This window comes from Triticum urartu, chromosome 6A, assembly GCF_056163025.1.
Source record: "Triticum urartu cultivar PI428250 chromosome 6A, HENAU_Tu73, whole genome shotgun sequence".
Taxonomy (NCBI): domain Eukaryota; kingdom Viridiplantae; phylum Streptophyta; class Magnoliopsida; order Poales; family Poaceae; genus Triticum; species Triticum urartu.
The window spans coordinates 397,155,571-397,299,749 of NC_141878.1; positions in this window are offsets into that span (position 1 = coordinate 397,155,571).

The window sequence follows — 144,179 nt, forward strand, 5'->3', positions numbered from 1 at the left end:
AGATTCGAACAAGAAATACGAGGCTATAAATAATCATGCATATAAGAGATAATAACTCAAATAACTTTCATGGATATATATATTTGATCATAAACTCAAAGTTCATCGGATCCCAACAAGCACACCGCAAAAAGGAGTTACATCAAATAGATCTCTAAGAGACCATTGTATTGAGAATCAAAAGAGAGAGAGAGAGAGGAAGCCATCTAGCTACTGCCTACGGACCCGTAGGTCTATGATGATGTAACATCCCAAATTTCCAATTTGGAATGTTATACATAGGTCATCATATGCATATCATGTTTCATTTGCATTTTGGCTTTGTGATCCCAAAATCCTAAGCAACTCAAGGACCCACGGAGAGAGTTGGGGATTTTAATATTTTTCATATTTGAATTTTCTCAAATATTAAAAAGTGGATCATTTTGGTTTTATTATTTTTCTCTCTGAAAACATTTCATATTAAAAAAATATGAGAGGAGATAATATGACTTCTCCAAAATAAATGAAATATTGGAGGAAAAATGTTAAAATGAAATAAATTATTTGATTTGAAATTTTGTTGCTATTTTATTTGAATTAGAAAAATATGCATTTTTCAAAATTGCATTTTTAGGCTAAGAAAATGTTCACTTTGTTCTAAATATTTTATTTAGACGATGGAAATTTGTTTTGGCATTTTTAGATTTTTATTTAATTAATTAGGATTTTTCTCGGCGGAACCGTTAAAAAAAACCGACCTAACGGGTCGTGCCTGAGCCGGACTCTGTCCGCTCATGCTTTATAAGCCGGCCGAGGGAGCCGCCCCAGCCCACCAGAGCCCGTCGCCCGAAACCCTAGCACCGCCGCCGCACGCGCTGCCCGCTGCCGCCCCCGCCCGCGCTGCTGCCTCGTTGGAGTCGCCGCACGCCGCCGGAGCCACCGATCTGATCCAATCCGCCCGTTTTTTTTTGTTTTTTGGTAAAATCACCGGTTTTCTTTAAAAACCATAGATGCGTTTTTTCGATTTTCGTCGGTTTATTTATTTAGCGGACGTTCGTCCCTTCATTCGTTTTAACGAACGTTGTTCGCCGGTTAGGTTCAGACAGCGAACGTTCATTCGTTAGTCATTTCTTTTTATTTTATTTTCGGCCAGGGACCTTTCCGCGATTATTTTTATCGCAAGATTAGCCCCTGATCTTCAAACCCTCGCCGTTTCTTAACCGTTTGTCCAAATCCAGTGAAACCAATGCCAATATCTTCGTCTCGAACCCCTCTTTCTGTTTAATCAACTTGAAAAAGGTTTTTGACAAATTAAAATTTGGTTGCAAGCATATTTGTATTCGAAGTTCTTTTGACCGTAGTTTCAGTTTCGTACCTCCGTTTTGATCGATTCTTTTTGCAAATCGAACCTCTTCAGTTGAACTTTTGGTTTGGATCTTCTTATTTGAAGTTTTACCCTTGCATCTTTGCTTGAGTGCTTATGTATGCTATTGTTTGTTTGCGATAGAATTCCTGAAGTGCGCAGCGTGCTACGAGTCACTAGGATTTGCGGATCATTAGCAAGGAAAGTAACACATTGATCATACCCCTTTATTACCCAGTTTTTATGCATTAGGTTCGACCCTAAAACATTGCATGAGTAGGATCTCTTAACATGTGGGTTTTGGGAAGTACATGATGAGGTAGAACCTATTGCCCTTTTGTTATCAAACCCCTGGGAGTTACTTCTACGTTATGCTATTTATTGCCATGCTATGCTCGTAGACGTGGATTGGGTTTGAGTGTATCCATGACATATGTGAGATTGTTAATTAATGGTTAACTTAAGGTGGCCACTTAAATACACATCTGGGTGGATTGGTTGCGGGCACCTGGAGAATCCAGTGTTATCCTAGGATATCCCGGAGTACCCCTGTGATCATCCTATGGTTCGCCACCCAAGCTCAAAGGGATCATAAGATTATTCATGCTAGAAACTTACGTGTGCAGCCACAAGCTATTATGGGCTCTAGCATAGTTGAGTATGTTGCATGACCTCTTTCAGTGGTGGGCTAGCAGATGTAGGGGAAAGTAGGTGTCACTGTCCACCCAGAGTAAAGAGTTAATGTTTCTGAAAGAATGTGTCTCGGTTATCCGTTTCTCAAACATCATGCAGTGCGAGAAATAGAACGGAGGAGATCGAGTCTTGTGGGGAAAAGTGTGCAAACCTCTGCGGAGTGTACAAACTAATCATGGTTAGCCGTGTCCCCGTTTATGGACATCTTGAGTATCTAGTTCTTGGATTATAATGTTGATCTCATCACTCTAAATTAATTTGTTGGGTTGTTAATACTGCTTAATGGGGATTGAGTTGGAGGAACCTTCTCAATGTTTAACAACTACCATGATAGTTAAATAAAATGTATTACTTTGTTCTAGGGAAAAATTGGCTTTTCGCAAAAACATTATAACCATAGAGCCTCCACCAGCCATATATGCATGTAGTGATAGCCTTTACTTGTTTCATTGCTCTACTGTGTTATATTGCCAGCATATTCCATGTGCTGGCCCATTTTTAGGCTGCAACGTATCATGTTGCAGACTTTTCAGACGAAGAGTAAGGTGCGCTAGGTCGTTGTTGTGCACTCAGCTATGCCGTTGGAGTTGGTGGACTCACTTTATCTTCCAAGCCTTCCGCTGTTATCGTATTTAGATGGCCTTAAGCCATATTTATTATATTAAGTTCTCTCTAGAGACCATCGATGTAATAAGTGTGTGATTGCTACTCTGTTATGAATCCTTCGAAGTACTGTGTGTGTCAACATTATCGATCCAGGGATGACACTTATGCATAGAGATTCAACCGTTTGAGGTCGGGTCGCTACAAGATGGTATCAGAGCACACGCTGAATGTAGGACACGACCACTAAGATAAGCCATAGGTCACTCTTCTCTACCCATTTCGGACTCCTCTCCATTTTCTACTCTATAGGATGGCGGACACAAGGAACAAGTTTACACAGCCGTATGAAGACACACCTTTTGGACGACACTTGAAGGAAGTCACTAGGTACCTGAACATTGGAATACCAAGCTTCAACGGGACCTACACTGCCACTTTACTAGAGGAAGAGCGTTGGATGATTCGAGTTCAAGTTCCAGGAAGGACATTCACGCCAGTAACTGAGCCCATATAGTTTTCCTTTGATGCACCAACCTGGAGTCTAGGAAAGAGCATGGCAGCCCACATCGCCATAGGACGCATTGGCGAAGTTTATCACAAGGATCTTAAGGACACTATCTACCAGATATGTGGGTGCCGAGATGACAATGGGAGATGATCAGCACCAGGAAGGACAGGTCCATTGCAGCTTACATCCAGGAGTTAAACCAGCACATTCGTCGCTAGGAGAACCAAATGTGCGCAAGCATGATAGACCCAAAGAAGTTGATGACTAGGAACGTGGAGCTGGAGGAGGAACTCAAGTCTACACACGACGGATACAAGGAGGAAATCACCGTACTAGTGGAGATGAATGACGACCTGACAAGGAAGCTAGGAGTATTCATGGGAGACCCTGTGCCAGGAGGAGATGATGACCACCCCAAGGACTACATCATCATCGACGACACCGACTCTGACCCCAGTGATGATGATTATGAAGACGAAGCTGGAGCAGATGTCATGTAGTCTTCCACTGATCAAAATTTCTAGTAGACCACCATATTATTAGTAGTATCCCCCCATGTATATATTAGTAGTCCGAGCACTGTAACGATAATTAGATCGATTGTATGCCCTTGCTTGAAATTGATTTGGTGTGATATGATTGTGTTTGTCTCATGTGCATATGGGTAGTGTTTCTCACTAGACATCATTCTATTTTAATCGTTCCCCTCTATACCCATCAGATGCCTCCGAGACGTGACCCCGGATTTGTCTTCCCACCGGAGCTCACTCAATTGATCCAACAGCAGAATGCACTGATGCTGTTGCTAGTTCAGAATCAAGGCAACAACAACAACAATAACAACAATCCACTGCCACCACCTCCAGTTGAAAACTTAGCCCGTTTTCTGAGGTTACAACTGCCGGTATTTTCCAGTAGCACCAAGCCCATAGTTGCAGATGACTGGCTACGCAGGATTGGAAGGGAATTGACCACTGCAGGTTGCACAGATGCTGAGAAGGTGCATTTTGCCGCACACCAATTGGATGGACCTGCAGCATCATGGTGGGAGAATTACACAGCCACTTTCCCTATAGCCAATGTCACTTGGGAGCAGTTTCAACAAGCATTCCGCACTGCTCATGTCTCAACTTGGTCTATGAGCATGAAGAGGCGTGAGTTTCGCAACTTGCGCCAAGGAAATTGTACTGTGGGGGCAATACGTGGATGAGTTCAGTAAGTTAGCCTGCTATGCCCCAAATGACGTGGCTACATATGCCGTGAAACAGGAGAAGTTTATGGAAGGGCTGAATGATGAGATGAGTATGCAGTTAATGGTGGCAACATTTAACAACTACCAGGAGTTGGTAGATAAGGCTCTTATGATTGAAGGAAAGCAGCAGCAAATTGAGAGCCGCAGAAGGAAGAATGGACAAGGAAGTACAATTCAGGAGCTCAGCAGAAGCCTCGTTTTACCCCAAACTCGGGAGGATATACCCATAACCATGGAGGCCATACCCACACTAGAGGAAGTTCGCATAACCACAGTGTCCCCAAGAATGGAAACTGGAATGGAGTGATACGTCTCCAACGTATCTATAATTTTTGATTGCTCCATCCTATATTATCTACTGTTTTGGATTATATTGGGCTTTATTTTCCACTTTTATATTATTTTTGGGACTAACCTATTAACCGGAGGCCCAACCCAGAATTGCTGTTTTTTTGCCTATTTCAGTGTTTCGAAGAAACGGAATATCAAACGGAGTCCAAACGGAATGAAACCTTCGGGAATGTGATTTTCTCACCGAACGTGATCCAGGAGACTTGGACCCTACGCCAAGGCATCAGAGAGGCGGTCATGAGGGTGGGGGCGCCCCTCCCTAGGGCGCGCCCCCTGCCTCGTGGGCCCCTCGATGCTCCACCGATGTACTCCTTCCTCCTATATATACCTACGTACCCCAAACGATCAGAAGAGGAGCCAAAAACCTAATTCCACCGCCGCAACTTTCTGTATATCCACGAGATCCCATCTTGGGGCCTGTTCCGGAGCTCCACCGGAAAGGGCAGTCATCACGGAGGGCTTCTACATCATCATAGCCCCTCCGATGAAGTGTGAGTAGTTTACCTCAAACCTTCAGGTCCATAGTTAGTAGCTAGATGGCTTCTTCTCTCTTTTTGGATCTCAATACAAAGTTCTCCCCCTCTCTTGTGGAGATCTATTCGATGTAATCTTCTTTTTGCGGTGTGTTTGTTGAGACCGATGAATTGTGGGGTTATGATCAAGTCTATCTATGAATAATATTTGAATCTTCTCTGAATTCTTTTATGTATGATTGGTTATCTTTGCAAGTCTCTTCGAATTATCCGTTTGCTTTGGCCAACTAGATTGGTAGTTCTTGCCATGGGAGAAGTGCTTAGCTTTGGGTTCGATCTTGCAGTTTCCTTTCCCAGTGACAGAAGGGGCAGCAAGGCACGTATTATATCGTTGCCATCGAGGATAACAAGATGGGGTTTATTTCATATTGCATGAATTTATCTCTCTACATCATGTCATCTTGCTTAAGGCGTTACTCTATTTTTAACTTAATACTCTAGATGCATGCTGGATAGCGGTCGATGAGTGGAGTAATAGTAGTAGATGCAGAATCGTTTCGGTCTACTTGTCACAGACGTGATGCCTATATACATGATCATGCCTAGATATTCTCATAACTATGCTCAATTCTGTCAATTGCTCAACAGTAATTTGTTCACCCACCGTAGAATACTTATGCTCTTGAGAGAAGCCACTAGTGAAACCTGTGGCCCCCGGGTCTATTCTCACCATATTAATCTCCATCACTTTAATCTTGCTTTGCTTTTTTACTTTGCTTTTACTTTTTACTTTGCTTTTACTTTTTACTTTGCATCTCTATACCAAAAATACCAAAAATATTATATCTATCAGATCTCACTCTCATAAGTGACCGTGAAGGGATTGACAACCCCTAATCGCGTTGGTTGCGAGTAGCTATCGTTTTGTGCAGGTACGAGGGACTTGAGCGTGGCCTCCTACTGGATTGATACCTTGGTTCTCAAAAACTGAGGGAAATACTTACGCTACTCTACTGCATCATCCCTTCCTCTTCGGGGAAATCCAACGCAAGCTCAAGAGGTAGCAAGAAGGATTTCTGGCGCCATTGCCGGGGAGTCTACGCAAAAAGTCAACATACCAAGTACCCATCACAATCCCTATCTCTCGCATTACATTATTTGCCACTTGCCTCTCATTTTCCTCTCCCCCACTTCACCCTTGCCGTTTTATTAGCCCTCTCTCTCTATCCTCCCTCTCCTTTCCGTTTGCTCTTGTTTGCTCGTGTGCTAGTTTTCTTGCTTGTCATTATGTATGAAATTGGGGAAGTTATCGCCAATATGGGCGATAACAATATCATGTAAAATTCTGATGCTCCTGCTGAAGAACCCCCTACCTACCATATAAAAAGATTTCGAATCGGTAGTGGTAATATTATTGGAAAAGGAGTTATTCAAGATTTCTTTACTTGTGCCAGTGCTTTGCCCTCTATGGGCGGTTCTATTCTCCATAGAACTAATAGTCTTGCGAATGCTATTGCCATGCTTATCGTTGAACTTGAAAGGCAATTTCTGCATATGCACCCATCTATACAAAGAGTTCTCCTAGAATTTTCTAATATTGAGCATTCCTCTGTTAAGCGTGCCGCTACTATATTTTTGGCTCATGAATTCAGATTTATAATAAAATAAGCCAAAGAAATCTTTGCGCACTATAGGGTGGACGCTGGCCGTCCTCCCATAGAATCTATCCTCTTCGATCAAGAAGAAATTATGCGCTTTCAATCTCCTGACTATGTTGCTTTTAATGAAAACCTCAGAAAAAAGGTGCCAATCAATATTTTAATTGATAGAATCTCTGAACTTAATGATGATTTGGCTATTCGAAATAACGATCTAGGATGTTGTCTTGAGTTTAGGCTCACAAGGTTCTGTCAAAAGAATTCTTATAATGATGAATTGGTTGTACAATACGAAGGGCCGAAAGAGGAACCTATACCTCCTAAAATTGATCTTGGGGACTTCTGTCCTATTAAATTTAGCCCTTTTGATTACTTTTTCTTGCCTCAAAGAAAACTTGCTGCCGAACGTAGAGAATATGAAATGAGTTTCACCGATCTATCTTATTACTACGGCAATACCTAGATCTATCCTCGCTTTTATGCCTAGCTACGGGCGTTAAACGATAGCGCTTGTTGGGAGGTAACCCAATTTTATTTTTATTCCTTGCTTTTTGCTCCTGTTTAGTAATAAATAATTTATTTAGCCTCTGTTTTGGTTGTGTTTTTTTGTGCTTAATTAGTTTTTGTGCCAAGTAGAACCGTTGGGAAGACTTGGGGAAAGTCTTGTTGAACTTGCTCTAAAAAACAGTAACTTTAGCGCTCACGAGAACTGCTGTCATTTTTATTTCAAGAGTGCTATTTAGTTAATTATTTTTGAAGATGATTAATAGATAAATTCCTCACGTCCAGCAATTTATTTTAGAATTTTTGGGGTTCCAGATCTTGCGCTAGCTACAGATTACTACAGACTGTTCTGTTTTTGACAGATTCTGTTTTTCGTGTGTTGTTTGCTTCTTTTGATGAATCTATGGTTAGTAAAATAGTTTATAATCCATAGAGAAGTTGGAATACAGTAGGTTTAACACCAATATAAATAAAGAATGAGTTCATTACAGTACATTGAAGTGGTCTTTTGTTTTCTTTCGCTAACGGAGCTCACGAGTTTTCTACTTTAAGTTTTGTGTTGTGAAGTTTTCTAGTTTTGGGTGAATTCTTTTGATGGATTATGGAACAAGGAGTGGCAAGAGCCTAAGCTTGGGAATGCCCATGGCACCCACAAGATAATCCAAGGAGACCAAAAAGTCAAAGCTTGGGGATGCCCCGGAAGGCATCCCCTCTTTCGTCCACTTCCATCGGTAATTTACTTGGAGCTTTATTTTTATTCACCAACATGATATGTGTTTTGCTTGGAGCGTCTTGTATTATTTCTGTATTTGTGTTTTAGTATGACACAATCATCCTTGCTGTACACACCTTTTGAGAGATCCATACATGAATTAAAATTTGATAGAATACTCTATGTGCTTCACTTATATCTTTTGGCTAAGTAGTTTTGCTCTATGTGCTTCACTTATATCTTTTGAGCGTTATAATTTTGCCCTATGTGCTTCACTTAGATTTTTGAGCACGGAGGTGGATTTGTTTTAAAGAAACTATTGATCTCTCATGCTTCACTTAAACTATTTTGAGAGTCTTAATAACATGGTAATTTGCTTAATAATAACATGCTTGGTATTCAAGATTTGTGAAACTTTCTTTTGAGTGTGTTGAATACTAAGAAAAGTTGGATGCTTGATAATTGGTTTGAGATATGGAGGTAATAATATCAAAGTCATGCTAGTAGAGTAATTGTGAATTTGAGAAGTGCTTGAGTTAAAGTTTGCAAGTCCCGTAGCATGCACGTATGGTAAACGTTATGCAACAAATTTGAAACATGAGGTGTTATTTGATTGTCCTCCTTATGAGTGGCGGTCGGGGACGAGCGATGGTATTTTCCTACCAATATATCCCCCTAGGAGCATGCGCATAATACTTTGGTTTTTGATGGCTTGTATATTTTTGCAATAAGTATATGAGTTCTTTATGACTAATGTTGAGTCCATGGATTATACGCACTCTCACCCTTCCATCATTGCTAGCCTCTACGGTACCGTGCATTGCCCTTTCTCACATCAAGAGTTGGTGCAAACTTCGCCGATGCATCCAAACCCCGTGATATGATACGCTCTTTCACACATAAACCTCCTTATATCTTCCTCAAAACAGCCACCATACCTACCTATTATGGCATTTCCATAGCCATTCCGAGATATATTGCCATGCAACTTTCCACCATCCAGTTTATCATGACACATTCATCATTGTCATATTGCTTAGCATGATCATGTAGTTGACATAGTATTTGTGGCAAAGCCACCGTTCATAATTTTTTCATACTTGTCACTCTTGATTCATTGCATATCCCGGTACACCGCCGGAGGCATCCATATAGAGTCATACTTTGTTCTAGTATCGAGTTGTAATTATTGAGTTGTAAATAAATAAAAGTGTGATGATCATCATTCAATAGAGCATTGTCCCAAAAAAAGAGAAAGGCCAAAGAAAAAGAAGGCCCCCAGAAAAAAGAAAATAAATAAAAAGGGGCAATGCTACTATTCCTTTTTTCCACACTTGTGCTTCAAAGTAGCACCATGTTCTTCATATAGAGAGTCTCTTGAGTTATCACTTTCATATACTAGTGGGAATTTTTCATTATAGAACTTGGCTTGTATATTCCAACAATGGGCCTCCTCAAGTGCCCTAGGTCTTCGTTAGCAAGCAAGTTGGATGCACACCCACTTAGTTTCTTTTGGTGAGCTTTCATACATTTATAGCTCTAGTGCATCCGTTTCATGGCAATCCCTACTCCTTGCATTAACATCAATTGATGGGCATCTCCATAGCCCATTGATTAGCCTCGTTGATGTGAGACTTTCTCCTTTTTTGTCTTCTCCACATAACCCCCATCATTCTATTCCACCCATAGTGCTATATCCACGGCTCACGCTCATGTATTGCGTGAAAGTTTATGAGTTTGAAATTATTAAGGTATGAAACAATTGCTTGGCTTGTCATCGGGGTTGTGCATGATGAGAGCATTCTTGTGTGACGAAAATGGAGTATGACTAAACTATATGATTTTGTAGGGATAAACTTTCTTTGGCCATGTTACTTTGAGAAAACATAATTGCTTTGTTGGTTTGCTTGAAGTATTATTATTCTTTATGTCAATATGAACTTTTGTCTTGAATCTTCCTAATCTGAATATTCATACCACAATTAAGAAGATTTGCATTGAAATTATGCTAAGTAGCACTCCGCATCAAAAATTCTCCTTTTATCATTTACCTACTCGAGTACGAGCAGGAATTAAGCTTGGGGATGCCTGATACGTCTCCAACGTATCTATAATTTTTGATTGCTCCATGCTATATTATCTACTGTTTTGGACTATATTGGGCTTTATTTTCCACTTTTATATTATTTTTGGGACTAACCTATTAACTGGAGGCCCAGCCCAGAATTGCTATTTTTTTTTGCCTATTTTAGTGTTTCGAAGAAACGGAATATCAAACGGAGTCCAAGCAGAATGAAACCTTCGGGAACGTGATTTTCTCACCAAACGTGATCCAGGAGATTTGGACCCTACGCCAAGGCATCAGAGAGGCGATCACGAGGGTGGGGGGCACGCCCCCTGCCTCGTGGGCCCCTCGGTGCTCCACCGACGTACTCCTTCCTCCTATATATACCTACGTACCCCCAAACGATCAAAAGAGGAGCCAAAAACTAATTCCACCGCTGCAACTTTCTGTATATCCATGAGATCCCATCTTGGGGCCTGTTTCAGAGCTCCGTCGGAGAGGGCCGTCATCACGGAGGGCTTCTACATCATCATAGCCCCTCCGATGAAGTGTGAGTAGTTTACCTCAGACCTTCGGGTCCATAGTTAGTAGCTAGATGGATTCTTCTCTCTTTTTGGATCTCAATACAAAATTCTCCCCCTCTGTTGTGGAGATCTATTCGATGTAATCTTCTTTTTGCGGTGTGTTTGTTGAGACTGATGAATTGTGGGTTTATGATCAAGTCTATCTATGAATAATATTTGAATCTTCTTTGAATTCTTTTATGTATGATTGGTTATCTTTGCAAGTCTCTTCGAATTATCCATTTGGTTTGGCCAACTAGATTGGTAGTTCTTGCCATGGGAGAAGTGCTTAGCTTTGAGTTCGATCTTGCGGTGTCCTTTCCTAGTGACAGAAGGGGCAGCAAGGCACGTATTGTATCGTTGCCATCGAGGATAACAAGATGGGGTTTATTTCATATTGCATGAATTTATCTCTCTACATCATGTCATCTTGCTTAAGGCGTTACTCTGTTTTTAACTTAATACTCTAGATGCATGCTGGATAGCGGTCGATGAGTGGAGTAATAGTAGTAGATGCAGAATCGTTTCGGTCTACTTGTCACGGACGTGATGCCTATATACATGATCATGCCTAGATATTCTCATAAATATGCTCAATTCTGTCAATTGCTCAACAGTAATTTGTTCACCCACCGTAGAATACTTATGCTCTTGAGAGAAGCCACTAGTGAAACCTATGGCCCCCGGGTCTATTCTCATCATATTAGTCTCCATCACTTTAATCTTGCTTTGCTTTTTTACTTTGCTTTTACTTTTTACTTTGCATCTCTATACCAAAAATACCAAAAATATTATATCTATCAGATCTCATTCTCGTAAGTGACCGTGAAGGGATTAACAACCCCTAATCGCGTTGGTTGCGAGTAGCTATCGTTTTGTGCAGGTACGAGGGACTTGAGCGTGGCCTCCTACTGGATTGATACCTTGGTTCTCGAAAACTGAGGGAAATACTTACGCTACTCTGCTGCATCATCCCTTCCTCTTCGGGGAAATCCAACGCAAGCTCAAGAGGTAGCATGGAGCAGGCAGCAACCAGAACCGCTCTAACCCAAGCACGCCCGCCAAGAAGGATTTAAGTCACATTACTTGTTTCAAGTGCGGGAAGACTGGACACTAGGCCACCGAGTGTTCTGAAGCAAAGAATGGAAATGGAAATGGAAGCTCTGGGAAGAAGCCCAACCCTTTCAATAGGGGACAGGTGAACCACGTGAACGTGGAGGAGGTTGAAGAGCAGCTCGATGCAGTGATAGGTAAGTTTTTGGTTAAGTCATTTACTGCAATCATTCTTTTTGATACTAGTGCATCGCATTCATACATTTCAAGGGGATTTGTGGATAAGTATAAGTTGCCCACCAAAGTTCTTAGGACACCTATGTTAGTAAGCTCGCTAGGAGCGGAGCATATGGCAAGCCAAGGATGTTTTCAGGTGCCATTAACCATAGGTAGGCATGTTTTCCCCTCCAACTTGATAATTTTGGAGTCACAAGGATTGGATGTGATATTGGGAATGGATTGGCTATCGATGTATGGAGGAAACATCGATTGTGCCAGTAAGTCAATTCTACTCACCACACCGGAGGGACAAAGGATTAAGTATGTATCCCGGCATACACCAAAGAGGACCCACGTAAATTCTCTCACGGGAGTTGTTCAGGAGGAAGTGCCTGTAGTGAAGAATTACTCGGATGTATTTCTAGAGGAACTACCAGGCATGCCGCCGGATCGAGACATTGAGTTTTTGATAGAGCTGTTGCCAGGCACCGGACCAATATTGAAGAGACCATACCAGATGCCCATGAATGATATGGAGGAGATTAAGAAACATATTAAAGAGTTGTTGAAAAAAGGTTACATTCGACGAAGCTCGTCACCATGGGGAGCCCCAGTGCTCTTGGTTGAGAAGAAGGATAAATCCTTGAGAATGGTTGTTGATTATCGTGCATTGAATGAAGTGACGATCAAGAACAAGTACCCACTGCCGATGATCAATGATTTATTTGACCCGCTGCAAGGAGCTAAAGTATTTTCCAAGATCGATCTTCAATCAGGATACCACCAGCTGAAGATCCGAGAACAGGATATACCTAAGACAGCCTTCACCACAAGGTACGGGCTATATGAGTACACAGTTATGTCATTTGGATTGACTAACTCCCCTGCCTATTTCATGAGTATGATGAATAAGGTGTTCATGGAGTTCTTGGATAAATTTGTCGTGGTGTTCATTGATGGAATTTTGGTATACTCGAAGAATGAAGAGGAACAGAAGGAGCATTTGCGATTAGTTCTTGAGAAGCTCAGGGAACATAAGTTATACACCAAGTTCAGAAAATGTGAGTTTTGGTTGAAGGAAGTTGGATTCCTTGGACATCTTATATCAGGAGAAGGTATAACAGTAGACCCTACTGAGGTTCAGTCAGTCACTGAGTGGTTGGCACCCACCTCAGTTGGAGAGATCCGCAGTTTTCTTGGACTCGCGGGATATTATCGGAGATTCATTGAGAATTTCTCTAAGATTGCGAAGCCTATGACGGAGTTGTTGAAGAAGGACACCAATTTCAAGTGGACCGATGAATGTGAGGCAAGTTTCCAGGAGTTGAAGAAATGTTTGGTTACAGCCCCAGTGTTGATTCTGCCGGATATACGCAAGGATTTCCAAGTGTATTGCAACGCTTCTTGCTTAGGACTTGGAGGTGTACTTATGCAAGACGGAAGAGTTGTTTCTTATGCCTCACGTCAGCTTCGACCGCATGAGTTGAATTATGCCACACATGATTTGGAGTTAGCTGCAGTAGTGCATGCGCTCAAGACCTGAAGACATTTCCTTATTGGGAATCATTGTGATGTGTACACGGATCATAAGAGTTTGAAGTACATTTTCACACAGAAGGAGTTGAATCTCAAGCAAAGGATATGGTTGGGGCTTATAAAGTATTATGATATGAAGGTGCACTATCATCCAGGCAAGCCCAATGTCATAGCAGAGTCCTTAAGCCGGAAGAGTTACGCCAATACCCTCGTAAGCGGAGGATTTCCAAAGGAGTTAGCCGAAGATCTCAGGGAGCTACGTTTGGAGATAGTCCCAACAGGTTTTGTTGCAGCATTAGAAATTCAGTCAACATTATTGGGGAAAATTCGAGAAGCTCAGAAGGATGATAAGAAAATTGCCGAGATAAAGGAGAAGATGAGCAAAGGAAAAGCCAAGGGTTTTCGTGAGGATGAGCATGCCACCTTGTGGTTTGAGGACCGTGTTTATGTACCCAATAATGCAGAGATCAGGAAGTTGATACTTCAGGAAGCTCATGACTCGCCATACTCGATACACCCCAGAAACACCAAGATGTATTTGGATTTGAAGGAGCGTTTCTGGTGGACTGGTATGAAGAAGGATATTGCCGAGTATGTAGCCGTATGTGATGTATGTCAGAGAGTGAAGGCAGAACATCAAAAGCCAGCAGGATTATTGCAACCTATGCCGATTCCCGAATGGAAGTGGGACAAGCTTGGCATGGATTTTATCACTAGATTGCCCATAACCTCATCGGGATATGATTCTATTTGGGTAGTTGTGGATCATCTGACCAAAGTGGCTCACTTTATCCAAGTGAAAACCACCTATACAAGTGCGAAGTTGGCCAAGATATACATGACCATGATCGTATGTCTGCATGGAGTTCCGAGGACTATCGTATCGGATAGAGGGACATAGTTTACTTCAAAGTTTTGGCACCAGCTGCACCAGACTTTGGGCACCAGGCTAGAGTTCAATATAGCCTTTCATCCGTAGACAGATGGACAAACTGAGACAGTTAATCAGATTCTGGAAGACATGTTGAGGGCTTGTGCGCTAGATTATGGATCTAGTTGGGATGATAATTTGCCCTACGCAGAGTTCTCATACAAAAACAGTTACCAAGCCAGTCTGAAGATGGCACCCTTCGAAGCATTGTATGGAAGAAGGTGCAGAACACCGTTGATGTGGGATGAAGTTGGAGAGGCCAGTTGTTTGGACCAGATTTGATCAAAGAGTCAGAAGACAAGGTTAAAATGATACGGGACAGACTGAAGGTAGCCCAGTCCAAGCAGAAGAGTTATTCAGACTCAAAATGCAAGGAGGTAGTCTATGAAATCGGAGACAGAGCCTATCTTCGTGTGTCACCTCTGCGAAGAGTTAAACGTTTTGGAGTTAAGGGAAAGTTAGCCCCAAGATTTGTAGGACTATACCGAGTTTTGGAACGTATGGGAGAAGTAGCCTACAAGTTGGAGTTATCCGAAGGACTGTCAGGAGTTCATGATGTGTTTCACGTTTCCCAGTTGAAGAAGTGTCATGCTGAGATGGTCGATATTCCTCTAAGAGATATAGTGCCCCTGGAAGCAATTCAGCTGGATAGTGATCTGACCTATGAGGAGAAACCAGTAAAGATTCTCGAGTTTGCCAGCCGAGTCACACGTAGCAAGGTTATCAAGTTTTGCAAAGTTCAGTGGAGCCACCATACTGAGGATGAAGCCACCTGGGAACGAGAGCATGATCTACGGAAAGACCACCCACACCTATTTTCTAGCCAATCCGAATCTCGAGGGCGAGATTCACCTTAAGGGGGGTAGGTTTGTAACATCCCAAATTTCCAATTTGGAATGTTATATACATAGGTCATCATATTCATATCATATTTCATTTGCATTTTGGCTTTATGATCCCAAAATCCCAAGCAACTCAAGGACCCACGGAGAGAGTTGGGGATTTTATTATTTTTCATATTTGAATTTTCTCAAATATTGAAAAGTGGATCATTTTGGTTTTATTATTTTTTCTCCAAAAATATTTCATATTAAACAAATATATGAGAGGAGATAATATGACTTCTCCAAAATAAATGAAATATTGGAGGAAAATGTTAAAATGAAATAAATTATTTGATTTGAATTTTTGTTGCTATTTTATTTGAATTAGAAAAATGTGCATTTTTCAAAATTGCATTTTAGGCCAAGAAAATGTTCACTTTGTTCTAAATATTTTATTAAGACGGTGAAAATTTGTTTTGACATTTTTAAATTTTTATTTAATTAATTAGGATTTTTCTCGGCGGAACCGTTAAAAAAATAAACCGACCTAACGGGTCGTGCCCGAGCCGGACTCTGTCCGCTCAGGCTTTATAAGCCGGCCGAGGGAGCCGTCCAAGCCCACCAGAGCCCGTCGCCCGAAACCCTAGCACCACCGCCGCACACGCCGCCAGCTGCCGCATCGCCGGAGTCGCCGCACGCCGCCGGAGCCGCCGCCGATCCGATCCGATCTGCCCGGTTTCTTTTGGTTTTTAGGTAAAGCCGATTTTTCTTTAAAAACCCTAGATGCGTTTTTACGGTTTTCGTCAGTTTATTTATTTAGCGGACATTCGTCCATTCGTTCATTTTAACGAACGTTGTTCACCGGTTAGGTTCAGACAGCGAACGTTCGTTCATTAGTCTTTTCTTTTTATTTCATTTTCGGCCAGGGGCCTATCCGCGATTATTTTTATCGCAGATTAGCCCTTGATCTTCAAACCCTCGCCATTTCTTAACCATTTGTCCAAATCCAGTGAAACCAATGCCAAAATCTTCGTCTCAAACCCCTCTTTATTTCTAATCAACTTGAACAAGGTTTTTGAAAAATTAAAATTTGGTTGCAAGCATATTTGTATTCGAAGTTATTTTTGACCGTTCTTTTAGTTTCGTACCTCCGTTTTGATCGATTCTTTTCGCAAATCGAACCTCTTCAGTTGAACTTTCAGTTTGGATCTTCTTATTTGAAGTTTTACCCTTGCATATTTTCTTGAGTAATTATGTATGCTATTGTTTGTTTGCGATAGAATTCCCGGAGTGCGCAGCGTGCGACTACAAGTCACTAGGTTTTGCAGATCATTAGCAAGGCAAGTAACACATTGATCATACCCCTTTATTACCCAGTTTTATGCATTAGTTTCAACCCTCAAACATTGCATGAGTAGGATCTCTTACCATGTGGGTTTTGGGAAGTAGATGATGAAGTAGAACCTATTGCCCTTTTGTTATCAAACCCTTGGGAGTTACTTCCACATTATGCTATTTATTGCCATGCTATGCTCGTAGACGTGGATTGGGTTTGAGTGTATCCATGACCGATGTGAGATTGTTAATTAATGGTTAACTTAAGGTGGAGACTTAAATACACATCTGGGTGGATTGGTTGCGGGCACCTGGAGAATCTAGTGTTGTCCTAGGATATCCCGGAGCACCCGTGTGATCATCCTATGGTTTGCCACCCAAGCTGAAAGGGATCATAAGATTATTCATGCTAGAAACTTCCGTGTGCAGCCACAAGCTATTATGGGATCATAGTTGAGTATGTTGCATGACCTCTTTCAGTGGTGGGCTAGCAAATGTAGGGGAAAGTAGGTGTAACTGTCCACCCAGAGTAAAGAGTTAATGTTTCGGAAAGACTGTGTCTCGGTTATCCGTTTCTCAAACATCATGCAGTGCGAGAAATACAACGGAGGAGATCAAGTATTGTGGGGAAAAGTGCGCAAACCTCTGTACAGTGTACAAACTAATGATGGTTAGCCGTGTCCCCAGTTATGGACATCTCGAGTATCTGGTTCTTGGATTATCATGTTGATCTCATCACTCTAAATTAATTTGTTGGGTTGTTAATACTACTTAATGGGGATTGAGTTGGAGGAACCTTCTTGATGTTTAACAACTACCATGATAGTTAATAAAATGTATTCCTTTGTCGTAGGAAAAAATTGGCTTTTCGCAAAAACATTATAACCATAGAGCCTCCACCAGCCATATATGCATGTAGTGATAGACTTTACTTGTTTCATTACTCTACTATTTTATATTGCCAGCATATTCCATGTGCTGAACCGTTTTCGGGCTGCAACGTATCATGTTGCAGACTTTTCAGACGAAGAGTAAGGTGCGCTACGTCATTGTTGTGCACTCAGCTATGCCGTTGGAGTTGATGGACTCACTTTATCTTCCAAGCCTTCCGCTGTTATCGTATTTAGATGGCCTTAAGCCATATTTATTGTATTAAGTTCTCTCTTGAGACTATCGATGTAATAAGTGTGTGATTGCTACTCTGTTATAAATCCTTCGAAGTACTATGTGTGTCAGCATTACCGATCCAGGGATGACACTTATGCACAGAGATTCGACCGTTTGAGGTTGGGTCGCTAGAGATGAACTACTCACGCATCATCAGAGAGGCACTAATGAGGATGGTGAACCCCTTCGTGATGGTATCTAGATTGGATCTGGTGGTTCTGGAACTTGCGGCGGCTGGAATTGTGTTTCATCGACTACCCCAGGGTTTCTGGAATATTTGGGTATTTATAGGGCGAAGAGGCGGTGTGGGAGGCCACAAAGGTGGGCACAACCCACCAGGGCACGCCTGGGTCCATAAGCACGCGCAGGTGGGTCGTGCCCCCCTCGAGGCACCCCTGTCGTACTTCTTTGGCCCAAGTTGTGTCTTCTGGTCCATAAAAATTCTCCAAAAAGTTTCGCTGCATTTGGACTCCGTTTGGTATTGATTTTCCGCGACGTAGGCACTAGGAACTATTCAATAGGTTAGTCCAAAAAATGATAAAGTTGCCATAAAATGATTGTAAAACATCCAAGCTTGATATTATAACATCATGGAACAATCAAAAATTATAGATACGTTGAAGACATATTAGCATCCCCGAGCTTAATTCCTGCTCGTCCTCGAGTAGGTAAATGATAAAAACAAAATTTTGATGTGGAATGTTGCCTAACATGTTCATCACGTATTCTTTTGTTTTGTAGCATGGACATTTGGACTTTTATATGGTTCAAAGCAATAGTCTAGTTTTGACATGAAGATTTCAATACTCAAGCATAACAATAAGCAACCATGTCATTCAAAACATCAACACTAAAGAAAGTTATCCCTAGCCCATCATGCTCAATCATTGATCCATTCATGAAACCCACTCGCATATTTCGGGGAACGACACCTATGGGATCCCATGGATCCCCTCTATGGTTTGGCCGGGAAGAGGAGTGCGCAAAGAGCAGATCTAACGATCAACACGGTGGATTTTTACCCAGGTTCGGGCTGCTGAGAAGCATAAAACCCTAGTCCTGCTTTTAGGAACCATGCCCTAGAGGCAATAATAAAGTTGTTATTTATATTTCCTTATATCATGATAAATGTTTATTATTCATGCTAGAATTGTGTTAATTGGAAACTTAGTACATGTGTGAATACATAGACAAACAGAGTGTCGCTAGTATGCCTCTACTTGACTAGCTCGTTAATCAAAGATGGTTAAGTTTCCTAACCATAGACATGAGTTGCGGGATGATGCATTACGTAACGAGTAAAGACACTTGCCGGTAACGAGATTGAACTAGGTATTGAGATACCTACGATCGAATCTCGGGCAAGTAACATACCGATGACAAAGGGAACAACGTATGTTGTTATGCGGTTTGACCGATAAAGATCTTCATAGAATATGTAGGAACCAATTTGAGCATGCAGGTTCCGCTATTGGTTATTGACCGGGGATGAGTCTCGGTCATGTCTACATAGTTCTCGAACTCGTAGGGTCCGCACGCTTAACATTGGATGACGATCGGTATTATGAGTTTATGTGTTTTGATGTACCGAAGGTAGTTCGGAGTCCCGGATGTGATCACGGACACGACGAGGAGTCTCGAAATGGTTGAGCCATGAAGATTGATATATTGGAAGGTTATGTTTGGACACCGGAATGGTTTCGGATGAGTTCGGGCATTTACCGGAGTACCGGGAGGTTAACGGAACCCCCCGGGGGCTTAATGGGCCTACATGGGCTTTAGTGGAAGAGAGAGGAGAAGGCCAAGAGGAGGGGCGCCCCCCAGGCCCAATCCAATTTGGGAGGGGGCCGACCCCCCTTTCCTTCCTCCCCTCTCTCCCTTCCTTCCCCCTCCTATTAGGACTAGGAAAGGGGAACCTACTCCTAGTAGGAGTAGGATTCCCCCCTGGGGGCGCACCCAAGGTGGCCGGCCGGCCCCCTCCTCCATCCCTTTATATACGGGGGAGGGGGGCACCCCATAGACACACAAGTTGATTGTTTAGCCATCTGCGGTGCCCCCCTCCACAATTCCACCTCGGCATATCGTTGTAGTGCTTAGGCGAAGCCCTGCATCGGTAACTTCATCATCACCATCATCACGCCATCGTGCTAACGAAACTCTCCCATGGCCTCAGCTGGATCAAGAGTATGAGGGACGTCACCGAGCTGAACGTGTGCAGATTGCAGAGGTGCCGTGTGTTCGGTACTTGATCGGTTGGATCGCAAAGACGTTCGACAACACCAACCGCGTTTCATAACGCTTCCGCTTTCGGTCTACGAGGGTACATAGACATAGTATTCCCTGTCATTTCTATGCATCACCTAGATGGATCTTGCGTGTGTGTAGGTTTTTTTTTGAAATTACTGCGTTCCGCATCAGTGGCATCCAAGCCAGGTCTATGCGTAGATGTTATATGAACGAGTAGAACACAAAGGAGTTGTGGGCGTGGGTATATACATATTGCTTGTGTCAAGAGATTGATTCTTGATTCAGCGGTATTGTTGGATCAAATGGCTCAGACCGACATTACGCGTATGCTTACGTGAGACTGGTTCCACCGACGTGCTTCGCACATAGGTGGCTAGTGGGTGTCTGTTTCTCCAACTTTAGTTGAATCGGTTTCAATGAACAGGGTTCTTTCTGAAGATCAAAAAGCAATCACTATACTACGTTGTGGTTTTGATGCGTAGGTAAGAACGGTTCTTGCTAGAAGCCCGTAGCAGCCACGTAAAACTTGCAACAAAAAAGTAGAGGACGTCTAACTTGTGTTTGCAGGGCATGTTGTGATGTGATATGGTCAAGACGTGATTATATAAATTTTTGTATGAGATGATCATGTTTTGTAACATTGTTATCGGCAACTGGCCGGAGCCATATGGTTGTCGCTTTATTGTATGAAATGCAATCGCCATGTAATTGCTTTACTTTATCACTAAGCAGTAGCGATAGTCGTAGAAGCAATGGTTGGCGAGACGACAACGATGCTTTGATGGAGATCAAGGTGTCAAGCTGGTGATGATGGTGATCATGACGGTGCTTAGGAGATGGATATCAAAAGGCACAAGATGATGATGGCCATATCATATCACTTATTTGATTCCATGTGATGTTTATCCTTTATGCATCTTATTTTGCTTAGTTCGGCAGTAGCTTTATAAGATGATCTTTCACTAAATTTCAAGGTACAAGTGTTCCCCTTAGTATGCACTGTTGCTATAGTTCGTCGTGCCGAGACACCACGTGATGATCGGGTGTGATAAGCTCTACATTCACATACAACGGGTGCAAGCCAGTTTTGCACAAGCAGAATACTCGGGTTAAACTTGACGAGCCTAGCATATGCAAATATGGCCTTGGAACACGGAGACCGAAAGGTCGAGCGTGAATCATATAGTAGATATGATCAACATAGTGATGTTCACCATTGAAAACTACTCCATCTCATGTGATGATTGGACATGGTTTAGTTGATGTGGATCACGTGATCACTTAGATGATTAGAGGGATGTCTATCTAAGTGGGAGTTCTTAAATAATATGATTAATTGAACTTTAATTTATCATGAAATTAGTACCTGATAGTTTTTTGCAGGTCTATGTTGTTGTAGATAGATGGCCCATGTTGTTGTTCTGTTGAATTTTAATGTGTTCCTAGAGAAAGCTAAGTTGAAAGATGATGGTAGCAATTATATGGACTGGGTCTGGAACTTGAGGATTATCCTCATTGCTACATAGAAGAATTACGTCCTAGAAGCACCGCTGGGTGACAAGCCTGTTGCAGATGCTGCTGACAACGTTAAGAACGTCTAGCAGCGCAAAGCTGATGTCTGTTCGATAGTTCAGTGTGCCATGCTTTATGGCTTAGAACCGGGACTTAAACGACGTTTTTGAACGTCATGGAGCATATGAGATGTTCCAGGAGTTGAAGTTAATATGTCAAGCAAATGCCCGGATTGACAGATATGAAGTATCCAATAAGTTCTACAGCTGCAAAATGGAGCAGAATAGTTCTATCAGTGAACACATACTCAGAATGTCTGGGTACCACAACCACTTGACTTAGCCGGGAGTTAATCTTCCCGATGATAGTGTCATTGATAGAGTTCTTCAATCACTGCCACCAAGCTACAAGAGCTTCATGATGAACTATAATATGCAAGGGATGGATAAGACAATTTCTGAGCTCTTCGCAATGCTAAATGCTGCAGAGGTAGAAATCAAGAAGGAGAATCAAGTGTTGATGGTCAACAAGAATACCAGTTTCAAGAAGAAGGGCAAAGGGAAGAAGGGGAACTTCAAGAAGAACAGCAAGCAAGTTGCTGCTCAAGTGAAGAAGCCCATGTCTGGACCTAAGACTGAGACTGAGTGCTTCTACTTCAAAGGGACTGGTCACTGGAAGCGGAACTGCCCCAAGTATTTGGCGGATAAGAAGGATGGCAAAGTGAAAGGTATATTTGATATACATATTATTGATGTGTTCCTTACTAATGCTCGAAGTAGCGCCTGAGTATTTGATACCGGTTCTATTGCTAATATTTACAACTCAAAACAGGGGCTACGGATTAAGCGAAGATTGGCTAAGGACGAGGTGACGATGCGCGTGGGAAATGGTTCCAAAGTCGATGTGATTGCCGTCGGCATGCTACCGCCACATCTACCTTCGGGATTAGTTTTAGACCTAAATAATTGTTATTTGGTGCCAGCTTAAGCATGAACATTATATCTGGATCTTGTTTGATGCGAGAGGGTTATTCATTTAAATTAGAGAATAATGGTTGTTCTATTTATATGAGTAATATATTTTATGGTCATGCACCCTTGATGAGTGGTCTATTTTTACTAAATCTTGATAGTAGTGATACACATATTCATAGTATTGAAGCCAAAATATATAAGTTTAATAATGGTAGTGCAACCTATTTGTGGCACTGCCGTTTGGGTCATATTGGTGTAAAGCGCATGAAGAAACTCCATGCTGATGGACTTTTGGAATCACTTGATGCTTGCGAACCATGCCTCATGGGCAAGATGACTAAGACTCCGTTCTCCGGAACAATGGAACGAGCAACAAACTTATTGGAAATAATACATAATGATGTATACGGTCCGATGAGTGTTGATGCTCATGGCGGGTATCGTTATTTTCTAACCTTCACAGATGATTTGAGCAGATATGGGTATATCTACTTGATGAAACATAAGTCTGAAACATTAGTCCAAAAAAATTCAGAGTGAAGTGGAAAATCATTGTAACAAGAAAATACAGTTTATACGATCTGATCGTGGAGGGGAATATTTGAGTTACGAGTTTGGTCTTCATTTGAAACAATGCGGAATAGTTTCGCAACTCACGCCACTTGGAAAACCACAGCGTAATGGTGTGTCCGAACATCGTAACCGCACTTTATTAGATATGGTTTGATCTATGATGTCTCTTACTGATTTACCGCTAATTCTATAGAGACGGCTGCATTCACGTTAAATAGGGCACCATCGAAATCTGTTGAGATGACACCTTATGAACTGTGGTTTGGCAAGATACCCAAGTTGTTGTTTCTTAAAGTCTGGGGTTGCGATGCTTATGTGAAAAAGCTTCAACCTGATAAGCTCGAACCCAAATCGAAGAAATGTGTCTTCATAGGATACCCAAAAGAGACTGTTCGGTACACCTTCCATCACAAATCCAAAGGCAAGATATTCATTGCTAAGAATGGATCCTTTCGAGAGAAGGAGTTTCTCTCGAAAGAAGTGAGTGGGAGGAAAGTAGAACTTGATGAGGTAATTGTACCTGCTCCCTTATTGGGAAGTAGTTCATCACAGAAATCAGTTCTAGTGATTCCTACACCAATTAGTGAGGAAGCTAATGATGATGATCATGAAACTTCTGATCAAGTTACTACCGAACCTCGTAGGTCAACCAGAGTAAGATCCGCACCAGAGTGATACGGTAATCCTGTTCTGGAAGTCATGTTACTTGACCATGACGAACCTACGTACTATGAGGAAGCGACGATGAGCCCAGATTCCGCAAAATGGCTTGAGGCCATGAAATCTGAGATGGGATGCATGTATGAGAACAAAGTATGGAATTTGGTTGACTTGCCCGTTGATCGGCAAGCCATAGAGAATAAATTGATCTTCAAGAAGAAGACTGACACTGATGGTAATGTTACTGTCTACAAAGCTCGACTTGTTGCGAAAGATTTTTGATAAGTTCAAGGAGTTGACTATGATGAGACCTTCTCACCCATAGCGATGCATAAGTCCGTCCGAATCATGTTAGCAATTGCCGCATTTTATGATTATGAAATTTGCCAAATGGATGTCAAAACTACATACCTTAATGGATATCTTAAAGAAGAGTTGTATATGATGCAACCAGAAGGTTTTGTCAATCCAAAAGGTGCTAACAAAGTGTGTAAACTCCAGCGATCCATTTATGGACTGGTGCAAGCATCTCGGAGTTGGAATATACACTTTGATAGTGTGATCAAAACATATGGTTTTATACAGACTTTTGGAGAAGCCTGTATTTACAAGAAAGTGAGTGGGAGCTCTGTAGCATTTCTGATATTATATGTGGATGACATATTGTTAATCGGAAATGATACTGAATTTCCGAATAGCATAAAAGGATACTTGAATAAGAATTTTTCAATGAAATACCTCAGTGAAGCTGCTTATATATTGGGCATCAAGATCTATAGAGATAGATCAAGAAGCTTAATTGGACTTTCACAAAGCACATACCTTGATAAAGTTTTTAAGAAGTTCAAAATGGATCAAGAAAAGAAAGGGTTCTTGCCTGTGTTACAAGGTGTGAAGTTGAGTAAGATCCAATGCCCGACCACTGCAGAAGATAGAGAGCAAATGAAAGTCATTCCCTATGCTTCAACCATAGGTTCTATCATGTATGAAATGCTTTGTACCAGACCTGATGTGTGCCTTGCCATTAGTTTAGCAGGGAGGTACCAAAGTAATCCAGGAGTGGATCATTGGACAGCAGTCAAGAACATCCTGAAATACCTGAAAAGGACTAAGGATATGTGTAACGCCCCGAGACCGACGCTTCAGATGCCTTCCATGTTTTCCGAGTTTTGTCGGTTGCATTTATATTTGCATCTTGTGCATTGCATCATGTTATCATGCCATTTCGTTTTTTTAAAACTCAACTAAATAAAATGCATAGATATTTGATCTATTTAAATTGAGGGAACTCACATGGTGATTTCTCTATATAACATATCCTCCCAATATATTAGGGAGCTATAATAAATATTCTAACACATTTGCAAAATAATTCCATGTATTTTCTACTTCAAGTTTTGTCCTCAAACTTTGCCCATAATTTCTGTCATCGTTTTCCCGATCTCCACAAAAATTCTGAACATTTTTGGACTCTTCAAATATGTTTTCCTAATTCAAACTTATTTGAATCACATTCAAATATGTTCGAATGCAATCCTTCTAAGCGGTGCCAAACGTATTTTCCTGGATCAATCTCATTTTGGTGAGCCGAGGATATTGGCTTCCTTCACAAATTCTTTCTCTATCCTTTTCTTCCTCTCCTTTTCTTTCTTTGTTTTTTTTCTGAAAGAAAATGGCAGCGAGGAGAAAATAAGGAGAGAGAGAGAGAGCCCAGCGGCCAGGCCGACCTGCTTCTCCGCAGCCGAGCTGGGTCATCTCTGTGGCCCATTTGCACCGAGGCCTCCCAGGCCCAGCCGCCCCACTCCCACCTAACCCTAACCCTCTCCCCTGCCCGATCCCCTCCTCTCCCTCTCGTTTTCCCCTCGCGCCGCCAGGAGACAGCGAGCGCTGCCTCGCTCGATCCCCTCCTCTCCCTCATTGCGCCCGACCTCCTCCTCCTTTCCTCCACCTCGTGCCTCCAGCGCAGCCGCTTCCCATGGCTCCCTCATCCCACCCGTCTCTGCCCATCGCCTCCTCCGCACCGTGCCTCGCTAGGACGCCGCGCCGGACCTCCTGCACTGCCTCTCCTCTTGCTTCTCCTCATCGCCATCTTCTGCACCCCGGCCTCCTCATCACAGCTTCGCCCGTCCCCGGCATGGCCCGCAAGGCCATCAGCATCGCCGCACCCCTGCCGCCTCCCTTTCTTGGCGACCTCGACCGCCATGCCTCGCCGGCCGTCCTCAGCGTACCGCCACGCCCTCTGACCTCCACTGTTACCCGCGCCGTCGTCGTTCGTCTTCAACCGCGAGACCGTTGCTTCATCATCCACCCTGGCTCTGGCCACCATGGATGCCTTTTGCCCAAGCTCTTCCTCCTGTGGGGTGTAGAGCTGCACCACCACCACCCGAGGCCCCTTGTAGTCTTTGTTTTGGAACGCCAAGAAGCCGATGGCACTAGGGTGCGCCAAGTTCCACTACTGTTGACCCCGAACATCTACGATACATGGACCTCTACGATCGATGTGGAACCATCATGACCGTCAAGTACAACTACTCTATGTTGATATGGGAACCACTACCGTCGCAAGAACTGAGACTGGCAAGTCCGAAGACGCCAAGTACTACGACAATTGACGCATAGTACCACTACTTTTACCGTGTACATCTACCGTCGCCGATGACCCATGTAGCACAAACGCGAGATGTGTACCACTACTTCCCCTATCGCCGTGAGTACTTCTACCGACCCCGACCATCAGAGCATGTACGACTACCATCACGAAGACCGGTGGACCATACACATCAAGTTCCACTATCGTCACGAGTACCTCTACCGACGACCCTGAACACCTACGGACGTGTACAACTACCGTGGCCCGAAGAACCATGGGCCACAAGACTCGTGTGCGACTTTCGCGAGTACCTCTACCGTCGCCGTGGACCGAGTGTACAACTACTTCTATCTACATCCTGTCGAACTCGAACCGCTCCGGAGATGCACGCTTCTAAGGTATAACGTCGAGACGACCGCCGTGGACGAATGTTGTGTGATGTATGAGATGCACAACTTGCTTGCACCATGTCCGAATTGATCCTTGCACGTTCCTCATTAGCCTTGCCGCGAACCCGTGGGACACCCGGAATCTGGGATCACCCCACCATCCTTGCGTGACTCTCTCCGCCCTTTCTTTTGCACCGACGTCTCAATCGAGTTACCGGAACCGGAATGTTGCCGTGGCACCATTTCCGTTGTCGTGGCACCCCTTTTGTTTCCGCCACGATGACAAATGCTTCATAACATGTTCATGTCAACTTTTAACAAAAATTGCATAAAACTTGTATATGTCATCTGCATCATGATAACAACATTTAAAATGTTTATAATTGTTGTTTCCTTTATATTGCTAAATGCATGTGGGGATTTTCAGGAATTGTTGTTTGTTGTTCCGGCCTTATTTAAAATGCCTAAATGTGTAGTTTACTTATGTTTCACCTCTTGCCATGATAACCAACATTTAATATTGTTGAGTTTCTAACCGAGAGCGAACTAAATAAAAGGATGTGCTGTTTTGTCAATATGCATCTCGTTGCATATTGAGCTCCACTTAACTTGTAGTTTTGTCTGTGCACTTTGCCATGCCATGCATATTTAAACCGGACATGCATCATACTTGATTGTGCATCATGCCATGTTTATGTGATGGTTGTTTACTATGTTGCTTGCTTCTTTCTGGTTTGCTTCTCTCGTTAGCTTCGGTTTCGTTCTAGAGTTGTGAGGAATCGTTCGACTACGACCATTTCCCTTCTTCATGGTTTCGTTCTTCCTCCTTGCGGGATCTCAGGCAAGATGACCATACCCTCGAAATCACTTCTATCTTTGCTTGCTAGTTGTTCGCTCTACCGCTATGTCGCGCTACCTACCACTTGTTTATCATGCCTCCCATATTGCCATGTCAAGCCTCTAACCCACCTTCCTAGCAAACTGTTGTTTGACTATGTTATCGCTTTTGCTCAGCCCCTCTTATAGTGTTGCTAGTTGTAGGTGCCTTGCAGTTTGTTCCATGTTGGAACATGGATATGTTGGGATATCACGATATATCTTATTTAATTAATGCATCTATATACTTGGTAAAGGGTGGAAGGCTTGGCCTTATGCCTGGTGTTTTGTTCCACTCTTGCCGCCCTAGTTTCCGTCATACCGGTGTTATGTTCCTTGATTTTGCGTTTCTTACGCGGTTGGGTGTTATGGGAACTCCTTGACAGTTCGCTTTGAATAAAACTCCTCTAGAAAGGCCCAACCTTGGTTTTACATTTGCCTAACAACCTAAGCCTTTTTCCCTTGGGTTTCCGGAGCCCGAGGGTCATCTTTATTTTACCTCATGGGCCAGTGCTCCTCTGAGTGTTGGTCCAAACTAGAGCACCGTGCGGGACTGTCCCTTGGCAACTTGGGTTATGTTGGTACTTTAATGCTTAGCTTATCTGGTGTGCCCTGAGAACGAGATATGTGCAGCTCCTATCGGGATTTGTCGGCACAGTCGGGTGGTCTTGCTGGTCTTGTTTTACCATTGTCAAAATGTCTTGTAACCGGGATTCCGAGACTGATCGGGTCTTTCCGGGAGAAGGAATATCCTTCGTTGACCATGAGAGCTTGTGATGGGCTAAGTTGGGACACCCCTGCAGGGTATAAACTTTCGAGAGCCGTGCCCATGGTTATGTGGCAGATGGGAATTTGTTAATGTCCGGTTGTAGAGAACTTGACACTTGACTTAATTAAAATGCATCAACCGCGTGTGTAGCCGTGATGGTCTCTTTTCGGAGGAGTCCGGGAAGTGAACATGGTTTTGTGTTATGCTTGAACGTAAGTAGTTTCAGGATCACTTCTTGATCACTTCTAACTTCTCGACAGTTGCGTTGCTTCTCTTCTCGCTCTTATTTGCGTATGTTAGCCACCATATTTGCTTAGCGCTTGCTGTAGTTCCACTCATTACCTTATCCTACCCATAAGCTTAAATAGTCTTGATCTCGCGGGTGTGAGATTGCTGAGTCCTCGTGACTCACAGATACTTCCAAACAGTTGCCGGTGCCGATGATACCAGTGCAGGTGACGCAACCAAGCTCAAGTGGGAGTTTGACGAGGATCTGGGTCGTTACTACGTTTCGTTTCCTGATGATCAGTAGTGGAGCCCAGTTGGGACGATCGGGGATCTAGCATTTGGGGTTGTCTTCTTTTATTTTGGTTCCGTAGTCGGACCTTGATTGTATTCTGGATAATGTATGTTTAACTTGTTATTTGTGTGAAGTGGCAATTGTAAGCCGACTCTTTATCCCCTTCTTATTCAATACATGGGATTGTGTGAAGATTACCCCTCTTGCGACAAAACCACCACGTGGTTATGCCTCTAAGTCGTGTCTCGACACGTGGGAGATATAGCCACATCGTGGGTGTTACAATATGTTTCTCGTTTATGGAGGTGACAAAGAGCTCGTCGTAAACGGTTATGTCGATGCAAGCTTTGACACTGATCCGGATGACTCTAAGTCACAAACCGGATACATATTTTTATTGAACGGTGTAGTTGTCAGTTGGTGCAGTCCCAAGCAGAGCGTCATGGTGGAATACATAGCTGCTTTGGAAGTAGCAAATGAAGGAGTCTGGATGAAGTAGTTCATATCCGATCTAGGTGTCATACCTAGTGCATCGGGTCCAATGAAAATCTTTTGTGAAAATACTGGTGGAATTGCCTTGGCAAAGGAATCCAGATTTCACAAGAGAACCAAGCACATCAAGAGAAGCTTCAATTCCATCCGCGATCAAGTCAAGTAGGGAGACATAGAGATTTGCAAGATACATACAGATCTGAATGTTGCAGACCCATTGACTAAGACTCTCTCACGAGAAAAACATGATCACCACCAAGACTCCATGGGTGTTAGAATCATTACAATGTAATCTAGATTATTGACTCTAGTGCAAGTGGGAGACTCAAGGAAATATGCCCTAGAGGTAATAATAAAGTTTTTATTTATATTTCCTTATATCATGATAAATGTTTATTATTCACGCTAGAATTGTATTAACGGGAAACTTAGTACATGTGTGAATACATAGACAAATAGAGTGTCACTAGTATGCCTCTACTTGACTAGCTCGTTAATCAAAGATGGTTAAGTTTCCTAAACATAGAAATGAGTTGTCATTTGATGAATGGGGTCACATCATTAGAGAATGATGTGATTGACTTGACCCATCTGTTATCTTAGCACTATGATCATTTAGTTTATTGCTATTGCCTTCTTCATAACTTATACATGTTCCGATGACTATGAGATTATGCAACTCCCGAATACTGGAGGAACACTTAGTGTGCTATCAAACGTCACAAGGTAACTGGGTGACTATAAAGATGCTCTACAGGTGTCTCCAATGGTGTTTGTTGAGTTGGCATAGATCAAGATTAGGATTTGTCACTCCGGGTATCGGAGAGGTATCTCTGGGCCCTCTCGGTAATGCACATCAAGCCTTGCAAGCAATGTGACTAATGAGTAAGTTGCGGGATGATGCATTACAGAACGAGTAAAGAGACTTGCCGGTAACGAGATTGAACTAGGTATTGAGATACCAATGATCGAATCTCGGGCAAGTAACATACCTATGAAAAAGGGAACAACGTATGTTGTTATGCGGTTTGACCGATAAAGATCTTCGTAGAATATGTAGGAACCAATATGAGCATCCAGGTTCCGCTATTGGTTATTGACCGAAGATGAGTCTCGGTCATGTCTACATAGTTCTCGAACCCGTAGGGTCCGCACACTTAACGTTCGATGACGATCGGTATTATGATTTTATGTGTTTTGATGTACCGAAGGTAGTTCCGAGTCCCGGATGTGATCACGGACATGGCGAGGAGTCTCGAAATGGTCGAGACATGAAGATTGATATATTGGAAGGTTTTGTTTGGACACCGGAATGGTTTCAGATGAGTTCGGGCATTTACCGGAGTACCGGGAGGTTACCGGAACCCCCCAGGGGCTTAATGGGCCTACATGGGCTTTAGTGGAAGAGAGAGGAGAAGGCCAAGAGGAGGGCGCGCCCCCAAGCACAATCCGAATTGGGAGGGGGGGGCCCTTTCCTTCCTCCCCTCTCTCCCTTCCTTCCCCCTCCTATTAGGACTAGGAAAGGGGGAACCTACTCCTAGTAGTAGGATTCCCCCCTTGGGGGCACGCCCAAGCTGACCGGCCGGCCCCTCCTCCACCCCTTTATATACGGAGGGGGGGCACCCCATAGACACACAAGTTGATTGTTTAGCCATGTGCGGTGCCCCCCTCCACAGACTTCCACCTCGGTCATATCATTGTAGTGCTTTGGCGAAGCCCCGCGTCGGTAACTTCATCATCACCGTCATCATGCCGTCATGCTGACGAAACTCTCCCTTGGCCACAACTGGATCAAGAGTACGAGGGATGTCACTGAGCTAAACGTGTGCAGATCATGGAGGTGCCGTGCGTTCTGTACTTGAATGTTTGCATCGCGAAGACGTTCGACTACATCAACCACGTTTCATAACGCTCCCGCTTTCGGTTTACGAGGGTACATAGACATACTCTTCCCTCTCGTTGCTATGCATCACCTAGATGGATCTTGCGTGTGCGTAAGATTTTTTTTGAATTACTATGTTCCGCAATAGAAGACTCCCCTGGATCTTGGTCTTGACATTGTCGATGGTGTCAGAGCTCTCAACCTCAAGGGTAGTGGTCTTGCTGGGGCTTCGCCAATGATTCCGGCAAGGAGCTTGTCGGGGCTTGGAAACCATCCTGGCAAGAACCTTGCTGCGGGCTCAGCTTGTCTTATGTTCTCTGATTACTGGCTCAGATGCCGTCTTGGTCTTCTAGTACTCGCCTCTAGTTGTCCTCGTCAGGCCTTGCTACGGGTACGGCTGCAACTGCCCGTGCACAAGTAAGGGGTACTAAAAAGGCCCAAACTTTAGTACACCAACACATATTAGCTACATCCAATGCTCAAGTACGATCATAGTGCCCCTTAGTTGGTGCTTTATAAGAGAAGATGGAGACTCAAGTAAGAATAAAATTTGCCTAAAGTAAATGGAAAGGCCCTTCGCAGAGGGAAGTAGGGATTTGTAGAGGTGCCAGAGCTCGAAGCAAAAATTAATAGATAAAAAAATTGAGAGGCATAATTTTCCCGTCAACGAAAACGACCGAGTAATTCCCAACACTTTCCATGCTAGATACATCATAGGCGGTTCCCAAACAGAAAATAATGTTTATTCCTTTTATCGGGGAACAACACCTATGGGATTCCATGGATCCCCTCTACGGTTTGGCCGGGAAGAGGAGTGCGCAAAGAGCAGATCGAACGATCAACACGAGGGATTTTTACCTAGGTTCGGGCTGTTGAGAAGCGCAAAACCCTAGTCCTACTTTTAGTTTATTGAGCATTCTTGAGCTTCGGCTAGCTTCTACGCATGCAAACTGGGCTGGAAAGTCCAAAAAGTCCCTTCCTGCATCGCCTTGGGCCTCCTTTTATACCAAGGGGCTACCACAGTGGCGTACATGCATACGGGAGGTGTAAAGTAGCTACAATGTACATGCTTAATTATCACTGACGTCTTAGGACAAATGCATCAAATGTGTTGTTTACGTGCCCCTAACTTTATCTGGGACGGAAACAGAGCTCGTCTCGTCTGTCGACGTCTCACCCCATATTGACATGCAGCCGGGATAATGAGGCATGCAATGCCAAGCTGACTGGCTGGCCGCTACGCTGGAGCGGTGGCAAGATCTTCACGAAGATCAGCATGCCACCACAGACGCGCTTGCCAGCCAGGCAGTCTAGTCATTGCACTGGAGCGCTAGCAGGGCGGCGGAACCTTGCCGTGTGCGAGCCTTGCCGGGGCCTCGCAAATGTTCCCGGCAAGAATCTTGCTGGGAACTTGATACGGCCATTTTGCATCATGCTTTTATATCGATATTTATTGCATTATGGACTGTTATTACACATTATGTCACAATACTTATGCCTATTATCTCTTATTTTACAAGGTTTACATAAAAAGGGAGAATGCCGCCAGCTGGGATTCTGGGCTGGAAAAGGAGCAAATATTAGAGACCTATTCTCCACAGCTCCAAAAGTCCTGAAACTTCACGGAAGTCATTTTCAGAATATATAAAAAATACTGAGCGCAAGAAGTTCCGGAGGGGGCCCACACCCTGCCCACGAGGGTGGGGGCGCGCCCTACCCCCCTGGGCACGCGCCCCCCGCCTCGTGGGCCCCTTGGTGGCCCTCCGATGCCCATCTTCTGCTATATGGAGTATTTCGATGAGGAAAAATCATAAGCCAGCTTTCGGGACGAGACTCTGCCACCACGAGGCGGAACCTTGGCGGAACCAATCTAGGGCTCTGGCAGAGCTGTTCTGCTGGGGAAACTTCCCTCCGGGAGGGGGAAATCATCGCCATCGTCATCACCAACGCACCACTCATCGGGAGGGGGCCAATCTCCATCAACATATTCACCAGCACCATCTCCTCTCAAACCCTAGTTCATCTCTTGTATCCAATTCTTGTCTATAAGTCTGGGATTGGTACCTGTAGGTTGCTAGTAGTGTTGATTACTCCTTGTAGTTGATGCAAGTTGGTTTATTTGGTGGAAGATCATATGTTCAGATCCTATATGCATATCAATACCCCTCTGATTATGAACATGAATATGCTTTGTGAGTAGTTACGTTTGTTCCTGAGGACTTGGGAAAATTCTTGCTATTAGTAGTCATGTGAATTTGGTATTCGTTTGATATTTTGATGAGATGTATGTTGTCTTTCCTCTAGTGGTGTTATGTGAACGTCGACTACATGACACTTCACCATTATTTGGGCCTAGAGGAAGGCATTGGGAAGTAATAAGTAGATGATGGGTTGCTAGAGTGACATAAGCTTAAACCCTAATTTATGCGTTGCTTCGTAAGGGGCTGATTTGGATCCATATGTTTCATGCTATGGTTAGGTTTACCTTAATACTTCTGTTGTAGTTGCGGATGCTTGCAATAGAGGTTAATCATAAGTGGGATGCTTGTCCAAGTAAGGGCAGTACCCAAGCACCGGCCCACCCACATACCAAATTATCAAAGTACCGAACGCGAATCATATGAACGTGATGAAAACTAGCTTGACGATAATTCTGATGTGTCCTCGGGAGTGCTTTTCTCTATATAAGAATTTGTCCAGGCCTGTCCTTTGATACAAAAAGGGTTGGGCCACGTTGCTGCACTTTATTTACTTTTGTTACTTGTTGCTCGTTACAAGTTATCTTATCACAAAACTATCTGTCACCTATAATTTTAGTGCTTGCACAGAATACCTTGCTGAAAACCTCTTATCATTTCCTTCTGCTCCTCATTGGGTTCGACACTCTTACTTATCGAAAGGACTATGATAGATCCCCTATACTTGTGGGTCGTCAAGACTCTTTTCTGGCACCGTTGACGGGGAGTGAAGCTCCTTTGGTAGGTGGAATTTGGTAAGGAAAAATTTATATAGTGTGCTGAAATTTACTGTCACTTGTTACTATGGAAAGTAATCCTCTGAGGGGCTTGTTCGGGGTATCTTCACCCCGACCAGTAGAGCAAAGAGTTGCTCCTCAACCTATTGAACCTACTGAAAATGAAAATATCTACTTTGACATTCCTTCGGGTATGATAGAAAAACTGCTAGATAATCCTTTTGCAGGAGACGGAACAATGCATCCTGATGAGCACCTAATATATGTGGATGAAGTTTGTGGATTATTTAAGCTTGCAAGTGTGCCCGATGATGTTATTAAGAAGAAGGTCTTCCCTTTATCTTTGAAGGGAGATGCATTGACATGGTATAGGCTATGTGATGATATGGGATCATGGAACTACAAACAATTGAAATTGGAATTTCATCAGAAGTTTTATCCTATGCATCTTGTTCATTGTGATCGCAGTTATATATATATATAATTTTTGGCCTTGCGAAGGAGAAAGCATCGCTCAAGCTTGGGGGAGGCTTAAATCAATGTTATATTCATGCCCCAATCATGAGCTTCCAAGAGAAATAATTATTCAAAATTTATATGCTCGGCTTTCTGATAACAATCGCACCATGCTCGATACTTCTTGTGCTGGCTCTTTTATGATGAAGACTATTGAATTCAAATGGGGTTTATTGGAAAGAATTAAACGCAATTCTAAAGATTGGGACCTTGACGAAGGTAAGAAGTCAGGTATGACACCTAAGTTTGATTGTGTTAAATCTTTTATGGATACAAATGTTTTTCGTAAATTTAGCACTAAATATGGACTTGACTCTGAAATAGTAGCTTCTTTCTGTGAATCTTTTGCTAGTCATGTTGATCTCCCTAGGGAGAAGTGGTTTAAATATCATCCTCCCATAGAAGTAAAAGTAGCTGCACCTATTAAAGTTGAAGAAAAGACTATCACTTATAATGATCCTATTGTTCCTACTGCTTATGTTGAGAAACCACCTTTTCCTGTTAGGATAAAAGATCATGCTAAAGCTTCAACTGTGGTTCGTAAAAGCAATATTAGAACCTATACACCTCCTGAGCAAATTAAAGTTGAACCTTATATTGCTATTGTTAAAGATCTCTTGTCTGATAATATTGATGGGCATGTTATTCATTTCTATGATGAGACTGCTAGAATTGCTAAACCTTGTGCTAAAGATAAACATAGACCCGTGGTAGGCATGCCTGTTATTTCTGTTAAAATAGGAGATCATTGTTATCATGGCTTATGTGATATGGGTGCTAGTGCTAGTGCTATACCTCACGACTTATACAAAGAAATTATGCATGATATTACACCTGCTGAGATAGAAGATATTGATGTTACCGTTAAGTTTGCCAATAGAGATACCATATCACCCATTGGAATTGTTAGAGATGTTGAAGTCTTGTATGGGAAAACTAAATATCCTACTGATTTTCTTATTCTTGGTTCCCCACAAGATAGCTGTTGTCCCATTATATTTGGTAGACCCTTCTTGAACACAGTTAATGCTAAGATAGATTTCGAAAAGGATGTTGTTACTATTGGTTTAGCTGATATGTCTCATGAATTTAATTTCTCTAAATTTCGTAGACAACACCATGAAGAGGAATTGCCTAGTAAAGATGAAATTATTGGTCTTGCTTCTATTGCCATGCCTCCTAGTGATCCTTTAGAACAATATTTGCTAGACCATGAAAATGATATGTTTATGAATGAAAGAAGGGAAATAGATGAAGTATTATTTAAATAGGAACCCATCCTGAAACACAATTTGCCTGTCGAAATCCTAGGGGATCCCCCTCCACCCAAGGGTGATCCCGTGTTTGAGCTCAAACCGTTACCTGATACTCCTAAATATGCTTATCTTGATGAGAAAAAGATATATCCTGTTATTATTAGTGCTAACCTTTCAGAGCATGAAGAAGAGAGATTATTGAAAACTCTGAAGAAGCACCATGCTGCTATTGGATATACTCTCGATGATCTTAAGGGCATTAGTCCCACACTATGTCAACACAAAATAAATTTGGAGAAAGATGCCAAACCAGTTCATGATCACCAATGACGACTGAATCCTAAGATGAAAGAAGTGGTAAGAAAGGAAATACTAAAGCTCCTTGAGGCAGGTATAGTTTATCCCGTTGCTGATAGTCAGTGGGTAAGTCCTGTCCATTGTGTCCCTAAAAAGGGAGGTATTACTGTCGTTCCTAATGATAAAGATGAATTGATTCAACAAAGAATTATTACAGGTTATAGGATGGTAATTGATTAACGCAAATTAAATAAGGCTACTAAAAAGATCATTACCCCTTACCTTTTATTGATCAAATGCTAGAAAGATTATCCAAACATACACATTTTTTGCTTTCTAGATGGTTATTCTGGTTTCTCTCAAATACCCGTGTCAGCTGATGATCAATCTAAGACCACTTTTACTTGCCCGTTCGGTACTTTTGCTTATAGACGTATGCCTTTTGGTTTATGTAATGCACCTGCTACCTTCCAAAGATGCATGATGGCTATATTCTCTGACTTTTGTGAAAAGATTTGTGAGGTTTTCATGGATGATTTCTCCGTCTATGGATATTCTTTTGATGATTGCTTAAGCAACCTTGATCGAGTTTTGCAGAGATGTGAAGAAACTAACCTTGTCTTGAATTGGGAGAAGTGCCACTTTATGGTTAATGAAGGTATTGTCTTGGGGCATAAAGTTTCTGAAAGAGGTATTGAAGTTGGTAAAGCTAAGGTTGATGCTATTGAAAAGATGCCATGTCCCAAGGATATCAAAGGTATAAGAAGTTTCCTTGGTCACGCTGGTTTTTATAGGAGGTTCATTAAGGACTTCTCAAAAATTTCTCGGCCTCTGACTAATTTATTACAAAAAGATATACCATTTGTTTTTGATGATGATTGCGTAGAAGCATTTGAAATACTTAAGAAAGCATTGATCTCTGCACCTATTGTCCAGCCACCCGATTGGAATTTACCATTTGAAATTATGTGTGATGCTAGTGATTATGATGTAGGTGCTGTTCTAGGACAAAGAGTTGATAAGAAATTAAATGTATTCAATATGCTAGTAAAACTCTAGACAATGCCGAGAGAAATTATGCTACTACTGAAAAAGAATTCTTAGCAGTTATATTTGCTTGTGATAAGTTCAAACCTTATATTGTTGATTCTAAAGTAACTATTCACACGGATCATGCTGCTATTAAATATCTTATGGAAAAGAAAGATGCTAAACCTAGACTCATTAGATGTGTTCTCTTGCTACAAGAATTTGATTTGCATATTATTGATAGAAAGGGAGCTGAGAACCCCGTTGCAGATAACTTGCCTAGGTTGGAAAATGTTCTTGATGACCCACTACCTATTGATGATAGCTTTCCCGATGAACAATTAAATGTCATAAATGCTTCTCATGCCGCTCCATGGTATGCTAATTATGCTAATTATATTGTTGCTAAATTTGTACCACCTAGTTTCACATACCAGAAAAAGAAAAAGTTTTTCTATGATTTGAGACATTACTTTTGGGATGACCCACATCTTTATAAAGAAGGAGTAGATGGTGTTATTAGACGTTGTGTACCTGAGCATGAACAGGAACAGATCCTACGCATGTGTCATTCCGAAGCTTATGGAGGACACCACGCTGGAGATAGAACTGCACATAAGGTATTGCAATCCGGTTTTTATTGGCCTACTCTCTTCAAGGATGCCCGTAAGTTTGTTGTATCTTGTGATGAATGTCAAAGAATTGGTAATATTAGTAGACGTTAAGAAATGCCTATGAATTATTCACTTGTTATTGAACCATTTGATGTTTGGGGCTTTGATTATATGGGACCTTTTCCTGCCTCCAATGGATACACACATATTTTAGTTGCTGTTGATTATGTTACTAAGTGGATAGAAGCTATTCCAACTAGTAGTGCTGATCATAACATGTCCATTAAGATGCTTAAAGAAGTTATTTTTCCAAGGTTTGGAGTCCCTAGATATTTAATGACTGATGGTGGTTCACATTTTATTCATGGTGCTTTCCATAAAATGCTTGCTAAATATGATGTTAATCATAGAATTGCATCTCCTTATCACCCACAGTCTAGTGGTCAAGTATAATTGAGCAATAGAGAACTCAAATTAATTTTGCAAAAGACTGTTAATAGATCTAGAAAGAATTGGTCCAAGAAACTTGATCATGCATTATGGGCCTATAGAACTGCATATAAAAATCCTATGGGTATGTCTCCGTATAAAATGGTTTATGGAAAAGCATGTCACTTACCTCTCGAACTAGAACATAAGGCTTATTGGGCTATTAAAGAGCTCAATTATGATTTCGAACTTGCTGGTGAGAAGAGGTTATTTGACATTAGCTCACTTGATGAATGGAGAACCCAAGCCTATGAGAATGCCAAATTATTTAAAGAAAAAGTTAAAAGATGGCATGACAAAAGAATACAAAAGCATGAGTTTAATGTAGGTGATTATGTATTGCTATACAACTCTCATTTAAGATTTTTTGCAGGAAAACTTCTCTCTAAATGGGAAGGTCCTTACGTTATCGAGGAGGTCTATCGTTCCGGTGCCATAAAAATCAACAACTTCAAAGGCACAAATCCGAAGGTGGTGAACGGTCAAAGAATTAAACATTATATCTCAGGTAATCCTATAAATGTTGAAACCAATGTTATTGAAACCGTAACCCCGGAGGAATACATAAGGGACACTTTCCGGAACGTTCCAGACTCCGAAAGGGAATAGGTATGTGGTACGGTAAGTAAAACGACTCCAAAACAGTTCTAATGGAAATTTTCTTCCATTTTGGAATATTTAGAAGAATAGAAAAATAAGAAGCAGTCCGGGAAGGACACGAGGGCTCCACGAATGTGGAGGGCGCGCCCCCTACCTTATGGGAACCTCGTGTGCTCTCCTGACTCCGTTTTCTTACACATCACGTATTTTGGTCGGTAAAAATTCATTATATAACCTCCCAAAGGTTTTGACCACTGTATCATGCAAAAATCTCCTGTTCTTGTTTTGAGCTGTTTTTTGCCAGGATTGTCAAAGCCAAGCATCATGTCGTCTCCCTCCTCCTCCAACAGTGAGGGCAACCATGCTTGGCTAATGAAGATAGAGCTGAAGAGAGAAGAACCCATGGAGATCAACAAGGATGAAGGGATCAAGAAGGCCACGGAGTACAAAGTTCCGGCAACAGAAGACATCCTTCAACTTGATCAGAATCTTCTTACCCCAACTGAGATCGAAGCTTTCAAGATGATTGAGCTAGCTCGTATACAAAACTAGTATCTCACACGTGAAAATATTTTGTTGAAGGAGCATATCACCGCACTCAAGGGCATTATCCGCAAGTTGGAAGACCTCCTACGCTCAATGTGCGACTACCCATCATCACCACCATCTTCTTCACAAACAAAGGAGACATAATCACATGGGTATGGGCACTCCCCTTGGCAACTGCGAAGCTTGGGGGAGTGCCCCCTGTATCGTATCACCATCACTTCTATCTTTTCCGTTTTTCTTAGTTCAGTCCTTTTGGTAATATCTTGATCTAGTAGAATAAAGTTTTAGTATGATATAGTTGTGAGTTTTGCTTTATGATCCTTCTATGTAATCGAGTCCGTGAGCTATATATAATAAAGATTAGTGTTGGGTCCAGGGCTTGATTATCTTGCTATGATCTTAATGGAATAAAAGAAAAGAGAAAGAATAAAAAGGAAATAAAAGAGATCATATGGATCTTATGGAGAGTAATGAGCTCACATATAAAAAGTATGATGAATAAAAGTTGTCGAGAGTTAACAAACATAGTTTTGGTCATCGTTGCAATTAATAGGAAGTAATAAAGAAAGAGAGGTCTTCACATATAAATATACTATCTTGGACATCTTTTATGATTGTGAGCACTCATTAAAATATGACCTGCTAAAGAGTTGACGTTGGACAAGGAAGACAACGTAATGGGTTATGTTTTCTTACATCTGAAATAAATTATATTGTCATGGATCATCCAACATGATTGAGCTTGCCTTTCCCCTCATGCTAGCCAAATTCTTTGCACCAAGTAGAGATACTAAACTACAAAAAAAGACACATCCGTGACATTTTGGGCCGAACAAATTTTTTATTCTGTCATACATATGACACTTCTATGACGATAATTGTGGCAAAACCCGGTATCATCATAGATGTGGTGGGATCCTACTTCTATGACAAAAAATCATGAAAAAAAATGGGCTTTTCGTCCTGGACGGGCTAGAGACGCAGCTGCATGACATTCTTTGGGCCGTCAATGACGGAAAATACCGTGGTAGAAGCGAGGGGAGGAAAATTTCGGGGAGTTCCCGGTTACGGTGGGAGGTCGGGGGCCGAGCGATGCACGTTTCTCTTGTACACGTACGCACGCGTGTGCGAGGCGTTGGCTCTAACTGAACTCGAGCGAGGCGTTGGGCTCTAACTGAACCCGAGCGATTGCACTGCAGGCTACGCGTTACTATACCCAAGCGATCGATCGATGGCTGTTAACTGAACCCGATCAAGCGATTCCTTCGCTACTGCTGCTAACTGAAGCCGATCGATGCTGCCTCTGGGATGAACAGTGAGCATTGCCGGGGGGGGGGGGGAGGATGAACAGGACCCCGTGGTGTGGTGGAGGGCTGGATGAACAGTAGACGGTGGAGGGGTGCCCGTGGAGGGGTGGTTGAACAGGACCCCGTGGTGTGGAGGCCTGGATGAATAGTAGATGGTGGAGGGGTGCCCGTGGAGGGGTGGTTGAACAGTAGCCGGTGGAGTAGTGCGTGGTGGAGGTTGGACGAACAGGAGCCCGTGGAGGCTGGAGGAAGTCGACGGTAGCCCGTGGAGGCTGGAGGAGGTCGACGGTGGAGATGAACAATATCCCATGGAGTCCCGTTTTGCGATACGCCAGATCCCTCCCGATGAATAGGATCCCTGTTTCGACCGTAGCGCTCCAACACAAGTACGTTTCGTCTGTTTTGCGGTACGCCACACCCCTCCCGTTGAACAGGACCCCCGTTTTGACTGTAGGAGGTCCGTTTCATCCGTTTTGCGGTACGCCACACCCCTCCCGATCAACAGGACCCCCGTTTCGACCGTAGGAGGTCCGTTTCCTATGTTTTGTGGTACGCCAGACCCCTCCCGATCAACAGGACCCCGTTCCGAATGTAGGAGGTCCGTTTCCTCCGTTGTGCGGTACGCCAGGCCTCGTTTCCATCGCCTGTTCCGTCCAAGCCCTCCTGATGAACACGACCACGCATCCCGTTCCGACCCAACCGGTTGGCTCCCACGCGTTCCGTTGCCTCCCGATGAACACGACACATTTCGTTGCCTCCCCATGAACACGACGACGACATTGTTTCTCCGTTCCGACCGAGCCATGTTCACGAGCCCTGGCCGTACGTATGCGCGAGTAGGCGTTCGAGACCCCGCCCGTATGTACACATACGTGGCCGTATGTTCTTTCTTGCACCCTGGCCGCTGTACGTACGTGTACATGCTACGTGCGCGCCTCTACTACGACACATACGCGCCTCTACTACGACACGTGCGCGCCTCTACATCCACCAGTATATATGTATGTACACGTTCACGACCAGAATGACAATGCTACGTACGCTTTGACCAGGTGGGTCCCGACTGTCAGGCACTTCCTTGCGTGCAAAGATGTAGATGGTGGGTCCCAGCACTTAGGGGGGCGAATCATTTTTTTGCCCAGACGCACTTCCTTGCGTGCGAAGATGTAGCTGGTGGGTCCCAGCAGTCAGGTGGGCGAATCGTTTTTTTGCCTGGATGCACGTCCTTGCATGCGAAGATGTAGCTGGTGGGTCCCAGCAGTCAGGGGGAAACGTTTTTTTTTGCGAAATACGGTGGCCCGTCCGGTGGGTCCCCGCTATCAGGTGGAGGAATCATTATTTTGCGCGTAATAAGGAGGCACTTCCTTGCTGCGGTCGTGGACCCAGCTGTCAGCCTCTCCACGTATAGTCCACATTTGATGGAAGTCGTTCCTTGACCACGTTGACCACGCCGCGCCGAGAGCACCATGGCGGTGGACGACGGTGAGGACTAGGAAGGGGACGACTCAGAGCCGGGGAAGACGCAGCAGTGGATGCCCATGCGAAGAGGAGTACGAGGGTTCACTGGTTCGGCTGCGGTGTGAGGCTGCTATGCCGCAGAATAACAGGGGGTGTGGGTGAGTAGAGGGATGTCCTGGCCAGCGGTGGAAGTAGTAGGGGGCGGTGAGGCCTCCGCGGCATCACAACCGGCCACGGGAGGCAGGAGCACGCGGCACGACCGGCGCTGGTTTGGGCGGCTGGAGCAAGAAGACCAGAGGTTGAAGAAGCACTACGGCCGTTGGATGAACATCGTATGGTAACAGGAGCTAGAATCGTTCATACTGCCTAAGTTGACAAAGCCCTCCGTCCCCGTCAACTTGGTAGGCCCACAAGTCAGCCTCCCACTATGCTGGGTTCCAGCTGGTAGGGGGAATATTCATTTTTGTGCGTAATAAGGAGGCACTTCCTTGCGTGCGAAGATAGCTGGGGGGGTCCGACATGTCAGCGGGGGGCATGTTATTTTCGCGAAATACAGAGGCCCTTCCGGTGGGTCCCAGATGTCAGGTGGAGGAATCATTATTTTGCGCGTAATAAGGAGGCATTTCCTTGTGTGCGGCCGTGGACCCAGCTGTCAGCCTCTCCACGCATAGTCTACTTCCGATGGTGTCGTTCGTTGACCATGTTGACCATGCCGTGCCGAGCGCATCCAAGGTGGTGGACGACGGCGAGGCCCCAGACAGCAACGAGTCGGAGATGGGAAGACGCGGGAGTAGAGTCGCAGATGGAGAGGTGTACGAGGGTTAACTGGTTCTAGTGCGGTGTGGTTCGGCAGTCAGTGGAGAAGAACAGGAGGTGTGGAGGGGTGGAGGGATGGCCTGGCCAACAGTGGAGTAGCGCTTCATAGCGAAGCATGCTAAGCAGAGCTGCTAGCAGCAGGAGGCGGGAGGTGGTCCCGGCGGCGATGGAGGAAGAAGACGAGAGATTGAAGATACAACCATTAGCTGGGCTGGGTGAACAAATAATGTAGCGTCCATGCGGCCCATTTATTTTATTTCCTAAAAAATTACAGGCCATTTCCACTTTCTCGAAATACACGATTTTGCTGGGCTGATTCTAATTATAATGTTGGGTTGGGCCAGCAATGTTATCAAAAAATAAAAAGGGGCTGAGCATTTTGTTATAAATATATTTAAATAATAAGTGATATTATTACATTCTCCTTAAATCTTACCAAGCTTTTGTACACAATCACTAGGATTTTCGTGCCAAAACAATCCAGGATTTTATTTGTTAAGAAATTATTTTTATAAGTTAATAAGATGTGGGATATTGTTTTCTTACATATGTAAGTATCTGTTAAATATATGATGACAATAAAAATAATATATAATAACATATAAAATATTTTTTTTAGAAAAACAAGGAGCATCTCCCCGGTTCCATTGCTGAGAACGAAACCACAACATATTCTGATACAGCAGCTCAAAGAGCGGTTCGAAAGCAAAGGTAGAAAAGCTACAAACTAGGGGGGGTGGATGAACAAGTTCTCTGAATAACACAAATCACCCGAGCGGTGCCAAAGGCAGAGCGGATAGAGCACTCAAATGCCACAAGGAGGGTCCAGCGAAGCCTTCATGGTCTTCAGCCGAGGGGCCGTGTCAGCCTGCGGCGATCAGTAAGCAAGCGGAGACACCGAGCTGGAAGGCGTAGCATGGTGGATGTCCCTCTTTTTCAGTTCCAGGTGAACATCATCTTCATCAGAGATCTTGAGACGAGCCCACAGGTCCAGCCCCAGAGCAGGTCGAGCCTTGTTCAGCCACAAGTGATCGCCAACGGTTTCTGGAGGGATCTTGTTAGGGTTTCCACGAAGCTCATCAACTTGTCCTTATCCGATCCGGAGGAGAGAATCACCCAGTTCCTCACCATGTTCCTGATCAACCTCAAGACCCGCGGAATGGAAATCTAGGAGGTGTTACTGAAAATCATAGCATTTCTATATTTCCAGAGGCACCAAAGGACAGCTGAGCTAACAGTATTTAAAACCGAGCACTTTTTGGTAGCAATCCAGAATCTGGCGACAGAATCGAAGGATGAGCCAATCTGACTAGAGAAATATTCCTCAATGTGGGCCCAAAGATGTTTAGCAACTATACATTCAAAAAATAGGTGAGAACAAGACTCTTGTTCCAAGCAGTAAACACAATCAAGGGGTTTCATGATGTGTCTCTTCCTAAGGTTATCCCTAGTCATCAATTTGTTTTTGGAGAGAAGCCAGAGAAATACATGAATTTTAGGGGGAACTCTCAATTTCCAGACAGCAGGGATAAACACGGGTTGAACCCCTCTAAAGTTGATAACATGATAGAGGGAGCTGGAGGAATACTTCCCCTTATTGTCCAGCTACCAAATCAGGGCATCTGGCTCGGCAGTAAAGGTAATGCTTTTGGCAATTTCCTCCAACTAGAACCATTGTTCCATGAGACTATCACTAAAGTTCCTTCTAAAAGAGAGTTTTAGGCATTGACCGTCCCAAACTTCATTGACACTTTTGTTAAGCTCATTGCAGACAGAGTAAATAGGCCAAAATTGGACTGCTAGGGGGGATGTGCCAAACCAAGTATCTTCCCAGAACCTGGTTCTGCTCCCATCCCCTATGTTCCATCTGTAGCCAAATTTCACAGCATGCATAATAGATTTTAATCCTTTCCAGAATCTAGAGGTCTTAGGATTGGAGGAAGGGACAAAAATATTAGTTTTATTTCCTAGGTATTTATGGGCAATAAGAAGCTTCCAGGGTTTCAGGTCTTCCTCATATAATCTTTTAATCCAAGACCCTAGAAGATAGATGTTAATTTCTTGGAGGTTAGGTATGCCTAGGCCTCCAAAATCTCTTTTCATAGAGACTAGGGCCCAATTAGCAAGGTGTAGCTTCCTATTTCCCTCAAAATCATTCCACAAGCAATGAGACATCTGAGAATTGATGAGGTTCACTGCCCATTTAGGGAACTTGAAGAAGAAGAGGAGATACACTGGAATGCTAGCCAAACAAGCTTGTATGAGGATCAATCTACCTCTGTAAGAGAGAAGTTTGCCCCTCCACCCAGCAAAACTTTTAATGATTTTATCCAGAAGGGGCTGGATATCCTCTCTCCTCAGTTTATCATAGTGGAGAGGGATACCTAGGTACTTAATGGGGAGGTTATCTTTATTACAGACTAGAATAGAGAGGAATTCAGCTAACTCCTGATCATCCATGTTGATAGGGATGAGTTCACTTTTAGAGTAGTTGATTTTCATGCCTGAGACTTGTTCAAAACAGGTTAGAATAGTTTTCATATTGCTAGCATGTGTGGAGTCATTGTCTAAGAAAAGGATGGTATCATCTGCATATTGAAGGCAGATGATGCCACCAGGGCAGACCTCAGGACAGAGCCCTGCAATCAGACTATGATCAGCAGCTTTGCTCAGCATTTTAGTAAGAACGTCCACTACTAAATTAAACAAAAGTGGGGAGATGGGGTCACCTTGCCTAAGGCCTTTACCAGCAAGGAAAAAAACACTTTCATAGTTATTTAACTTGACCCCAACAGACCCCCCATGAGTAAGTTGCTGGATCCAACTAATCCATTTACCCCCAAAACCTCTAAGCTCCAGGAGTTTCATAAGGAAATCAATGTCAACTTTATCAAAGGCTTTCTGATAATCCAATTTAAGGACAACTCCTTTATCACCTCCTGAGTGGACTAAATGAAGAACTTGATGAGCAGTAACAACACTCTCTAAAATGTATCTCCCTTTCAGGAATGCATATTGATTGCTAGCAATCAACCTCTACAGGACTTTAGAGAGCCTAGTGGTGAGGACTTTAGAGAAAAACTTAAAACTACAGTTAATCAGGCTGATAGGCCTGAATTTCTTCATAGAGGTGGCCTCAGGCCCTTTAGGAATAAGAGAGAGCATAGCAAAGTTGAGCCTGTATATGTCCAACTCTCCTCTATGAAAGGCTGGGAAAAGATCTAAGAGATCATTTTTCACCAAGTCCCAAAAATGCTAGTAAAACAAGAAGGGAATCCCATCAGGACCAGGAGCCCCATCAGGATAAGAGCTAAAAATGGCTTCCTTCACCTCTGTCTCTGAAAAAGGGGCTTCTAGCAGCTCATTTTCAGCAGGAGAGACTTTTTCAGAAGCAGAGAAAAAATTGTTTTGTAGAGAGAACCCAGAAGGGTTTTCTTTCTTAAACATGTCTTTGTAGAAGTCACTAGCCACTTTCAGCATCTCATCTACCTCAGTAACATGACCATTAGGGCCATCAAGGGAGTGAATGAGGGTTTTCCTCCTCCTCTGGTTAGCTACTGCATGGAAGTAAGCAGTATTTCTATCACCCTCCTTAATGTTCCTATCTCTAGACCTTTGTTTGGCTTTGATTTCTTCTTGAAGCCAATTTTTTAAGCTCTCCATGGACAAAGTTTAATCTATTAGTCTCAGCCTTAGAGAGGTCAGTGGTTTCTGCCTTAATATCTAGAGAATCAAACTCAAGGAGGAGAAGCCTTTTGTATCTTCTAAGATTAGCTTCCTCATTGGAGTTCCACCCTTTGGTAGTACTTCTAAATCTCCTGATTTTGATCTGCCAATTTTCTAGGGGGTAGCTGCTCCCAGTAGGCTCATTCTAGATTTTCCTGACTAGCTCAGTAAAATATTCTCTAAGCAACCACCACTTTTCAAATTTAAAACTATTGCTCTTTGGAGTTTGGTTAAGACCAGAGTCCCAGAGCAAAGGAGTGTGGTCACTACCACATCTGGGCAGAGCACTACAACTAGAAAGGGGAAATAAACTATCTAATTCTGTATCACAGAAAATTCTGTCAATGGTGGACATAATCAAGTCTACTTGATTATTGGCCCAGGTAAATTTCCTAGAAGAAAGTTTAATTTCAAGCAAGCTCCAGATCTCAATCCAGGCATTGAAGCAGTCACTCCATTTATCTGCAGCATTCCTAACTAAATTAAAATCCCCTCCAATCAGGGTGGGAATGCGAGTATCTAGAAATAAGGTATGAAGTTCAGAAATAAAAGCTTCTTTGCCTTCCTCATAAGGAGAGCCATAAACAGTGATATCCTAAAGGTTTGACCAGTACTTTTCAAATTAACTAAACAACTAACAGAAAAGTCTAGGTGTGACCAAGCAACAGCCTAAAAAATGCTTAAATCTATTCCCATCAGGATGCCTCCAGCAGATCCTTTGGATGGAAGAACATGCCAGTCAAAATCTCTATTGCTAATGAGAGATTTAAGAAAAGAAGAGGGAAAATCCTCTTTCTTAGTTTCCTGGAACCGAAGGATGGTAGCATGGGTTTTGTTAATGGTGTCAATAATAAGGGATTTCCTACCAGGAGCAGCAATACCTCTAATATTCCAGAACAGAGCATTCATGGAGAAATGTTGTTCCTAGGGTGCTTGCCCCGTTTATGTCTACAAATAAGAGACCAGAGACCCTCACTTGGCTCAGTAGGTGGGTCAACGCAGTCTAAACTAGAACTACCATCTAGAGAAAAATTCTCACAAACAGAGCCTTCTGATCTGTTTTGGTGAGGGTAAATAAAGGAAGAGCATTCAATGCCATCATTAAGAGAAGTAACATCTACACCAATCTTAGCAGCAATGGCATTGAAGGAAGGATCATTAAAGTTGGAGAAGGAAGTGTGTTTCATACCTTGGGGTTTTTGCACTTCCAGGTTCTGAACCTCTTTGAGCTGTTGAGCCTTTTCAATAATGGTTCTCTTATCACCAGCTACCCTAGCACTAGTTCTGGTGGCTTGAACAGGACCCCATTTGGGAAGGTGCTTCTCCTTAGGAAGGGCAGGGAAGTTAGAGTTGTATTTTGAGTCCAAATTGTCTGGGAGTTCAGTTGTTTCAACAAGTGCCTCTTGATCCTCTTGTAGATCTACAGAACCTTCTAATTCCATCAGATCATCATCTTCCAGGAGCTCCATTTCCCTGAGGAGGTTTAATCCATCAGTTTCATCAAGAACAGAATTCAAGATCTTTTCCTGGATGCTGAGTTGAGGAGTGTATGGAGAATCAGGGAGGTGTGTCTTGAGGACTGTGGGTTTAGTTTCTCCAAGCATCTGATTGTGGCCAAAAGACTGGCCTCTGATGTTAGGGGCCCCAGAATTGGCAGCAGGCCCTTTATCTGATTCAGATCTAGAGCTCCTGTTGGATTCAGCATCTTCAGTAAGATTGGTACCAGTTTCAGCTGCACAGACATATGTGCCAGCAGAGAGGTTGGCGGAGGTGACAGTTTCAGTGGGGGTTAAGGACTCCACCTAAATGAGTAGCCTGTAGATTTTGTTCCTAACTCCAAAAAGCCCTTCAGCAGGGATTTTGGAGGGATCTTTACATAAGATTTTGACCCTAACAGTTTCATAGAATGACTTGAAATTATGCTGCCAATCCACATCCAGTAAGACCCCCAGAGTGGAAGTGATTTGATCTAGCATAGTCCAGTCACACCACTTGGGGGTTCAATTTCTTGATCTTGATCCAAGTTTCCTGGAGGTCCTCTTCAGCCTCAATCCTGCCTTTCCAGACTTCAACATTGAGTACAACATTGTCTTTTTTGAGACCAAAATAGGGGTATCCAGCAACTTGAACTACATCTATTTCAGGAGGGAATTTGACCAAGAATGTCCACTCATCTAGGGCATTGATTGGCCAGGGCCAGTTGGTTTTGTAAATGTCTGCAAACTCAGTGGCAAGTTCTTGCTTGGTCACTTTACCAACTTCTACCAGAACAATCCCCACATTCTTCAGGGAGCCATGATACTGAGCATTTTCATCAGGTGGGTCTATGTGGTAGAACCCTAATCCTGGAGCAGCACTTACAACATATCTAGCAGAACTGTGGGTTTTCCTTCTGACAGTGCAATTCTCAACTTTATGGGTAACCATTTTGTAGATAAAACAACTCTTCGGCTTGACACGTTTATCCAAATGATGCCCTGGTTCCCCACAGTTGTAGCAGATCACCTCAGAGTATGCCATAAGGCCCGAAGCAGGGGCAGGAGCAGTTTTGTGGATGTCCTGTCTCTTCTTTTGCTGATTCTTGCCTTGAGATTTCCCACTGATCTGAGAGTTAGAACCACCAGCAGATTGATCTTGGGCAATTACAGTAGCCTACCCAAATTGTGCCCCCATTTGGGGCGAAGGTGGGCCGTACCACTGCCCAACCGGCGCTCCCCCCATTGTGATAGGGAAAATTCATCGGAGTTCTTGGTTCCTTCTCATCCTCTACCCAGATGTTGTCCCTCAGGAAGCAGAAATAACCACCAGACAACTCAATTGAAGTAGATTGCAAGCCTAATTTCAATCTTCTGCAGGTTTGGGGGACAGGTAAGGTAGGGGATCCACCTGCTTTGGCTCCGGTGGCGTGCTGGTGGGCATGAGTCCATTCAAGCATTCCCATCTCGCAGCACGGCGTGGATCTCCTGAATTCACTTCTCCTTTCGCCCATCGAATGAACGCAATCGGCGGCTCCCTAGGGTGGGGTATCCTGGGCTTCTCCGAGAAATCTCCTTTGAAGTAGATCCGTAGGGATAGATTCAGCAACTCCCAATCCACATGATCCTTGCACATCCGAGCATACCTGCGCAAGTGAGAGAACGGATTCGGTCCCTCCTCGGCTTCCTCCCTCGCAGCTTCCTCCTCTGCTTCCCTCCATTCGCGCGTGCACTAGGTCCAGGAGAGAGCGTCGTGGCGGATCCGCATCGCCCGCTCCCTCCATCTCCTCCCTCGAGTCTCCTGCAGCACCACTGGCGCGACGGAGTTGAGCGACTGGAGCATCCGCGGGAAGGCTTTGTAGACATGTGGGAGATGCATCTTGTACATCTGCCTGTCTTCCAGCCATTCCCCCGTGGATCTGGCCGGCGACTCCATGGGGCGCGCGAGTGGACTTGCTGAGGGGGGCAGGCGCGCCCGGAGTCAGGAGGCGGGGGGTGGCGGCGAGATCTACGGCGGCAACGAGGGTGGAGGTAGTGGAGGGGGCGGCGGCGAGGGTGGAGGTGGTGGCGGGGGCGAAGGGGATCGCGAGAGCGGTCATCTGTTTGCCAATTATGTGAACTAAACAGTTAACATATAAAATAATTTAAATATATATAATATAGTTAGAAGGGAAACATAAGTTGGACCTGGCGTTCCTATTCTTATATAGAAAAATAGAACAGACCTCTGCGTTTTCTTCAAAAAAATAAATAAATTGGGCTGCCAAAAATAAAACCTCGGATGGGAGGTCCATAGGCCGGTCGATACATGACGGCCCTAAGAAAATACAAACAGGCCTATGGACCTCCCATTCGAGGTCGTGGGCTGCGCATGTTAAAAATGAAAGCCTAGACGGGGCAGCCCAAAACCACGTCCAACACTTGCCAAAACTTCGTCCCTCGTTTTCTCTGTGTTTCGCACACTCGACATTGTGTGGGCATTTTGACTGTGTATCATATGAAGATGTGCTACGCATGAATGTTGATCAGCATGATGTTAAATGGCTGGTAGTTCCATTTTCGACCATGAATAAAACTTCCAACATGATGTTAACCCTGTTTGAAAAGGCCGTGTTAATATAAATGCTCTGCCTCAGAAAGTTGCAGTTTCTTATCTGAAACTGAACTTGCAGTTTCTTATCTGAAACTGAAACTTGCAATTTCTTCTCTGAGAATCACATTGTCTGCACTTTTATACTCCTATGAAACTACATTTTTTAAGTGCTAAAAATAGATCTCTAGAATTCATAAAATACTTCATATGCTCAATACTGCAAATCTGAAATTCAAAAGACATTCATATCTGAAAGTACTTTCAAAATACACAACACAAAACACAATTCACAACCTGCAAATACTGACAACCCTAAGCTCCTCCTGACAATTCAGAACCTGCCCGACTATTGGGCTGGGGGGGCTGCCCCCTCCTATTCCTCGGCGGCAGACAGTCGCCCCGTGAGACGATGTGAACGGTGAGGGAGACGATGGCGGGGAAGCGTCATTGGGCCAACTGCTTTTCTCCTCTTGTAGTTGGGTTCAGTCGACGAAGACTCCACCGGCTCGCTCTGGCAGGACACCCTCACAAACGGCACCCTGTAGATACTCGATCCTTCAATCTCTGGTGGATGCTCCATCTGGGATCGATACTCCCACCACCGCTCCCTCACGATTGGATTCGGTGAATCTATTTGCTCCATGGCCCAGAGGAGCAGCTCTATGTACTCCAGCACGACTCCCTCCAGGAGTATCGCCGCCTTTTCGCTCTATTGCAGATATTTGGCCATGGATGTCACCGTCGCCGCTAGTTGGTCCTTATTGTCAAACCAAGACTGTATCTCCAACATCCTAGCTAGCTTCACAGGGTCGCCGTCTGCGATCCTCACGTATCGGTTGTACTCCTCCATCGATCTACTTCTCCACAGCACCTTCACTCACCGGCGGTGCTTTTTGAATGGAAGAGGAGAGGAGCAGCACTGGTTTGGATTAGAACGGGAGAGGAGCGACGCTGGTTTTGGACTGGAAAAGGAGAGGAGGGTGGTGGTTTTGGAATGGAAGAGGAGAGGAGCGGCGCTGCATTTAGATTGGAATAGGAGAGGAGCGGCGGTGGTTTAAGAGGAGAAGAGCGGAAGAGCGGCGCTGGTCTTGGAAGTATTTTTGTGTTGTTTTGCGTATTTTGGGTCAAAGTTTGACCACGTACTGTATTTGACAAGCAAAATGTGAATGCATGTCACCAAAAATTGTATCGTTTGGTTCGCATCTGAATGTACTTTCAAATTATATTATTTTTGCAATGCATAACATATATTTTATGTGCGAAAATCATGGTCAATTATGACCCAGAATAAAAGGGAGACTAGTTAATGTGGGGTCGCTTTCTTAATTGAAGGGTAAATTGATTTTGATTTTGATCCAGTCACAGCGCGCCGGCCCTCTCGTCCAATCCTAAATCGCTGCCGCACGCTCCTCTCCCTCTTCTCCATTGCAAAACCACCTCTTCTCCTCTCTATCATCTCCATTCCAAAACCACCATCTCGCCTCTCCCTCTTCTGATCTTCTCCATTGCAAAACCACCTCCTCTCCTCTCCATCATCTCCATTCCAAAACCACCGTCTCGCCTCTCCCTCTTCTCTATTGCAAGACCACCGTCTCTCCTCCGTTTTCTAGATGCTTTGCTCCATGGCGCAGGCGCAATCCATGGATACAAAATTAGTATACTGTATACTATTTAAAAGTCGAGGGCGGGGCTTTTCCTGGGCGGTAGGCAGCGGGGAAGTTCCGCCTAGTCAGTTCAACAGCGACATGAGAAGACGAGGGAGTAGGATGCTGCAAACTTAGGGCTATGTGATTTGACAACGAGTTATTGCTGGACAGGTGGGGCCCCATGATTTGACTTGCCATTATCATTTTAACTGCGGCGCTACGACCGGCGTGAGTCTCCCGATTCCTGACCACCTCCATACAGGTGCCTCTCCCAATGCTCCACCATGTAGTAGAGGCTGGCTCTTGCAAGAGAGCCCACTTCTCCACTTTTTCCTTGCCTCTCTTTCCTCCACATATGCAAAAATGCCATGTAAAGCGCACTATTGTACTTACTTTTACTTGCTCCTACAGGTGCTTAAGCTTGCCACATAGACATAAAGTCTGATGTGGCAAGTTAATCAAGAAGAGAGAGACTAGTTTGGTGACCCAAGAAAGAAACGGTGCTAAGCGCGTGTACCTAGGTGAAAAGACAATTTTGTGTCTATAGCTAATTAAATGAAGCAAACTTAGCAACACCATTTCATTGGAAGAGGTCACTCCTTGGCAAATGCAATAAATACTAGTACTCCCTGTGTCCCATAATACAAGAACGTTTTTGGCACTACACTAGTGTCAAAAACATTCTTATATTATGGGACAGAGGGAGTACGAAGAAAGATATAGAGAGGAGTAAAAAAATACCCTTATAGCCAACCTTATAGCCAACCTTGTTGTAGTATGAGTGACTAAGTGATGACTATGTATGACATGCCAACATCAGATAGCCTAACGCACCATGTTAAATCTCCAAGGGCGCAACCGCGTGAGCGACGCAACGGTCGTGGTAGGCGCGACCATGATACTGGCTACTGGCAGCCCTTGGATCTGAGATCAAACGGTCGCATGCTAAGTTGCTGAAAATTTGCTGAATAACCCTCCAGGATAGGATATTCACCCATAGGTCTAGAATCACGCCATGCAACCGTTCAATCTCAGATCCAATGGCTCTCGGAAGCCCGTATCATGGGAGAATGGAAAGCCACTACCCTGCCGTTCGCACGTTGGCAGTTCGCTCCTACTCGTCCCCGCACATCCTTCAATACTACGACGGTTCGCTCCTAGTCGTCTCGTCCATTCACATTACGGTAGTTCCACTAATCCTAACGCTCCCCCCAAATCTATGGCGTCCCAAATCTCCATGATCGGCGGTGAGTACAAGGTTAGAACCATCACCGGCGATGAGTTCGACGTCATGTACACGCGTTCTTCCGCGACGGTGAAAGGATGCCTTTCTCGCTTCAGACGCATGTTCGAAAACTCAGACGATGAGTGGGTCGCTGGGCTAGATGTTTAGTACACCACAGTCCTGGGACTAGAGAAGGATCTAAAGGACGAAGAGAGGAATAAGCCCGCCGTGATCCAGGTTTGCATACATAACGTTTGCTTGGTCTACCACATATGCCATGCCGACATTGAGTGCCAGGATTTTAAGAACTTCCTCAAGGACAAAACAGTGAAATTCGTTACTGTAGACTTTAAGAACGGCGGGGATGTCCTGCATCGGATAGGTCTCGTTGTAGGCAATCCCTTCGACCTCAAGAAGAATTGGCTGGTGTCCTCTCATCAGCCTTCAATGCTGGCCCTGGCAGGAGCCATGGTTCATCCTTCGTACGGTAAACTGGAGAAACCTCCATACACATTTCATCATCATGCATGGCAGCGGAATGTACTAGATATAGACCACATCCACTACGCTGCAATGGATGGCTACCTTTGCTTCAATATCTACAAGGGTTGGATGAAGAGCAACAACCAAGTGTGCGGTTCAAGCAAAGAAGTATCGGCCAAGAGGAAGAGGGACAAGGATGAAGTCGAGGACGTGGACGAGGACTCCGAGTAAGGTGGCAGTGTCGTTGCTCATGGTGGTTCTAATGCAGTGTCTACCGGAATAGTTGCAAAGTTTAATTTCAGGTGTGCTTAGTTTAATTTGAGGGGTGTGTTGTGCTGAGCCCCCAGCAGAACTATGTTATGTTTTTCACGTTACTTTAACTCTTCAGTACGTACATACTAGTATTTCTAACATTTCATCTTTTAGTTGGTATAGTACTACCACTCATTTCTTCACATTATATACGTACAATATATATGGCCAACATCATATAGCCAGCAGTTTAGTTGTCAAAGAATTTTAGGGTGCTTAGTTTTGTCAAAGAATTCCAGGATGCTTAGAGGGTGCTTGGATCCAAGGGACTTATTTTAGTCTGACTAAAAATAGTCTCTTTAAGAGGCTAAAGTTCCAGGCACCCATGACTAAAGAGGGGCTAAAACTAGTCTTGAGACTAAAATTTTTTAGTCAGGGGTACCCCTACTAAAATGTGGATTAGTCCTCTCTCTACTCATTTAACTCCTTTCCTTTAACATAGGCGAGTTCTGGATTGGAGGGTTTGGAGGATAATAAATGCTCATTAACTTGATTTTAGCCTTTTTAGTATTTGGATCCAAGCATGGGTGAGGCTAGCATGTTTTAGTCCCACTACTTTTAGTCATGGGACTAAAACGTATCCAAGCACCCTCTTAGTTTTATATGAGGGGCGGGTTGTGCTGGACACCATTATTGTGAATAGCCTTTTTAATAGTACTATATGCATAATTTGGCGACAAGTGCTCTCTATATGTACCACCTTTTTTTTAATTTCAAGTTTTGCTCCATGGCGCAATCCATTGATACTACTGCTGTACAAAAGTATACATTTTTTAAAAGGCTAGAGGGCGGGGCAGTCTAGCTTGGTCGGTTTCATGAGAGGCGAGGGCCTTTGTGATTTGATGGCTCATTACTGCTGGAAGGCGGGGCCTTGTGATTTGACTGCTCGTATAAATGCACCGATGACCTGATCGAGGAGGAGCAAAGAACCGTGCGGTATACTCAAGTTTTCCACTGGAGTAGTACTGCGATGGAGGACCACGAAACACGGCAGCCCAGTGCCATATGGCGATAAAAATGATCTAATTTGCTAGTCATCTCATTGTTAGCATTGTTCTATTCATTCCCTAAAAAAACCATTGTTCTATTCATGCCTCGCAGAGAACGTGACACGTGCGGCGAAACACCCGAAGCAAAAGATGAAACACATGAGCAAAAGAAGAAGGAAGATTATCACCCCAAATGATCTAATTCGCCGCGGAGTCGTAACTGCTTCTTCATCTCCTCCACGACCTCCATCTCCTTGCGCGTCTCCTCCACCATCTTCTTCATGCTGTCCATGATGCGGGATTTCTCGACGCGAGCCTTCATCATCTGTTCCACGGCCGCATTATGTACCTTGACAGTAGCCGGGTGCTCGATGCAGAGCTTCACCAACTCCTCCTTCTGTTCCATGACGAGGGCCTGCATCATCTTCATCGAGGAACTACTATTCTCATGCAGCTTCTTCCAGCCGGCGTTCTTCTCCTTCAACAGGTCGATCTCGTGGCAGAGCTTCGCCTTGTCCTCCTGAAGTCGCAGGATTTCCCCGGTCGCCTTCTTCTCCGAGGTAATGCCCTTCTTCAGCAGCATCACCAAGCCGGCGGTCAACTCCTCCTGCTGATTGAGCTCAGCGGGCATATCGTTGAGGCTCTCCTTCAGCAACCCCATCAAGCCTTGGATGAACTCCTTCTGCTTATTGAGGTGCTTATTGAGATGATCGGGCATGCCGTTGAGGGATAACGACTCCAGCTCCGCCGGCTCGGCATGTTTGCCTCCGCGGCTAGGGCGCTCCTGGGAGCCATCGCCTGCCCGTGAGAGATCTTTCAAGGTCTCTGCATGGTGGAGAGCCCTCTTTTTTTCCACAGCCTTGGTTGCCGATCCCTTGTTACGAGTAGTTCTCGACCTAGAGCTCTGCTCACCGTCCATGGCAACGACGGACGAAGAAGAAGCACTTATGAGGAGGAAAGGTAGAGTAATTTTTGGTTAGGTAGTTCCCCCTTCTATAATCTAAGTACTAGCACTAGTACTAATACCTGCATAGTGGAAACACGTTCAGGTTTGGTACGTACTAGTAGGTGTGAGCAGGCTTTCGAATGTGATGGGAACAAGGTAAAGATTAATTGATGGTTTTGGTTTCGAGGCCCGAAATGGCTCCCGATGAGTTTAGCGGAACATAAATTTCAAGTACTACACTGCTCAAATGCGTAAATATTATGTTACTATCAAAAATTGGCACAAAATACGAAGGAGACCAATGGAAGTACTACTAGCAACCCATGATTTAACTACTCGCATGCGCGCAGTTGAGTAATAATGTCTTTCTTCCGCCCTCACGTCCACTCAATTTGCATGCACTGTATTAATTGACCATCAATGAAGTGAATGCCTTTACACGCGTCAAATTATCACATGGGGTGGATCTTGGTACAAAATTGCGTCCGCCCGTGTACCCGCGTGTGCGTGCGAGGGAATGAGTGCGTGCGTGGCATGCGTGCATATCTTCGCTTCGTGCATGTACCGCTAGTATGGCTCAGGGAGGACGAGTACATTCTTCTAGAACCAGCAGAACGTCTCTATGATCGATCCACGCAAGGAGGTCGCGACAACGCCTCCACATGTGCCATGTGGCTTCATGAACTGTAAGAGAGACACTGTGTAGCGTGCCATTGGTATTCTAATTTACGTGTTTTGCACATACTCCAAGTACTAGTAAGGTACACGTGCATTGCACGCATCAGATTTTGCAACCAAATTATGAATAAATACCACACTATAGCATGTAAGCTCTGAGTCATATATGCCTGATGTAGCCCTTTGTTTAATTCTTATAGTTCATCTCATTCAAAATCAATTAGTTTTTATAAAAAAGCTAAGAACGCGGGAATAGGAAAAACATGGGATTATAGTGGAATGTCGTCTTGAATACTACATGATTGTACGAGTGTTTGATTGTGCATAGAAAAAATGCAGAATTCTTTCAAAGAGGTTTGAGTGGATGGGATGTTTCCTATGAAATCTAGTGCAAATGAATCATATGGAAAAATTCCTATGGTTTACAATCCTACGAATCAAACAACCAAGATAGGAAAAATTTCTAATGATTAGAATCCTCCAAAATTCCTTTGAGAATCCTTTGAATCAAACAAGCCCTTAATCTATTTTATGATTCATGGAATTGTGCGTTGTAAAGCATAAAGTAAAAACAAATAATGGCAATTCAACTAGAAAAAAAGTTTGGGCAGTTATGATACGGAAGATTCTAGAACAAAAGAGAACCACTGTTGTTTTAAGGTTTGTGCATTATGCTTAAGTTTAACCATGGAGTCTGCTAGATTGTACATGTGGCAAAATCCGGTGGGGGGCTAGAAGATGGTGTGAGGGGCCGAGTGGAGGGAGACTATGAAGGAATGCACAAGTGCGAGATCGATATTTAGAGAGAGAGAGGGGGCGAACACGTGCGCTGTTGCGCGCAGTGGCGGAGCCATGAAAAATAAATGAGCTAGGGGGCCAAGCATGCTAATCCTTTACGAGGAAGGTCAATTCATGAACTTAAACCATTCATATTAGCCTCGATATATAGTGAAGTTAGGGGGGAGGGGGGCAGGGCCCTTACTGCCCCTGTCTTCACCATTGTGCACGCGTCTGAGAGATGAAGCGGAAGGCATGGATGATGAGAGGGGGACGTTGGATATATAATTAATGTGGGTGTATTAGCTATATATGTTAATCCTATATAGAGAGGTATAGATTGATCGATGTGGACGTGGGAAAGAGGGTGAGACCTCACTGGATATATCGATTGATCGGTTTTTGTGGAAAACTATGAAAGACCTAGCTATATACACACATACATAGAGGAACATCGATCGTTGCGCATGCATGCATGAGAGATAAGAATGCCCGATATGATGGAGAGGGGGATGTGTGTGGGTGTGTGCCTTCATGGGAGATCGACCTGAAGAAAAAGATTGCATGCTTGCGATGGATAATGCCGACTGGTAGTGTGTGTGCATGCATGCACGAGAGAAAGTTAGTGGTACAATTATAAAGAGAAGACTACTATGTGGGTGTAAAAGAATAGGTGAGGTCATAATTAATGTAAAGTTGAATTCAAATATTTGAATAAGAGATCATGATGTTTGAAACCCATGCATGCATGAATATAACGGAGATCTGCGCGGTGTGGTTTGGAAACGAGCATGTTGTAACGTATACACATTGAACAAGGTCAGACTGATTTGAATTTGAGATACCGATGGCAGACATCATTTGGCCACGTCACATCCGTGCATGGACACACTATTCTAATTGGAGATGATGGGCGGCTTTCCCATCACACATCTATATCTAGACCCCTATATATATGTATATATATATATTATATTTTATATTTTTTTATATTGTGTGCGGGTAACTTTAACTTTGAAAGATGGTCATTGGATGAGGCGAATCCGATGGTCCAAAGATGACAAATTTGAGCACTACTAGCCGTTGGATATCATCTAGATTCCACCAGATTTTGCCACATGTATAATCTAGAAGACTCCATGGTTGAACTTAAGCATAATGCACAAACATCAAAACACAAGCACTTCTTATTTGTTCTAGAATCTTCCATATTAGAATTGCCCAAATGTTTTTCTACATGATTTGCCATTATTTGTTTTTACTTTATGTCTTACGACGCACAATTCCATGAATCTTAAAATAGATTAGCTTTCTTATAAAAACTAGATGATTTTGAATGAAATGAACTATAAGAATTAAACAAACATCTACATCATGCATATATGACTCAAAGCTTGCATGCTATAATGTGGTATTTATTCATAATTTGGTTGCCAAATCTCATGTGTGCAATGCACGTGTACCTTACTCTAGTCTAAATGGTGTTTGTGTGTGTGTTGTGTGTGTTGAGGTGCAAATTTTTCTTCTTTTTTTGGGTACACGTTAAGCTCGTTCTTCCGAAATTTCAAGCCGCGCCTTGTTATGCCAAAAAGTCAAGCTAGAATCTCTGTCTATCATGCTACGAAACTCCCGCCTCTTCAACCCGCGCCTTGTTAGCCTGAAATATTTAAGATATATCTTTGTCTCGTTGTGCTCCGACAACTCCCTCCATCTCAACCCTTACCTTGCTATTCCGAAATTGCAACACGCGCGAAAACTCGCACCTCCTGTGAAATCCCGACACGCGAAATGCCCATGGTACCCCTGAACCGAAAGAACCGCCTCAAATCGGTGGGGGTACTTTTGTAACTTACCCCACATTTCGGACAAGCGCGTCTCTAAGCCATGGTTCCCCAGTGCCATCCCATCCGCCCACCCATTCGTACACTGAGGACGCGAAAACCCGTGACGAAACCCCACACCCTGCTCCGTCCGCCACCCAGCCGGAGACTCTTCCCCGACGATGTCGTCCACAGAAACACCTCGACGTCCCTCATCCACCGTACCGGATGAGAATCCGTCGTCTATCTCATCGTCCCGCCGGTTCAGCCACCCCATCCTCCACCTCCAAGGAGCTGCCCCGATGTTCCCCTCGTCTTTCGCGCCACCTCCATTCCCACACCGCTGTCTTCACCTGCACCACCAGAAGAGCATCATCATCACCATTTCCTCGGATGAAGCTGCGGCCTAATCGGCGCTACCAAAGAGGTTGTACACTAATCGCTGCATTTTCTTCTTGATTCGATCTCATGGTGCTGCCGGTGCTCGGTCCCGAGCTGACACGGCGCGGCTCCATCCACGGCGGCGACGTCCACATCAGTAGGAGCTGCTGCTGCTTTAGCTCTCGCTCGCGCTGCTGCTCTGCTCTTGCTCTCGGTCCCCTACCTGGTCTGCTCTTGCTATTGCTCGCGCCACTGCTCTCGCTCTTGCTCTTGCTTGCGATGCTGCTCCGATTTAGCTACACTTCAGTCGACTGAATCGACTTTTGGGTCAGTCGATTTTCAGGGGGTGGGGTGGGGTGGGGGGGCTCGCCGGGGTGAAGGAAGAACCAGCCGCAGCGAGGAGGGGGCCTCGCTGGAGAGGTACCCCACTATCTATCTTAGGGTTCAGGATGGGGGCGGTGGTCGTCGGCAGTGGCGGGGCGTTGGCGGGGCGGTGGCGTGGGGATCGCCGGAGAAAAATCTCGGCACGGGGGGGCCTAGAGGGATGGCCGGGGCGGCGGTGGACCGGCGGTGGGGAGTGTTTTCGGGGCGGGCGGGGCGGCGGGGGGCTGCTATTTGGCTGGCTCAGGGGGGTGGAGGTTGAAGATGAACCGCAAGCCCTTGATTTCGTATCCAACGGCTGCAAAATCGACTGACCAGAGATGAAAAAGTCAGTCGACCGACGTGTAGCATTCAGTTTCGACAGTTAAGTTCAGTTTCGACAGTTAAGTTCAGTTTCGACAGTTAAGTTCAGTTTCGACAGTTAAATTCAGTTTCGACAGTTAAGTTCAGAGATGAGCAGCTGATGTATTTTACATCTAGCACTTTGTGGTTATGTATTTTACGTCATGTATTGGAGATGCTATTAGAATTCCACTCAGGTTAACGTTGTTCGTTGTCTCTCTTGTCCTGCTTCAGCCTCGGCGTCGTACAACTCACCAGAGCTGCTCCAATGACAAAACCCTCCATCACAGCGGAGCAGTACCTCGGGCTCCATCTCCAGACGCCTAAGATCTTCTTCCCCTCCTCCGACAGCCAAGTCAGCTGGAGGATCCTCACCGGCCAACCCAATCACGCAGAGATCGACATGGCTTCGCCAAAGAGGTTGTACACTTGTTGCATCTCTTTTTTACTCTACATGTTATATATATTGTCCACTGAGCACTCGTAGTAACGGGAAATACGATTATTTTATCCTACTATATGACAAGCAGTGAGGTACTAGGCAACTTAGCTATCCGTGATGGACTCTCTTGAATGCCATCATTATTTATCTCTGCGCGTTTGAGCTGTGCATTTGTTGATGGGCCTGGGAGTTGAGCTAGTATGGCAGTGGCCTGGGTCCAAAGAAATAGAAGTAGCACAAAAACATTTTTTCAGTGTAGGATTTTCCTTGCTCAAGCCTGCCTACTAGAATCGCCAGTTCTTGAAAGGAAAAGTGAATGCAAAACATCGGAATTGGAAAGTTTCCTATGGTACTACTTTTCATGAATTTGGTGCAAAGGAAAACTGTAGGATTTGTTCCTTTAGTGTCACCTTGAAAGAAAAACCGTAGGAATTCTAATTTCCACTTCTCCTCCTTTTCATATTCATATTCATCAAGCACAAGACTAAGAGATAGTAGCATAATAGCATTATAACCGTACATTTTCTTATGGTTTGACTTAATCTCACCATGCTTTTTTGCATCCTGTGATCTTCCAATTGTTGTGAATCAAACACCCAGATTGGCAAAAATCCTGTGTTTTTAAATTCTCTGTTTGCACGTGCATTCCTATCCTATTCCTGTCTATTTCCTATCCCTACATTGTTAGAATCCTCAAATTCAAACAAGCCCTTACTAAATTACTTCTGTTATAGATATGTGTCAAAGAAAACCTTGTGTGGTTTGTCCTGCTCCTGCGGCACTGTGTTCCACCCCAGCTCAGCTGCTCCAACGACGGAAGGGTTCACCATAGCAGGGATCCGCTTTCCAGACTGTCTTTCGCTGCCTCAGATCTTCTTCCCCGCCGCCGGCAGCCACGACAACTGCATTACCATCATCAACTGAGCAGATGAGCTTGAGGACTACACGGGTCCGCAAGAGAGGTCACACTCTTCCGTGTCTGCTTACGTTATGCGTCGCTTAATATGATGACATGCTACATTATTGTCGTTTTCACCTATTAGACTCCAAGTCAGGTGCAAACTAATAGTTTTTAAATGGTTGTGGGGTACATATTGGGGAAGCAATCAGTACTATCTGTCTACTATCTGGTTAATCTCCGGTGTCTACTATGAGTTTCATGTTGGGTGCAAACAAACATTAAAGGAGCCATTATCTGTATTTTTTAACTAAAGCTATCATCTGCCTGCTATCATTGGTTTTGGGTCTATCCACAGTTTGCTACCATCACTCCGGATATGTGCATGCACTCCTTACATAATCTCACTATGTTTTATTCCTATGCATGCCAGTTATTGTACACAATGGAACTGATCATGTAGAGCAAAAGAGACGAGCCTTGTGTGGCAATAAAATTTCATGCAGACGTCGTTCCATGGTGGGCGCAAAGGCAGTCTCCCCTCCACCCATTTCGGATCGTAATCAAGAGGAAGATAACTGTTCTAAGGGGGATACAGAAGGAGAAGACCACTCCCATTTACCTCATGAGGTCTTCGCTCTAACTTGGCATGCTGATGTTGGTAATATCATGCATATGGTGCCTTGCATTGCTTATTGTATACATTAAAGATGTCATATGCTTAGTTTAGACATGCTTTGTGTCAATGCCATCTGTTTAGTTTCTTTATCGTATATGTGAATCATGCAATGCCATCTTGTCTAGCCAGGCATCATATATGTGAATTTTGCAATGCCACCCTGGTTAGCCAGTCATCTTATATGTGAACTATATCATGCCATCATTTTTTATTACGTGTTAAATTTGTCAACAATTTTAGTACATTCACTTACTCTTCCCGTGCATCAGCCATTCAGCACGGTCATGGAAAAATCTGGAGTGGAAACAAGGTCTTCAGAGCAGACAATTCTATCTGACGAAGCGCATGTCTTGCTGGTTACCGATAGCTCCTCAGAGGAGGATTCAGAGACAGATGACCAATAATATTTCCCCCGAGGTGCATGCCCTAACTTGGCAGTGTTATGTTGCTCATATCGTGCGTATGATATCTTGCATTGCTATGTCATTTGCTTAGTTTAGACATGCTTTGTGTGAATGCCACCGGTTTAGTGTCTAATTACCATATATGTGAATTATGCAATGCCATCTTGTTGCAAGACATTATATATGTGAATTATGCAAAGTTATCTTGTTGCAAGGCATTATGTATGTGAATTATGCAATGCCATGCTGTTTAGGCAAACGTCATATATGTGAATTATATCATGCCGTCCTTTTTTTGTATTTCTCATTGCTTTTGTCGACAATGTTTGTATATTCAACTGCTCTTCCTGTGCATCAGCCATTTGAATTGGTGATGGAGAAATCTGGATTGAAAACAAGGTCTTCAGAGCAGACAATGCTACCTGCTGAAGCAGATATCTTGCTGGTTATAGATAGCTCTTCAGAGGAGGATTCAGAGGCAGATGACCAGTCCTATTATCCCCTTGAGGTGTATGCTCAAACTTGGCAGGGTTATATTACTCATATAATGCATATGTTGTATTGCAATGCTTAGTTTTTACATCATATACACAATATTGAATGCCATCTCCTTAGTTGACACATCATATATGCGATTTCCCTCTGCCCACTTCCTTAGTATATAAATCATATATTTGAATTGTGTCATGCCATGATGTTTACATAGACAACATGTATCTGAATTATGGCATGCCAACCCATTTTCTAAAGACATAATATATTTATATCATCTCATCCTGTTTACATAGTCATCATATTTTAAATTATGTCATTCTATCCGTGAATTATATCATGCCATCATGTTTCCATCGACAGCATGTTTTTGATTTATGGCATGCCAACCACTTTAATAGACACATCGTATAGTTATATCATGTCATCCTGTTTACATAGTCATCATATTTTGAAGTATGTCATTCTATCCTATTTAGTTAGCCATCATACATGTGAAATTGTGTCATGCTATCCTGTTTAATTAGCCATCATATATGTGAAATTATGTCCTGCTATTCTGTTTGCTTAGACAACATAAATGTGAATTATTTCATGCCATGTTTTCTTCCCTACTATCCATTGCACATGTCTATCTTACAATGTCTGTACATTCAATTACTTTTCCTGCTTATCAGCCATTTCAATTGGAGGGAGTGATGGTAGTATCTGTGGGAATAAAAACACGGTCTTCAGAAAAGATCGTGCTACCTGTCGATGCAGATAGAACCACAGTTGTACTTGCCCAAGAACCAGCCCCACCACACATAACCCACACTCATGCAGATTGCACCCCTACCCAGTTGGAAAGAGAACCAGCTACACCCCTTCTAACCCCAACCCCAGCAGATAGACACCCAGTTCCCGTTGACATAGCACCGTCTCCACCACAGAGCACCCAAACACGAGCAGTTAGTAAGGCAACTGCAGTGCCCAAATCACGAGGACCACCACTCCAAACCCGAAGTCAATGCTTAAATCAGAAGAAGAATTGTTCTCAGGTCAGGTTCCGTAGCTATGGTTCATACTACTTTGCTCTTGCATCACTGTATTTACTGATACCAATTTCAAATTTGAAGGATGTAATTGAAACTCCAATGGCGCAACAGGTATGTTTTAAACCTGTTTCTTCAACGTGTTTGGCTATTTGCTGTTGTAACTTGCTCCATGTTGATTTCAGTTTCAATTGAATAAACAACTATGTTCTCATGCCATGCACATTACATGTGTTGTTATTGCTGTGTAGTTTCCCACACTTATATTCTGTCTATGCTGCTTTGTCTTAAATAGATATGATTCGAACCGTATCTATCTTGATTTGGCAACATAAACTAGAATGATATAGACCATACAGTGACCACACTACATAGATATATGTTTGTTTCATGCTGTTATCCTGCCCACCTTACTATTGAACTGGTTTACCAAAATGAGTTTCATATACTACATTGTAAACCTGAGATGTGTTTGTTTGTTTCTCTTTTAGAACGCGGATAAAATATTGCAGAAGAGTACCCTGTTATGCAATGGTAAAGGAAGTAATGGATATAAGGTTCAAGATAGTGAGACATCCCTGTTGGTCTCCAAGAAAGCTGATAAAAACTATATTGAAGACACTGAGACAACCCCAAAGTCCTGTCTTGATGTAGTGTTCGAGTTACTGGCTACCACCGCTGGCACCAGCTCTTCGAACTCATTGCCTGAATCAGTTTGGCTTCTTGAGTCTTAACTTCAAGTTGAAAGACATCGATTAGATGTTATGCGACAGGAAGCTGAAGGACTGAGGAAGTCCCTGCAGAATTCAGATGCATACTTTCTGGTGCAACAGCAAGCGCTGGAGGACTTAAGCGCCAAACAAGAGAAAGTTAATAAGCTTGCTAAGCATCTTGCTAGCATTATGGGTACCCAGGATATTGTTTCTTGAGCTCTTCTGAAGTGGTTTCAGTTCTGGACTTGTTTTGCTGCGGCATTTATATGCTGCTGTGTTCCCTATATTTGCACTGGTGGCGAACTTTGATGCCCAGTGGATGTAATATGTGTAATAGCCGTGATAGCCTAGTGTAACTTGCTTGCTTATTTATTTCCTTGTTGTCTTGTTTATTTGTTTGCTTGTAGTCAGTGCAGTTCTTTTTCTGTGGTTTGCTAGTGGCTGCAATAACCTATTTTTTAAAACTAGGCCACAACAACCATGGGCTAATATTTACTGTAGTGACACTGGGCCTCCTATGGGCCATAGAAACAGTGGGCCTTCTATGGGCCGTAGAAACAGTGGGCCTTCTACGGGCTGTAGAAACAATGGGCCTTCTACGGGCCGTAGAAACAATGGGCCTTCTATGGGCCGTATCATCAATGGGCCTTATACGGGCCGTATCATCGATTGGCCAAACATGGGACACACCGCATTCTGGCCGTAAACAGGCTAGAGTTGGAATTGTCCGTTCATGGGCCGACCATAACGGGCCATCGTTAATAGGCCGTATTTGATGACGCTATGAAAACGGCCCAACGTATTAACGGACCACAAACGGGCCGACTGTAACCACGGGCTGAATTTGGCCCACAAGCAGAAAATGACAGTAACGGGCCGTAAGTAAAAGAATGCTGGAAAATAGCCCAAGAATAAATGGGCTCTGAGAGGGCCGAAAGATAACATGGGCTGGAAACGGCCCAACGGAATAATGGGTTGTTAATGGGTATAAAGTGATACACTGTTCTTTACGGGCCACTTTCACCATGGGCCGTTAATGGGTGTAAACTGATACACTGTTCATTATGGGCCAGTTTCATCCGGGGCCGTTAATAGGCCAAGAGTTACATAGGGCCTCATATGGGCCAAAAGACGTCATGAGTCATACATGGGCCAGAAGTGAAAATAGGCTGGAATCATATTGGATGGCCCAGATGAAGCTACTGGGCCTAATTCGAATAGGGCGTAACGGGCCTTGGGTTAGCGGGCTGTAAATGGGCTATATGCGAACATGCCGTTAACAGGCTTTCCATGGGCTGGCCCGCCACCTTTTGACCAAGTCAAACGGGCCGGCCTTTTCATAGGAATGGGCCTCTGTTGGGCCGTGCCACGTGTCGACGTATCATAGGCGCCTTCTATCCAATGAGTGGATGACATCTGTCCCAGTGATGAGCCGACACGTGTTTCCTCCAGCCAATGATGATTTTACACGTGGAAAATCCCCATTGGTCGAGGCTCTTAACAAGTTATCGGATCCAAAACCCGACCCGATAGCTTAACGACGTTTGAAAGGATCGAGAAGAGGTGTCTAGAGGGGGGGTGATTAGACACTAAGTGCCAAAAGTTGCAGTTTTTAATATTCTTAAGTTTAAGTGGAGTTTAAGCACAAGTTTAACAAACACAATACATATCAAGCAAGCATGCAATGAGTATATGAGCAGCGGAAAGTAAAGCATGCAATTTGCAAGAATGTAAAGAGAAGGGTTTGGAGTATTCAAATGCAATTAGAGACACGGATGTTTTTGTCGTGGTTCCGATAGGTGGTGCTATCGTACATCCACGTTGATGGAGACTTCAACCCACGGAGGGTAACGGTTGCGCGAGTCCACGGAGGGCTCCACCCATGAAGGGTCCACGAAGAAGCAACCTTGTCTATTCTATCACGGCCGTCGCCCACGAAGGACTTGCCTCACTAGCGGTATATCTTCACGAAGTAGGCGATCTCCTTGCCCTTACAAACTCCTTGGTTCAACTCCACAATCTTGTTGGAGGCTCCCAAGTGACACCTAGCCAATCTAGGAGACACCACTCTCCAAGAAGTAACAAATGGTGTGTTGATGATGAACTCCTTGCTCTTGTGCTCCAAATGATAGTCTCCCCAACACTCAACTCTCTCTCGCAGGATTTGGATTTGGTGGAAAGAAGATTTGAGTGGAAAGCAACTTGGGAAAGGCTAGAGACCAAGATTCATATGATTGGAATGGAATATCTTGACCTCAACACAAGTGTAGGTGGTTCTCTCTTAGAAAATGTGTATTGGAAGTGTAGGTATGTTCTGATGGCTCTCTCCACGAATGAAGAGTGGGTGGAGGGGTATATATCTAGCCTCCACACAAAATCTAACCGTTACACACAATTTTCCAAACTCGGTGGGACCGAATGGTTAAACTCGGTCGGACCGATTCAGCAAACTTAGTGACCGTTAGGATTTTCGGTGGGACTGAGATGCAACTCGGTAGGACCGATATGGTTAGGGTTGGGGCATAACATAATCTCGATGTGACCGGTTACACAAACTCGGTGGGATCGATTTTGGTAATAAGCTAACCAGAGAGTTGGTCAGGCAAACTCGGTGAGACCGATTACACAAACTCGGTGGGACCGATTTTGGTAATAAGCTAACCAGAGGGTTTGCATTGTAATCTCGGTAGTACCGATTGCTCAAACTCGGTGAGACCGATTTTGGTAATGGACATACACAGAGAGATTACAATCCCATCTCGGTGAGACCGAGATCCCTATCGGTGAGACCAATTTGCTAGGGTTTGTGGCAGTGGCTAGGACATCTGAAACTCGATGGCGCCGGATAGATAGAATTGGTGGGGCCGAGTTTGACTTTTGGTTTAGGTCATATGTGGATGTGGGAAGGTAGTTGAGGGTTTTGGAGCATATCACTAAGCAGTTTGAGCAAGCAAGCCATTAAGCAACACCTCATCCCCTCTTGATAGTATTGGCTTTTCCTATAGACTCAATGTGATCTTGGATCACTAAAATATAAAATGTAGAGTCTTGATCTTGAAGCTTGAGCCAATCCTTTGTCCTTAGCATCTTGAAGGGGTTCCACATCCTCTAGTCCATGCCAGTCCATTGTTGAACTTATCTGAAACCTACTAGGTAAAAGTGTTATTCCAACAAGAGATATGTTGACATTAATTACCAAAACCACCCATGGAGCACTTGTGCTTTCAATCTCCCCCTTTTTGGTAATTGATGACAACATACATCAAAGCTTTAGATAAAGATATAGATAATAGCAAGTAAAGCTTTGGAAAGACATGTAACATGCATAGGCTCCCCCTACATGTATGCAATCATGTGAATATTGAATATAGGAGCATGTGAATGCGTAAACATGACATAGTAAGCAATGTGTTACATGTATCTTGGCTATATGCATCAGAACAAATGATGTGAATGTGAGAAATGTAGCTTCATGCTCATGAGTCCTTCTTGCAAACAGTATGTACATCAGCAAGAACTTCTCATTCACATGACTGTGATGCATATACTTACCTTGTGGTCTTGAGTTGGCTTAGGATGGGATGAACCTGCACAAACAAGGTTAAATAACACAGATACACCTACTGACCAGAGCAAACAAGAGAAACCACAAGAGAACCAAGACTGGGATGACATGTAGAGTGAGTACTAAGTACCACATTGGATATAGACATGTCCCCAAAGGTAAAGATATGCAATAAAATCAGAGATTTCCTTCCCTTAGATGTCTTGCTCCCCCTGAATCTGCATGGGATATTGGGAACAGAAAATCAGAGCAACAAAAAAGGAAACAACAGAGCTTGAGCTAAAGCAAGCAACCAAACATGTCTTTCCCCTCTTAAAGACATGTGAAATCTCTCCTCTTGAACACCAAACATCTGGGGTCTTTGATGATATTACTTTCTCCTAGTTGAGAAACTCTCTCCCCCTGAGTATTCTCTCTTTCTCCCCCTATAGGAAGGATTAAGCTTTGATGTGATCTCTCTGTCCCCCTTTGACATCAATTTCCAAGAAGGGCTCTTCTGGACATGTGGTACAAATGGGTTGGTCCTCGAGTCACAGAGCAAAGCAGCATGTCTAATATGATGCTGGTAGAGGACAAGAATCATTGAGTGGAGCTGGAGCAAACAGAAATCAGGAATAAGTGACAAGTTGGTTTTCCTGTGGAATCGGTGACTCCGAGTTGTGTGACTCGGTTGCACCGAAAGATTTCGGTTGGGCCGAAGAGAACAAATCGGTGTGACCGAGTTCATTAGAGTGAAACCACTTGTCACCTCAGCTCACTAGACAAGTAAGATCTCACAAGGATATGCAAGGAATTTGCTTAAAGATTTGCAATGAATTGGATGCAGAAAATGCAGAACAAAAAGGAAAGAAAAGAAACTAAAAGTTCTAGATGAAGTTTTTTTGAAAGGGGAAACAAATATGCAAGAGACAAAAGCACGGAGAGACACAAGAGAACTTCATCTAGAGATGGTCGGCGACAAAGTCACCTATGTTAGAGTATATTGACTTAGGAGTCAAGTGAGAGCACTTGATCATAGGTCATACTCATCGTTTAAGTTCAAAATGGGGTTACCATTTTTCGTTTAAGCCTTTTGATGTATTCACATCTTGTCGAGTTGCTTTGACTCATGACTTGGAGTAAAGCTTCTCTAAGATGGAATAACATACCTTGGGTGGTGGTGTTGATCTTGCTCATGTAGTTGAACTTGTGTGGGTTGCTCAAGGTTGATGTAGTTCATCAAGGGTTGGGAGCACCACTTGGAGTTTGAGTTCATCTACCTACATGGGTTAGCTTTGCAAGGAAGAGCACTCTTTTATCAAAAATGACAATCATGAGACTCAACATAGAATTTGCCAAATGATATGTTTGAATGGTTTCGTGCTTCCTTGTCTTCAACCACCATTGTGTAGACACTTGGTGATGTAGAGATTGCTCAAGATGTGAGTGAGTTGCAATCTCATAGATTTAGATTCAACCAAGTACCTACACGGGTAAGATAACATGCAAGGTACAAATATATCCAAGACATATGAATAGCATCATAAGAGAAATATCGAGGATTAGTCATATGATCATGCCCCGCATGTATCAAATGGAGTTCCTACTCCAAGTTTGAAGCATCAATGATGTTCAATTCACCTCTTAACCTGCAAAACACTTTCTCATCAAGTGGTTTAGTGAATATATCCACCAATTGCTTATCGGTGCGAACATGCTTAAGGTTAATGTCCCCTTTTTCAACATGATCTCGGATGAAATGATGACGAACTTCAATATGCTTAGTTCGAGAATGTTGCACGGGATTGTGAGCAATCTCAATAGCACTTTCATTGTCACATAGCAATGGAACGTGTTTCACATATATCCCATAATCTTTAAGAATTTGGGTCATCCAAAGTAATTGAGCACAACATGAACCAGTGGCAATGTATTCCGCTTCGGCGGTGGATAAGGATACCGAGTTTTGTTTCTTGGAAGACCAAGACACAAGAGATCTACCAAGGAATTGACAAGTACCCGAAGTGGATTTTCTATCAACCTTGTCTCCGGCATAGTCCGAATCGGAGTAGCCAACAAGATCAAAAGAGGACCTCTTAGGATACCAAATGCCAAAATTTGGTGTATGGATTAGGTATCTCACTATCCTTTTCACAGCCTTAAGATGACACTCTTTAGGAGCAGCTTGATATCGTGCACACATGCACACACTTAGCATAATATCGGGACGAGAGGCACATAGATATAACAATGAACCAATCATAGATCGATAAACTTTTGATCAACCGGTTCACCATCTTTGGTCAAATCAAGATGTCCACTAGTACGCAAGGGTGTAGTCATACCTTTGCATTCTTGCATATTGAACTTCTTGAATAAGTCCTTGGTGTACTTCGTTTGAGAGACAAAGGTACCTTCCTTAGTTTGCTTGATTTGCAAACCGAGAAAGAATTTGAGTTCACTCATCATAGACATCTCAAACTTCTCCGACATCAGCTTTCCAAACTTCTCACTAAAATGAGGGTTAGTTGAACCAAATATGATATCTTCAACATAAATTTGGCACACAAATACTTCTCCATTAAACCTTTTAGTAAAAAGAGTAGAATCAATTTTACCAATTTCAAAGCCTTTTTCAATAAGGAACTTGGTCAAGAATTTATACCATGCTCTAGGAGCTTGTTTAAGACCATAAAGGGCTTTGTGAAGTTTGTAAATATGATTAGGTTTCTTAGGATTGACGAAGCCGGGAGGTTGCTTAACATAAACTTCCTCCTCAATTTTGCCATTTAGAAAAGCACTTTTAATGTCCATTTGGTACAAGGTGATATCATGGTGATTAGCATAAGCAAGTAAGATGCGAATGGACTCAAGTCTAGCAACAGGAGCATATGTCTCACCATAGTCCATACCTTCAACTTGTGTGTAGCCTTGGGCGACGAGACATGCTTTGTTGCGAACCACTTGTCCATCTTCATCTTGCTTATTGTGAAACACCCATTTGGTACCAATGATGTTGTGGTTGTTGTCGGGCTTCTCGACCAATGTCCACACTTGATTTCTGTCAAAGTTGTGTAGCTCTTCATGCATAGCATTTATCCAGTCCGGATCCTCCAATGCTTCTTCAACCTTCATAGGTTCAATGCTAGAGATGAATGAGTAATGTTCACAAAAGTTAGCTAAATGAGTTTTAGAGCGAGTGATTCTCCTAGTTTGGATATCATTGTAGATTTGCTCGACGGGATGATCCTTAGCAATTCTTGCTCGAACTCATGAAAGCTTTTGCTTGGGTCAGGGTGGAACATCCTCTTCATCTTGTGCTTCTTCTTGGCCTTCTTCATTATTGACGTTGTCGTTCTCTTGTCGTGGTGGAGAAGGAGGTTGTTGATGTTCATCTTGGTGCGCTTCCTCATTTTCTTCATCTTGGCATGTCCCACTTATGGATGCTTCCGTATCAACTCTTGGTTCACCTTGTCATGAGGTAGAAGCTTCCACTTGGACGAACGAGGTACTCTCCTTCACTTCCGTTGGACGAATCTTGCCAATGGACAAGTCTTGAATTGCTTCCGAAGGGTCTTTGTCTCCTACATCAATTGGCAATTGCTCTACTTGCGAGCCATTAGATTCATCAAACTTCACATCTACCGTCTCTTCAACCTTTCAGGTGAAATTGTTGTAGACACGGTAAGTGTGAGAGTTTGAGCCATAACCAAGTAGGAAACCTTCATGAGATTTAGGAGCAAATTTAGAACGACGTTTCTTATCAAGAATGTAGCACTTTGAGCCGAATACTCGAAAGTATCCAACTTGGGATTTGTTACCGGTGAGGAGCTCGTATGCTGTCTTGCCGAGTAGCTTGTGAAGATACAAGCGATTTGTTGCATAACAAGCTGTCTCAACCGCTTCCGCCCAAAAGTGCTTTGGCGTTTTGTACTGATCAAGCATCGTTCTTGCCATCTCGATAAGAGTCCGGTTCTTCCTTTCAACAACTCCATTTTGTTGAGGTGTGTACGTAGCTGAGAACTCGTGTGAAATCCCTTCTTCGTCAAGAAAGGTGTCCACATTTGCGTTCTTGAACTCCGTTCTGTTGTCACCCCGAACCTTCTTGATCTTCACGTCAAACTGATTTTGGGCCTTCCTAGCGAAGTTTTTGAAGATCTTTTAGACCTGCGATTTGTCATCAAGAAAGAACACCCACGCAAATCTTGAAAAATCATCAACTATGACTAGACCAAATGAGTTACCACCGAGACTCTTGTAGGCATTTGGACCAAAGAGATCCATGTGAAGTAGCTTGAGTGGTCTTCTTGTGGTCATGATGTTCTTCGCGCGGTGACTTCCTCCAACTTGCTTCCCTGCTTGACAAGCACTACAAAGTCTATCCTTGTCAAATATGACATCTTTTATTCCAAGGATATGATCACCTTTAATAAGCTTATCAAGATTTCGCGTACCAACATGACCTAGTCTTCTACGCCACAACCAGCCTTTAGAAGATTTGGTAATTAAGCAAGTTCTAGGTTGAGCCTTTTTAGTGAAATCAACAATGTAAAGATCTCCTCTACGTATACCGGTAAAGACCATTTTATGATTGTCTCTACGAAACACTTGGCAATCTACCTCAGTGAATAAGACATTGAAACCGAAATCCGCAAGTCTAGAAACTGAAAGTAAATTGTATCCAAGGGATTCAACGAGCATGACGTTTTGTATGGAGCTATCATGTGAGATGGCCACCTTACCAATGCCAACCACCTTACCCTTTGAATTGTCACCAAAAGTGAAATATTTTCGAGGGTCGTCGTTTTTAGCAAGCTCACGGAACATATCTTTATCTCCGGTCATATGATCATTACATCCACTATCAAGGACCCATTCCTTTCCTCCAGCCATGTAGCCGCGAAGATTTGCCATAAGACCAAAATGCCTCATTGCATCATCAAGATCATAGTCACTATCATCATCTTCATCATAGTATCCATGTTCAACATCATCTTGTGATTGATCAATTCCTAGAGAGGGTAATTCATTAGATAAATGATCATCACAATGGTTACCTTTATGAATTCTAATAGCTTCGAATATGATATCGCTAATGATTCCAACATTTCCTTTAGCACGCATGAGATTGGTAAGCTCAAATAGACAATCACCAAAGCTAGGATCACTATAGTTCATCTTACTCAAGGCAATAGACTTATGGAGAATTTCGTCTAAATTTTTCAAGGAATAATCTGGAAATCGTTCCTCAAGAAATATCCATATGGTGTAGGCACACTTGAGAGTAGGCAAACATCTAATCAAGTTTCTAGGCAAGCCTCTAATGATGAGCTCAACAATTCTAAGATTGCGAATCATGTCAATATCTTCATCTAGGGTAGGGCGCAAAGGATCAACATGAGGTGCACAAGGGCTAGTAATGTACTAGTTCAAATGATATTCATTGAAAATCTCAAGCATTTCATTTTTCCACTCATGAAAATACTCTCCATCAAGAATAGGCACTCTATGTCTAAGACTCCCCAAAGTAGACACATCCATCTTCCTCCAGTGGTGTTTAAACCAAGGCAATGGAGACCAAAGCTCTGATACGAATTGAAAGGATCGAGAAGAGGTGTCTAGAGGGGGGTGATTAGACACTAAGTGCCAAAAGTTGCAGTTTTTAATATTCTTAAGTTTAAGTGGAGTTTAAGCACAAGTTTAACAAACACAATACATATCAAGAAAGCATGCAATGAGTATATGAGTAGCGGAAATAAAGCATGCAACTTGCAAGAATGTAAAGAGAAGGGTTTGGAGTATTCAAACGCAATTGGAGACATGGATGTTTTTGTCGTGGTTCCGATAGGTGGTGCTATCGTACATCCACATTGATGGAGACTTCAACCCACGGAGGGTAACGGTTGTGCGAGTCCACGGAGGGCTCCACCCACGAAGGGTCCATGAAGAAGCAACCTTGTCTATTCCATCACGGCCGTCGCCCACGAATGACTTGCCTCACTAGCGGTAGATCTTCATGAAGTAGGCGATCTCCTTGCCCTTACAAACTCCTTGGTTCAACTCCACAATCTTGTTGGAGGCTCCCAAGTAACACCTAGCCAATCTAGGAGACACCACTCTCCAAGAAGTAACAAATGGTGTGTTGATGATGAACTCCTTGCTCTTGTGCTTCAAATGATAGTCTCCCCAACACTCAACTCTCTCTCATAGGATTTGGATTTGGTGGAAAGAAGATTTGAGTGGAAAGCAACTTGGGAAAGGCTAGAGATCAAGATTCATATGATTGGAATGGAATATCTTGACCTCAACACAAGTGTAGGTGGTTCTCTCTCAGAAAATGTGTATTGGAAGTGTAGGTATGTTCTGATGGCTCTCTCCATGAATGAAGAGTGGGTGGAGGGGTATATATAGCCTCCACACAAAATCTAACCGTTACACACAATTTTCTAAACTCAGTGGGACCGAATGGTTAAACTCGGTCGGACGATTCAGCAAACTTAGTGACCGTTAGGATTTTCGGTGGGACTGAGATGCAACTCGGTAGGACCGATATGGTTAGGGTTAGGGCATAACGTAATCTCGGTGTGACCGATTACACAAACTCGGTGGGACCGATTTTGGTAATAAGCTAACCAGAGAGTTGGTCAGGCAAACTCGGTGAGACCGATTACACAAACTCGGTGGGACCGATTTTGGTAATAAGCTAACCAGAGGGTTTGCATTGTAATCTCGGTAGTACCGATTGCTCAAACTCGGTGAGACCGATTTTGGTAATGGACATACACAGAGAGATTACAATCCCATCTCGGTGAGACCGATTTGCTAGGGTTTGTGGCAGTGTCTATGACATCTGAAACTCGGTGGCGCCAGATAGATAGAATCGGTGGGGCCGAGTTTGACTTTTGGTTTAGGTCATATGTGGATGTGGGAAGGTAGTTGAGGGTTTTGGAGCATATCACTAAGCACTTTGAGCATGCAAGCCATTAAGCAACACCTCATCCCCTCTTGATAGTATTGGCTTTTCCTATAGACGCAATGTGATCTTGGATCACTAAAATAGAAAATGTAGAGTCTTGATCTTGAAGCTTGAGCCAATCCTTTGTCCTTAGCATCTTGAAGGGGTTCCACATCCTCTAGTCCATGCCACTCCATTGTTGAACTTATCTAAAACATACTAGGTAAAAGTGTTAGTCCAACAAGAGACATGTTGACATTAATTACCAAAACCACCCAGGGAGCACTTGTGCTTTCAGCGTTCCGTTACGGTGGATTCCACGTGTCGGTCACCCTTGACGAAAACACTTCTGTGATGCGTGATTTATCATCATGGAAGTGGACACTTCCATGATGATAATTTTGGTAATGTCATGGAACACTTCTACGACAGCACAGGTATGACTATCTTGATTCTGTCATAAAATCATCATGGATGTACATGCATGACAAAAAACGAGACCTACTGTGACAAACATGTATCATCATGGAAGTGTATTTTTTTTGTAGAGCTACTTGTGCTTCCAAACACCCTTAAACCAGTTTTTCCATGAGAGTCCACCATACCTACCTATGGATTGAGTAGGATCCTCCAAGTAAGTTGTCATCGGTGCAAGAAATAAAAATTTCTCTCTAAATATGTATGACTTATTAGTGTGGGAGAAAATAAGCTTTATACGATCGTGTGATATGGAAGAAATAAAAGCGATGGACTGCATAATAAAGGTCCATATCACAAGTGGCAATATAAAGTGACGTTCTTTCGCATTAAGATTTTTTGCATCCAACCATAAAAGCGCATGACAACCTCTGCTTCCCTCTGTGAAGGGCCTATCTTTTACTTTTATCTCCTACCTTACATAAGAGTCTTGGTGTTCCTCACCCTTCCTTTTTACATTTTATCTTTTCGCAAGCACAAAATGTTGGAAAGATCCCGGTATATATGGTTAATTGGATGTGAGTTCTCATGAACTATTATTGTTGACATTACCCTTGAGGTAAAACGTTTGGAGGAAAAACTATAAGCCCCTATCTTTCTCTGTGTCTGATTAAAACTCCATACCCATAAGTATTGCGTGAGTGTTAGCAATTGTGAAAGACTATATGATAGTTGAGTATGTGGACTTGCTGAAAAGCTCTTATATTGAATCTTTCCTATGTTATGATAAATTGCAATTGCTCCAATGACTGAGATTATAGTTTGTTAGTTTTCAATGAAGTTTATGATTCATACTTGAAATTGTGATTGAATTGTTACTCTAGCATAAGAGATCATATGGCAAGAATTATATAAGTTGCTGTTCTAAGAATGATCATGATGCCCTCATGTCCATATTATATTTTTATCCACACCTCTATCTTTAAACATGTGGACATATTTTTCGATTTTTGCTTTCGCTTGAGGACAAGCGAGGTCTAAGCTTGGGGGAGTTGATACGTCCATTTTGCATCATGCTTTTATATCGATATTTATTGCATTATGGGATGTTATTACACATTATGTCACAATACGTATGCCTATTCTCTCTTATTTTACAAGGTTTACATAAAGAGGGAGAATGCCAGCTGTGGGATCGAAAGTATGTCTAGAGGGGGGTGATTAGACTACTTGACCAAATAAAAACTTAACCTTTCCCAATTTTAGTTCTTGGCAGATTTTAGCTATTTTAGGACAAGTCAAGCAATCATCACACAATTCAAGCAAGCATGCAAAGAGTATATTGGCAGCGGAAAGTAAAGCATGCAACTTGCAAGAATATAAAGGGAAGGGTTTGGAGAATTCAAACGCTATTGGAGACACGGATGTTTTTCCCGTGGTTCGGATAGGTGGTGCTATCCTACATCCACGTTGATGGAGACTTCAACCCACGAAGGGTAACGGTTGCGCGAGTCCACACAGGGCTCCACCCAAGGGCAATGGTTGCACGAGTCCACGAAGGGCTCCACCCATGAAGGGTCCACGAAGAAGCAACCACCCACAAAGGGTCCACGAAGTAGCAACCTTGTCTATCCCACCATGGCCATCGCCCACAAAGGACTTGCCTCACTAGCGGTAGATCTTCACGAAGTAGGCGATCTCCTTGCCCTTACAAACTCCTTGGTTCACTCCACAATCTTGTCGGAGGCTCCCAAGTGACACCTAGCCAATCTAGGAGATACCACTCTCCAAGAAGTAACAAATGGTGTGTAGGTAATGAACTCCTTGCTCTTGTGCTTCAAATGATAGTCTCCCCAACACTCAACTCTCTCTCATAGGATTTGGATTTGGTGGAAAGAAGATTTGAGTGGAAAGCAACTTGGGAAGGCTAGAGATCAAGATTCATATGGTAGGAATGGAATGTCTTGATCTCAACACATGAGTAGGTGGTTCTCTCTCAGAACATATGAGTTGGAATGATGTGTGTGTTCTGATGGCTCTCTCATGGAATGAGAAAGAGGTGGAGGGGTATATATAGCCTCCACACAAAATCCAACCGTTACACAGTTTTCCAATCTCGGTGGGACCGAATCATAAAACTCGGTCGGACCGAAAATGTAAACCTAGTGACCGTTAGGAATTTCGGTGGGACTGACATGCAACTCGATGGGACCGATTCGGTTAGGGTTTGGGCATAACGTAATCTCGGTGAGACCGATTACACAAACTCGGTGGGACCGAGTTTGGTAATTAGCTAACCAGAGAGTTGGTCAGGCAAACTCGGTGGGACCGATTTGCTCTTTCGGTGGGACCGAGTGAAACTCGGTGAGACCGAAAAGTTACAAAGGGGAAACACTGAGTTTACATTGCAATCTCGGTGGGACCGATTCGCTCTTTCGGTGGGACCGAAAAGTTACGAAAGGGAAACAGAGAGTTTGCAACCCCATCTCGGTGGGACCGAGATCCTTATCGGTAGGACCGAATTGCTAGGGTTTGGCAGTGGCTAATGACAAGTGAAACTCGGTGGCGCCGGATAGGAAGAATCGGTAGGACCGAGTTTGGCTTGGAGTTTAGGTCATATGTGGATATGGGAAAGTAGTTGAGGGTTTTGGAGCATATCATTAAGCACATGAAGCAAGAGGCTCATTAAGCAACACCTCATCCCTCCTTAATAGTATTGGCTTTTCCTATGGACTCAATGTGATCTTGGATCACTAAAATATAAAATGAAGAGTCTTGAGCTTTTGAGCTTGAGCCAATCCATTGTCCTTAGCATTTTGAGGGTTCCATTTTCATATCCATGCCATGCCAATCATTGAGCTTTCCTGAAATAATCATCTTGGAATAGCATTTGCTCAATGAGCTATATGTTGTTATGAATTACCAAAACCACCTAGGAATAGTTGCACTTTCAATCTCCCCCTTTTTGGTAATTGATGACAACATATAGATCAAAGCTTCGACAAATGATAATAAGCATGAAATATATCGTCGCTTTGAGAAGTATGTGATAAGTAAGAGCTCCCCCTAAATTTGTGCATATTTAAAATTTTGCTTTGGACTGCAAATGCACAAAGAGTTAGAGTCATGGGTTACTCTTCCATGTCACATACATCTTGGTGGAGCGCTCAAAATGATAAGATTGAAATACATGCACTCATCACCAAGAATAGTGAATGATCACAAACGATAGATATAATGATAATATTTAAACAAGCATCAAGCAAACATTAAGTGTAGCTTATGATCAAACACATGATCATCGATGTCTCACAAATAATGACATAGTATCAAGCACTCAAAGGTAAACAAAGTTCGAAGAAACCACCAAATAAAACAAGAGAGAAAAGCAACACTCTCTCTCTCGAAGCCTATGATCTATACATCTTCTCCCCCTTTGGCAACAAGTTACCAAAAAGTTCCTAGAAAAAGCATAGTGCTAAGTCGTCGCTCAGGCTTGATCTTCAGGTGGTGGTGGAGTCCGAATCACTCCAAGGACGAAGGCTTCTATAGATGCTGAAGTAGTCGCTGGAGTTGGAGCTGAGGTAGACGCTGGAGCTGAGGCTGTAGCTGGTGCTGAGGTGGTGGCTCTGGTGTCAGCGACTGGCAGTGCAGACGACCTCGGGCCTCGTGGCACTCTAGAAAAAGCATGAGTTGTGGTCCTGCCTCTCCTCTCATTCATGTCCTCCTGGAGCTGCTCCACTACAGACTGAACTTCTGTTACCTTGACATCCAAGTCATAGAACTTCTGTTCCATGATCCTCTCTAGGCTCTGCTGATTCTTAGTAAGATTGGCCAGACTTTGCTCAATTCTCAGCGAGGATGCAATCAAGTAACTGAGCTGCTCTTGTTTGGTCTTCAAGAAGTACTCAGATGCCTCCTCTTGAGTAGGCATCCTGGCAGCTTTTTCCTTCTTCGCCTTCTCCTTCTTTGCAAATGCTTGTGCAGACGATGGCTCATTCTCTGTCATCACAACTTCATTGTTCTCAAATTCTGGACGGATGGGCAGGTGTTCCTTATCCAACAAATATATGCCCGTGCCCATCTTGGAGTTGATGAGCTCCTGAATCTGAGGGGCATATCCACAACTCCTCTTTTGATCTGCAGCTGTCCTTTTGATCGTTTCAACTATGAGACTCATGACCTTGAATTTCTGAGGCACATCAAACACATGTAGCAAGTTGATAGCATGGCCTCTGATCATCTTGTGATCTCTAGACTTAGGCAACAGAGTGTGCCTTAGTATCCAATTGATAGTGGGCAATCCTGATAGCAGATTGTGCACTGAGCCAAACTTGAATGTGTCAAGAGCTTCATTGGGAATTTCCTTGTACATGTTGGACATGGAGTTATGATCCATCTTCTTCTTGGCATAGATGTCCAAGTCCTCAGCTTGCTCTTCTGGGGCATTGATGATCTGTGCCCACTCAGCCACTGTAGACTGGTACCTTGTACCCTCTGACATCCATGTAATCCTTCCATCCGGATAAAAGTGAGCTGTGGAGTAGAACTGCATGATGAGTTCCTCGTTCCACTTTGTGAGCTTCTGCCCAACAAAGTCCTCTACTCCACACGCTCTGAAGCTGTCCTGAACTCCTGGGAAGTACTCCTCATTCTCTTTGATGTAGGTCCAGTCGACCCATCTCATGTCACAAACGATTGGCTTCTTGTCAAGCAAAACAGTCTCATAAAAGTCTTGTTGCTCCTTGGTGTGAAATCTATAATCCACGGCAGTCCTTCTCCTAGAAGCATACGGGTCTGCTTCTCTCCACTTCCTTAGCCCTGAATCTCTCCTGAGCTTCATGTCCTCAGCCATAGGATGAGCATCGTTGTGGTCTGGGATCTTGGGCTTGAGCTTCCGAAGGACACTCTCTTCCTCTTCTTCAATAGCTTCAGGCACTGGGGCCTTGTTCTTTTCTGCAGCAGGTATACTCCTTGTGTTTCTCTTGGGTGCACTCTTAGGCTTAGATGCAGCCTTGGGTGCTTCCTTGGGCTTGGATGCAGCTGTTCCTGACCTTATAGCATCTCCCATGAGTTTGGGTGCCTTGGGCGCTTGTGCAGCTGCCTCTTCTTCCTCCTCCTCCTCTACCATGATGGAGGCTCTCCCAAGCACTTTGGCTACTGTCTTCTTCACTCTTTCCTTCCTCTTTTTGCCCTCAGCAGCAATGGGCTCAATGGAAGCAGGTGCAGGCTTCTCGGTTGAGGCTCTAGCCTTTGACATTGGCTGCCTGCCTGCTGGCCTCTTGACTTTCAGGCCTGGCTTTGAGACTTGAGCTGGCTCAACCCTTTTGGAAGTGGCCTCTTCCTCTGCCATATAGTCTTCATCCTCAGAATCAGACGTTCTCTTCTTCCTTTGACGTGTGGCAGCCTTAGGTAGATTGCTGGGTGTGCTCCTGCTGCCATCATCAGAAGAACTTGAGGGGCTAGTGCCCTCACTCATCACAACTTGCTGCTCTGAGAGGTTCTGGCTGTCACTTTGATCAGACATGTTGCTCACTGACTGCTGACCCTGTGAATAGATTATAGAAGAGATAGAGTGGATGAGCATCACAAAAAGCAGAGATTTTTGCAAAAGATTAACTCAAAAACTTAGTTTTAGTTTTCCACAGAAAGCATCTCGGATCTACCGATTTTCAAACTCGGTGACACCGAAGCAGTTTTGGCACCAGAACTGGTGAACTCGGTCAGACCGAGTCATAGTTCGGTGGCACCGAGACTGCTAGGGTTTCACCGAATTTCAAAATCGGTCACACCGATAAGTTATTCTCGGTCAGACCGAGTTTAACTTGTGCAATGGCAAAAGCCAGATCGGTGGGACCGAGTTTTTCAACTCGGTGGGTCCGAGATGGTTTCGGCGGAAACCTAAACCTATAATTTTCGAATTAAACCTAATTTATGAGCGTTTTGACTGGATAGGAGTTTATCAAATGTGGCAAGAATCATGATGATCACAATGTGCTAGGAATCAGATTGAGGAATAGCACAAAGATCAAGTCCATACCCTAGTTCGGCGTGGACTTGCTACGGCGGCAACGGCGGGGCAGAAATCCGTTGACGGCGGCGAAGACCAGCGACTGGAGGCTGCTGGCGGCGAGGAGACGATCCGGAGACCTCGGGGGCAGAGCAGGCTATCGCGCGGGCGAGGAGGTTTCGGAGAAATTTCCAAAATTCTGCCCGTCACTATATATAGCCTGACCCTGTCGGTGTGACCGAGTGGAACGACTCGGTGGCACCGAGATGCAAAACTGTGTGCAGTTTTTGCAACTCGGTGTGACCGAAAAGTTCAAATCGGTTGCACTGAGATTGAAAACCTAGATCAACTTAATGAACTCGGTAGGACCAAAAGTGGAGTATCGGTCAGACCGAGATTCATAAAGAGGTTTTGTAAGTTTAAGTCTATGACGAATCGGGGACTCCGAGCGCTCCTCACACAGAGTGGTTCGAATCTGACTTGATCAATTTTTGTGATGCAGCATGAATAGAGTTTGAGACGAGAAAAGCATAGATAGCTAGAGAAGGTTCTTAGGCATTCTTGTCCATCCACTTGGCAAAAGAAGATAAAGCCAAACAATCAAAGCAACAAGTGGATGTCCTCGAATGAGTAAAATATGCAATCAGCATGTTCACACAATAAGATGGCAAATGAAATATGTGGCAAAGCATGCACAGCCAATTCTAGCATCTATCAAGCAATTTGCGATGACTAGGTCATCTATATATGAGTATATTGACTTAGGAGTCAAGTGAGAACACTTGATCGTAGGTCATACTCATCGTTTAAGCTCAAGTGGGGTTACCACTTTTACATAAAGCATTGTTTTGTTCACATCTTTAGAGTTGCTTTAGCTCAAGTCTTAGAGTAAAGCTCCCCCTAGATGTGATATCCCCCCTAAGAGGGATGAACTAACCTTGGGTTTTGTCGATGATGACTTCATGTAGATATTGAAGATGTGGATGCTCAATGTTGATGTAGATCTCTTGAGCTATCCTTTTGAGTGAATTGCACTTTCAATACCTACATGGGTTAGTCCCACAAGGAACAAACAAGGATATCCATAGACATAGAGTGATGCACACAAAAGATGATGTCCATGAAAACTTTTGGGTTACCTTATCCCTTGTCTTACCAACAAGAGGGTTTGTGACTCCTTGAACTAGTGCAAGATGTGGAAGTTGATTGCACTTGTTCTTGCCAAAATGATAAGAGTGAAGTATGTTGGCGGAGTCACCCTCAAGAACTCTCTAGTTCTTCTTCTTTTGGATCCACATCATCTTGATGGGAATCCTTGGAGTTGTAGTCGTACTTGATGAAGTGGAACTTGAAGTAGTCTTGGGAATCCACTTGACTAAGGTCTTAGGAGCTTCTTCAAATGCATCAATTTCCTCTTGAAGCTTGTCCTTGCCTTTTTGCTCGTAGTCTTGTGGTGGAAGATCATCTTGAGCTTGTGTCCCCTTGAAAGAAGTATACTTCTCTTGTTGAGGGACAAACTTTGTCTTGGGGTATTGATCTTCTTCCCACTCAACTCCATTGGCATTGAACTTTCGTTCAAAACCAACACCTTGATTCTTCCGGTGCATTCCTTGCTTGGGCACAATTTCCTCGAATTGCTTACTCCCGGCAAGGCTTTTGTACACTCCTTTCTCTATAATTCCCTTCAATAAGCTATTTTCTTGCTCAAGTGTAACTTGGCTAAGAGAATCATTAGTGGAATCAAGAGAACTACTAGAAGCAACAGTATTGGGTTTAGCATGATCATTGTTACTACTAGAGGAAGAATCTTTCTTGTTAGACTTGACTTGAGGCATGTAAGTAGATAAGAGTAAACGCTTGGCAATGTAACAAGAACTTTTCTTGCGGAGATCATCATTGATTGCCTTTAAGAACTCATGCTCTTGCTCAAGATTGAGCTTTTCAACACGTAGCTTCTCATGAGCTCTTAAAAGTTCTCGATGATCTTCGAAGATAGTGTCATGAGCTAACTTAAGAGTTTTTAGTTCTTTAGTTAGGGCCTCAATCTTCTCCTTATCATTGTCACTCATTTTATCTTGATTAGCATGATTAATTGGTCTTTCATAATAGTATTCATCACTAGAGTTGTCACCAATCAAATCATCTCCTAACAAGTCATCTTCATCACTATTGAAATCAACATACTCGGGGTGTGTTACCTTAGGACCTTTGGCCATGAAGCATCTTCCAATTCCTTCATTTGGTGAGTCAAATATGTCGTAGGAGTTGGTTTACACAAGTGCTAGACCGGCAACACCTTCATCTTGAGTATCTTCGGAGTCGGAGTGATAACTTCTCTCGGAGTGGCTGTCGGAGTCGGAGCCGGATACCAATTCACCAACATGAGCTTGATGTCTTCGTCTTGTGTAGCTCCTTGATGATTTTTCCTTCCTTTCCGAATCCTTGCTTCTCCGTGAGTATCTTTGTTCATAACGATCATCTCTACTCCTTCTCTCTCTTTGTGGTGATCCTTTGCTTCTTCTTGGAGACTCTTCTCTTCACTTGTAGGGAGCCGTACACTCGTTGGAATAGTGTCCGGGTCTTCCACAATTGTAACAGTTTCGCTCTCAACTAGAAGATCTTTTGTCATTGTAGGACCTTGATTTGGAGCTTCTATCTTTGCTTCTATTCTTGTAGAACTTGTTGAAGTTCTTCACCATTAAGCTCAATTCTTCATTGAAGTCTTGTTTCTCACTAGATGATGTAGGGGCTTCACATGAGGCTTTGTAGGCACCACTTGATTTGTTGTGAAGTTCCTCTTTATCCTTAAGTGACATCTCATGAGCAACAATTCTTCCAATCACTTCCGTTGGCTTGAGATCTTTGTAATTGGGCATCATTTGGATCAATGTGCACACGGTATCATATTTTCCATCCAAGGCTCTTAAGATCTTCTTGATGATGAATTTATCGGTCATCTCTTCACTTCCTAAGCCGGCAATCTCATTTGTGATGAGAGCAAGCCTAGAGTACATTTCAGCGACACCTTCACCATCCTTCATCTTGAACTTGTCAAGTTGTCTTTGAAGCACATCCAACTTGGATTCCTTGACGGAGTCGGTACCTTCGTGCATATCAATCAAAGTGTCCCAAATTTCCTTTGCATTCTCAAGGCAGCTGATTTTGTTGAATTCTTCGGGGCACAATCCATTGAAGAGAATATCACAAGCTTGAGCATTGTATTGCAACATCTTCAACTCTTCCGCGGTAGCTTCACGGTTTGGTTCTCTCCCATCAAAGAAGTCACCTTGCAAACCAACACACACAATAGCCCAAACGGCGGGGTTATGTCCAAGAATATGCATTTTCATTTTATGCTTCCAACTAGCAAAATTAGTACCATCAAAGTAAGGACCTCTACGGTGATAATTTCCCTCGCTAGACGCCATACTCTCCTAGGTTGTGAAACCAAGTCTATGACCACCAAAAGCTATGGAGATCAAGCAAATGGAGACCAAAGCTCTGATACCACTTGTGGGATCGAAAGTATGTCTAGAGGGGGGTGATTAGACTACTTGACCAAATAAAAACTTAACCTTTCCCAATTTTAGTTCTTGGCAGATTTTAGCTATTTTAGGACAAGTCAAGCAATCATCACACAATTCAAGCAAGCATGCAAAGAGTATATTGGCAGCGGAAAGTAAAGCCTGCAACTTGCAAGAATATAAAGGGAAGGGTTTGGAGAATTCAAACGCTATTGGAGACACGGATGTTTTTCCCGTGGTTCGGATAAGTGGTGCTATCCTACATCCACGTTGATGGAGACTTCAACCCACGAAGGGTAACGGTTGCGCGAGTCCACACAGGGCTCCACCCAAGGGCAACGGTTGCGCGAGTCCGGGAAGGGCTCCACCCACGAAGGGTCCACGAAGAAGAAACCACCCACAAAGGGTCCACGAAGTAGCAACCTTGTCTATCCCCCCATGACCATCGCCCACGAAGGACTTGCCTCACTAGCGGTAGATCTTCACGAAGTAGGCGATCTCCTTGCCCTTACAAACTCCTTGGTTCACTCCACAATCTTGTCGGAGGCTCCCAAGTGACACCTAGCCAATCTAGGAGACACCACTCTCCAAGAAGTAACAAATGGTGTGTAGGTAATGAACTCCTTGCTCTTGTGCTTCAAATGATAGTCTCCCCAACACTCAACTCTCTCTCATAGGATTTGGATTGGGTGGAAAGAATATTTGAGTGGAAAGCAACTTGGGAAGGCTAGAGATCAAGATTCATATGGTAGGAATGGAATGTCTTGATCTCAACACATGAGTAGGTGGTTATTTCTCAGAACAAATGAGTTGGAATGATGTGTGTGTTCTGATGGATCTCTCATGGAATGAGAAAGAGGTGGAGGGGTATATATAGCCTCCACACAAAATCCAAACGTTACACAGTTTTCCAATCTCGGTGGGACCGAATCATAAAACTCGGTCGGACCGAAAATGTAAACCTAGTGACCGTTAGGAATTTCGGTGGGACTGACATGCAACTCGGTGGGACCGATTCGGTTAGGGTTTGGGCATAATGTAATCTCGGTGAGACCGATTACACAAACTCGGTGGGACCGAGTTTGGTAATTAGCTCACCAGAGAGTTGGTCAGGCAAACTCGGTGGGACCGATTTGCTCTTTCGGTGGGACCGAGTGAAACTCGGTGAGACCGAAAAGTTACAAAGGGGAAACACTGAGTTTACATTGCAATCTCGGTGGGAATGATTCGCTCTTTCGGTGGGACCGAAAAGTTATGAAAGGGAAACAGAGAGTTTGCAACCCCATCTCGGTGGGACCGAGATCCTTATCGGTAGGACCGAATTGCTAGGGTTTGGCAGTGGCTAATGACAAGTGAAACTCGGTGGCGCCGGATAGGAAGAATCGGTAGGACCGAGTTTGGCTTGGAGTTTAGGTCATATGTGGATATGGGAAAGTAGTTGAGGGTTTTGGAGCATATCACTAAGCACATGAAGCAAGAGGCTCATTAAGCAACACCTCATCCCTCCTTAATAGTATTGGCTTTTCCTATGGACTCAATGTGATCTTGGATCACTAAAATATAAAATGAAGAGTCTTGAGCTTTTGAGCTTGAGCCAATCCATTGTCCTTAGCATTTTGAGGGTTCCACTTTCATATCCATGCCATGCCAATCATTGAGCTTTCCTGAAATAATCATCTTGGAATAGCATTAGCTCAATGAGCTATATGTTGTTATGAATTACCAAAACCACCTAGGGATAGTTGCACTTTCACCAGCAGCTGGGATTCTGGGCTGGAAAAGGAGCAAATATTAGAGACCTATCCTGCACAGCTCCAAAAGTCCTGAAACTTCACGGAAGTCATTTTCAGAATATATAAAAATATTGAGCGCAAGAAGTTCCAAAGGGGGCCACACGCTGCCCACGAGGGTGGGGGGCACGCCCCCCTGCCTCGTGGGCTCCCTGGTGGCCCTCCGATGCCCATATTCTGCTATATGGAGTCTTTCGATGAGGAAAAAAAATCATACCAGCTTTCGGGACGAGACTCCACCGCCACGAGGAGGAACCTTGGCGGAACCAATCTAGGGCTCTGGCGGAGCTGTTCTGCCGGGGAAACTTCCCTCCGGGAGGGGGAAATCATCGCCATCGTCATCACCAACGCTCCTCTCATCGGGAGGGGCCCAATCTCCATCAACATCTTCACCAGCACCATCTCCTCTTAAACCCTAGTTCATCTCTTGTATCTAATTCTTGTCTCTAATTCTGGGATTGGTACCTGTAGGTTGCTAGTAGTGTTGATTACTCCTTGTAGTTGATGCTAGTTGGTTTATTTGCTGGAAGATCATATGTTCAGATCCTATATGCATATCAATACCCCTCTGATTATGAACATGAATATGCTTTGTGAGTAGTTATGTTTGTTCCTGAGGACATGGGAGAAGTCTTGCTATTAGTAGTAATGTGAATTTGGTATTCGTTCGATATTTTGATGAGATGTATGTTGTCTTTCCTCTAGTGGTGTTATGTGAACGTCGACTACATGACACATCACCATTATTTGGGCCTAGAGGAAGGCATTGGGAAGTAATAAGTAGATGATGGGTTGCTAGAGTGACAGAAGCTTAAACCCAAGTTTATGCATTGCTTCGTAAGGGGCTAATTTGGATCCATATGTTTCATGCTATGGTTAGATTTACCATAATACTTCTGTTGTAGTTGCAGATGCTTGCAATGGGGGTTAATCATAAGTGGGATGATTGTCCAAGTAAGGGCAGTACCCAAGCACCAGTCCACCCACATATCAAATTATCAAAGTACCGAACGTGAATCATACGAACGTGATGAAAACTAGCTTGACGATAATTCCGATGTGTCCTCAGGAGTGCTTTTCTCTATATAAGAATTTGTCCAGGCTTGTCCTTTGCTACAAAAAGTATTGGGAACACCTTGCTGCACTTTATTTACTTTTGTTACTTGTTGCTCGTTACAAATTATCTTATCACAAAACTATCCGTCACCTATAATTTCAGTGCTTGCAGAGAATACCATGCTGAAAACCGCTTATCATTTCCTTCTGCTCCTCGTTGGGTTCGACACTCTTACTTATCGGAAGGACTACGATAAATCCCCTATACTTGTGGGTCATCAGAACTCTGCCTTCTGGTCTTCACAAAGATCTGCATGCCACCACGCAGATACCCCTGGATCTTGGTCTGGACATTGTTGATGGTGTCAGAGCTCTCAACCTCAAGGGTAGTGGTCTTAATGGGGCTTCGCCAACAATTCCGGAAAGGAGCTTGCCGGGGCTTGCAAACCAACCCAACAAGGATCTTGCTGGGGGCTCAGCTTGTCTTCTGTCCTCTGATTACTGGCTCAAATGTCGTCTTGGTCATCTAGTACTCGCCTCCAGTTGTCCCCGTCAGGCCTTGCTATGGGTACGGCTGCAACTACCCATGCACAAGTAAGGGGTACTAAAAAGGCCCAAACTTTAGTACACTGACACATATTAGCTAGATCCAATGCTCAAGTACGATCATAGTGCCCCTTAGTTGGTGCTTTATAAGAGAATATGGAGACTCAAGTAAGAATAAAATTTGCATAAAGTAAAAAGAAAGGCCCTTCGCAGAGTGAAGTAGGGATGTGTAGAGGTGCCAGAGCTCAAAGCAAAAATTAAGAGATCAAAAAATTGACAGGCATAGTTTTCCCGTCAATGAAAACGACCGAGTAATTCCCAACACTTTCCATGCTAGATACATCATAGGCGGTTGCCAAACAGAAAATAACGTTTATTCCTTTTGTCGGGGAACAACACCTATGGGATCCCATGGATCCCCTCTATGGTTTGGCCCGGAAGAGGAGTGCGCAAAGAGCAGATCTAACGATCAACACGAGGGATTTTTACCCAGGTTCGGACCGCTGAGAAGCGTAAAACCGTAGTCCTGCTATTAGTGTATTGAGTGTTCTTGAGCTTTGGCTAGCTGCTACGCATGCAAACTGGGCCGGAATGTCCAAAAATTCCCTTCCTGCATCGCCTTGGGCCTCCTTTTATACCAAGGGGCTACCAGAGTGGCGTATAGGCATACAAGAGGTGTAAAGTAGCTACAGTGTACATTCTTATCACCGACGTCTTAGGACAAACACATTAAATGCATTGTTTACGTGCCCCTAACTTTATCGGGGACGGAAACAGAGTCCGTCCCGTCCGTTGCCGCCTCACCCCATCTCGACACGCACCCAGGATGATGAGGCATGCAATGCCAAGCTGACTAGCTGGCCGTTGCACTAGAGCGGTGGCAGGATCTTCATGAAGGTCTACATGCCACCACGCAGGCGCTTGCCAGGCTGGCAGGCTAGTCGTTGCGCTGGAGCGGTGGCAGGGCAGTGGAACCTTGCTATGTGCGAGCCTTGTCATGGCCTCACAAACGTCCCTGGCAAGATTCTTGCTGGGGCCTCACAAATGTTCCCGGCAAGAATCTTGCTGGGAAGTCTGCCTTGTGGTCTTCACAAAGATCTAGATGCCACCATGCAGATGCCCCTAGATCTTGGTCTTAACATTGTCGATGGTGTGAGAGCTCTCAACCTCAAGGGTAGTGGTCTTGCTGGGGCTTCGCCAACGATTCCGGCAAGGAGCTTGCCGGGGCTTGCAAACCATCCCGGCAAGAATCTTGCCGGGGGCTCAGCTTGTCTTTTGTTCTCTGATTACTGGCTCAAATGCTGTCTTGGTCGTCTAGTACTCGCCTCTAGTTGTCCCCGTCAGACCTTGCTGCGGGTACGGCTGCAACTGCCCATGCACAAGTAAGGGGTAGTAAAAAGGCCCAAACTTTAGTACATCGACAGGAGCCCCCGGGCCTGGGCCACACAGGAGTGCGAGGCGTTGTTGGGCTAGGCCCAAACAGTGCATGGCACGTGTGGCAAGTATTAACTATTGTAATGATCTCGTCTACTATACTTCCCCATGATCTGTATTGAGTGTGCGACGTGGGGTGCGTGCGCGGAACGGTCGCAGCAGCAGCACCCCTGCAGAAATGCCTTCACATCGAACAGTAAAGAGGCAGCCTCGTGCGTTCCCCATAAAAGAGGAATCCGCAAAGGCGCTGCTCATTTACCTCTCGCGCGTCCCAATCTAGGAACCGCAATCAACTTCCTTCTCGAGCTCGAAGCAGGGCCCCCTCTTCCGTCCGCCGCCCCCATGCTCCCACCGTCCTGGGCCTCCTACCCTCCCCCGGCTGCTCTGGCGCCCAAAGCGAGCAAGGGCAAGGAAGCGCCCAAGGTGGGCAAGGGCAAAGGTGCGCCCAAGGCGGGCAAGGGCAAAGATGTATCGTAGAGTGAATTGGTGAAGATGCGGAAGAGGAACGTCGTCTTCGCCTCGACGCTCGACGCACGTGCGCTGAAGGATCGATACCTATGCATGTGGGGAGGTGCAACAAAGGGGCATCCTGCTACCCGCGTCATCCCTGCTTCCAGCGCCAAGCCGACCCCAGATGAATTCCCCATCTTTGTTGATTATCTCTACTGTGGGCTGTGCCCCCCATTTTCCAATTTCTTTGTCGACATCATGTACACATTTGGCTTCCACCTTCTGGATTTTATGCCGAATGCCGTGGCTTGTATGTCTATCTTCGCCCACCTCTGTGAAAACTTCACTGGAGTGGTCCTCAACACATCCCTCTTCCGCCACTTCTTCATCCCCCGCATTCAGCCCGGAGAGGCCCTTTTCGGCTGCATCACTTGGATCCCAAGGGCATGGAACAAGGAGACGTACCCAGACGGGCTCTACCGCGAGAAGTGGGATGTGTGGTGGGGCCGGTGGTGCTGGATCATGGAGGAAGATCCGCAGCCGTTCTATCGGTGCAACAAACCCTGGGTCTATTGCCCAAACTATGCACAGGCACAAGAGCAAGATTGAAGCATGAGCCCAAGCCAAAGTGCAAGAAACCAAGATTTGAAGAACCAACATGCAGCTCAAAGAGACCAAGATCAAGCTAGCGAAACAGAGTCTTGACAAGAGAAGGGCCTCCCTTGCCGGGCAGGCGAGCCCAGCAAGGGGCGAGGCCACCACCTGAAGCAGGCAACCTAGGCAACCCGGCAGGGTCTGCTGGGGCTCGCGGAGGTGAAACCACCTCACCAACCACTCAAGAACGACCCATGTCATCAATCAGTGCGGTGTCAAGCCGCAAGGTGATTAAGTCGCAGCCATTCGCCACATGGCAGCCATTTCCTACAGGAGAAACCCGCAGATGACACCCGTCCTGCGGTGTGTCAACGGAACAGGCGCGGAGCTGGCAAGATAGCCCGGCTAGCCTTGCGGGGCAACCAGTGATGTGACACTAAGCGGTGCATTTAATGCACCCTGTCAGCCCGCAGAGTTAGGTATGATAGCACTGTTTTCTATCAAATAAGTGGATAATGACTACTTTGTCATTGTGGTAACCCCTTGATCTATAAAAGGAGGCCCATGGCACCCGTAGGAGGGTTGGAAAGTTGATGAACCCACACCCCACACACGCGTAGTCGCTGCTGCCCTACGACACCCCTTGTCGGGCAAGTGTACTGCGTTTCTCCATCCCCATTCCACTATCAATCCACGAAAGCAGGAGTAGGGTCTTATGCCTCGCGGCGACCCGAACCTGGGTAAATTGCTTGTGTGCCCTCTGACGTGCTGCCATGCGCTGGTCTGCTCTTTGTGCAATGCGACGTCCCCCTGCCGAACCAGCAAGGGGCCCCCTGGCCCCATAGGCGGTCGTGGATATCCCGCGACATCTTTGGCATGCCAGGTAGTGGGGTCGCTTGCACGAACCTGAAAGCATGCTCAGTGCGTCATCTTCATCACCATCTTCATCTTCGACGATGCCATCAACCATGGAGCCTAAGAAGAAGAAGTCCGGTGCTTCGACCCATCCATCCACCTCGAAGGTTCAGCCGCCCGCGACCTCTAGCGCCACGGGGGATGCAGGGGCAAGCGAGGACGTGAGCGCTGCTGGGGGCATGATTGGAGCAGGTGATGCCATCACCACTCCCCTCACGGCCGACACAGGAGCTGAAGGTATCGGAGGAGAACAACATCAACAGCACCTCGACGGTCATGCTCCACAAGGTGCGGGCGAGGGGGTCACTCCATCTGCACCCTCTCCTCCCACCGACGGGCACAGCCGTAACAACGGCGCTCGGTCCGGGGTGAGCCATGACCCTCCGGCTGCCTCAACCACAGGAGCGACCGTGGCCCATGCGCCTCCTCCCGGACGAGCCAACCGGACCGTTGCGCTCGACGGAGCCGCTGACCAATGAGCACCGCTACCGTGCAACCCCGCTGCCCAGGTGGTCATACCACAGCTGCGAGGACGCATCACCACCGCCGTCGCTGCCGCTGGCACCATTAGGAGCCAAGCGACGATGCGGTCGACATCATCAACATCTGTGCCAAGCACAGCCACGGAGGCTATGGCACGAGCTTAGTTGCTACTGAGGTTTCCACGAGCGGCCGAGCAGATGGATGGATGGCGTGCCACCATGCAAAGCCTGCTCGGTTTCAGCGAAGCTGGGGGCTCACGATGAGCTGGCCCGCCACGACCTCCCCAAGCGACAGCAACCGCCCGTACTACTGGCCGAATGGAGGGGGCGTCCCCACGGTGCAATCCTCACCATGGCAGCCGACGCGGGCGCAGCTGAATCAAGACCCCGATGACGTCTTGATGGCCTCTTCTGACCCTCAAGAGCGTCTAGGCCAATGTCGAGCCCCAGAGGATAGGTGGCGGGGAGATGCGCGCATCGTCGTAGATCGGCACCACGACGACCTCCGCTAGACTGACGGGTGCGACGACCTCAACGTCAACGAGCCTGCACTCGGTGTTGGCGGGTGCCTACCTTTCGAGGTCGGCCACCCTTCCTTTACACGAGAGCTGCGACGAGTCTGTTGGCCGTCCGTTCGCACATTCAAGCCAAAGATACCCGAGAAGTACAATGGGAGGCTGAACCTGGCAGAGTTCCTCAGTATCTACGCCATCGCTGTTCAGACTGCTGGGGAAGTGATGAGAAGGTGTTTGCCAACTACTTCCCTTTAGCCCTCAAGTCCAACGTGAGGTCTTGGCTAATGCACCCGCCGGAGAACTCCATTTCATCATGGGCAGACCCATGCCACGAGTTCGTCGGTGCCTTCACCGGTGGCCAAAAAGAGCCCAGCAGGCCCGGCGATCTGCAACTTCTATAGCAGAAAGAAGGAGAAACCCTCCGTAAGTATTTACAAAGATTCAGCAAAGTTCATAGGAATGTTCCAAATATCCATCCGGCAGTCGTTATAGCGGCTATCTAGTCCAATGTGCGTAACCGTCACATTCGTTCTAAGATGAACGTGCGGTTGCCCAAGACTAAGATGAACACAATGGTGGATCATCAATGTTGATTCAGAGGATGATGATGAATCAACTAGTCAGAGAAAGGGCAAGAAGCGCAGTAAGAAGCCGAGAGATAAGGCAGTGATGACTGTGGAAGGTTCAGGCACACCGAGTACCGGCAAGAAGGCCAAGGCTGAGGCCCCCAGCAAGGAAATTGCCTCTTGCATAGCCTGCTAGGAAGCCGCTGCCGCCAAGAAAGCTGGGAAAGGCGATGACCCATACTTCAAGATCCATCGGACGAAGGGCCATGACCTTCAGGAGTGTTACCAGGTTGAGCAGCTTGTCAAAAAACAGAGGGCAAAATATGATAAGCGTGACAAGGAAAAAGGTCAGAATGCCGCTGTTGGAAAGGGCCGAGGCGATGAAGAAAATCACCCCGGCAAACCCTTTCGGAACAAAGAAAAACCCACCAGGGATCTAGAGAAGAAAGCCTGTGATGATGTGAGTGATGGAGGGAATGAAGAGGAAACCAGTGAGCAGGAGTTTTAGAAGGCCACCGACGTCCTATGCATTAATGGGGGTGCATCTTTGCATGCCTCTCACTGTCGGCTCAAGCGGTGGGCACGAGAGGTCAATGTCGTGGAGCCAGCGCCGGAGGCCCAGAAGTCGCTCAAATGGTCCTGCATGCTCATCATCTTTGATGAGGAGGATCACCCTGGCCGCACCACTGCGGTAGGATGTTTGCCATTGTTGGTCTCCCCGACAATTCGCAACCTCAAGGTCACAAAGATGTTAGTGGATGGTGGGGCCGGGTTGAATCTGATTTCCCCGGCAGTTATCAGCAAGCTTCAGATAGGAGAAGAAGAGCTAGAGGTTACCGGCACGTTTCAAGGAGTTAACCCCGGCAGGAGCCATCCTAAAGGGAAGATTACGTTGCCGGTGATGTTTGGGGTTGAACTGAACTACCAGACAAAGAAGATTGTGTTTGATGTGGTTGATCTCCCCCTGCCGTACAATGGGATTCTTGGGCACCCGACCCTGGCCAAGTTGATGGCAGCATCCCACTATGCTTACAACACCTTGAAGATGGCTAGGCCACTGGGAGTCATCACTATCCCATTAGATGAGAAGGATGCAATTATGTGCGTGGACAAGATGTACCAGCATGCAGTCGCGGCAGAGGCTGTGGCAGCAACAGCTCCCGCCAAGGAAAGCAAAGGAAAGAAGAGGGATTATAGGACCACCGGCAAGGAATCCAGGAAGCGTGCCCCCTCCGAGTGCATGGCACCCATTGACGATGTGCCGGAGTACAACAAGAGATCCAAGGTTGATGCACCCCAATTGAAGAAGGTCCCGGCAGGGCTGGCTGGTGTTGATGGCACTTTCACCATCAACGCCACCCTCGATGACAAATAGGAAAGTGCACTCGTTGCCTTCATGCGGGCGAATATCGATGTGTTTGCCTGGCAACCATCTGATATCCCCGGTGTTCCCAGGGAGGTAATCGAGCACCACCTTGCTGTCTGCCCACACGTCCGACCTGTCAAGCAGAAAGTCCGGAAGCGGGCCTTGGAAAGGTAGCAATTCATTGCCGAGGAAATCAAGAAACTGGAGGCAGTTGGTTTGGTCAGAGGAGTACTGCATCCTACGTGGTTAGCAAATCCAGTGGTAGTCTGGAAGGCTAATGGGAAATGGAGGCTTTGCATTGATTTCACAGATCTCAACAAGGCTTGCTCGAAGGACCCATTTCCCTTGCTGCGCATCTACCAGATTGTGGTTTCCACTTCAGGTTGTGATTTTCTCTCCTTTTTGGACGCGAACTCCGGATATCACCAGATCTTCGTGTCCAAAGAAGATGAAGTGAAGATGTCGTTCATCACTCCATGTGGTACGTATTGCTTTATCTGCATGCCATTTGGACTAAAGAGTACCGGGTCCACTTTTGCAAGGGTAGTTCAGATTGGTTTTGAGCCACAATTACACAAAAATATAGAAGCCTATATGGATGATATCATGGCCAAAACAAAGGATAAGACCACCCTTATCCAGGATTTGGAGGAGACATTTAATAATCTATGCAAGGTTAATTTGAAGCTTAATCCTGAGAAGTGTGTGTTTGTTGTCCCCTCCGGCAAGATGCTTGGTTTCTTCGTGTCCCATCGGGGGATTGAAGCTAACCTCGATAAGATCAAAGCCATCGAGCAGATCCAGGCGTCAAGGATAGTTAAGGATGTGAGGCACTTGATGGGATGCATTGCCGCGCTAAGTAGATTCATTTCCAAGTCTGCTGAGCGTGCCCTGCCGTTCTTTAGAATTTTGAAGAAGGCATGGCCTATGAAGTGTTCCTCGGAAGCAGATGCGACTCTATAGGAGTTGAAAGCCTACCTATCGTCTGTGCCTACCTTGGTTGCACGCAAACCTCAAGAGCCGTTGTTGCTATACCTGGTGGCAACCAACCAAGTGGTCAGTGCGGCCTTGGTAGCACAGCGAGAAGTGGATGAGGCAGAAAGTGGGCAAATAACAACAGAGTCAGAAAAGGATCAGGGCAGCAATGAGCACGGCAACGAGAGCAACCCCAAGGACGCGGCAAGGAAGAAAGTGCTGCAGCGCCCAATGTACTTCGTAAGCTCCTTGTTACAGGGGGCTAGATCGAGGTACTCTGGCGTGCAAAAGTTGATCTTTGGTCTCATTATGGCCTCAAGGAAACTGTGCCACTACTTCCAAGCCCATAAGATCACGGTTGTCACTCGTTTTCCGTTGCAAAGGATACTCCAAATTCCTAAGGCTACTGGCCGAATAGTGGAGTGGGCATTGGAGTTATCCAGCTTTGGTTTGAAGTTTGAGAGCACGTCAACTATTCAGAGCAGGGCACTGGCAGAGTTTATTGCAGAATGGACACCAACCCCTGATGAGGAAGTGATAGAGACAGCTATCCCCGACAAGGAATCACCCCAAGAATGGATTATGTATTTTGATGGTGCTTTTCCCTACGAGGTGTTGGGGCTGGTGTGCTTCTTGTTGCCCCCTCCGAGGAACACTTGAAGTATGTCGTTCAAATGCACTTTTCTCGGGAAGAAGCCACCAACAATGCAGCTGAGTATGAAGGGCTCCTTGCCGGGCTTAGAATTGCGGCAGAATTAGGAATTAAGAAGCTGATCATATGGGGGGATTCACAGCTTGTGGTGAGACAAGTCAACAAGGATTATCAAAGCCCATTGATGGAAGCATACGTCGAGGAAGTAAGGAGATTGGAGGAGCACTTTGATGAGTTGCAAACAGAGCACGTTCCCGTGCGGAAAACAGCGTAGCTGATCACCTGTCAAAGTGTGCTGCACAGAAGCTTCCTGTGGAACCAGGAACTTTTGCTCTCCATCTCTCACAGCCCTCCGTATCCCCAGCCACAATGGCCCGGAAGAGGAGAAACTAGGACCACGGTAAGCCTCTCCCGGTCGAGCTGTCCGCTCTCGCAGAGACCCTGTCGGAAACAACTCCTCATAGCCTGCCGGACCACCCCGTCCAGCCGGCCCCATGGGCCCCGCAGACGAGGCTGGTGCTCCCACAGCAGAGGAGGTGCCGCTAGTCCTCGTTGACGAGCCCCAAGCTCCAACTTGGGAAAGGCACATCATCCACTTCCTCCAAATCGGAGAACTTCCCGGCGACCAAGATGAAGCTGAAAAAGTAGTCCGGAGGGCCTGTATGTATCAGTTTGTCGATGACACTCTATACAGAAGGAGGCCCAACGGTGTGAAATTGAAGTGTGTCTGCCGGGAGGATGGAAAGGAACTGCTGGCTGAGATTCACAGAGGAATGTGTGGCTCCCAAATTGGATCAAGAGCATTAGTTGGGAAAGCATTCCGGCAAGGATTCTATTGGCCAACAGCCCTCCAACATGCGGTCGAGCTCGTCACAACATGTGAAGCCTGCCAGTTCCATTCCAAGAGAACACACCTGCCTGCCCAATCCCTTCAGACAATCCCTCTATCATGGCCATTTTCGGTGTAGGGGCTCAATATCCTCGGCCCCTTGCTTCAAGCAATCGGGGGCTTTGAATTCTTGGTCGTCGCCATCGACAAGTTTACAAAGTGGCTGAAAGTGACTGCCGTGAGAAAGGTGATTGTACAGTCAACTATCAAGTTCTTGAAAGACTTGGTGTGTCGTTTGGGAGTTCCAGCAAGGATCATCACCGACAACGGCATCCAATTCACGAGCCACGCCTTCATGCAATATGTTCGTATCCTCGGATGCAAGATCTCATTTGCCTCTGTGGCACACCCCCGGAGCAATGGACAAGCTGAGAGGGCGAACGCTGAAGTGCTACGTGGACTCAAGACAAGAACTTTTGATACGCTGCAGAAGCACGGAAGGCGGTGGATCGAGGAGCTGCAGGCAGTTCTCTGGTCCATCAGAATGACACCTAACCAAGCTACTAGGCAGACTCCCTTCTCACTGGTCTACGAGGCAGAAGCGGTTATCCACACGGAACTCATTTACGGGTCCCCTCGAGTGCTTGCCTACGATGAAGTAGCGCAAGATCAGCACCGGCGTGACGACACTGTGCTACTCGAGGAGAACCGTCTCCGGGCTGCTACGCGTGCTGCAGGCTACCAGCAAGCCCTGCGTCGCTATCACAGCCGCAGGGTTCATGCCCGGTGCTTTGAGGAAGGTGACCTTGTCCTTTGGGGTGTTCAGTCCGCCAAGGGGTACAAACAAGCTGTCACCAAAGTGGGAAGGCCCTTACCGGGTGGTACGAGTCACCAGACCCGGCGCAGTCTGCCTGGAGACCGGAGATGGCACTCAGTTGCAAAACTCATGGAATATTGAGCATCTCCGCAAGTGCTACCCGTAACGTGCGAGGCTGTCGGGCACTGCCCGACAGCCACCCTTTTGTATAGGCCTTGCCTCAGTTGCATGGAACCCCTTCTACAAAGCCGGGGCGAAGACCCCATGCAAGAGAAAATAAAGAAGCGTTGTAGGGCGCCCCCCAACTAAGATTGCATGCATGCATGAGCACACAAAGATCACTGCATAAGCATTTCATGAGCATTTGCATGTGCATATAGATAGGATCGCATCCTGCATTCATTCTCATCTACATGGAGTTGCAGGTTCCTGCCATGACCTTGGCTTCGACAATGGACTGGAAGATTGCATGGCACAATGACCCCTGGCAAGCCAAACAGATAAGTTTTACCTCTTGTCCATTAGTGTTCTGTAAAGCTAGAACTTTGCATGAGAAAACCTCGCCTCTCTTTTGAAACTTAGGTGCTCCCATCCATAACTCGAACGTTGCTTCGGTAAGGATGGTTGAAGTGGCATTTAGTAAAAAGAAGTTGGCGGGGGGATAGCCCCTCTGTCTATCCCTCGACGGGCGTAGCTCTCCAGCAGAAAAAGAGGGTGCCGACAGGATATCCTGCTAGGGAAAACTCGTTTATTTACATTAAGGAGGCACTCCACCTCTGCATGGAAATACACATGCTCGGGCTCCCGACAGGGTTCATCTTTTTCATTCATATGCTAATACAAGTACAAGCATTACAAGACACAAAGATGGACTCGAGAGGTTACATTATTTGGATTGAAATTTGGCGATTGCCTACAAATTTAAGATTGAAAAAAGATATGTGCTCTGTAATGCACTTTATGTTGGGGAACGTAGTAATTCAAAAATTTCCTACAATCATGCAAGATCTATCTAGGAGAAGCATAGCAATGAGACGGGAGAGTGTGTCCACGTACCCTCGTAGACCGAAAGCGGAAGCGTTATGTTAATGCGGTTGATGTGGTTGAACGTCTTCACGATCCAACCGATCTAAGTACCGAACGTACGGCACCTCCGTGTTCAGCACACGTTCAGCTCGATGACGTCCCTCAAGCTCTTGATCCACTAGAGGGTTGAGGGAGAGTTCCGTCAGCACGACAGCGTGGCGATGGTGTTGGTGATGTGATCCGCGCAGGGCTTCGCCTAGGCACTACGACAATATGACCGAGGTGGTAAACAGTGGAGGGAGGCACTGCACATGGCTAAGACAAATCTTGATGTGTCTTTGGGGTGCCCCTCCACCCCCGTATATAAAGGAGGGGAGGAGGCGGCCAACCTAGGGGGCGCACCAAAGGGGGGAGTCCAACTAGGACTCGCAATCCTAGTTGGACTCCCTTTCCTTTTCCGGAGGGGGAGGGAGGGAAGGGAGAGGAAGAGGAGAAGGAAAGGGGGGGGGCGCCCCCTCCCAAGTGCAATTCGGACTCCCTATAGGGAGGGGGCGCGGCCACCCCTTATGGGCTGCCTCCCGTCTCCCCTATGGCCCATGTAGGCCCAATATTCCCCCCGGGGGTTCCGGTAACCCCTCAGTACTCCAGTAAAATACCCGAATCACTCGGAACCATTCCGATGTCTGATTACAACCTTCCAATATATGAATATTTACCTCTTGACTATTTCGAGACTCCTCGTCATGTCCGTGATCTCATCCGGGACTCCAAACAAACTTCAGCCACCAAAATACATAACTCATAATACAAATCATCATCTAAGTTAAGCGTGCCGACCCTACGGGCTCGAGAACTATGTAGACATGACCAAGACACATCTCCGATCAATAACAAATAGCGGAACCTAGATGCTCATATTCGTTCCTACATATTATAGGAAGATCTTTATCGGTCAAACCGCATAACAACATACGTCATTCCCTTTGTCATCGGTATATTACTTGCTGAAATTCGATCGTCGGTATCATCATACCTAGTTCAATCTTGTTACCGGCAAGTCTCTTTACTTGTTTCGTAATGCATCATCCCACAACTAACTCATTAGTCGCATTGCTTGCAAGGCTTATAGTGATGTGCATTACCGAGAGGGCCCAGAGATACCTCTCCGATACATGGAGTGACAAATCCTAATCTTGATCTATGCCAACCCAACAAACACCTTCGAAGACACCTGTAGAGCATCTTTATAATCACCCAGTTACGTTGTGACATTTGATAGCACACAAGGTGTTCCTCCGGTATTCGGGAGTTGCATAATCTCATAGTCAGAGGAATATGTATAAGTCATGAAGAAAGCAATAGCAATAAAACTTAACGATCATTATGCTAAGCTAATGGATGGGTCTTGTCCATCACATCATTCTCTAATGATGTGATCCCGTTCATCAAATGACAACACATGTCTATGGTGAGGAAACATAACCATATTTGATAAACGAGCTAGTCAAGTAGAGGCATACTAGGGACACTCTATTTTGTCTATGTATTCACACATGTACTAAGTTTCCGGTTAATACAATTCTAGGATAAATAATAAACATTTATCATGATATAAGGAAATATAAATAACAACTTTATTATTGCCTCTAGGGCATATTTCCTTCACTTTCTAGTCCCTCTCCTCCTAGGAATAGTCGTTGAAGGCGAGGGTGGCAAAAGGAGCGCCTAGGCGGAGGCCCAGCCCACCCCCATCGGGCTCCAGGAGAGGTAGCATGGCGGGAACGGAAGCGCGAGGGAACGCCTCAATGGAGAGCACGGCGGAAGGAGGCCCCGTCAACCACCATCACCGGGGCCAGCAAGACTCGGTAGGGCTAACGAAGCTGCAGCCCGAGAGGAAGCCTACCGGAGTCCAGCTGGAGAGCCGATAGAGGAACCCGACATCACCATCCACACCGCAGCATCCAACTCCCCGGCAAATCACATTGCCGGGGAGGAGACGCAGATGCAGATGATGGTGCTGCCGCCTGATGAAGATGGTGCGGGCGACAATCAGCCGGAGTCAGAGTCGTCGCTCCCCCGCCCGCTGCCGTCGTCATCACCATCACTGTCCTCCTTGTTGCTTTTGCTCGAGGAGGAGCTTTTGTCGTCGGTCAAGCTCTTCGTGCAGCACCCTAAATGGCCTCCCGAACGCCCAAAATCTTGACGGAGAGAAGGCCATTCTCCATTAATTTGAACTGGAGAATGTTCCCCTCCGAGAAACCGTGGGCACAGGCGAAGGTCTTCCAGCCGCGGGCTACATCACATGAGGAGCAGGGAAGTCGACGTCAACCCTCATACCTCCATTCCAGCAGCCCCTCATGTGTAGCCATAGAGCGCGTGGTTGCTCGAGCTCCATTTCCCTCGCGAAGGGAATTGGGAGGCGAAGGTGACCACACATGGGCTTGTACAGCCTGATGATGAACTCCCGGGGTTGGTCGCCAACGTAGCCTTCCATCGGGGGAGGAGTCGCCGGCGGGGGTGGCGCCAAGGCACCGCCTCGCCCTCCTCCTCCTTGAGCACCACGACGACCGCGGCCATGTCGCATTCCTGCTCTCCTTGCAGATGATTCCGCTGCCTCAAGGTCTAGGGGAGGAGGGGCGCTCTATCGAGAAGAAGTCCTCATCGTTGCCGCCTGAGCACCAACGCGCCCTCGCCCTCGCCCTCGCGCCATGACTAGAAGAGAAGGATCACAGAGAAGAAGGAGAAGTGTGTGTGCAGAAGAATATCGCCCCGGCCCCTTTTTATAGGGACACGGGGCATGGGCTGGCTCCTCATACGGGAAACAGTCGCCCCTCTCCCCAGTGCGGCCTCTCTACACCCACTGTGACTCTGAGGGTCAAGGCCGACCCTCTACTCCAACCATCGACTCTCGGTTTTCAGCCATGGCACCCCTCCCCGTGTCCTCCGCATCCACCACCTACCACGCCCAATGCATGTGGAACACGTGACAAGTGCGTGCGGGACGGGAGGCGAGTGGGATGGTAGTTTCCACCCCGTGACCATGGGGCGAGGAGAATCCGCGGGCCACGATCTGAGTTCTCCCACAACATCGGGCATGACGCGTGATGAAACTGGAAACTGGCCCGAAATCAAAGCTAATGAAGTAGCAATGGAAACCTCAAGGGGCCAACCCCTTCAGCAACCCTGCCTGTGCACTTATTAGGCCCTACCCCGACGACACTCAGCAGCGTGTTCGGGGCAGGCCCGGGGGCTTCTGTCGGTGCAACAAACCCTGGGTCCGTTGCCTAGACTATGCATAGACACAAGAGCAAGATTGAAGCACTAGCCCAAGCCAGAGTGCAAGAAACCAAGATTTGAAGAACCAACATGCAGCTCAAAGAGACCAAGATCAAGCTAGCGAAATAGGGTATCGGCCAGAGAAGGGCCTCCCTAGCCGGGCACGCGAGCCCGGCAAGGGGTGAGGCCACCACCTGAAGCAGGCAACCAAGGCATCCCGACAGGGTCTGCCGGGGCTCGCGGAGGTAAAACCACCACACCAACCACTCAAGCATGACCCACATCGTCAGTTAGTGCGGTGTCAAGCCGCAAGGTGATTAAGTGGCAGCCATTCGCCACATGGAAGCTATTTCCTACAGGATATACCCACAGATGACACCGTCCCGCGACGTGTCAAGGGAACAGGCGCGAAGCTGGCAAGATAGCCCGGCAAGCCTTGCCGGGCAACCAGTGATGTGACACTAAGCGGTGCATTTAATGCACCCTGTCAGCCCGCAGAGTTAGGTATGATAGCACTGTTTTCTATCAAATAAGTGGATAATGACTACTTTGCCATTGTGGTGACCCCTTGATCTATAAGGAGGCCCATGGCACCTGTAGGAGGGGCTAGAAAGTTGACAAACCCACACCCCCATACGTGCGTAGTCGCTGCTGCCCTACGATAACCCCTGCCAGGCAAGTGTACTGTGTTTCTCCATCCCTATTCCACTATCAATCCATCAAAGCAGGAGTAGGGTCTTATGCCTCTCAGCGGCCCGAACCTGGGTAAATTGTTTGTGTGCTCTCTGCCGTGCTACAGTGCGCTGGTCTACTCTTTCTGCAACATGACATCCCCCTGCCGAACCAGCAAGGGGCCCCCTGGCCCCATAGGTGGCCGTGGATATCCCACGACATGTTCTGTATGCCCCGGCTAACAAAGCTGACCCGCGGCAACGGTTGGAGCGCCCTCGACCCTCGAGACGGGGAGCTCTCAATCGCAGTCGATGGGATCAAATGCCTCAAAGCCGCCGGGCTCACCCGTCGAGATGGTTGGCGCTGACTTCCTCCGCCGCTGCATCGCCCCTCTAAAGGACAAGGGGAGACCAGCCTGGTAGTATCGGAATGCTGCAGATATCATGAGGTTGCAGCCCAGTCTGAACAACAACTTGACGGTCATGCAGCACGCAGCTCTCTGCCACAAGATGTTCAGGACCGAAAGCAAGTACAAGCTACCGGCAAGAGTCACCCCCCTGTGCAACAACACCGCCCTAACTTCGATCATTGCCATGATGTCGGTGTTCAACGCCCATGGCCTTGATCAAACTTGGGCCGAGCCATCCACGGAGCAGGTGAAGGATTTTTTTGACAACCTGTCGGAGGAGGCCGTTCGGGTAGAGATGAATTTCAGCCACCCCATCACCGACGAAGAGGTGGCGTACATTGCCAGCAGGGCGGAAGAGGCAGCCCTTGCCGAGAGGCCGGCAACATTAGCTTCGTTGAAGACGAAGCCAGTGTAGAGGAGGATTTTGCTGAGCGGTGGGAGCCTGCCGGAGAGCACAGTAGCGTAGTTTCCGGGGACCCTTCCACTGAAGATACAGCTGAGGAGCAGCTGCATGAGGAGCCCCTAGCTCCAGAGAAGAAGAAGCGGGTCCTAGGCAAGCCATTTCCGACGAGGCAATCCAGCGAGCTTCCTTGCCCAAAGAGGTTCCCGGCAAGGCTGTGGAGCGGCAAGGAGTTCAACAGCAACTAGTGCGCCTGACGAGGAGCATGACTGTGGTAGCAAGGAATGCGGCGGGGGCGGCCGACGTTGTCGGCATTCTGGGAACGGGGGTCCCCAGACTTGCCTGCCTGCGGCCTGCGGTGTGCCTCAAAGGGGGGCCCAGCACGGCCCGTCTTCACCAACACAAACCCAAGACCCTTGAGAGGGGCCAAGCCTCGCGGGGCGGGCGACACGGAGCTTCCTCAGGCACGGCCTTGTCAGGCTGGCTCACGAGGAGGCGGAGAGATCAAGGCGGGGTTCCTCACGAGGTGCCCGTGACGCAAGCCATGATGACTCAGGGCGCCAGGCGGGTGCCAGCCCGCGCAGCGTCCTCCTTTCCTCTTTGGTGCAAAGGGGGCAAGCGCAGCCGCGGAGTACCGAGGCATCAGGCAAAGGTTGCCATTTCGGTGCAACGAGACCAAGACCAGGAGGACTACGAGACGGAGGTCATCGTGGAGCCCAAGACAGCGTCATCACCAGAGCTTTGCGCAGGCGAAGACTACTTTTGTCAGGATAGCTGATACCTGTTGTCCCCCTTCAAATTAGCCCGCCAATGTTGGCTCCCTTCCCGCTCGATATTTGGGAAGAGGACCAGGGCCTCTATAAATAGGACCAGCAACCCACATGGCAAGGGGTCGGTCGTTCGGTCGGTTGGAGGAAGCAGAGAAAGAGAGAGAGAGAGAAAGGTGACTGAACTCCTCCGAGCAGTTCATCGCCCTAGCCAAGAACAGACCCTCGCGAGGCTGTTCTTCCTTGTATTGTTCATCATCATCAGCCCAAGAGGCAATCCACCACACCACACACTGGAGTAGGGTATTACACCACAACGGTGGCCCAAACCAGCATAAACCCTGTGTCTCTTGTGTTGTTCTTTCCTTAGTTTTAGATCCTAGCATGGCGGAGGGGTGCAGGTAGGTAGGAGGCGAAATCTCGGCGCGCACCCCAGTGTTCGAATCCCAAGGGTCTCCCGGAACCCGAAACCCGACATTTGGCGCGCCAGGTAGGGGTGCGCCGGAATTCGTCTTCGACCGCCCCGTTCTCTTCCGACCATCACTCCCATGTCTGACGCTCATCGGGCCCGCGCGGAGCACCGGGCCACACTCGCTTCCCGCGTCGCCCAGACGGCCCCTGTCGGCAGGCATCCACGCCGTTCCCCGTCACCTGCCGTCAACGCCGCCACCGGCCCGGCGGGGGACGAGCGGCAAGCATCGTCCCAGCATCCATTGGTGCAGCAAGACGGCCGCACCGCAACTCCCTCGCTCGCCCTGGCTGGATCTTCGTCCCGCGCGCTTCGCGCACCCATGGAGGCTCGAGCTGCGCTCATTGCGGCGAACGAGCTCCTGCGCTACCGTCCCGTTGACGACGTCTACAAAGAATGGCTCGACCGCGTCGCCGAGCTCATCCGCGCCGCAGGGGGCTCTTCTGCGCCATCCGTTTCGCTGCACCGCACCCCGCCCCGAGCGGGCGACGAGGCTCCGGCGGCGCCCCGGCCGCCTCCTCCTCAAGAAGAGCCCATGGCTCCAAGGCACGTGGCCCCTGGGCGGAACCCGCTCCGCCAGGTGCCAGCGCGGCAAGAACAGAGCTGCCAAGAAGTCCCACGCCCGCCAGAAGCTGCCCGGGCGCTCCCTGCTCCAGCACGTCGCGACCATCCTCCTGCTCCAGCGCGTGGGGACATGCAAGACCAGGCTCTCCGTCACCCAAGGCCTCCCGTGGCCACAGCAGGCTGCCGCGCCTTCACCACGAAACTACGCAGCGTCGTGTGGCCCGGCAAGTTCAAGCCAGACTTGCCTCCTCGCTATGACGGCACGGCTGACCCTGCAGAGTTCCTCCAGCTCTACGAGCTGGGCATCGAAGCTGCCAACGGAGACGAGAAGGTCATGGCGAACTGGTTTCCCATGGCACTCAAGGACGGGAACTGCACCTGGCTCCTAAACCTGGCTCCAGGCACAATCTCCTCCTGGGAGGAGATGCGCACCCACTTCATTGCCAACTTCCAAGGCACTCGCGACCGGCCACCCGCCGTAAGCGACATGCGCCGCATCAAGCAACAGCCCGGGGAGACCCTGCAGAAGTACATCCAGCGCTTCAACAATGCACGCCTCAAGATTCCCAAGGTGACTGAGGAGGCCATCATCTCGGCCTTCTCCGACGGCGTGCGTGACGTCAAGATGAAGGAGGAGCTGGCGATGCATGAAGACATGTGCACTTCCTTGGAGCTGTTCAACTTGGCGAAAAAGTGCGCCGGGGCTGAGGAAGGGCGTCTCTCCCTCCTCGAGCTGCCTGCCGAGACCCAGAAGAGAAGAAGCTCAAGGCCAAGTATGTGAAGCGCAAGGGGGCTGCCGTGCTCGCGGCAGAACCAGACACCAAGCGGGGCAGAGATCAGCCCGAACCTTCCAAGGGCAGCCGGTACTGTGTGTACCACGACCTCCACACCCACAACACCAACGAATGTCAAGAACTCCGAGCCGTGCGTGAAGGAAGGACCGTCCGTCGCCCCGACCATGGTGACTGGGGCTATGGTCGAGGAGGAGGAAGGAATGCAGGACCCTGGGAAGACCGTGGCCCGCGCCAAGGGTGGCGCGACCAACCTCGCGAGGATCGCTGGCAAGACCCGCCTCGCGAGAGAGGATGGAGGGATCAGCCTCACGAGGGAGACTGGAGGGATCAGCCTCGCAAGGATCGCCTGTAAGGCAACGCAGGCCTCCCACCGCTGCCGCCGTAGCCAAGGAGAAACGAGGACCGCCACCAGGACGAGGAGGCTGGGGGCTTCCAGGAGTCGCGCGCAATCGCCTGCATCTTGGGCGGAGCACAAGCCCCCGCCTCTCAGCACATCTTCAAGCAGTTCGCCCGCGAAGTGAATGCAGTCCTCCCCAGGCTCGATGCCACGCGCCCTCTCAGGTGGTCGGCATGCGCCATCACGTTCAGCTCAGCAGATCAGCTCAAGTGTGCGGCTACAGCCGGAGTTCTCCCGATGCTTTGCTCCCCAATCATCAGCAACGTGGTGGTCACCAAGACCCTCATCGATGGCGGGGCAGGGCTCAACGTCCTGTCCGTGGAGACATTCAACAACCTCCGAGTGCCCTACAGCCAGCTTCAGCCAACCAAGCCTTTCTCTGGTATCACCGATGGCTCCACGGTCCCGATTGGGCAGGTCCGCCTCCCTGTCACCTTCGGGGCACGCGACAACTACCGCACTGAGCTCATCGACTTCGACGTCGCCCACATTCGCCTACCGTACAATGCCATCCTTGGGTACCCAGCGCTGGCCAAGTTCATGGCCGTAACTCACCACGGCTACAACATCCTCAAGATGCCAGGAAGCGGCGGAGTCATCACGGTGCCCTGTGAAGAGAACGACGCGGTGTGTTCCCTCGAACGAGCCTTTCAGGCCGCGTCACTGGAAGACCCGGATCATGGAGGCAGGAGGCCTCCCGAGACCGCCCCCAAGAAGAAGAAGACATCGTCCGACCCGACCACTCAAGAGACAGGCCCCTCTGGGCCCGCGCCTGCCCAGGGGGAACCTCCCTCCATCGCATAGGAAAGCGCGCCCGGCACCCTCCTCAGGCAGGGCTCGGGGGATCTCCCCTAGAGGGCCACCGAACTAGCTAGGGTCACGAGGGAGGCGCTTGGGCACAACGTGGAGGCGTGTTTTGAAGCACGTTTCCCTCAAGAAGGAGCAAGGCAAGGAGATCCAGACCCTCAGGAGTTCGTCAGCAAGGTCATTCAGGAGCTACAGGAGTCAAGAGTCATGAAAGGCGGCTGCCGCCTGCCAGCAGTGGCTCCCCATCCAGGCGAGGATGGTGGGCTGCGCGTCTGCATCGACATACCAGGGCTCAACCGAGTCGCCTCCCTGGAGCGCCTCTGGCCCTCGCGAGTGGGGCGCTGCGGAGGTCCACCCCATAGCTACGTTCGCATGCCTTACGGCTTGCCGAGCGCGGCTGACGCGTACCAGCGCCTCATGAGGGGCATCACAGAGGCACGAGAGGGCAGGCGTTCCGCTGCCCTGGCAGGGGTGGAGATGGCCCGCGAGGAGCCGCCAGCGCCTCCGGAGCCTCCCGAGGCTCCTGGGCTTGGGGGCTCATGAGGATCGGCTTCCGCAGCCCACCGAGTCTGCTACACCAACACCCCTTCGTCTTCAGCGTCATCAGGTGACATCTTTCAAGTTTCACTTTCAACTAGGAGCGCCCCCCAGGGCTGCATTATTCCCAGGCCGCGGGGGTCCGTCCCTGCGGCATGTATCCCTTTTTTATTCTATGTTGTCAGCTTACCTTGTTGGGGGCGCCCCTCGGGTTGCATCACCCCCAAGTCGCTCGGGCCTGACCCAGTGATCTCTGCATTCCCAGCATCTATTTGAACGAATCCACTCTTTCGCGGCTAATGTGTTTTACCCAGTTGCCTGCTCAGCTGACGCCAACTAACGAAGCTGCTCCCAAACGGCACGACGCTTGCGCATGGGTCCGTCCCTGCAACGCTGACAAACCTGGATGGCTGAGCTCTGGCCGTGGCAGCGCCGCATAGCGTCACCTCGTCAAGACTTCAATGCCTCACTACCCCTTGGAAGCAACCCACGGCTGACCGTCAATTGTCATGGCAACCCGTTGCTTTTTCTATGATGGACCTGCAGGACCTCCCGAAGGAGCTGCGTCAGGCGAGGCCCTTGTGGTGTCTCCTTCGCTCTCGTGCACGCGAACCGCTTGCACGTTAAAGGGGGGTGCCTGAGCATCGCGACTCAGGGCTCCTACTGGCTCTCCAGCCCTCACCCTCTGGCCTTGACCACGGCATCACGACCTGGCATACGAGCGATGGCTCAGACTCGCTCGAGGGCCGGGACCCGAGGACGTAGAGCAGAAAGGGGAGCAAAAGCGAGAGGGGAGAGACACACGAGGACCTCGCCAAGCAACCTCGCGCCTACTGATGCACGGACCCGGCGACACACCAGAGAGCGGCCCCTGATCCTCGAGATAAGTCATCGCCCGGAAGCGCCAGCTACCGTGGCACCATCCCCGCACCTAATGCTATCCCATGTTAGCGACGCCGCTCTCCTTTCTCACCAAACGACGGCTGCTTGGGCGCCAAAGGGGACCTCCTGAGCATCGCGACTCAGGGGCTCTTACCGGACTCTGGGTCGCTCACCTCCTGGCCTTGACCACGGCATCGCGACCTGGCATACCAGCGACGGCTGAAGCCGCCTTGGGACTGGGACCTGTCGGCGCAGAGCACCAAGCCCTCGTGAGGTTTGAAAGGGAGGACTGGGCTAAGATGGAATGAGAAACTCGCGCAATTCTACGACAAGGGTTATATATACAAAACGGGATCACAGGCACCTTACAAGCCCCCACGGGGCGCGTTTTTGGTTCCTCGTAGGGAACAGATCCTGAAGAGACGCAAACTACGCGCATTCTTACAAAAGACGCCATCATCAACAGTGGGCCGTCAAGCATCAACGCGAACCCCATCCAGATCAGAGTCGACGGCAGCCTGATGAGCCCGCCCTGCTCTAGGAGCGGCGCCGGCTCGGGGGCTCGTAACTATCGTCGCTCGTCTCCGGAGTCGCCAAGGGCTCGCCGGAGTCTCTGGAACCTCCGACCCCTCCACCGCCTGAGGAGCCTCTAAGGGAGCGGGTGGCGAGCCCGGTCCTCGTCACAGCAGGGCCCTGGCCACCTTCCCCGGGGCAGCACTTCAGCCGGCGCCCGCTCGCATCGAAGACCTTGAAGAGCATCACCGAAGCACCGTCGAAGTCCAAGTGGATCGCGATGACACCCCTTGTCCTACAAACCCGGGCGATCTCCCTCCAGCCCCGAGTCATGTAGACCTCGCCCGGGGCGACGACCGCGACCTCTGCCTCGGTCGCGAGGGTGCTGCAACTGGCGTGCTGTAGCCAGAGCTCCAGGGGCTCCCCCTGCGGGATGATGGAGGCGAAGAAGGGAGGAAGGCAGATCCAAGACTGAAGAGGAATGGCGACGTGGAGCACGAACTCTTGGAAGGAGCCCTCGGTGTGGATCCCAGGGGGGACGACGCACACCTTAGTGACCCGGCGGCGCCGACGGCGGCGCCGCCCGTGGCGGTCAGCATCAACTCCTTCGGGGCCCTCGACATGGGCGTACAATGGAAGCGGGAACCCCGGCGGCGCCCGCTCGCCCCAAGGCCTCGGCACTACCTGAAGGGCCCCTTCGTCCGGGCCACGGGGGATAAGCCGTTTCTTCGGCGGGAGTGGGTCTGGCCCCTCTCGGGGAACCTTTCCCTTCTCTGCCGTCGAGAACCGGCGGATCGGAGCCATCGCGGCAAGACGGAGCAAGGATCGGGAACAAGGAGAAGCAAGGAGGGATGGACTAGAAGGGCGTGCGCCGTTCCGTACTTATGGCCGGCGAAGGCCAACCGCCAACCTCCACGATCGCAGGTAATCATGACCCGTTTTTGCATGCAGGGACTTGTCCCATCCATGCAGTTGCCGAGGCGTCGTGGGGAAGTGGAGGCGCCCACGTCCAGTCAACCGCCACGCGGCGCCCAAGGCCGCAGGCTGTTAGGGCCCTCGGCGCTTCGCTCTTGCCCTTCCGCCTCCCTGCACGGCCAAGTCCGGGCGCGCCATGGGCCCGGGGGCTACTGTCAGCGTTTTGGGAACGGGGGTCCATAGACTTTCCTGCCTACGGCTTGCGGCGTGGCTCAAAGGGGGGCCAGCACGGCCCGTCCTCACCAACACAAACCCAAGACCCTCGCGAGGGGCCAAGCCTCGTGGGGCGGGCGACGCGGAGCTTCCTCAGGCACGGCCTCGTCAGGCTGGCTCACGAGGAGGCGGAGAGATCAAGGCGGGGTACCTCATGAGGTGCCCGTGATGCAAGCCATGACGACTCAGGGCGCCAGGCGGGTGCCAGCCCGCGCAGCGTCCTCCTTTCCTCTTGGGTGCAAAGGGGGCAAGCGCAGCCGCGGAGTACCGAGGCATCAGGCAAAGGTTGCCATTTCGGTGCAACGAGACCAAGACTAGGAGGAGTACGAGACGAAGGTCATCGTGGAGCCCAAGACGGCGTCATCACCAGAGCTTTGCGCAGGCGAAGACTACTTTTGTCAGGATAGCTGATACCTACTGTCCCCCTTCAAATTAGCCCGCCAATGTTGGCTCCCTTCCCGCTTGATATTTGGGAAGAGGACCAGGGCCTCTATAAATAGGACCAGCCACCCACATGGCAAGGGGTCGGTCGTTCGGTCGGTTGGAGGAAGCAGAGAAAGAGAGAGAGAGAGAGAGAGAAAGGTGACTGAACTCCTCCGAGCAGTTCATCGCCCTAGCCAAGAACAGACCCTCGCGAGGCTGTTCTTCCTTGTATTGTTCATCATCATCAGCCCAAGAGGCAATCCACCACACCACACACTGGAGTAGGGTATTACACCACAACGGTGGCCCGAACCAGTATAAACCCTGTGTCTCTTGTGTTGTTCTTTCCTTAGTTTTAGATCCTAGCATGGCGGAGGGGTGCAGGTAGGTAGGAGGCGAAATCTCCGCGTGCACCCTAGTGTTCGAACCCCAAGGGTCTGTCGGAACCCAAAACCCGACAGACATGATGGCGCTAGTAGCTGAAGCAGGCTCACATCAGCCTGCTGCTCTGGCCATAGCCAAGCGGCCCAGTTCCCCGTCGCCACCCCCTCGTGTGGACACCATAGCTCAAAGTGCAACTATCCCTAGGTGGTTTTGGTAATTCATAACAACATATAGCTCATTGAGCTAATGCTATTCCAAGATGATTATTTCGGGAAAGCTCAATGATTGGCATGGCATGGATGTGAAAGTGGAACCCTCAAAATGCTAAGGACAAAGGATTGGCTCAAGCTCAAAAGCTCAAGACTCTTCATTTTATATTTTAGTGATCAAAGATCACATTGAGTCTTTAGGAAAAGCCAATACTATCAAGGAGGGATGAGGTGTTGCTTAATGAGCCTCTTGCTTCATGTGCTTAGTGATATGCTCCAAAACCCTCAACTACTTTCCCATATCCACATATGACCTAAACCCTAAGCCAGACTCGGTCCTACCGATTCTTCCTATCCGGCGCCACCGAGTTTCACTTGTCATTAGCCACTGCCAAACCCTAGCAATTCGGTCCTACCGATAGGGATCTCGGTCTCACCGAGATGGGGTTGCAAACTCTCTGTTTCCCTTTCGTAACTTTTCGGTCCCACCGAAAGAGCGAATCAGTCCCACCGAGATTGCAATGTAAACTCAGTGTTTCCCCTTTGTAACTTTTCGGTCTCACCGAGTTCCACTCGGTCCCACCGAAAGAGCAAATCGGTCCCACCGAGTTTGCCTGACCAACTCTCTGGTTAGCTAATTACCAAATTCGGTCTCACCGAGTTTGTGTAATCGGTCTCACCGAGATTACGTTATGCCCAAACCCTAACCATATCGGTCCTACCGAGTTGCATCTCAGTCCCACCGAAAATCACTAACGGTCACTAGGTTTACTTTTTCGGTCCGACCGAGCTTATTGATTCGGTCCCACCAAGATTGGAAAACTGTGAACGGTTGGATTTTGTGTGGAGGCTATATATACCCCTCCACCTTCTTCTCATTCGATGAGAGATCCATCAGAACACACACATCATTCCAACTCATATGTTCTGAGAGAGAACCACCTACTCATGTGTTGAGACCAAGACATTCCATTCCTACCATATGAATCTTGATCTCTAGCCTTCCCAAGTTGCTTTCCACTCAAATCTTCTTTCCACCAAATCCAAATCCTATGAGAGAGAGTTGAGTGTTGGGGAGACTATCATTTGAAGCACAAGAGCAAGGAGTTCATTACCTACACACCATTTGTTACTTCTTGGAGAGTGGTGTCTCCTAGATTGGCTAGGTGTCACTTGGGAGCCTCCGACAAGATTGTGGAGTTGAACCAAGGAGTTTGTAAGGGCAAGGAGATCGCCTACTTCGTGAAGATCTACCGCTAGTGAGGCAAGTCCTGTGTGGGCAATGGCCATGGTGGGATAGACAAGGTTGCTTCTTGGTGGACCCTTTGTGGGTGGTTGCTTCTTCGTGGACCCTTCGTGGGTGGAGCCCTGTGTGGACTCGTGCAACCGTTACCCTTGGGTGGAGCCCTGTGTGGACTCGCGCAACCGTTACCCTTCGTGGGTTGAAGTCTCCATCAACGTGGATGTAGGATATCACCACCTATCCGAACCACGGGAAAAACATCCGTGTCTCCAATAGCGTTTGAATTCTCCAAACCCTTCCCTTTACATTCTTGCAAGTTGCATGCTTTACTTTCCGCTGCCTATATACTCTTTGCATGCTTGCTTGAATTATGTGATGATTGCTTGACTTGTCCCAAATTAGCTAAAATCTGCCAAGAACTAAAATTGGGAAAAGGCTAAGTTTTATTTGGTCAAGTAGTCTAATCACCCCCCCTCTAGACATACTTTCGATCCTACAAGTGGTATCAGAGCTTTGGTCTCCATTTGCTTTGATCTCCATAGCTTTTGGTGGTCATAGCCTTGGTTTCACAACCTAGGAGAGTATGGCGTCTAGCGAGGGAAATTATCACCGTAGAGGTCCTTACTTTGATGGTACTAATTTTGCTAGTTGGAAGCATCAAATGAAAATGCATATTCTTGGACATTACCCCGCCGTTTGGGCTATTGTGTGTGTTGGTTTGCAAGGTGACTTCTTTGATGGGAGAGAACCGAACCGTGAAGCTACCGCGGATGAGTTGAAGATGTTGCAATACAATGCTCAAGCTTGTGATATTCTCTTCAACGGATTGTGCCCCGAAGAATTCAACAAAATCAGCCGCCTTGAGAATGCGAAGGAAATTTGGGACACTTTGATTGATATGCACGAAGGTACCGACTCCATCAAGGAATCCAAGTTGGATGTGCTTCAGAGCCAACTTGACAAGTTCAAGATGAAGGATGGTGAAGGTGTCGCTGAAATGTACTCTAGGCTTGCTCTCATCACAAATGAGATTGCCGGCTTAGGAAGTGAAGAGATGACCGATAAATTCATCATCAAGAAGATTCTAAGAGCCTTGGATGGAAAATATGATACCGTGTGCACATTGATCCAAATGATGCCCAATTACAAAGATCTCAAGCCAACGGAGGTGATTGGAAGAATTGTTGCTCATGAGATGTCACTTAAGGATAAAGAGGAACTTCACAACAAATCAAGTGGTGCCTATAAAGCCTCATGCGAAGCCCCTACATCATCAAGTGAGAAACAAGACTTCAATGAAGAATTGAGCTTAATGGTGAATAACTTCAACAAGTTCTACAAGAGTAGAAGCAAAGATAGAAGCTCCAAGCCAAGGTCCTACAATGACAAAAGATCTTCTAGTCGAGAGCGAAACTGCTACAATTGTTGAAGACCCGGACACTATTCCAATGAGTGTATGGCTCCCTACAAGAGAAGAGAAGATTCTCCAAAAAGAAGAAGCAAAGTATCACCACCAAGAGAGAGAAGGAGTAGAGATGATCGTCATGAACGAAGATACTCACGGAGAAGCAAGGATTCGGAAAGGAAGGAAAAATCATCAAGGAGCTACACAAGACGAAGACATCAAGCTCATGTTGGTGAATGGGTATCCGGCTCCGACTCCGGCAGCCACTCCGAGAGAAGTTATTACTCCGGCTCCGAAGATACTCAAGATGAAGGTGTTGCCGGTCTAGCACTTGTGTCAACCAACTCCTATGACATATTTGACTCACCAAATGAAGGAATTGGAAGATGCTTCATGGCCAACGGTCCTAAGGTAACACACCCCGAGTATGTTGATTTCAATAGTGATGAAGATGACTTGTTAGGTGATGATTTGCTTGGTGACAACTCTAGTGATGAATACTATGATGAAATGTCAATTAAACATGCTAATCAAGATAAAACGAATGACAATGATAAGGAGAAGATTGAGGCCCTAACTAAAGAACTAAACACTCTTAAGTTAGCTCATGAAACCATCTTCGAAGATCATCGAGAACTTTTAAGAGCTCATGAGAAATTACACTTTGAGAAGCTCAATCTTGAGCAAGAGCATGAGTTCTTAAAAGCAATCAATGATGATCTCCGCAAGAAAAGTTCTTCTTACATTGCCAAGCGTTTACTCTTATCTACTTACATGCCTCAAGTCAAGTCTAGTAACAAGAAAGATTCTTCCTCTAGCAGTAACAATGATCATGTTAAATCCAATATTGTTGCTTCTAGTAGTTCTCTTGATTCCACTAATGATTCTCTTAGCCAAGTTACACTTGAGCAAGAAAATAGCTTATTGAAGGGAATTATAGAGAAAGGAGTGTACAAAAGCCTTGCCGGGAGTAAGCAATTCGAGGAAATTGTGCGCAAGCAAGGAATGCACCGGAAGAATCAAGGCGTTGGTTTTGAACGAAAGTTCAATGCCAATGGAGTTGAGTGGGAAGAAGATCAATACCCCAAGACAAAGTTTGTCCCTCAACAAGAGAAGTATGCTTCTTTCAAGGGGACGCAAGCTCAAGATGATCTTCCACCACAAGACTACGAGCAAAAAGGGAAGGACAAGCTTCAAGAGGAAATTGATGCATTTGAAGAAGCTCCTAAGACCTTAGTCAAGTGGATTCCCAAGACTACTTCAAGTTCCACTTCATCAAGTACGACTACAACTCCAAGGATTCCCATCAAGATGATGTGGATCCAAAAGAAGAAGAACTAGAGAGTTCTTGAGGGTGACTCCGCCAACATACTTCACTCTTATCATTTTGGCAAGAACAAGTGCAATCAACTTCCACATCTTGCACTAGTTCAAGGAGTCACAAACCCTCTTGTTGGTAAAACAAGGGACAAGGTAACCTAAAAAGTTTTCATGGACATCATCTTTTGTGTGCATCACTCTATGTCTATGGATATCCTTGTTTGTTCCTTGTGGGACTAACCCATGTAGGTATTGAAAGTGCAATTCACTCAAATGGATAGCTCCAAGTGATCTACATCAACATTGAGCATCCACATCTTCAACATCTACATGAAGTCATCATCGAAAAAACCCAAGGTTAGTTCATCCCTCTTAGGGGGGATATCACATCTAGGGGGAGCTTTACTCTAAGACTTGAGCTAAAGCAACTCTAAAGATGTGAACAAAACAATGCTTTATGTAAAAGTGGTAACCCCACTTGAGCTTAAACGATGAGTATGACCTATGATCAAGTGTTCTCACTTGGCTCCTAAGTCAATATACTCATATATAGATGACCCAGTCATCGCAAATTGCTTAATAGATGCTAGAATTGGTTGTGCATGCCTTGTCACATATTTCATTTGCCATGTGAGCATGCTGGTTGCATACTTTACTCATTCGAGGACATCCACTTGTTGTTTTGATTGTTTGGTTTTATCTTTTTTTGCCAAGTGGATGGACAAGAATGCCTAAGAACCTCCTCTAGCTATCTATGCTTTTCTCGTCTCAAACTCTATTCATGCTGCATCACAAAATTTGATCAAGTCAGATTCGAACCACTCTGTGTGAGGAGCGCTCGGAGTCCCCGATTCGTCATAGACTTAAACTTCCAAAACCTCTTTATGATTCTCGGTCTGACCGATACTCCACCTTCGGTCCTACCGAGATCATTAAGTTGGTCTAGGTTTTAGATCTCGGTGCAACCGATTTGAACCTTTCGGTCACACCAAGTTTCAGTAACTGCACGCAGTTATGAATCTCGGTGCCACCGAGTTGTTCCACTCGGTCACACCGACAGGGTCGGGCTATATATAGTCACGGGCAAAATTTTGGAAATTTCTCCGAACCCCTTCGCCCGCGCGATAGCCTGCTCTGCCCTCGTGGTCTCCGGATCGTCTTCTCGCCGCCAGCAGCCTCCAGTCGCTGGTCTCCGTCGCCGTCAACGGGAATTCTGCCCCGCCGTTGCCACCGTAGCAAGTCCCCGCCGAACTAGGGGTCAGCAGTCAGTTTGTAGCATGTCTCATCAAAGTGATAGCCAAAATATGTCAGAGCAGCAAGTGGTGATGAGTGAGGGCACTAGTCCCTCTAGTTCATCTGATGAAGGCAGCAGGAGCACTCCTAGCAATTTGCCAAAGGCTGCCACGAGACAAAGGAAGAAGAGGACATCAGATTCCGAAGATGAGGACTATGTGGCAGAGGAAGAGGCCACTTCCAAGAGAGTTGAGCCAGCTCAAGGCACTAAGCCAGGGCTGAAAATCAAAAGGCCAGCAGGCAGGCAGCCCATGTCAAAGGCAAGAGCCTCAAGTGAGAAGCCCACTCCCCAAGAGCCAGTTGCTGCAGAGGGCAAGAAAAGAAAGGAAAGGGTGAAGAAGACTGTGGCTAGAGTGCTTGGAAAAGCTTCCATCATGGAAGAGGAAGAGGAAGAAGAGGTAGCTGCACCAGCACCCAAGGCACCCAAGCTGATGGGTGATGCCATAAGGTCAGGGGCTACTTCATCTAAGCCCAAAGCTGACTCCAAGACAAAACCAAAGAGGAATACAAGGAGCATTCCTGTAGCTGAGAAGAACAAGGCCCCAGTGCCTGAGACTGTTGCTGAAGAAGAGGAAGAGAACGTCCTGAGAAAGCTAAAGCCCAAGATCCCAGACCACAACGATGCTCATCCTGTGGCCGAGGATATGAAGCTCAGGAGAGATTCAGGGCTGAGGAAGTGGAGAGAAGCAGACCCATATGCTTCAAGGAGAAGGACAGCAGTGGACTACAAGTTTCACACCAAGGAGCAGCAGGATTTCTATGAGACTGTTTTGCTAGATAAGAAGCCAATTGTCTGTGACATGAGATGGGTTGACTGGACCTACATGAGGGAGAAGGAGGAACAATACCCAGGAGTATATGATAGCTTTCATGCTTGTGGAGTAGCTGACTTTGTTGGGCAGAAGCTCACAAAGTGGAACGAGGAGATTATCATGCAGTTCTACTCCACGACACACTTTTATCCAGATGGGAGGATCACATGGATGTCTGAGGGTACAAGGTACCAATCCACAGTGGCTGAGTGGGCACAGATCATTAATGCCCCAGAGGAGCAAGATGATGACTTGGATATCTATGCCAAGAAGAAGATGGACCATAACTCCATGTCCAATATGTACAAGGAAATTCCCAATGAAGCTCTTGACACCTTCAAATTTGGGTTTGTGCATTACCTTCTGTCAGGACTGCCTACAATCAATTGGATACTAAGGCACACCTTAGTGCCCAAGTCTGGAGATCACAAGATGATCAGAGGCCATGCTATCAACTTGCTACATGTGTTTGATGTGCCTCAGAAGTTCAAGGTGATGAGCCTCATAGTGGAAACAATCAAGAGGACTCCAGCAGATCAGAAGAGGAGCTGCGGATATGCCCCTCAAATTCAGGAGCTCATCAACTCCAAGATGGGCACGGGCATATATCTATTGGACAAGGAACACCTGCCCATCCGTCCAGATTTCGAGGACAATCAAGTTGTCATGACTAAGAACGAGCCATCATCTGCCCAAGCATATGCGAAGAAGGAGAAGGCGAGGAAGGAGAAAGCTGCCAAGATGCCTACTCAAGAGGAGGCATCTGAGTATTTCTTGAAGACTAAACAAGAGCAGCTTGGTTACTTGATTGCATCCACGCTGAGGATTGAGCAAAGTCTGGCCACCCTCACTCAGAATCAGCAGAGCCTAGAGAGAATCATGGAACAGAAGTTCTATGACTTGGATGTCAAGGTAACGGAAGTTCAGTCTGCAGTGGAGCAGCTCCAGGAGGACATGCAGGAGAGGAGAGGCAGGACTACCACTCATGCCTTTGCCAGAGTGCCACGAGGCCCGAGGTCATCTGCCGTGCCAGTTGCTGACACACCAGCCACAGCCTCAGTTCCACCAGCACCAGCATCTACTTCAGGTCCAACTCCAGCGACTACTTCAGCATCTACCAAAGCCTTCGTCCTTGGAGTGATCCGGACTCCACCACCACCTGAAGATCAAGCCTGAGCGTCGATCTAGTGCTATGCATTTTCTAGGAACTTTTTGGTAACTTGTTGCCAAAGGGGGAGAAGATGTATAGATCATAGGCTTCGAGAGAGAGAGTGTTGCTTTTCTCTCTTGCTTTATTTGGTGGTTTTTTCGAACCTTGTTTGCTTTTGTGTGAGATACTATGTCATTGCTTGTGAGACATTGATGATCATGTGTTTGATCATAAGCTACACTTAATGCTTGCTTAATACTATTATCCTATCTATCTATCTTGTGTGATCATTCACTTTTCTTGGTGATGAGTGCAAGTATTTCATTCTTATCATTTTGAGCGCTCCACCAAGATGTATTTGGCATGGAAGAGTAACCCATGACTCTAACTATTTGTGCATTTGCAGTCCAAAGCAAATTTTAAATATGCACAAATTTAGGGGGAGCTCTTACTTATCACATACTTCTCAAAGCGACGATATATTTCTTGCTTATTATCATTTGTCGAAGCTTTGATCTATATGTTGTCATCAATTACCAAAAATGGGGAGATTGAAAGTGCAACTATCCCTAGGTGGTTTTGGTAATTCATAACAACATATAGCTCATTGAGCTAATGCTATTCCAAGATGATTATTTCAGGAAAGCTCAATGATTGGCATGGCATGGATGTGAAAGTGGAACCCTCAAAATGCTAAGGACAAAGGATTGGCTCCAGCTCAAAAGCTCAAGACTCTTCATTTTATATTTTAGTGATCCAAGATCACATTGAGTCTTTAGGAAAAGCCAATACTATCAAGGAGGGATGAGGTGTTGCTTAATGAGCCTCTTGCTTCATGTGCTTAGTGATATGCTCCAAAACCCTCAACTACTTTCCCATATCCACATATGACCTAAACCCTAAGCCAAACTCGGTCCTACCGATTCTTCCTATCCAGCGCCACCGAGTTTCACTTGTCATTAGCCACTGCCAAACCCTAGCAATTCGGTCCTACCGATAGGGATCTCGGTCTCACCGAGATAGGGTTGCAAACTCTTTGTTTCCCTTTCATAACTTTTTGGTCCCACCGAAAGAGCGAATCAGTCCCACCGAGATTGCAATGTAAACTTAGTGTTTCCCCTTTGTAACTTTTCGGTCTCACCGAGTTCCACTCGGTCCCACTGAAAGAGCAAATCGGTCCCACCGAGTTTGCCTGACCAACTCTCTGGTTAGCTAATTACCAAATTCGGTCTCACCGAGTTTGTGTAATCGGTCTCACCGAGATTACGTTATGCCCAAACCCTAACCATATCGGTCCTACCGAGTTGCATCTCAGTCCCACCGAAAATCACTAACGGTCACTAGGTTTACTTTTTCGGTCCGACCGAGCTTATTGATTCGGTCCCACCGAGATTGGAAAACTGTGTAATGGTTGGATTTTGTGTGGAGGCTATATATACCCCTCCACCTTCTTCTCATTCGATGAGAGAGCCATCAGAACACACACATCATTCCAACTCATATGTTCTGAGAGAGAACAACCTACTCATGTGTTGAGACCAAGACATTCCATTCCTACCATATGAATCTTGATCTCTAGCCTTCCCAAGTTGCTTTCCACTCAAATCTTCTTTCCACCAAATCCAAATCCTATGAGAGAGAGTTGAGTGTTGGGGAGACTATCATTTGAAGCACAAGAGCAAGGAGTTCATTACCTACACACCATTTGTTACTTCTTGGAGAGTGGTGTCTCCTAGATTGGCTAGGTGTCACTTGGGAGCCCCCGACAAGATTGTGGAGTTGAACCAAGGAGTTTGTAAGGGCAAGGAGATCGCCTACTTCGTGAAGATCTACCGCTAGTGAGGCAAGTCCTGTGTGGGCGATGGCCATGGTGGGATAGACAAGGTTGCTTCTTGGTGGACCCTTTGTGGGTGGTTGCTTCTTCGTGGACCCTTCGTGGGTGGAGCCCTGTGTGGACTCGTGAAACCGTTACCCTTGGGTGGAGCCCTGTGTGGACTCGCGCAACCGTTACCCTTCGTGGGTTGAAGTCTCCATCAACGTGGATGTAGGATAGCACCACCTATCCGAACCACGGGAAAAACATCCGTGTCTCCAATAGCGTTTGAATTCTCCAAACCCTTCCCTTTACATTCTTGCAAGTTGCATGCTTTACTTTCCGCTGCCTATATACTCTTTGCATGCTTGCTTGAATTATGTGATGATTGCTTGACTTGTCCCAAATTAGCTAAAATCTGCCAAGAACTAAAATTGGGAAAAGGCTAAGTTTTATTTGGTCAAGTAGTCTAATCACCCCCCTCTAGACATACTTTCGATCCTACAAGTGGTATCAGAGCTTTGGTCTCCATTTGCTTTGATCTCCATAGCTTTTGGTGGTCATAGCCTTGGTTTCACAACCTAGGAGAGTATGGCGTCTAGCGAGGGAAATTATCACCGTAGAGGTCCTTACTTTGATGGTACTAATTTTGCTAGTTGGAAGCATCAAATGAAAACGCATATTCTTGGACATTACCCCGCCGTTTGGGCTATTGTGTGTGTTGGTTTCAAGGTGACTTCTTTGATGGGAGAGAACCGAACCGTGAAGCTACCGCGGATGAGTTGAAGATGTTGCAATACAATGCTCAAGCTTGTGATATTCTCTTCAACGGATTGTGCCCCGAAGAATTCAACAAAATCAGCCGCCTTGAGAATGCGAAGGAAATTTGGGACACTTTGATTGATATGCACGAAGGTACCGACTCCATCAAGGAATCCAAGTTGGATGTGCTTCAGAGCCAACTTGACAAGTTCAAGATGAAGGATGGTGAAGGTGTCGCTGAAATGTACTCTAGGCTTGCTCTCATCACAAATGAGATTGCCGGCTTAGGAAGTGAAGAGATGACCGATAAATTCATCATTAAGAAGATTCTAAGAGCCTTGGATGGAAAATATGATACCGTGTGCACATTGATCCAAATGATGCCCAATTACAAAGATCTCAAGCCAACGGAGGTGATTGGAAGAATTGTTGCTCATGAGATGTCACTTAAGGATAAAGAGGAACTTCAGAACAAATCAAGTGGTGCCTATAAAGCCTCATGCGAAGCCCCTACATCATCAAGTGAGAAACAAGACTTCAATGAAGAATTGAGCTTAATGGTGAAGAACTTCAACAAGTTCTACAAGAGTAGAATCAAACATAGAAGCTCCAAGTCAAGGTCCTACAATGACAAAAGATCTTCTAGTCGAGAGCGAAACTGCTACAATTGTGGAAGACCCGGACACTATTCCAATGAGTGTACGGCTCCCTACAAGAGAAGAGAAGATTCTCCAAAAAGAAGAAGCAAAGGATCACCACCAAGAGAGAGAAGGAGTAGAGATGATCATCATGAACGAAGATACTCACGGAGAAGCAAGGATTCGGAAAGGAAGGAAAAATCATCAAGGAGCTACACAAGACGAATACATCAAGCTCATGTTGGTGAATGGGTATCCGGCTCCGACTCCGGCAGCCACTCCGAGAGAAGTTATTACTCCGGCTCCGAAGATACTCAAGATGAAGGTGTTGCCGGTCTAGCACTTGTGTCAACCAACTCCTATGACATATTTGACTCACCAAATGAAGGAATTGGAAGATGCTTCATGGCCAAAGGTCCTAAGGTAACACACCCCGAGTATGTTGATTTCAATAGTGATGAAGATGACTTGTTAGGTGATGATTTGCTTGGTGACAACTCTAGTGATGAATACTATGATGAAATGTCAATTAAACATGCTAATCAAGATAAAACGAATGACAATGATAAGGAGAAAATTGAGGCCCTAACTAAAGAAATAACACTCTTAAGTTAGCTCATGAAACCATCTTCGAAGATCATCGAGAACTTTTAAGAGCTCATGAGAAATTACGCTTTGAGAAGCTCAATCTTGAGCAAGAGCATGAGTTCTTAAAAGCAATCAATGATGATCTCCGCAAGAAAAGTTCTTCTTACATTGCCAAGTGTTTACTCTTATCTACTTACATGCCTCAAGTCAAGTCTAGTAACAAGAAAGATTCTTCGTCTAGCAGTAACAATGATCATGTTAAATCCAATATTGTTGCTTCTAGTAGTTCTCTTGATTCCACTAATGATTCTCTTAGCCAAGTTACACTTGAGCAAGAAAATAGCTTATTGAAGGGAATATAGAGAAATGAGTGTACAAAAGCCTTGCCGGGAGTAAGCAATTCGAGGAAATTGTGCGCAAGCAAGGAATGCACCGGAAGAATCAAGGCGTTGGTTTTGAACAAAAGTTCAATGCCAATGGAGTTGAGTGGGAAGAAGATCAATACCCCAAGACAAAGTTTGTCCCTCAACAAGAGAAGTATGCTTCTTTCAAGGGGACGCAAGCTCAAGATGATCTTCCACCACAAGAGTACGAGCAAAAAGGGAAGGACAAGCTTTAAGAGGAAATTGATGCATTTGAAGAAGCTCCTAAGACCTTAGTCAAGTGGATTCCCAAGACTACTTGAAGTTCCACTTCATCAAGTACGACTACAACTCCAAGGATTCCCATCAAGATGATGTGGATCCAAAAGAAGAAGAACTAGAGAGTTCTTGAGGGTGACTCCGCCAACATACTTCACTCTTATCATTTTGGCAAGAACAAGTGCAATCAACTTCCACATCTTGCACTAGTTCAAGGAGTCACAAACCCTCTTGTTGGTAAAACAAGGGACAAGGTAACCTAAAAAGTTTTCATGGACATCATCTTTTGTGTGCATCACTCTATGTCTATGGATATCCTTGTTTGTTCCTTGTGGGACTAACCCATGTAGGTATTGAAAGTGCAATTCACTCAAATGGATAGCTCCAAGTGATCTACATCAACATTGAGCATCCACATCTTCAACATCTACATGAAGTCATCATCGAAAAAACCCAAGGTTAGTTCATCCCTCTTAGGGGGGATATCACATCTAGGGGGAGCTTTACTCTAAGACTTGAGCTAAAGAAACTCTAAAGATGTGAACAAAACAATGCATTATGTAAAAGTGGTAACCCCACTTGAGCTTAAACGATGAGTATGACCTATGATCAAGTGTTCTCACTTGGCTCCTAAGTCAATATACTCATATATAGATGACCCAGTCATCGCAAATTGCTTGATAGATGCTAGAATTGGTTGTGCATGCCTTGTCACATATTTCATTTGCCATCTTATTGTGTGAGCATGCTGGTTGCATACTTTACTCATTCGAGGACATCCACTTGTTGTTTTGATTATTTGGTTTTATCTTTTTTTGCCAAGTGGATGGACAAGAATGCCTAAGAACCTCCTCTAGCTATCTATGCTTTTCTCGTCTCAAACTCTATTCATGCTGCATCACAAAATTTGATCAAGTCAGATTCGAACCACTCTGTGTGAGGAGCGCTCGGAGTCCCCGATTCGTCATAGACTTAAACTTCCAAAACCTCTTTATGATACTCGGTCTGACCGATACTCCACCTTCGGTCCTACCGAGATCATTAAGTTGATCTAGGTTTTCGATCTCGGTGCAACCGATTTGAACCTTTCGGTCACACCGAGTTTCAGTAACTGCACGCAGTTATGAATCTCGGTGCCACCGAGTTGTTCCACTCGGTCACACCGACAGGGTCGGGCTATATATAGTCACGGGCAAAATTTTGGAAATTTCTCCGAACCCCTTCGCCCGCGCGATAGCCTGCTCTGCCCTCGTGGTCTTCGGATCGTCTTCTCGCCGCCAGCAGCCTGCAGTCGCTGGTCTCCGTCACCGTCAACGGGAATTCTGCCCCGCCATTGCCACCGTAGCAAGTCCCCGCCGAACTAGGGGTCAGCAGTTAGTTTGCAGCATGTCTGATCAAAGTGATAGCCAAAATATGTCAGAGCAGCAAGTGGTGATGAGTGAGGGCACTAGTCCCTCCAGTTCATCTTATGAAGGCAGCAGGAGCACTCCTAGGAATTTGCCAAAGGCTGCCATGAGACAAAGGAAGAAGAGGACATCAGATTCCGAAGATGAGGACTATGTGGCAGAGGAGGAGGCCACTTCCAAGAGAGTTGAGCCAGCTCAAGGCACTAAGCCAGGGCTGAAAATCAAAAGGCCAGCAGGCAGGCAACCCATGTCAAAGGCAAGAGCCTCAACTGAGAAGCCCACTCCCCAAGAGCCAGTTGCTGCAGAGGGCAAGAAAAGAAAGGAAACGGTGAAGAAGACTGTGGCTAGAGTGCTTGGAAAGCTTCCATCATGGAAGAGGAAGAGGAAGAAGAGGTAGCTGCACCAGCACCCAAGGCACCCAAGCTGATGGGTGATGCCATAAGGTCAGGGGCTACTTCATCTAATCCCAAAGCTGCCTCCAAGACAAAACCAAAGAGGAATACAAGGAGCATTCCTGCAGCTGAGAAGAACAAGGCCCCAGTGCCTGAGACTGTTGCTGAAGAAGAGGAAGAGAACGTCCTGAGAAAGCTAAAGCCCAAGATCCCAGACCACAACGATGCTCATCCTATGGCCGAGGATATGAAGCTCAGGAGAGATTCAGGGCTGAGGAAGTGGAGAGAAGCAGACCCATATGCTTCAAGGAGAAGGACATCAGTGGACTACAGGTTTCACACCAAGGAGCAGCAGGATTTCTATGAGACTGTTTTGCTAGATAAGAAGCCAATTGTCTGTGACATGAGATGGGTTGACTGGACCTACATGAGGGAGAAGGAGGAACACTACCCAGGAGTATATGACAGCTTTCATGCTTGTGGAGTTGCTGACTTTGTTGGGCAGAAGCTCACAAAGTGGAACGAGGAGCTTATCATGCAGTTCTACTCCACGGGACACTTTTATCCAGATGGGAGGATCACATGGATGTCTGAGGGTACAAGGTACCAATCCACAGTGGCTGAGTGGGCATAGATCATTAATGCCCCAGAGGAGCAAGATGATGACTTGGATATCTATGCCAAGAAGAAGATGGACCATAACTCCATGTCCAATATGTACAAGGAAATTCCCAATGAAGCTCTTGACACCTTCAAATTTGGGTTTGTGCATTACCTTCTGTCAGGACTGCCTACAATCAATTGGATACTAAGGCACACCTTACTGCCCAAGTCTAGAGATCACAAGATGATCAGAGGCCATGCTATCAACTTGCTACATGTGTTTGATGTGCCTCAGAAGTTCAAGGTGATGAGCCTCATAGTGGAAACAATCAAGAGGACTCCAGCAGATCAGAAGAGGAGCTGCGGATATGCCCCTCAAATTCAGGAGCTCATCAACTCCAAGATGGGCACGGGCATATATCTATTGGACAAGGAACACCTGCCCATCCGTCCAGATTTCGAGGACAATCGGGTTGTCATGACTGAGAACGAGCCATCATCTGCCCAAGCATACGCGAAGAAGGAGAAGGCGAGGAAGGAGAAAGCTGCCAAGATGCGTACTCAAGAGGAGGCATCTGAGTATTTCTTGAAGACTAAACAAGAGCAGCTTGGTTACTTGATTGCATCCACGCTGAGGATTGAGCAAAGTCTGGCCACCCTCACTCAGAATCAGCAGAGCCTAGAGAGAATCATGGAACAGAAGTTCTATGACTTGGATGTCAAGGTAACGGAAGTTCAGTCTGCAGTGGAGCAGCTCCAGGAGGACATGTAGGAGAGGAGAGGCAGGACTACCACTCATGCCTTTGCCAGAGTGCCACGAGGCCTGAGGTCATCTGCCATGCCAATTGCTGACACACCAGCCACAGCCTCAGTTCCACCAGCTCCAGCATCTACTTCAGCTCCAACTCCAGCGACTACTTCAGCATCTACTGAAGCCTTCGTCCTTGGAGTGATCCGGCCTCCACCACCACCTGAAGATCAAGCCTGAGCGTCGATCTAGTGCTATGCATTTTCTAGGAACTTTTTGGTAACTTGTTGCCAAAGGGGGAGAAGATGTATAGATCATAGGCTTCGAGAGAGAGAGTGTTGCTTTTCTCTCTTGCTTTATTTGGTGGTTTTTTCGAACCTTGTTTGCTTTTGTGTGAGATACTATGTCATTGCTTGTGAGACATTGATGATCATGTGTTTGATCATATGCTACACATAATGCTTGCTTAATACTATTATCCTATCTATCTATCTTGTGTGATCATTCACTTTTCTTGGTGATGAGTGCAAGTATTTCATTCTTATCATTTTGAGCGCTCCACCAAGATGTATGTGACATGGAAGAGTAACCTATGACTCTAACTCTTTGTGCATTTGCAGTCCAAAGCAAATTTTAAATATGCACAAATTTAGGGGGAGCTCTTACTTATCACATACTTCTCAAAGCGACGATGTATTTCTTGCTTATTATCATTTGTCGAAGCTTTGATCTATATGTTGTCATCAATTACCAAAAAGGGGGAGATTGAAAGTGCAACTATCCCTAGGTGGTTTTGGTAATTCATAACAACATATTGCTCATTGAGCTAATGCTATTCCAAGATGATTATTTCAGGAAAGCTCAATGATTGGCATGGCATGGATGTGAAAGTGGAACCCTCAAAATGCTAAGGACAAAGGATTGGCTCAAGCTCAAAAGCTCAAGACTCTTCATTTTATATTTTAGTGATCCAAGATCACATTGAGTCTTTAGGAAAAGCCAATACTATCAAGGAGGGATGAGGTGTTGCTTAATGAGCCTCTTGCTTCATGTGCTTAGTGATATGCTCCAAAACCCTCAACTACTTTCCCATATCCACATATGACCTAAACCCTAAGCCAAACTCGGTCCTACCGATTCTTCCTATCCGGCGCCACCGAGTTTCACTTGTCATTAGCCACTGCCAAACCCTAGCAATTCGGTCCTACCGATAGGGATCTCGGTCTCACCAAGATGGGGTTGCAAACTCTCTGTTTCCCTTTGGTAACTTTTCGGTCCCACCGAAAGAGCGAATCGGTCCCACCGAGATTGCAATGTAAACTTAGTGTTTCCCCTTTGTAACTTTTCGGTCTCACCGAGTTCCACTCGGTCCCACCGAAAGAGCAAATCGGTCCCACCGAGTTTGCCTGACCAACTCTCTGGTTAGCTAATTACCAAATTCGGTCTCACCGAGTTTGTGTAATCGGTCTCACCGAGATTACGTTATGCCCAAACCCTAACCATATCGGTCCTACCGAGTTGCATCTCAGTCCCACCGAAAATCACTAACGGTCACTAGGTTTACTTTTTCGGTCCGACCGAGCTTATTGATTCGGTCCCACCGAGATTGGAAAACTGTGTAACGGTTGGATTTTGTGTGGAGGCTATATATACCCCTCCACCTTCTTCTCATTCGATGAGAGAGCCATCAGAACACACACATCATTCCAACTCATATGTTCTGAGAGAGAACAACCTACTCATGTGTTGAGACCAAGACATTCCATTCCTACCATATGAATCTTGATCTCTAGCCTTCCCAAGTTGCTTTCCACTCAAATCTTCTTTCCACCAAATCCAAATCCTATGAGAGAGAGTTGAGTGTTGGGGAGACTATCATTTGAAGCACAAGAGCAAGGAGTTCATTACCTACACACCATTTGTTACTTCTTGGAGAGTGGTGTCTCCTAGATTGGCTAGGTGTCACTTGGGAGCCCCCGACAAGATTGTGGAGTTGAACCAAGGAGTTTGTAAGGGCAAGGAGATCGCCTACTTCGTGAAGATCTACCGCTAGTGAGGCAAGTCCTGTGTGGGCGATGGCCATGGTGGGATAGACAAGGTTGCTTCTTGGTGGACCCTTTGTGGGTGGTTGCTTCTTCGTGGACCCTTCGTGGGTGGAGCCCTGTGTGGACTCGCGCAACCGTTACCCTTTGGTGGAGCCCTGTGTGGACTCGCGCAACCATTACCCTTCGTGGGTTGAAGTCTCCATCAACGTGGATGTAGGATAGCACCACCTATCCGAACCACGGGAAAAACATCCGTGTCTCCAATAGCGTTTGAATTCTCCAAACCCTTCCCTTTACATTCTTGCAAGTTGCATGCTTTACTTTCCGCTGCCTATATAGTCTTTGCATGCTTGCTTGAATTATGTGATGATTGCTTGACTTGTCCCAAATTAGCTAAAATCTGCCAAGAACTAAAATTGGGAAAAGGCTAAGTTTTATTTGGTCAAGTAGTCTAATCACCCCCCCTCTAGACATACTTTTGATCCTACAATAGCGGAGGTCGACTTTGGCCTCTCCTCTTTTAGCCCGAGGAGGGAGAAGAGGCCAGAAGTAGAAGACGAGTAATTGTCCCGCCGCTTTCATTATCCCCTGAGTCTCTGATTTGCTTATCTTATCTTACCCTTGCTTTGGCCCGTCCTCACAAAGACACGGAAACGTTGCCACAAAGGATGGCAAAGAAGGCCAAGACCTCAATGGGTGACGGGCCCCCGGCAAGCACCTCAGGTGCACCGAAGATGATCACAATCAGCCCAGAGTCCATCCCACGACGCAGTCCCCAAACCAGCCCCCAGCGTGAGCCCATTACTCATCTCTCGCTGGCGGGCATCGGGTGTGTATCCTTGCTGCTGATATTGTCGGGTTTGCAGGAGAAGAACAACAACAAGGAGAGCCACTGAGGGCCGACCCTGACATGTGGCCTCCATCAACCACACCGCCCAAGGATGGATCCCCGGCAAGGGATTCCATTGGCGAGCCCACGCGCGTGGAGGAAGAGCAGGCGAGCACAGGCGCCGGCAGCTCCATACCGGCAACGAATGTTGACAGGGAGGGGGCCACCTCCCAGGCGCTCGTCACAAGTATGCCACTTGCTTTTGGGCACTCATCATTCTTGATGTATGATTTTCCTCTCTTCCCTTTCTGCTTTGAGCTTCAACCTTGGTTTCATCTTGTTTCTCCTCCATGGCTTCCAGATCTTCCCTTGACGGACCAGATGGACATCGACGTTGTCGGCGTTCTGGGAACGAGGGTCCCCAGACTTGCCTTCCTGCGGCCCGCGGCGTGGCTAAGCCAGCAGGCCATACGGTCCATCTTCACCAACGAAGCACCCAAGACCTTCGCGAAGGGCCAAGGCTCACGAGGCGGACGACGCAAGACCTCCTCTGGAGTGGCCTAGCCAGGCAGGCTCATGAGGAGCGGAGATATCAAGGCGAGGCGAACCTCATGAGGTTCTCATGAGGTGAGCCGTGACGATCGACACCAGGCGGGCGCTAGGCGGGCACCAGCGCGCACATCGTCCTTGTTTCCTCTTTGGTGCAAAGGGGGCAAGCGCAGCCGCGGAGTACCGAGGCCTCAGGCAAAGGTTGCCATTCCGGTGCAACAAGACCAAGACCATGGACTGCAAGACGGAGGTCACCGTGGAGCCCAGAACAGCGTCACCACCAGAACTTTGTGCAGGCGAAGACTACTTTTGTCAGGATAGCTTGTACTAGCTGTCCCCCTTCAAATTAGCCCGCCATTGTTGGCTCCCTTACCGCTCGACATTTGGGAAGAGGACCAGGGCCTCTATAAATAGGACTAACCACCACAATAGAGAAGGAGGATCGGATCTGGGCTTGATCGAGGCTGGAGAGGATGATCTGATCTTAGCTAGAGACCACCCCCACACACACAAGCTCGCCGAGCACAAGAACGCCTCTACCTCGGGGGGCCGTTATTCCCTTGTATGGTTCATCATCATCCCAAGAGGCAATCCAGCACAACCACACTGGAGTAGGGTATTACACCACAATGGTGGCCCGAACCAGTATAAACCCTGTGTCCTTCTGTGTTGTGAGTTCGTCGAGTTCGTCCGCAAGATCCTAGCGAGCTAGAGCGTAGATTGGTTGGAGGGAAAGACTTCGCGCGCACCCTAGTGTTCGAACCTTAAGGGTTTGCCGGGACCCCATACCCCGACATTTGGCGCACCAAGTAGGGGTGCGCCGTAGCTTCCCTTCCATCAGTTCGTCGCTCTGTCGCGCCGTCGTCTCCATGTCGGACGCTTGCCGCGCTCGAGCTGAGCGTCGGGCCGCCCTCGCCGCCCGCATCACTCAGACGGCTCCCGTCGGCGGGCCGCCTCGTCGTTCTCCGTCCCCCGCCGCCAACGCTGCCACCGGCCCGGTGGGAAACGAGCAGCAGGCATCCTCGCAACATCCTTCGGTGCGGCAAGACGGTCACACCGCTACCCCATCGCTCACTCCTGCCAGCTCTTCGTCTCACGTGCACCGCGCTCCCATGGAGGCACGAGCCACGCTCATCGCGGCGAACGAGCTCCTGCATTACCGCCCCATCGACAACGTCTATGAGGAGTGCCTCGACCGCGTCGCCGAGCTCGTCCGTGCAGTGGGGGGCTCTCTGGCGCCGTCTCACTCTCTGCCTCCCCCTCAGCAGGCCGTGGGCGACGGGGCTCGTGGCGTGCCTCCACCGCCTCGAACACAAGACGATGCCTTGGTGCCAAGGCGTGCGCCTCCACGGTGTGATCCGCCGCGCCCGGTGCCCGCGCGTGAAGAAAGGAGCTGCCAAGAAATCCCGCGGCCGCGGGAAGCTGCACCAGCGCTCCTCGCGCCGCCTCATCAAGACCGCATGCCGCCTGCGGTGGCACAGCGCGGACCCCTCCAAGACCAAGCTCTGCCCCCGAAACGGGCCCCGGCAACCACGGTAGGCTGCCGCGCCTTCACCCCTGAGCTGCGTAGCGTTGCCTGGCCAGGCAAGTTCAAGCCAGATCTGCCTCCTTGGTAAGACGACACCACCGACCCCACAGAGTTCCTGCAGCTCTATGAGATGAGCATCGAAGCGGCCAACGGCGACGAAAAAGTCATGTTGAACTGGTTTCCCATGGCTCTCAAGGATGGGGCCCGCTCGTGTCTCCTGAACCTGCAGCACGGCTCGATCTCCTCCTGGGACGAGATGCGTGACCGCTTTGTCGCCAACTTCCAGGGCACTCGTGACCGCCCACCAGTCGCGGGCGACCTACGCCGCATCAAGAAACAGCCAGGAGAGACCCTCCAAAAGTACATCCAGCACTTCAACAAAACCCGCCTCAAGATCCCCAAGGTCACGGACAAGGCCATCATCTCCGCGTTTTCCGACTGCGTCCGCGACGTCAAGATGAAGGAAGAGCTGGCTATCCATGAGGAGCTTTGCACATCTCAGGAGATGTTCAACCCGGCGACCAGGTGCGCAAGAGCTGAGGAGGGGCGCCTCTCTCTCCTTGAGCTGCCAGCTGCATGAGTGGAGGAAAAGAAGACCAAGGCCAAGGATGTGAAGCGCAAGGAGGCAGTAGTGCTCGCAGTAGAGCCCGACACCAAGCGAGGCAGAGATCAGACCGAGTCATCCAAGAATGGCCGCCCATTCTGCGTCTTCGACAACCTGAACACCCACAACACCAGCGACTGTCAAGAGCTCAGAGCCATCCTGGAAGGATGCTTCGGCCGATGCCCCGAGCGCAACGACTAGGGCTACGGCCGCGGAGGAGGACGTGGAGGCAGACGCTGGGACGACCATGGCCCGCACCAGGAGTGGCGAGACCGGCCTTGTGAGGACCGCTGGCAGGACCAACCTCGCGAGGGCGCCTGGAGGGACCTGCCTCATGAGGATCACCCCCAGGGCAATGCTGCTCTTCCCCCGTTGCTGCCGCCAAGGAGGAACAACGACGACCACCAGGATGAGGGGGCTGGGGGCTTCCAGGAGCCACGCGCGGTTGCTTGCATCTTGGGCGGTGCTCAGGCCCCAGCCTCTCATCGCATCTTGAAACAGTTCGGTCGCGAGGTGAACGCGGCGCTCCCCAAGCTCGAGGCCACGCGCCCGCTCCGTTGGTCCGAGTGCGCCATCACCTTCAGCTCGGCCGACCAGCTCAAGTGCGCAGCCACCGCTGGCACACTCCCTATGTTGTGCTCCCCAGTCATCAGCAATGTGCAAGTCACCAAGACTCTCATTGATGGCGGCGCAGGGCTCAACATCCTATCCGCTGACACATTCGACAACCTCCAAGTGCCCTATGAGCAGCTCCAGCCAACCAAGCCTTTCTCAGGTGTGACTGACGGTTCCACCACACCAATTGGGCAAGTCTGCCTGCCTGTCACCTTTGGGTAGCGCAAGAATTACCGCACCGAGCTCATCGACTTCCATGTTGCGCACATCCGCCTGCCGTACAATGCCATCCTTGGGTATCCAGCCCTGGCCAAGTTCATGGCAGTCACTCACCACGGCCACAATGTTCTCAAGATGCCAGGAAGCGGGGGGGGGGGGGGGGTCATCACAGTCCCATGTGAAGAAAGGGATGCAGTGTGCTCCCTTGAGCGCGCCTTCCAAGGCGCGACAATCGACATCCCTGACAGCAGAAGTGAAGGCCCTCCGGAGACCATCCCCAAGAAGAAGCTGCCGCGCCGAGTAGGACACCAAGAAGATGGCGTCGCATCAGGAGCCTCGTCAGGATCAGCGCCCGCACCAGGGGAACGTCCCTCCACCGCATAGGAAACTGTGTCCGGCGCCCTCCTCAGGCAGGGCTCGGGGGATCTCTTCTGGAGGGCCTCAGACCTTGCCAATCTCACGAGGGAGGCGCTTGGGCACTACTTGGAAGCGTGCTTCACGGCATGTGTTCCTCAGGAGAGCATGGGGCGAGGAATGCCCACCACCCAGGAGTTCATCACCAAGACCACCCAAGAGCTACAAGACGCAAGGGCAATGCGTGGCGACAGCCGTTCAAAGAGTGTGGCTCACCACCCAACCGAAGGTGCTGAGCTGCGCGCCTGTGTCGACATCCCAGGGCTCAACAGGGCCGCATCTCAGGAATGCTTCTGGCCATCACGCGTGGGCCGCTGTGGTGGTCCACCACACAGCTTCGTTCGCATGCCCTTCGGCTTGCCGAGCGTGGCGTCGGCCCATCAGCGTAATATGCGGCAAGTCCAGGCGGCTCAGGAGGCCAGGTTCCACGCCGTTCTGGAGGAGATGGAGGCGGCCTTCAGGTAACCTCCTGAGCCCCGAGAGCCTCCCGAGGCTTAGGGTCCTAGTGGCTCATGAGGAGTCATTCCTTCAATGCGTGGCTTCAGCTGCACCAGCTCTACTCCGTCTACAGACCCATGTGACATCTTCCAAGTTCATTTAAGCTGGGAGCGCCCCTCGAGCTGCACTATTCCCAGGCCACGTGGGTCCGTCCCTGTGGCATGTATCCCTTATGATTATGTTTCTAAGCTTACCTCACTAGGGGCGCCCCTCAGGATGCATCATCCCCACGCCGCTCAGACCAGACCCAGTGGCATGTACCTTCCTGCATTTATCTCAGGCAATCTGCGCTTCAAGCTTAACCTGCCAACTGCTATCACCTGTTTGATTACCGCCCGCCACGGGTCCGTTCGCCCCATGCAATTTGCTTGCACGCTAAAAGGGGGGCTCCTGAGCATCGCGACTTAGGAGCTCTTACTGGCTCTCCAGCCCTCACCCCCTGGCCTTGACCACGGCATCGCGACTTGGCATACCAGCGGCAGTTGAGCTCGCTCGAGGGCCGGGACCTGAGGACGTAGAGTGCTTGCATCTAACCGCCTTGCAGGAACATACAGTCACCAAGACTCAAGACCAGGTGCAACCCGCCTTGAGGTAGGGCCTCGTGAGTCCTGCGCTGGCTCGCGATTGCCCAGATACACCTCGCAGCCCTGCCGTGCAAGCCACGTGTCAGGGCGGGGCTGTACACGCTCCGGGGGCTCCTCCAAGAGGGGGGCCCCCATACCACGCCCAAGTGGAAGCTCCATGCTCCGCGCTGGCTGTCGACACTGCCGAGGAGCGGCTGTGCCCGTGCACAAGCGGAAGCACTACGCTCTGCGCTGGTGATAAACAACTGAGGGCGACCCCACGGTCGTACCAAGTTCAGGGAGCCCAGAGCTCAGCGCCCAGCCTCACCATGATGCCTCCCCTCGGGAGAGTCGCGCGAGGGGGCTGAGCACGGGGGCTGCGCTTAGGTCACGCCCAAGCGCACGCCACCCAACCAGGTCCCCCGGACCTGGGCATCGCGCACCCCTCCCGAGGCCTCAGCGAGGGCAGGTATGGAAATTGTTTGAACGTCAAGGGGGACACCTGAGCATCGCGACTCAGGAGCCTAACTGGTCATGTAGCCCCTTGCTCCTTGGTCCGTCCTGGTCTCCGGTTGGCCCAATGGCGGTTTAGGTATGCGCGGGGCCGGGCTCTGCCGATGTAGAACATTAATCATTCCTCACAAACTCTCCCTATATGCTGTTCGCACGTCAAGGGGGACTCCTGAGCATCGCGACTCAGGAGCCTAATTGGTCACGTAGCCCCTCACTCCTTGGACCGTCCTGGTCTCCAGTCGGCCCAATGGCGGTTGAGGTATGAGCGGGGCTGGGCTCTGCCGACACAGAACAAGGCAAATAAGGAAGGAAAACGCAGAATCTCAAAGCAAATATTACAAGCATACAGTTCTTGCAATATCAAATGAAAAGTCTAAACGCCTCCACGAGGCATAATGTATGTCGCAGGAATGAAACAAGGAGAATAGCCGCGGGTCACCCTTGGATGTCACCTTCGCCTGTGGAAGGAGCTCCCCTGTGGGCGGCGATGTCTTCACCTTCGCCACCAGCCGCAGGTTCCGCGGCATCACCAGACGGAGGATCAGAGACAAAGCCGCAGAACTTCCCCAACAAAGCCTCCACTTGACCTTGGACGGCTACGGCAGCGGTCTCGTAGAGATCTTCAGCCACAGGCTCCAGCAGCTCGTCAAACTGGGCGTTGGGGTCGCGGAGGTGCAGATGGCTGAGTACGCGGGTAAGAGCGGTTGAAGACAAAACGCGAGCTTCCGCCTCTACCATGGAACTGAGGCCCTCAACGACCTCCTCAAGCACCTTGAACACGAGAGGAAGCAGCTGGGCGGGGCCGTCCTCATCGGTATCCAGCGGCTTCTCCAGGCCACGCTCATAGAGCGTCTTCAGCGCCTTTCGAGATCTCTTCTCGAGATCGGTGAAGGCCACACGGTCTTCGGCCAAGACCCGCGCCTTGGCGTTGAGATCGGCCTCCTTTGCCCCCATCTTCCGCTCCAGCTCCTTCGACCGGTTGCGCTCGGCAACCTGCCTCTTTCGTAGCTCCGCCAGCTCAGCATCACGGTTCCTGACGGCTTCCTCCCGGGCCTTCATCTCCTTCTCCTCTGCTTCACGGTGGCACGCCTCTTCGTCGTGCTTATTGCGCAGGCTCCGCAACTCGCCCTCCAGTGCTTGGCAGCGGTCATGGGCGGCCTGGGCGTCTTTCAGCGCCACCTCGCGATCGGCTGCAGCGCCGACGGCCCCTTGCTTCTCCCTCTCGGAAGCCGCAACAGCCTGGCCCAGCGCCGCGCGTACCGCCAGGTCAGAGTGAAGCCAGCCGGAGGCCAACTCCAGACGGGCGGCCACTAGGCGCGGGTCAGTGCTCAGGAGATCCGCCTACAGTTGGGTCATCTCTAAAAAGGCACGCTCCGCCTGCAGGAGCAGTGGAACCAAGGAGTGGAGACACAGCAGTAGGAGGAAGTGGCGCCGTCTCCAGGGCTTGGGAGACAACGGGCTCCGGAGCAGCTAGGACCTCATCAGCCGCGCCATGTACTTGCACCTCTGGAGCCAGCGGGGCCATGGGGGCTGACTCCATGCGACGAGGCTCCTCTTGGCGCCGCGAAGACGACCGGGCTAGGGAGGCACGGGCGATGTTGGATCCTTGGTCTGTGGAGGGAGGCACAACTACCTTACCATCCTTCCTCTTCTTCGCCGAAGATGTCAGCCTGATCAACCAAAGGCGAGCGTCAGAAAAAAATAGGCACCTGCACGGACCAAGTGAAGTTCGAAAGACCTACCAGTCCATCGCAAGGTACTCCACCCTTCGCTTGTGAAGCATGAGGCCCGACAGCATCGGGACCTAAGGAGCAGGCGCTCGGGCTCCGGTGGCGCCATGCGGTGCGGAGGCGGAACAGGATCTAGCCCCAGGAGGTGTTGGAGTGGAGGTGGCACCACGGTCCACCAACAATGACCTACCCTTCGTCGGGACAAGGGGTTGCACCTTCCCTCCTTGACAGGCGTCGGCCTTAGCCTCATCAGGAAGGGCGCGGAGAATCTTGCCCTTGCTCGGAGGGGAGGTCTCCTCCACCTCTTCCGGGGTCTCCTCAGAGTCCTCCTCCTCCTCCCCCGCACCCGGGACTCGCCAGAAGACACCTCCACCGGCTTTGGCGCTGAAGGAGCTCCCGAAAGCACCAGCGGCACTAGCCCGAGCGCATCAAAAGTCGGACTAGAGGCGATGAATTCCTCCCGGTCGATGCATTGGAGTAGGGGAATGAAGGCGCTAGGCTGGTACTCCTGGTTGTCTCAAACTATGAGGCACAGGACAACGTCCAGTTGGTCGTCAGGCAGGTCCCCCGGCCTCAGGCGGGCCTTGTTTTCCCCTCCTTCAAGCTGCCAGAAGGGGGGCGCGCACGCCTGGAGTGGGGCAACCCGCAACATAAAGAACTCCCTCAGGTGCATCGCTCCCGTTATTTTGGCCGCCCTCGCATTGCCTGGCTTCAGGTCAGCAATCGTCTGCTCCAACACTGACGACGCCTGCTCGTCGACAAGCTCCGCCCTGGGCCACTCCTTGCCTTGCTGAGGCGCCTCCATCGGCAACACCAGGCGCGGATGGGCGAGCTTGGCGTCCACCATGACCCACTTGGATCGAATATTGTCGGCCCTCTTCCCGGTGCTCGAGATCGATTTGGCCTTGCCGGACACGACGAAGTTAGCACATCCAGAGATGTGGCCCTCGCTGACGTAGAGGAAGAAGAAATGGCGCAGGAGTGCCACGGACGACATCACGCCCAGGTACGCCTCATAGTAGTAGGCAAAGATGGACAAGAGGAGGACAGAGTTGGAATGGAGGTGCAACACTTGCAACCCATAGTGGTCGAGGACATCATAAAAGAAATTAGAGAAGGGAGGAACCAACCCGACGGCTATGCTGCTCGAGAAGAAGGGAAAGAAGGTGCTCCCCTCAGGCTCCGGCTCGTCGGAGGCAAGCCGGAGCTCTGTCTTCCGCCACTCGTTGCTCTCGCCCGCCGTCAGCAGGTGCACGGAGGCAAGGCTCTTCTCCGTGACAGTAGGCGCCTCAAGAGCGGGCTCGTACCAAGCCGGGGACGAGGAAGTCTTGACCTTGCGCGGCGCCATGGGCAGCAGATGCAGAGTGAGGCCGAAGCAGATCTGTAGGTAGCGGCAGCGAAGAGCAAGAAAGGGGATCTGGAGCGACGCAAGGAAGAATCAATGAAGGCAAGTGCCGCCCACACCAGCCTTTTGTCACGTCAAGCAGTTGCCGAAACAGCATGGGGAAGCGGAGACGCCCACGTCCAATCAACTGCCACGCGCCAACCGAGGCCGCAGGCTTTGGGGGCCCGCGACGCTTCGAGCTTGACCCTTGGCTTCACCACGAAGCCAAGCCCGTGCGCACCTTGGGCCCAGGGGCTACTGTCGGCATTCTGGGAACGGGGGTCCCCAGACTTGCCTGCCTGTGGCCCGCGGCGTGGGTAAGCCAGCAGGCCGTATGGTCCATCTTCACCAACAAAGCACCCAAGACCATCGTGAGGGGCCAAGCCTCGCGAGGCGGACGACGCAAGACCTCCTCTGGAGTGGCCTAGCCAGGCAGGCTCACGAGGAGCGGAGATATCAAGGCGAGGCGAACCTCACGAGGTTCTCGTGACGTGAGCCGTGACGATTGACACCAGGCGGGCACTAGGCGGGCGCCAGCGTGCACAGCGTCCTTGTTTCCTCTTTGGTGCAAAGGGCGCAAGCGCAGCCGCGGAGTACCGAGGCCTCAGGTAAAGGTTGCCATTCTGGTGCAACAAGACCAAGACCATGGACTGCAAGAAGGAGGTCACCATGGAGCCCAGAACAGCGTCACCACCAGAACTTTGTGCAGGCAAAGACTACTTTTGTCAGGATAGCTTGTACTAGCTGTCCCCCTTCAAATTAGCCCGCCATTGTTGGCTCTCTTCCCGCTCGATATTTGGGAAGAGGATCAGGGCCTCTATAAATAGGACTAGCCACCACAGTAGAGAAGGAGGATCGGATCTGGGCTTGATCGAGGCTGGAGAGGACGATCTGATCTTAGCTAGAGACCACCCCCACACACAAAAGCTCACTGAGCACAAGAACGCCTCACCCTCGGGAGGCCGTTCTTCCCTTGTATTGTTCATCATCAGCCCAAGAGGAAATCCAGCACCACCACACTGGAGTAGGGTATTACACCAAAATGGTGGCCCGAACCAGTATAAACCCTATGTCCTTCTTTGTTGTGAGTTCGTCGAGTTCATCCACAAGATCCTGGCGAGCTAGAGCATAGATCGGTTGGAGGGAAAGACTTCACGCGCACCCCAGTGTTCGAACCTTAAGGGTTTCCCGGGACCCCATACCCTGACAGATGTCGTCATCGAGGAGACCACCAAGGATGCTGCCACCAAAGGCGCTAGGGTCGCTGTTGACGAGGCCGCCAAGGATGTGCAAGAAGAAACCGCCACAGGGTCTGCTGGGGAGGCCGGCAAGGAGACCGGTGACCGTACTTATGGCATTCCTGCCGCAGGAGCGCCTGGCGCTACATCGGTCCCGAAGCCCTCATTTGCCAAGGAGACAGTTGTCGAGGACCAGCTATCAGCATCCAAAACCCGCCTCAAGCAGGTACCTAAAAGTTGCCGACAACCTGTTCATCAACATCCCAGGGACGGCAATCACTGGAACACTAATCGAGGGAGAGGTTTTCGATGAAGAAGTCATTGTTGCTGCCGAGCTCAAGATTGTTGACGAGCCGTGCGCCAGCAGCAGTGGATCCAAAGAAGATCAGATCCTCCAGGCCATGAGTGAAAACTTCCAGAAGCTCCACGCGCTTCACCACACCTGAAAGGAGAAGTTAGACTCCAGGGCAGCAGTTGTCGATGCAACAGAGGCAGGCCTCCAGAAGCGCATCGAGTAGATGCAGGTCTGGTTTGCCGAGGCCTGGCAAGAGCCGAGGACTGTCTGGGAGTAGCTGAGCCAATGTTGGGACGAGCTCCTTTTGAAGCAGTCCGACATTGAGAAGGCACAGGAGGAGGACGCTCAACAGGCCGCTAAGGAAGATGCTCAACTAAGGAACGTTGTGTCTTGCTCGACGCTCATGAAGAGGACCTTGCCGCTCGCGAGGAGGCACTTGCCGCCAAGCTCTATGGCAAGGATGAAGAAATTGAGAAACTTGTTGCGCGGCAGACCCAAGAATTGGAGCAGGGGCACAAAAAGACACTTGACGCTCTGGTCTTGGACCATGCCGGCAAGCTGAAGGAAGCTGTCAATGCCGCCGAAGCTGCAGAGGCCGACAAGAACGAGCTGGCCGGGAAGGTGGAGAAGTTGGAGGCGTATCTGGAGAAGCACGGCAAGAAGATCTTGACGCACAAAAGCGACAGAGGAAAAACACTCTATACCTTCATGGAGATGCAGACTAACATATCCAAGAAAACCAAGGAGCTCTCCTCTGCCAACGACTCCATTGCCGATCTGGAGCTGAAGCTGACCATGCTGAAGGAGTCCCTTGAGATCAGCTTGGATAACGAGAAGACCCTGGCCAAGATCCTCAAGGACGAGAAGGATCTTCTTGAGAGCGCCGCCGCCACCTATAATGACTATGAATAAGGCGTGGGCATCTAGACTGAGCGCCTTATTGATGTCGTGGAGAGGCTCACAGCATAACTGTCCACCATGGGCCTATCGAATTTCAGGTATTCTTCCGAGGAGAGGGTGACTACGAGCGCCAGGCTGACCATGTTCTTCGAGGCCCTCCTCGAGGCCCTAAAGCTGCTCCACTCTATGTTGGGGAACGCAGTAATTTTTAAAAAAATTACTACACACACGCAAGATCTATCTAGGTGATGCATAGCAATGAGAGGGGAGAGTGTTGTCCACGTACCCTCGTAGACCGAAAGTGGAAGCGTTATGACAACGCAGTTGATGTAGTCGTACGTCTTCACGATCCGACCGATCCAAGCACCGAAGATACGACACCTCCATGATCTGCACACGTTCAGCTCGGTGACATCCCATGATCTCTAGATCCAGATGAGGTCGAGGGAGAGTTTCGTCAGCACGATGGCATGATGACGGTGATGATGAAGTTACTGACTCAGGGCTTCGCCTAAGTACGACAATGATATGACCGAGGTGGAAATCTGTGGAGGGGGGCACCGCACACGGCTAAACAATCAACTTGTGTGTCTATGGGGTGCCCCCCTCCCCGTATATAAAGGAGTGGAGGAGGGGGAGGGCCAACCCCTCTATGGCACACCCAAGGGAGTCCTACTCCCACCGGGTGTAGGATCCCCCCTTTCCCTAGTGGGATTAGGAGAGGAAGGAAGGGAGAGAGGGGGAAGGAAAGGGGGGCCGCCCCCCACACAATTCGGATTGGGATTGGGGGGCGCCCCCTCCTAGGCTCCCCTCTCCTCTCTCCCACTGTGGGCCAATAAGGCCCATATACTTCCCGGGGAGTTCTAGTAACCTCCCGGTACTCCGGTATATGCCCGAACACACCTGGAACCATTCCGATGTCCAAACATAGGCTTCCAATATATCGATCTTTATGTCTCGACCATTCCTAGACTCCTAGGCATGTCCGTGACCATATCCAGGACTCTGAACTACCTTCGGTACATCAAAACACATAAACTCATAATACCGATCGTCACCGAACGTTAAGCGTGCGGACCCTACAGGTTTAAGAACTATGAAACATGACCGAGACTCATCTCCGGTCAATAACCAATAGCGGAACCTGGATGCTCATATTGGTTCCTACATATTCTACGAAGATCTTTATCGGTCAAACCGCATAACAACATACGTTGTTCCCTTTGTCATCCGTATGTTACTTTCCTGAGATTCGATCGTTGGTATCTCAATACCTAGTTCAATATCGTTACCGACAAGTCTTTTTACTCATTCCATAATGCTACATCCCATAACTAACTAAATAGTTACATTGCTTGCAAGGCTTATAGTGATGTGCATTACCGAGTGGGCCCAGAGATACCTCTCCGATACACAGAGTGACAAATCCTAATCTCGATCAATGCCAACTCAACAAACACCATCGGAGACACCTGCAGAGCATCTTTATAGTCATCTAGTTACATTGTGACGTTTGATAGCACACTAAGTGTTCCTCCGGTATCCAGGAGTTGCATAATCTCAGTCATAGGAACATGTATATCTTATGGAGAAAGCAATAGCAATAAACTAAACGATCATAGTGCTAAGCTAACGGATGGGCCAAGTCAATCACATCATTCTGTAATGATGTGATCCAATTTATTAAATGACAACTCTTTGTCCATGGCTAGGAAACTTAACCATCTTTGATTAACGAGCTAGTCTAGTAGAGGCATACTAGTGACATTCAGTTTGTCTACGTATTCACACATGTACTAAGTTTACGGTTAATACAATTCTAGCATGAATAATAAACATTTCTCATGATATAAGGAAATATAAATAACAACTTTATTATTGCCTCTAGGGCATATTTCCTTTAGTCTCCCACTTGCACTAGGAGCTCGTCCTTTTCAGGCATATTCCAGGAGTTTGTCCACAAGATCCTAGCGAGCTAGAGCGTAGATCGGTTGGAGGGAAAGACTTCACGCGCACCCTAGTGTTCGAACCTTAAGGGTTTGCTGGGACCCCATACCCCGACAGACGTCGTCATCGAGGAGACCGCCAAGGATGCTGCCACCAAAGGCGCTAGGGTCCCTGTTGACGAGGCCGCCAAGGATCTGCAAGAAGAAACCGCCACAGGGTCTGCTGGGGAGGCCGGCAAGGAGACCGGTGACCGTACTTATGGCATTCTTGCCGCAGGAGCGCCTGGCGCTACATCGGTCCCAAAGCCCTCATTTGCCAGGGAGACAGTTGTCGAGGACCAACTATCAACATCCCAAACCCCCCTCAAGCAGGTACCTAAAAGTTGGCGACAACCTTTTCATCAACATCCCGGGGACGACAAGCACTGGAACACCAATCGAGGGAGAGGTTTTTGATGAAGAAGTCATTGTTGCTGCCGAGCTCAAGATTGTTGACGAGCCGTGCGCCAGCAGCAGTGGATCGAAAGAAGATCAACTCCTCCAGGCCATGAGGGACAACTTCCAGAAGCTCCAGGCGCTTCACCGCACGCGAAAGGAGAAGTTAGACTTCAGGGCAGCAGTTGTCGATGCAACAGAGGCAGGCCTCCAGAAGAGCATCGAGTAGATGTCTGGTTTGCCGAGGCCTAGCAAGAGCCGAGGACTGGCTGGGAGTAGCTGAGCC